The sequence below is a fragment of the Argiope bruennichi genome, chromosome 6 (assembly GCF_947563725.1).
Source record: "Argiope bruennichi chromosome 6, qqArgBrue1.1, whole genome shotgun sequence".
In the NCBI taxonomy this organism is placed as follows: Eukaryota; Metazoa; Arthropoda; class Arachnida; order Araneae; family Araneidae; genus Argiope; species Argiope bruennichi.
Genome location: NC_079156.1, coordinates 97,261,846 through 97,406,024, shown reverse-complemented (window position 1 = coordinate 97,406,024; position 144,179 = coordinate 97,261,846). Strand labels below are relative to the sequence as shown.

The window sequence follows — 144,179 nt, the reverse complement described above, 5'->3', positions numbered from 1 at the left end:
TGACTCGGCAAACGTTGTTCTGCCATATAAATTATTTCTACTGAATATTTTGGTTGTTAATTAAAAAATAACGAATGTATTGTAAGTATGTACGGATGGGATCTATGACAGAAAAAGGAATGGAGCACTGTAGACGATGATCGCCGATAAAGACAAAAAAACAAAACAAAAAAAACACCAACTATTCATTTTCTTAATACAATGTATTTCATTAACTTATCGAACATGCGTATTGTTTAATCTCTTAAAAGTTAAACGTCAAGGGAAAAAAGTAACACATTTTTTATCCTAAAGTATAAAAATGAAATAAAGAAAAATCAATATTCATTTCGAAGAGCAATTGAGTGCATGATATTTTTTGTCAGTCCGTCTTTAGCCAACACAAATAAGTTCGATGGTTTGCCCACGCGACAACATGATGTTCCCAAATCTAAGCTGCAAACAGACATCGTTTGGCCTTACGACTTATTGATTGTCATTACGAATGCCAATCTAATAGAAAATTGAACGCGTTTGAATTCAATTGGCATGTCTGTGGGAATCATTGGAATTCGGGGCAGCAAAACATTTTCGGTTCGGAATTTGCCATTCAAAATGCTGGCTTTGATAACGTTTTTCATCAGTTTTTTAATGACCAATCGCGTGCCATTGCACAGCCGTGGTGGGTTCAAATTCCGAAGTAAAATAACCGGAGATCCAACTTTCAGTTGGAGAAGGTGTGGTGACATGCCTGGCAAATCCAGTGAGTTCAAAAACTCTGTTGGATAATTTACAGCTTCGTTAGTATCGCAAACTGTATCGATCAATTTCTATGATACCAAGTCGCCTGGCAACGACTGCTGTATCTTGAAGTTTAATAAAGTGTGTGACATCTGAAATTTTGTTTTAAAGAACGATAGAATCACTTGAATATTCCAGATGGTTCATAAGTTTTTCTGATGTTTTGGGCACCCAAAAGTTTGCTTAGCAAGGAAAACAAATTACTTTCGAATTGTCGTCCCTGATCCGATGTGATGACTGAAAGTGAACCGAAGCGTGAGATCCAATGACCAATGAATGCATGCTCAACGGCTTGGGTAGAAATATCGGAGATAGGAACTGCTTCAGGCCATCGTGTGAAATGGTCTGTATAAGTGAATGAATATTCGCAGTTGTGTGAAAGCAGTAGATGTCCTATGAGATCAAGATGAATATGACTGAATCTTGCTGAAGGCAATAGGAAAGATTTAAGAGGACTATTGGAGTGTCTGATTACCTCACATCTTTGGAAAATTCGACATGAAACAGTGCAATTCGAAATATTTTTTTTTACATAGATGGCCTTAAGAATATCTCCGAAACCAGACGTTTAGTTGAATGGATACTTAGATGAGAGGGATTGAGAAAATATTGGAGAATTATCTTTCTGAAACTTGTTAGTACGGAAGGTCTGACTACGTCCTTTCTGACATTATAGTAGAGTTTCAATGAAATAGGATCAGTCAAGAGAAATTTCAAAACAAGTGACAGTTCATTCCTTGATAAAAGTGTTTGGAGTTCTTCACCAGAATCTTGTGCATTCGCCAAGGCAGAAAAGTATATTTTTGGTAAATACACGCCATTAATTCTGGACAATGTGTCGGCAACTAATTTTTTAAACCCGATATGTGCCTAATATCAGTGCTGAACTGAGATATGAAATCAAGATATCTTAGCTTTCTTGGAGAAGAAGAATCTGATTTTTTTGTAAAAGCAAATGTCAGAGGTCGATGGTCAGTACACATTATGAAATGTTGACTGTCCAATAAATATTGGAAATGTTTTAATGTTGTATATATCACCAAAAATTCCCTATCATGAGTATTATATTTACTCTCTGAAGGTGAATGTTTTCACGAATAAAAGGCAAGTGGGTTTTGACCATCGGATGTAACCGCATGACGGATGGCTCTAATAGCTAAGTCAGAAGCATCGACCATGATAGATATTTGCTGATTAGGTGCATGAAAAGTCAGAATATCTATGTTGGCAATATCAGCTTTGCGTTTCTCGAAGGCTTCCAAAGAGATGTCTGTCCAAGGAACAGGTCACTTATCTTTCTTTTTTGAATTTTCTAATATAATACATGTAAAATATATTGTGTCTGTGAGGCAATTGTAAAATAAGGAAGCTAAAAATTAAACATTGTCAAAACTGGCTAAGCACAACAATATTTTGAGGTTTGAGAAGTTGAAAAATAACCTCAACCTTCTCTGGTAGATGTTTGATACCTTCGGCTGTGATCAGACATCCCCAAAAATTTATCGATGAATGTTCAAGAGCATATTTCAAAGGGTTGAATTTTAAACCATGATGAGACAATCGCTCATATACTTGCTTTAAATGTTGTTTATGTTCCTCTAAGTTATCCGATGTAATTAATACATCGTCAAAATACGGCACACAAAAATACAAGTTAGACAAAACATGACTTATATAGCGTTGAAAAGTTTGATCGGCGTTTCGTAAGCCATAAAAACATATTCGAAAAGACCAACGGAGTTGTAATAGCTGTTTTTGGTATGTCAGCCGGATAAATCGAAATTTGATGATAAGGCCTCATAAAATCCAGGGTAGACAAAATGGTTTTATTGGATAAAATTTGAGTGCAATCTTGGATATGTGTTATTGGATACCTACCAGGAATGGTAATTGCATTCAGGCGGTAGTCACCACACGATATCTATTTGCCATTAAACTTTTTTAAGGTTTTACGGTTTAGAGAACTTGCCCAAGGGCTGCTAGAAAGGCGAGAGACATTAAAAATTCAAATTTCTGACGCGCTTTTTTAAACAACTAGAGAGATAAGCGGCGGTATATCGAAAATACTGGTTAGCCAGTTGTTTCAATAGCGTGATGTATTTTAGTGGACTTAATTGTTTTTCTTTGGTTGAGATGGATTAGTGAGTTCCAAGAATTTTGATAAAATTCCATAGAATTCTGAATCGCGAAGCAATATTGATATCCCCTGAAGTTAGTGATTTAATGTTTGCGTATTTGTCTTGCGGAGTTAATTTAGTTATGCCAACAATCAAACAGCCACTTTTAACATCCACCAAAAGATTATAGTATTTCAAAAAGTCTACGTCGATTATTGGTTGGTCAACATTCGCATTTATAAAAAAACCAAAGTAAAGTTATACGCAAATTTAAGTCTAGAGTCAGGTCCTTTCGACGAAAAGTTGGTATTTTTGTACCATTAGTGGCTATAAGGAGTAATTCATTTGTAGGATCGGCTTTCGGAGCATAATATTTCAATAAAACTGATACGTCTGCCTAATACTCCTCAAAAATTTCAATTTATGAATTTTATTGGCCGTTATGATTCGATTTACCTGATGATTCGTGACCTAGGTCAGTGGAAGGTAAATTACATTTTTTTTTTTTCATTTTTGCCAAAATTAGTATTATAAAAGCAGATACTATTTGAAGTTTTTTAATGTCTTCGAAACAGGTCTCAAGATTGGCTGCGTCCGTAGTTAAACTGGCTATTTCTACTTGGCGAACGTGTCTGGCGTATTGTTGAAATAAACTCCCCAACCAATGTAATTAGTTGAGAGACTTGCTATTCATTTGGCTAACTCGGGTATCGGAAGTTGTAGGTATACCCTGAAATATATTAATATTTGAATGGCTAGTCAAATCATTAATTTTTATCTGCGATGGATGCCAAACCACCAAATCTTTTCTCAAAGTAACTGAGATCGTTTAGGTGCCGTTTGGAAGTCTACCTAGAGAAAAAAGATTTTAATAGTGGTTCGCTAACAGTATTACCATCCGAGGCCTGTATGCGTATTAATAAATGAGAGGGCCTCTTGTCGGCAAGATATAATCCTTGTGAGAATGTACGGATTTTTGAAGCCTAGCTCTTGGAATGAAATTCAATCAACCGTTTCTGTAAGGTAGTATATGTATCCTTATTGAGCGATTTCAAGATTATAAAAGAATTCAAAATATCAGAATCAACTGCAGGAATAACATAATTAAATGTAATATCATCAACAGTAATTCCAGTCAAGATAAAGTGAGTCTAAAGCTGTAAAAACCACAATGCTGGATTAGCCTTCCAAAAATATGGTAATTTGATGCCAACACAAGAAATTGTGGTGCCACTAATGGCGGAATCTTGATTATTTTCAAGCATGATTATCTTCAAGCAAGCGAGGGAGCAGATGTCCAATCATAGCGCATAATAAAGGCGAAAGATAATAGATTTGCCAGTCTGGAGTTTGCCAGCTTTGGCGTGTTATCACAAGTTGGCGAAGAAGGGGGTTAAACTCCGGTTCACCCCAAGCATGTTTGAACTCGGCGACATTAAAGTCACTAATTCATACACTATGGCTAAATCTCTTAGATTTTTAGAATTTAAAAAATCAAAATGTCTCCAAAATTATCGCCAAATTTGGCTAAATTTCGAGAAAATTGCCAAGTAATAGTTCAACAGTTCCAAAAGGTTAGTATTGAGTCTATGGAGAAATTGCAGTTTTGGCCTGAGTTAAAAGTAAACATTGGCGCTATAGGGCGACTTTTGAAGGTCCCATAGGACTATTTTTAAAGGTAATAAAATCAGAAAAGACTAAAAAAAATGGTTAAAATTTTTTCCACTTTCTTTTTTAAAAAGCAATTTGCATATTGTTTCCATTTGATGCAGAGAGGTTTTAAGTGATGAAAAAATCTTGTTATTGTGTTTCCCAACTTTTTATTTGAACTGCTTCAATGGAGAGTGTTCTTATTACGGTCTATGAAGATTTTGATGGATATTTACTTGATAATAACTTTTGAAATATTGGGCGGATTTTCAAAATAATTTTACCACCGTAAGCAGAAAAAAAAATATTCTCTTATAGTTATAATTTTAAGAGATCGAGTAAAGTTTCTCAGGATTTTGAAAGCCTTGGATATGAGCAATATAAAGCGTTGTTTAACGTTAAACAGTCAGGTTCGCCATTTTGAAGAATTTTCTGATGACTTCATTTAATTATTTATCAAAACAGAAAAAAATTTCCATTCCTTCCTAAGGTTACCAATGCGGATGTTTTCCATAATATTTAATTCAATAACGGCGTGAAATAATAACCTTTTCATGTAAAGGAAAATATTAAGAAGAAATTTTTATAGTTAATGGAATACATATCAATATCTGAAGAAGGAAAAAAAACTGCAGTTATTCGTGCATTCATCCGCTTCCACGAGCTTGCAGCTGAAACTGCAACGTCATCTTGATGAAAGCAGGATCACCACAAGATGAATAAAATCAATGCAGCAGATGTTCTAAATAAAAAATTATATCCCATTAATAAAAAAATCTAAAGCATTTGCAAGAACATGAATTTTGAGTTAATTAAGGAATTTAATAAATAGAAGAATCCTCAATAACATTACTGAAGATAAAACTTTGATGAAATATAAATTTACGGTAAAAACTTACTGAACTTGCAACAGGAATACAAATTTTATTTTGCTCTTCTATTTCTGCTGTTGTTCCAACTTTTTTCGAAAAGCGGGTCTCGAGATATCTCTTTTTCATATTTTTTTTCTGTCAAATTGATGCATAATCAACCAGATGCAAATATTTAACACATTAAGGGTCTCTGTAAAAATCTGTAAGATATACGTCTGGGACAGCATGTTTTTGGATAAACTTGTGCGTTCTAAAATCATCATAACTTTGTTATTTATAAAGCAATAACAGACGGGATACGCAACAAGAGAAAATTCGTGTGCAGTCCGTAGCAGGTGGGACGTGAAACACCAGAAAACTCGCGAGCACTCCGTAACAGATTCCGTGAAACACGAGAAAATTCGCGAGTGGTACTTAATGACTTAAAATAAGATACTGCTCCAAATCGTGCCGAACACCATTGCACAAGGGAATATGCTTTACCAAATATCACACTCTAAAGCATTATTCAAGTATGTGAAATAAATAATAGTTAAAATGAAAAAAAAAACTCTTATATAGTGTAAACATGTATAAATTATACAGGGTGTTTCAAAACTCATTGGCAAAAATTTAAGGGGTGATAGAAAACATCTAAACAAGCAATTTTCACCATACAATGCATGAGCTGAGAGCAAGCAGTGAACCGCTAGATGGCGCTGTAATGGAAAGCATAAAGCGGGAGTTTTTCTACACATCGACATTTCTACAGTGGATTTCAGAAGGTATGGCGATGTACAGTAATCAGGAAAAGGGCGGACATGCATTTTATGTATGGTCCGGCGAGTGGGAATGCTTTTGAAGCCACAAGACAGTACAGGTAGCATTCCTTGAGAAGACACATTGGAAGGATTGGTTGGGGTGGGCCCACACCAACAAGCTCACCCGATTTCTCCTGTCTTTTCCCTGTGGGGCCATTTGAAAAATCTCGTCTCCGACGAGGACCTAGTTGCCAAGATTTCTGTTTCTGCTGGTGCCGTCCTAGAAATGCCGGATGTGTTTGAAAAAGTGCGCACCTCACTACGTCGGAGGTGTAACGCCTGCATTACAGCAGGTGGTTTCTGCAATTTTGCCATACAAGATCTCATTAAAATTATTCAGTACCTCCTCTATCCGTTTGTTGTTCCGTTCCTTCATGTGATAGTAACGGATACTTCCTAGCGGTTCACTGCTTGCTCTCCACCCATTCACTGTATGGTGAAAATTGCTTGTAAGATGTTTCCTATCACCCCTTAAATTTTTGCCAGTGAGTTTTGAAACACCCTGTATAGTAATATTTAAGAATACTCTCTGCAAATATAATACCAAATACAAATTAAAAATGTGCAGATATGCATCCTATTGCTTACCAAGCAATTTTCTAGAGCGTTAAAAAATGTGCGGGTCCTGGAAGTGCGTTGAGCGCGCAGAGCGCAATAGTGTATTAACGTTACGAAATGTGTTAACGATATCAATAGAGTTTCAAAATGAAAAGTTATCTATGAATTAAAACAATATGAAGCAATAAGAAGAACAAGAAACTTTAGTTAATTAAAGGTATTACCAAACGTGAAAAATTCAAATAATCTGCTATAGACAGGATTTGAAGAAAGATAAATGTGTGGGTGAAAGTAAAGAATTATTGGCAGGAAGAAAAATGTTATATGCTGTTGCTGTTATATGTTGAAAAATGTTATGTGTTTAATTTTATATGTTGCTGTTGTATTCTTAAAAACATTCCTAAATGAGAAGCTGTATCAATAACCGATTTCTTACAAAATAGTTCCTTCTGTAATACAAATGCTTCTGAAGCAATAAAAAGCATGGATTATGGATGACGATTAAAAATAAGTTAATTTTATTTCCTAGATAGGACAATTAAGAAATATGAATGAAAGAAGTGAGAAAAGGTTTTTTTAAAGGTGCATTTGCCGCAAGAATAAAAAAATATGTGTTTCTATAGTATACCTGTAAAAAGAGGTATGCGAAATTAAAGCAATAAATTTTCCAAAAAGAAAGAATGTATTGAAATTAAAAAAAAAAAAAAAACTAAAGAGATTTTAAAATTTTTAATAATATTAATATTTGTAATATTAATATTTTAATAATAAATAATATTGCAATAGAAAGGACTATGAAGAAACAGAATAATAGAAATACAGTACAGAATGCCAAGCTGGAATAAAAATGATTTGTTTCTATTGTATTCTTGATAGCTGAATTTTGTACTATAGATCTTTTACAGAAAAAATTCTGTCGTAATAAGAGAAATCTAAACTAATCAAAAGAATTTGAACTTTGAGTAAATTTTGAAAATGAAAGAAAGATAAATAATATTGCCGTAGATTGAACTATGATAAAAAAAAAATTGACATGTAAAAGTAATGCATTTGATGGAGAATTAAAAACTTTTTTTTCTAATCTAATTCTGAAGTCAGATGATAGCCTAAAATAGTACAAAATATTTTATTGTTAAATATTCTTCCATTACAAAAAAAAAAATCAAAATATCAAAATAATATAAATTTTAATTTAAATATATCTACATGTGAACAAAATAATTCAGAAATGGGCGGAGTTAGAGGAACGAAATTTCGCATGTAGATTTCACATCAAATTTCTAGATTTCTATCCATTTTTGAGCAAAATCTATCCACAGAAATTTTTTTGTTTGCAATCAGCGCAATTGAAAAATTCTATTAAGAGGAAAGCTATCTGACCAGCTATCTGGATAAAGTTGTGCGCCATAACTACAAAACTCATGATATAACAATAAAATTTGGTATACAATTATATAATGCACCATATTTCGAACCAAAACAGTCAAAAGAATGACAATATGTCGATATGTGCATTCAATTTAATTGAAATATTGTTGCTACTCAAATAATTCAAATATACAAGGTGATCAAAATTAAAACACCCTTACTCTGAGCTCTCTTTACACCGAATTACTCAGTGTAAAGGCTCCAAAATTGTTGAACACACTATTCAAAACATGGGGAAACGGATTACCCGAAAAAAAAGTTAGTTCCAGAAACACCGATAGATGGCGCTATACAACAATAAAATATGCTGAAAAACCTTAAAATACACATTTATAATACATTTTATGGTTCCCTTCTTCCAGATGTAAAATCTACATTCTGTGGACAGCTTGTTCAAATGTGGATCGTAATGGGTTGATTGAGATGCTTCTCACATGCAGAGTGATAATGTCTTTCAACCGGACTTCCTCAATAAGCAAGATTTTTTAAGTATTCCAAAAGACAAAAATCACAGAGACTATAACATGTAAAATGAGATGGTTAGATTGCCGGAAACGCACAACTAATAATTCTATCATTAGTAAAGTGTTGCCGAAGAAACTGTTGTACACAGAGTCCAATATGTGGAGGCGCTCCATCTTGCATAAAGGTAATTAAATGAAGAAATTGGCGCTATTGCATTTGGGGTGCAACAAAATTGTCGAGCATGTTTTGGTACCACCTGGTCCTTTGCATTATCACAGCTTTATCCCCTTTATGCCTCATACAATAGCAACAAATCAAGGGTTTGTGCAAATTTTCGTGCTTACAGTGCGAAATTGTAATTACAATGACAGTTTCGATGTCTTCATTTTTTTATCTTCTTTTTTTTCATATCAGCAATTGAAATTATAAAAGAAAAATTCCATACGAATGTATTTTTTTTATGATTATTCGTGTCTTTTTAGTATGTTTTCTGTTTCACAGCACCATCTATCGGTGTTTCTGGAACTATTTTTTTTTCACGTAATCTGTCTACCCTTGTCTTGAATAATATATTCAACAATTTTGAAGCCTTTACACTGAGTAATTCGGTGTAAAGAGAGCTCAGAATATGGGTGTTTTAATTCTGATCACCTTGTACAATGACTCATATAAATGAAATTTAGTCAGAAATTTAGTTTCAAAATTTGTATTTCTGTGAACATTATTGGTTGTAATTGGTTAAAAATGAGATGTCCAAGATGCAAATTCACTTTTCTTCACCATTCTTTGAAAAACAAAAGTACACTTGCAAGGTTTTGATAGTAAAAATCAGGGCATTCAGGGCCTTAGCAAAGGTCCTCAATGTTTAAGCAATAGAAGGAGGGGAAACACCTTTAATAGAAAGAAAGCGAGAGTTTAAGGTAGAGCAATCACATTGCTATATTTTATTTATGCCGGCGTGCTGGCATAGGGGTAGCGCGTCTTCCCCGTGATCTGGGCGTTCCGGGTTCGAGTCCCGGTTTGGGCATGGTTGTTGTTCTATCTGTGAGATGTGTGAATGTGCCCTCCTGTAAAAAGGGGTTGTGCAAGCGAATGAGTGATGCGTGAGTGGCAAAGTCGTACTCTTGGCCCTAGGTGGCGCTGCTATAAAAAATAAGAGACGTCCCCCTCAGGCTTAAATCGCTGTCTTCGTAACAGTGGGCTTGTCAGTGGCAAGTGCCATAAGAAACAAACAAACAAACAATATTTTATTTATACTTTCAAATTAATTTTTACAGCAGAAATGTTGTAATCCCTCAACATATTCATGATTAGTTTTATTTGCTGGCCAGAAGTTACCATCGGCGCCAAGTAAATAAATTTCTTTATCTTAAAAAATTGACCATACGACTTATGTGGAATGTTATATTTTTATAAAGTGTTATAAAAAATAACTGTTCCAATTTAGAAGGCCTTAGAATGCATTCAGTTGGTCCAAATGACATTTTACCATTAATCTTTGGATAATAAAATTGCGGAATCTGCACTTGTAATAGTTACTTCTTTAAACATTATACCTATTTTGCAGCAAAAAGCATTATAGCTAAATTATTCTATCAGAAACAGCAGAATTATGATTATGAGGTTAGAATATATTGTTTAGTATGAAGGTGACTTAATGAGTAATTTTATTCTACTTTTTAACAATATTTTACATTTATAAAGAATTTTAAATATTTTATGAGTATTATAATCCTAGCTATCGGTGGACATTTCTTGCACAAAATTGTATTTGATAAATATCAAGCTTGTTATTTTAATTATCTATAATTTAAGCTTTATGTCATGTGGAGAAAAGGAAGGCATCCTAAACAGGAGAGTTATTTCTTTCCGACAAAAAATATACTCTCAGCTGTTGCCAAATTATATTTTCAAAAATGCAGAACCACATCATCATGCATATCGTTATCTCCGGAAAACCTTCAATTCAAAACAACGGAGCAAGCTGATGAAACTCGCTCCAGTACAAGAATGAGAAAAAGATAAAAGCATCGCCACAAGCAGAAGTTGCAGATTTTTCAGATCATATAAATCAAATTGGACTTCTTTAAAGTGGTACATAATTCACTTCCATATTTACATTGTTCAATCCTTACAATAGAAATTCAATCCCTCTTACAGTGATTAATATTTTAACTTTATTCTTTTATCATAATAAAAAAGGGATTATTCAGAAAAAAATTCTAAATTTAAACTAATTCAGCCACTTTTTTCTCCATTTTCCACTTTTTCCTCAGTGATAAAAATGAACAGATAATGATTTTTTCTAATAATGGAAACGCCTATGACTGATTTGGTAATCCTGTTGTTGTTTTGAAATTATATTTAAAGAATAATTAAAAATTTCATCATTTTTGGGATTCCATTTCTATAATCGAAATGTGCATTTTTATTGAGAGTACGTTTAATAAAACTCTCTTCTTTTTATTTTAATAGTGTTACGAAATTTCCGGGGTTCGTTTGGATTTGGGAGTTATATGGTGTTGAGAACGCTCAATCAACAGGTGGCAGTAGAAAAAAAAATGATGTTTATTTACACGAAGACACACAGGACAGCACAAAGACGACAACTATATACAGCACAGAGAAGACAATTATCTTCAGCCGCGAGACGTGCAAACAGCAGCACACAACAAGACTCTACTGCAGACAGTAGCGCACAGCTTAGTTCAGCACTAGCTTGACTCCGTCGCTGCTCTGCTAATCCCTGGAAGACCAGTTCTTCACCATCAATTCCGACTACTCTACTGTCGATTCTGACTACTTTTCTCTGTCGCTTCCGACTACTCTACACCGTCGATCCCGACTACGACTACTCCTCACCGTCGATCTCGACTACTCTTCTCTGTCGCTTCCGACTACGACTACTGACTGCTCTTTCCGACTACTCTACTCTGGCAGCTGCCGCTGCCTCCTTTTATAGGTCTCAGGAGGCGGGGCTAGAAGCCTCTCAACCAATCAGGAACTTTCGAGGCGGATCTCGGTTCTAATGGACGGATCGGGAAAATTCTCGATGTTTCGGGTATAATCTATTTTGGCGCCAAAGTCGCCATATTCGTCGCCAAGTTGTCAAATGATCGCCAAGCTCATGGACTTCCGACGCGACCAACGGCCTCCGTCCAATACCGATGACTGTAAAACGGTCTTTCTGATGATGGAACCAACTATACTGGGAAGCCGCATCACAGATTCGTAACAATGGTCTATCACAATCTTGTAACTCTCGAAGTCTGTTCTCTCAAAATTTTTAGCATTACGATAATCTATTAAAAGAAAAGAAAAACGTTGAATTATTCAATAAAATACTAAAAAATATAGTAAAAAAATACATTAAGATACTCTAATGAAAAGAAAACAGCAATTCTACACGATCACATTTCTTTCTGAAATGGCTATTATTCAGGTTTTAAAACTAAGTTAAGTAAAATGATACGATGTTAAAATGTTGAAGCACTGAACAGAAATGTGAATTTTTTTCACTAATTATGGTTATTAAATTTGATCTTATGATAATTGAAAGTTTTTAGTAACACTGTAGTTGTTGCTTAACAAACAGCTTGGTTTGGGAACAAATATATTATGAAATTTCTCACGTGTAACTTTGGAACAATACAATAGCTGTTAGTCATACAATAAGCTTGATAGTCGTGCTCGAGATACGGGAATAAAAAATTTTAATTTGTATAAATATGTTATCCTTTTCTGTAACAAAATTTTGATAACACACAAATGAACTTTTCTGCCTTATTTAGTGAACTCCTGTAATCTTTTCCCAGTACTTTCTGAAGTTTTATTGTAAAATATTATAATATATTAGAGGCTAAAAATGGTAGAAAATCAAAAATTATGTAAAGCAAAGAAACTAAAAAAAGAGTTATGCTTTGTGTTCATGACATGTAAATAAATGCCACAAGATGTATGCATTTTCGTTTATCTTTCGTATCTCTAAAGAAAAGTAATAAAAATTCCTTTTGAAATGTGGAAAATTTTCATTAAATAATAAATTAAAACTTATTATTTACTCTCTGGAAATATTTTAACTTCGCCATGTAGAAATACCATTATATTTTGCTATCGAATACAGATAATTTACCAATTATAATATATACGCACCACTTTTTTTCATAAATAAGTGCTATATATAGCTCTTTTCTTTAGCGTACATACTGCTTAGTATTACGAAATTTCCCCACGTGTAACGTTTTAAGAATGCTTGTTGTTGCCATCTGCTAGCTTTCAAACTTATAAATTAAACTATGGTCTGGATTATATATGTAAACATATACATGCATTTATATGGGGGGAGGGAGGTAATTCGAGAAACTTGTTTGTCGTACATATGGGAATGAAAAGATCCTGATTATTATAAGTATATTTTTTTTTCTGTAACTAAAATTTTGAAAGCAAAGCAAATAACCTTTTCTGTGCTATTTAGTTAATTACTGCTATCGTTTTCTAGTACTTTTCCAAGTTTTACTATAAGAGATTAAAATATATTGGAGGCTAAAAAAGGGTAGAATATCAAAAATTACGTAAAGTAAAAAAATTGAAAAAGGAAATTGTATTACTTTCCTGACATGTAAATAAAAGCAAAATTATGTACACATTCTTGTTAATCCTTTGTGTTTCCAAAGGAAATTAATAATTTCCCTTTTAAAATTTGAGAATTTTTCTTTATATAATGAATGAAGATTTATTATTTTAAGCACTGGGAATATTTTAACTGCACCGCTTTTTCTATCAAATTCAGATAAACTTATAACGAATAGGTGCAACTTTCTTGTTTCACAAGTAAATACATGCTATATATAGCTCGCTCTTTAGCGAACATATCGTCCAGATGAGCATTTGTGGTCCGATAAGGATGTTTCAAACACGTAACTGATAAATATAAGAGTGGTTTGATTCCATATTTTGGGCGAATGCCTCCTCTATGTTTTTCTTGCGTACTAATTATCTTGGAATCAAATACATTTCATTCTTTTAAAGTTTTTAAAAAAGTTTTATAGTTATTATATAACGAAGTATAAATTCGTTTCGCTTTGATGACGTTTGATACATTTATGGAAATTCATTGAAATATATATTTTTATCGCTCTTTATTTTAAATTATCAATCGAAATTTTATCATTAAAATTTTGTATGATTTATTTTAAATTATTGTAGATTTTTACTTCATGTCTATTGTCATAATTTGAAGTAGAATCACAATCTTTCCTAAGTTTCAATATATCAAAAGTAATTAATTTTTTTTTCCTTTTGCTTAGTGGCGTTTTAGTAAGTACTGGGCTTCGAAACTGGGAGATTCTGATATGGAATCCGATTTCGCGGAAAATCCTTCGAGTTAAAGGCTTGCTGCACTTTAAATCTAATATTTTCTTTGGACAAAATTATCCCTGACAACATGGTGCAGAAGTCTGAATAAATGGTTGTCTGCGTAATCAGCTGATGTACAGAATTATAATACTCTTTCCAAAATATTAGTAGATTTTACACCCAAGCACGGCCTTCTCAGAACTAAATTTCAAAGGGAAAATAAACTAAATTCACCTTTTGTTTACTTTAAAAGATTTTTTCATCTTGAAAGAACACTTGTTTACGCTTTTTGTTTAACTTGAAAGATCTTTCATATCATGAAATATTATATATGGCGATTCCTTATTAAAAATTTCAGGAAATATTTGTGTCTTTATTTCTTATCAGGATACCACAATGTTTCGAAAAATTTAGATTATAAATTTCGGTATTCAGTCGGTTACGAACTGTGTAATTTGTTTGCCACTCTGCAATGTCTGAATTTTTGACATATTTATCAAATAATTTCATTTGAAAACAGTTTTTCATATAGTTTTGGATATTGCAAAATCTTAAAGAATTTTTTTGCTTACTTAAAGCATACTATTTATATATCGGACGTATTTCTAACATGATTTATAATTTCTTGAAATGTATCCTAATAAGTAAGAAATAGTTGAAATTAAAATGAAATTTTTTTTAAGTTTCCAAATTATTTAGTTCAAAAAGAAAAATATTAATATTCTGGATTTGGTTTGGTTTGATGTTTTATGGCACAAGAACCAATATGAAGGTTATACTGCGCCAAACAAGTTTATTTCTAATTAAAAGTTAAATAAAATCAGTTTCAATAAAGTGATAAAAACAACATTGGTAAAACGATGATAAATTACAAAAAGTCAAAACGAAGCCAAGATGGTAAGTTCAAATTAAGGAATAAAAACCTATAGATTTTAAAAAGACAAAAAGGTTCTCATGTGGATCTCTACCAAGCAACAAGGGCAAAGTCACCGCTGTTGTTTTGAAGTAAAATAAGCGCTGCGCATTAAAATAAGGGCATTCAACAAGGATATGATAAACTGTTATTCCACAGTCACAATGTGGGAATGTTGGCAATTGTTCATTTAATAACAGATGTCTATGTGTGAATCTAGTGTGACCGATTCTCAGACGAGTTAAAACTGTGTCATGTTTTCGATAATTCAAAGAAGGCCAGTTTTCTATGGTAGGCTTGCAAGTATGAAGTTTGTTTTGAGTTTCTGAATCCCACTGAGTTTGCCAGTTTTTGTAAAGACATATTTTTGCCTGTTTCTTCAAATCGCATGCAGGTATGGGTGTTTCCAAAAAACGAGTTGCGGATTTGGTACTCTTATCAGCCTGCTCATTCCCACATATTCCCACATGGGATGGTATCCAACAGAATAAGACTGTAAAGCCACGAGAGATAATTTTATAAAATAGGTCTAAAATCTTTAAAATATTTGGATGAGCATGATTTTGGAGCGATTTTAAAGACTGTAAAACACTTAAAGAATCAATGTAAATAATATAGCTTCCACTAGGTCTATTTAAAATTTCTAATAAAGCATGCAAAACTGCAGTAGTCTCAGCAGTAAAAATGGAGCAACATGAAGGAAGTTGAAAACATGACATTTTATCTGGGAAAGCCACAGCAAATGAGACATGGGTAGATGTCTTAGATCCGTCAGTGTAAACAGGAATGAAAGACTGATAATGAGACTGTTCAAGGAATAATTTTTGATAAACAATATCTGCTGTGTCCGATTTGTTAAAGCTTTCAAAAGGATAAAGAAAATAAAAGGTATGGGTTCTCCATGGGGGGGGATACTGTTAAATGGATGTGGGGATAATTCTAGATGGTTCATATTAAGTTCTGATAAAATAGTGTGCACCCTGGTTAAAAATATAGGTTCAAAGTTCTTTCTAGCTTCTTGTAAGCGAAGGAGAAAAGGTCGAAGTTTAAAATCATAATATGGATGACAAGGATGAGACTGAATTCTAAAATAATAATGTAAAGAAAGCATTTGTCTTCTAAGTTGTAAATCTGGTTCGTAACACTCAACATATAAACTTTTAACAGGAGAAGTCCGGAAAGCTCCAGAACATATTCTAAGAGCTGCATGGTGAACAGGGTCAATTTTTTTCAGTATGCTTTTTCTAGCTGAGCCATAGATTGCGCACCCATAATCTATTTTTAAAAGGATGGTAGCCCTATAAATTCTCAGCAATGAAGTTCTGTCAGCTCCCCAAGATATATTAGAAAGAACTTTCAAGATATTTAATGCCCTCTCACATTTTTTTCGTAAAAAAGTTAGGTGGGATTGAAACGTCAGCTTTTTGTCGAAAGTGATTCCTAAGAAATGAATTTCATTGAGAAAAGGAATTTTTTGACCATATAGAATAATTTCAGGGTCTGGATGAAGATTTCTCTTCCGACAAAAATGTACTCCCGATGTTTTTGCCATTGAGAAAGTGAAACCATTTAAATCTGGCCATTGTTTAATTTTGTTCACAGCCGTTTGCAGTTGTCTCTCTATAAAACACATATGATTTCCCATGCAAGAAATGTATAGATCGTCTACATAAAGGTATCCTTTGACGTATGGTGGAAGCTGGTTTAAAATGCTATTGATTTTTATAATGAAAAGTGTGACACTTAAAACACTCCCTTGTGTGACACCTTCTTCTTGGGTAAAAATATCAGAAAATTCATGTCCTAGTTTAACTTTAAATTGTCTCAATCGTAAAAAATTTTGAATAAAAATTGGTAAGTTTCCTCGTAAATTAAAGTCGTAGAGATCTTTCAGGATGCCATATCTCCATGTGCGATCGTAGGCTTTTTCGATATCGAAAAAGATGGCTGCCAAGTGTTTCCTCTGTAAAAAAGCAGAACGAATATCGTTTTCTAAACTTAAAATATTGTCTAAAGTTGATCTTCCTTTTCTAAAGCCACTTTGGAATTGACTAAGAATTTTGTTTGTTTCCAAAAAATATATAAGTCGTCGGTTAATCATTTTTTCTAAGAGTTTGCACAGACAGTTTGTTAAAGTTATTGGGCGATAGTTCAAAGGATTCGTGGGATCTTTATTGGGCTTTAAGATAGGAATAATTATTGCCTGTTGCCAAGAAGACGGAAAATATTGTTCCTTCCAAATACGATTAAAGAGATACAACAAGTTTTTCTGCGATTCGTAAGTTAGATGCTGGATCATTGGATAGCTGATGTTATCTGGGCCAGGAGAAGATTTATGAACATTTGATAAAGCAAACTGAAGTTCTTGAAAAGTAAAATTACTGTTGTAAGGTAAATCAGATTGGGACTCAAAATTCAATTTTTTGTTCTCAGAAAGTTTTTTGAAATTTAAAAAATATGGATTATAATTTTCACTGGAAGATGTACTTGCTAAAGTAGAAGCTATTGTATTGGCTATGTCTTTTAAATTTGATATATTCTGATTATTAACGTTTAATATTGACACAGTATTAGAAAAAGGAGTGCCTGTAGCTTTTTTAACTTTTTGCCAAAGTTCTCACAGCCAAAGTGAAATAGGAACTTTTAAGGCTGAAACAAATTTTTGCCACGACATTCTACGACTATATCGTTGAATACGTCGAGACTCTGCTTTGGCTCTTTTGTATGCAATTAAATTTTCGGTTGTGGGATATCTTCGAAAGTTGTTCCATGCTTTTCTCTGTTTCTTACGGGCTTGTTGACCGTCACTATTCCACCATGGTTTAATTTGCTTCTTCCGAGTGCATTTAGTCTGCGGGATGGACGCATTTGCAGCGTGGATTATAGTTTGGGTAATTAAGTCTAATGCTTGATCTATAGAATAATTTTTTACCATATTTTTATTTATTTTTGAAAGAACAGAGAATGTATTCCAGTCAGCTGCTGTGAATATATATCTAGATGGTTGATAATAATTATGATGGTTATGTCTATAGTCAGTTATAATCAGAGGAAAATGGTCACTGTTGTGGAGATACTTGTCTACAGTCAGATTTAGAAACGGTAAGATTGATGGAGAACAAATGGCAAGGTCGATTGCATGGAAGGATTTTGTAGGCTGGTGGAAATAGGTTAGTTCATCTGTATTTAGAAGGCATAGATTGTGATCCTGTAAAAGCTTTTCAATCTGTAAACCTCTTGCATTGGTGTCAGAATTTCCCCAAATGAGGCTATGGCCATTAAAATCGCCGATGATAAGAAACGGAGAAGGAAGTTGTTGAATTAAAGAATTTAAATCGGTTTGATGGATGTATTCATTACGAGGTAAATATAAACTACATATGGTTATCAGGGATTTTGCATGTATTCGAACAGCAATAGCCTGTAAATTTGTGTTTAAATTCAACGGAGTGGACGGGTGACCGCTTGCAACAAGCAGTGCAACTCCACCTGTAGCTCTATCATTTATATGATTTTTGCAAAATGCAGTGTAGTTTGAAACATGGATATTATCACCCGGTTTCAGATGGGTCTCCTGTAAAGCGACACAAACTGGTGCATAGGTATTGATGAGATCTTTTAAGTCTGAAATTTTATTTTTTAGTCCACGGCAATTCCAGGAAAGAAAGTCTGCCATAAAATGGGGGAAAAAGGAGAGAAACTGCTTTATAGTTTCTTAGAGGAAACCGATTCGTTCGAGTCACTAAAGGACATTTCTTCGTTAGACAAGTGAACACTGAAGAGAGGATCACTGTCCGAATCTTTGTCTTTAATTTTTTTCTGTTCTTTTAAAAAGTCTTCCTGTATTAAGGAATGTTTTGTTGAAGACTTCGTTTGGACTCTACGCTCTGTTAAAATTCTAGCACGTTTATCGGCTTTTGTTTCTTTAGTTTGTTTAATATGGTCAGAATTTTTGTTTGCTTTCTTAGTCTCAACTTTCTGCTTGGTGTTTGGTTTAGATTTCCCAGTTTCAATGGATGCAGAAGTATTTTTGAGTGGGGAATTCTTAACTGTCGGTTTTAATTTAGATAATGGGGGGCAAATTATTTTTGTAATGCTTTCGTCAGTTAGTGTACTTGAGGAAGTTACAGATTTCACTGCATTGCTATAAGAAAGTGGTCTTTGTTCAGGTGTTAACAGCTTTTTAGCTTCAAAGTATGGTATGTTTTTCTTTATTTTAAGTTCTTGGATTTTCTTTTCTAATTTCCATTGGGGACAATCTCGGGAGTCAGATTGGTGTGGTTGTTTACAATTTACAGTGCTGCAGTGCAATCATTAGCTTGATGGCCAGCAGTTGCACATCTAGAACAGGTCTGTGTGCCTCTACAAGCCGTCTTGGAATGACCGAAACGTTGGCAGTTATAGCACCTGTTGGGATTAGGTATGTAAGGGCGTACTTTGCAGTTTAAGTAGCCTGCTTTAATGCTGGATGGTAATTTTGTTGTATTAAAAGTTAAGATAATACTATTAGTGGCAACCAGAGCATTTCCTTTTTTCATAAAAATGCGTTTCACTGCAATTACACCTTGGCTGGCAAGGCCATCAAGAATTTCACTTTCAGGAGAATTCAAGAGTTCCTTTTCAGATATAACACCACGGCAGGAATTAAGTGTCCGGTGAAGTGTTACAGAAACGGATTGATTTAAAAATGATTTGGCTTGCAAAAAGGATTTGGTTTGAAGAGCAGAAGTTGTTTCAATCAATAAGTCACCCGACCGAAGTTTCTTGACTGATTTTGGACTACCGCCAATACCTTTCAAAGCTTTTTCAACGGCAAAAGAAGATAATTCAGAAAGTTTTCCATCAGAAATGGAGAGAATAATAAAACTAGCAGTTTCTGATAACGGTTCAGTGTCAGAAGTAAAAAAACCCATAAGAGTCAGTTAAAAGTTCGGGCCCCGACGGCACCGCCCTCCACGGAGCCCAACAAAGGAAGGCAGCCACCGGCTCCAGACATTCCCAGCCTCGGCGCTTACCATGGTGCTAGCCGGAACCTATACGCTGAGAGTCACCCCCGGGGACAGTGACCACCCTTAACGCCAAGCCCAAGAAGTGACCCCTTCGCTTAATCCCCTTGAGCAGCCCAGTCAAATGTCTGGGATACCAGCCGATTGATACATCAGGGACCGAAATGTACCACCCGTCTAAAGGGTCGCCACGCACGGCAAACACGTAGGGTTTTTGACTGGCCATGAGAAGCAAGAAGCAAACAGAGCGGCGACAGCTTCTCATGGGGAGCTCCCTCGCTTACCGTCGAGGGATGGAAAAATGAAGAAACGGAAGGGGAAGGGGGGATTTAACGAGAGAAGGGGGGAAAGAAGAGAAAAGGGACAGTGAAGAGTTGGAAGAAAGAGTAAAAGATCCCTGGGTACCTCGGGATTGGGACACCCGTACCCACCTAAAGAAGGTGGGCCCCGGAGGGCTTAATATTCTGGAATTTCAAAACAAAATAAAAATAATTTTAAACATAGAAATACAACAGTTATTTTATGAAGTTTAAAAAAATGAAATAATTTTAAAACAATTACCTTCCAAACACTGTTGAACAATGTTGTGCATACAGAACTGCTCAACAGTCATTTTCCATTTTTGTATTGATTATTAGTTAAATTTAAGATGAACAATACATTTAGAAGAATTTTTTATACCTTGTTAATTATTGTGTATTGTAATTAATAAACGGAGGCATTATTTTCTTCCCATTTGTTTATTTTATCTGGTATTTGAAGCATCAGAGCGAATAAAACTGCTGTAATTTGAGTGATTTTGTGTACTAGCACTAATTTGATAATCTAATGACATCATCAGTTTTATCTCCTGCAAGATAAAAATAATAATTTTGTCAGAGAGAAAAAAACAGTTCTTTTCAGAACTAAGAATTATTTTTGACCTTTAAAGAAAAATTCGTCGATCTTCCATTCAGCATTTTAACATTGGAAGCAGCGATTCAAAATGGCATGTAAACTATGGTATTTTTTGAAACGAAAACTCTTTCCTGTGCCACATTTAAATATTCTAGTTGCTGCTCATTTCACGGGCGTTTCTGCCAAAATCTACGCCGAACAATTGACTGTTATTGACGCTAAAATATTCAAAAAAAAATCCGCTTGGCCGAACTTCTCTATCCACCTTTTGAAAAAGCTGTTAATGAGTCTATTAATCACTTTTATCATGTAAAAATGTGGTGTACGAGAAAAATCCTCTATCAAAGCTGCCCAAAACGAAAATCAAAATTCATATCTCATTTTTTGAAAATCGCACAGGAATTGCACCCTCTTAAAAATTTCAATTCAATGATGGCAATTCTTTAGGCCCTGGAAAGTAACCCAATTTAACATTTGAAAAATTCATGGTATTCTCGTTTCTCAAAAGCCAAAGCAAAGGTATCGCCCTCTTTCTGAGCTGCTGTCTTTTGAGCAGAATCTGAAAAACCTTCGAGATCATATGCTCACAGTAAAAAGCCCATGCATACCATATCTATGTCTTTACACGTTTGACATTATTGATATTGATTCTGAATATCCGTTAATTGAAAACGACAACAATGAAAGATTACACAAAATTGAAGATGTAATAAAATCAGTTCTCATTTATAAAGATTCAGATTATAGCCACATTCTTGAAATGCTGAATATCCAAAATCTCCTGGAACCGTATCGTATTTCTCACAAAGATCTTTAGCTATGTAGAAGTATAATATTCGCCGGTAACACACTCTTGAAGCGTAAAAAAAAAAAAACTTCAAAGAAATGCCAGGTAATCATTATCCGACATAGTAGTTTTGATATTTTATCTGTGGAAAAAAACCTCATAAATAATTAGATGAAAACATCGCATAAAAGTTTTTTTTTAATTATTTAACAATGAGAGACATGAAGATTGCTTTTGCCACATTTATCGAATCTTTTTAGCTATACTAACACATAAAACTGAATTTATATTTGTTTATTGAATAGTACAATAGTGTCAAACATTTCTTTTCTTTATTTGACACTTCCTTAAACACTAGGGACGACTGACATGGCGATGCGTGTGAGAAAATTTTCAAAGATTCAGAACTGGAGGCATTACTTCATCAAGACTTCTGCCAAACGGAAGAAGAATTTTCAGAATCTTTGGAAGTAAATCAGCAAGATATTCCGAAATGCCCCGAAGCTAAAAGAAGGAATCAGAAGCCAGAAAATTTGGCTCCGTACGAGTCGAAGCCGGGTGATATTAATCGGCGTTTGTTTGCATCAGAACAAATGCTTCAAAGAAAGAATGAGAAAGATTTTCCACATGGCATAGTATCCAGTGACGAAAAATATGTCCAGGTCCACTATGATAAACCCAAATGTAGAAAGTAATGTGGAATACCCAAACATGCCTTCACGAATTATTTTTGCCTTCCGTTACAACGAAATGATGTGTCTAAGGGGACATTGAAGAAGAAATGGCGACAGCACCAAGAGAGACAAAATTGGAGACATTACTAGATAAAGACATCTGCCAAACGGAAGAAGAATTTTCAGAATCATTGGGAGTGAATCATACCCGAACATGCCTTCACGTTCACGATCATTCCGAATATTCACAGTGTCGTGTCACTCCATTTAGTGAGTCATTTCGGTGCAATATATTATGAGCTGTAGAAGCAGAGTGAAACGTTAAAGGGATCGGTTACAACGAAATGATGTGTCTAAGGGGACATTGAAGATGAAATGGCGAGAGCACCAAGAGAGACAAAATTGGAGACATTTCTAGATAAAGACATCTGCCAAACGGAAGAAGAATTTTCAGAATCATTGGGAGTGAATCATACCCGAACATCTCTTCACGTTCACGGTCATTCCGAATATTCACAGTGTCAAGGTGTCGCTCCATTTAGTGGGCCATTTCGGTGCGATATATTATGAGCTGTAGAAGCAGAGTGAAACATTAAAGGGATCGGTTGCAACGAAATGATGTGTCTAAGGGGACATTGAAGAAGAAATGGCGACAGCACCACGAGAGACATAATTGGGGACATTACTTGATAAAGACTTCTGCCAAACGGAAGAAGAATTTTTAGAATCATTCAGAATCATTAGGAGTGAATAAGCAAGTCATTTCGATATGATCTGAAGCCAAAGGAAGAAATAAGAAGCAAGAAAATGTAGCCCCGTAGGAGTTGAAGTCGAGAGATATTGAAAGGTATTTCTTCACCTCAGAATAACTACTTCAAAGAAAAAAATAAGAAGGAGTTTCTAGCAATGAGTGTCTGGTGGCAAAAAATGGTTTCACTGAAACACAGAAATAAACCCAAATACAGAATATAATGTTGAATATAGGGACATGCCTCCACATTGAAGGACATACCGAATATTCACGGTCCCAAAGTGATGCTCCATTTGGTGGGACCACTGCGGAGTGATCTGTTATGAGCTGTAGGAAACGAGTGACACATTGCAGGGGATGAGTATCAAACGAAATTAATGCATTTTAGTCGACATTGAAGAAGAAATAGCGGCAGTAGGAAGATTAGGAAGCAGTTTCTTAACCGCATTGGGACTGGTGACGAAAATAAGGTTGAAGCAAAAGGTTGTGAGAATTTATTTCCAACTTTGCGTTATAACTTGCAGCGGCAAGTGCTGATGAAAATAGACAAATACAAAGCTAAGTTTTGGCATCTGCCTACAATAATCTTTGACATCTGCTAACACAACGAAAAAAAATAAAGAATTTGTGTTTCCACCATAATACAAATAGAAGATGCTAGGTTTCGAGCATAATTCTTAAAATTTCAAGAAGTTTTGATTCGGTTTCCATTTCAAAAAAATTGCAACTGGGGAGATTGCAATTGCGACTGCAAATTCAAATACTCTCAAGTACTTAAGTTGACTTTACTGTTGTTGAAATAATCTGTAGTAAATGATTTCAATGCTTCAATATAGTGGGGTTTAATATAGACCAAGAACATGACGATACGAGAGAGAAAATTTACAAAGACTCCGAATTGCACTCATTACTTAATCAAAACTCGTGACAAAAGCAATAAGAATTTTCCGAATAATCAGCAAGTTATTTCAAAATGGCCCAAAGTCAAAGGAATAAATCAAAAGAAAGAACAATGAACTGGGTACTAGTTGTAGCCGAGAGATATTGAACGGCATTTCTTTAATTGATAACATATGCTTCAAAAAAAGAATAAGTTCCTACTTAGCATTTTGACAGCGATGAAAAATGTGTCTACGATAAACCCAATACTTCCCTCATCGGGAAGTATTGGGGGATGCTCGGATATGCTACCATGTTCACGGCCATACCGAATGTTCACATTGCCAAAGTAACGCTCCATTTGTTAGGACCATTTTAGTACGATATATTATGAGCTGCAGAAACTGAGAGAAACATTACAGAGGATCGGTATTGAACGAAATGGTATAGAAGTATGGAACAGACGTCATGTGGTAGGAAGCATGATCCCGGTGCAGTGACGGAAACAGAACCAAAAAAAATTAGTTTCTTTCAATAATCTATATTTGTTAGGAAAAAGAAAAAGAAGAATATTTCACATAAGAAAGTGTAGGTCAGATGTCATATAGTAGAACAACATGAGCACGCAGCAGTGATGCAAAGAGAGCAAAAAGGATGATAAGAAAAAAAATTATTTTGCATCATCATTATTTGGAAGGGTATAGAAGAAAACGATATCACGTTTGAAAGTACTTAACAGACGTCATGTAGCAGGAATCATGATTCCGGTGCAGTGAAGGAAACGGAACAATAACGATGATAAGAAAAAAAAACTTTTTGCATCATCGATATTTGGTAGGGGATAGGATAAAAAGACGATATCACGTTTGAAAGAACATAACAGACGTCATGTAGAAGGAATCATAATCCCGGTTCGATGAAGTAAAGAGAACAAAATGGATGGTAAGAGAAAAAACATTTATTTTCCATCATCAACATTTTCTAAGGAATAGAAAAAGTGCTGACGAGACATAATGTAGCAGGAATCATGACCTCGGAGCAGAAATGCAAACGGAACAAAAAAGATGTAAGAAACAAAATATTTTGCATCATCGATATTTGGTAGGGAATAGAAGAAGAAGATCATATCTTATTGAAAAGTATGTTACAGATCTCATGAAACAGGACAACAGGAGTCAGATTAAGTGATGGAAAGAGAAAAAAAAAGGATGGAAGAAAAAATTATTTGTTTTGCATAATCAATATTTCGTAGGGAATAGAATAAGTACGAAATCGATGTCACATGGCAAGAAACATGACCCAGTTGCAGAAATGGAAAGAGAACAAAAAGGATGATAAGGGGAAAAAACTTTTATTTTGCGTCAACAATATTTCGTAGGGTATACACGTACGGAACAGAAGTCATGTAACAGAAAACATGACACCGGGGCAGTGATGCAAACGGAACAAAGAGGACGGTGAAGAAAGAATAGCCCTTTTGAATCATCAATATTTGGTGGAAAATAATAAAAGATTATTTGACATTGGAAAGTACAGGACAGATGCCATATAGAAGTATAAATTGAGTCTGGTACAATGGCGGAAAGGAAACAAAACAAAAAGGATGATATGGAAAAGAAAACCTATTTATTTTTCATCATCAATATTGGTTAAGCAATAGAAGAAGAAAACCATTTCGCATGGGAGAGTACGAAACAGATGTCATGTAGCAGGAAACATGCTTCAGGTGCAGTGATGGAAAGAGAAAAAAAAAGGATGATAAAAAAACATTTGTTTTATATCATCCATATTTGGTGGGAATGGAAGAAGACAGTTTCATATAGAAAAGTACAGAACAGTTGTCATGTAGCCGGAAACATGCCCCCGGTGCAGTGATGGAAATATAAAAAAAAAGGATGATAAAAAACATTTACTTTCTATCATCGATACTTGGCGGGGAATAGAAGACCATTTCATATAGAAAAATATGGAACAGTCGTCATGTAGTCGGAAACATTCCCCCGGTGCATTGATGATATTAAAGACGATGTCGATAAAACATGTTTATCAATTACTGAAAGATTTGGATTATTATCTATGGAAGACTGAAATTGTTCCCAAAAGCTTTGCCACTGTCCTACATCGCCGTTAAACTTTTCTAGTTTAATTGTATGCAGTTTTACAGTATACGATTGAATAGCAGGCGTTGTAATGCAAGGGTTTAAATTCACCGCCAAATTATTGTTATTAACAGCCAAATCAGAAAAGTTATTTGTAGTTGGCACTTATTTTGAATTTTTTTTTTTTTTTGGCTTTAAAAATTGCGAATTCAGCATTATCGTTATAGCTTTCACATTGTAAAATATCTTTTTCGTATTCTTCATCAGAAAGAAAATTGTGTATTTCATTATCCATTATTTTCATTTCATTTAAGGTAGTAGTTAAGCAATTACAAGTATATTCCACATCTTCAATTGAAAAATCATCTTTTAAGTTACTTAGTTCAACAGAAAAACGAGTAATATTACAGCGAAGAGCTTTCCGTTTTCGCTTGAGTTGCACCATTTTGTTTGCAGTTTCATCTGGCGTCACCATTGAAGTAATCCGAAGTATAAACACAAAAAATTCAGTAAGAAAGTAAACTTGCCGATATTTCGTAAAAAGCAGGAAGTATAAATTCACGGTCCTGATTCAAATAGAGTTTTTGGTACCATATATTAAAGACGACTGCGTTAGTATGACATATATTTATTCTTCACAATAAGTAGACGTACAAAACATATAAGTAGTTTTATAGAATAACAGCAAAAACGGTGATGCCACTCAAGCTAAAAGTAATTATGCAGAATTGTTTACTTGCTTGCTTGCCGCAACGGATGGTAAGTGAAAAAAAAGAATGGTTAAAAAACATTTATTTTCCATCATCGATATTTTGTGGGGAATAGAAGAAGACTATTTCATATAGAAGAAGTACGGAACAGTCGTCATGTAGCAGGAAACATGACAGCAGTGCAGTGATGTAAATGGAACAAAAAGGACCCATTTGAATCATCAATATTTGGTGGGACATATTAAAAGAAGATTACTTGGCATTGGAAAGTACATGACAGATGTCATATAGAAGGATAACAAAGGAGTCCGTTACAATGACGGAAAGAAAACAAAACAAAAAGGGTGATACGGAAAAAAACCCTATTCATTTTGCATCATCAATATTTGTTAGGGAATAGAAGAAGAAGACCATTTCACCTAGGAAAGTACGGAACAGATGTCATGTAGCAGGAGAGCATGAGCCCGGTGCGGTGATGCAAACGGAACAAAAAGGATGATATATTTTATTTATTTATTTTGCAACAACAATATTTGATGGAGAATACTATGGAAGTATGTATCTTAAGTATGAGACAGAGACAGACTTCATGTAACAGGACACCATGGCCCCGGTTCAATGACGGAAGGAAGACTAAACAAAATGGATGGTAAAGAAAAAGAAATGTTTACTTTGAATCATCAGTATTTTTTGGGAAATAGGAAAGGAAGATTATTTGGCATTGGAAAGTACAGGACAGATGCCATATGGAAGGATAACAAAGGAGTCCGTTACAATGACGGAAAGAAAACAAAACAAAAAGGGTGATACGGAAAAAAACCCTATTCATTTTGCATCATCAATATTTGTTAGGGAATAGAAGAAGAAGACCATTTCACCTAGGAAAGTACGGAACAGATGTCATGTAGCAGGAGAGCATGAGCCCGGTGCGGTGATGCAAACGGAACAAAAAGGATGATATATTTTATTTATTTATTTTGCAACAACAATATTTGATGGAGAATACTATGGAAGTATGTATCTTAAGTATGAGACAGAGACAGACTTCATGTAACAGGACACCATGGCCCCGGTTCAATGACGGAAGGAAGACTAAACAAAATGGATGGTAAAGAAAAAGAAATGTTTACTTTGAATCATCAGTATTTTTTGGGAAATAGGAAAGGAAGATTATTTGGCATTGGAAAGTACAGGACAGATGCCATATGGAAGGATAACATGAGTCATGTACAGAAAGAAATTTAAAAAAAGGGTTATACGGAAAAAAACCTATTTATTTTGCGTCATCAATATTTGTTAGCCAATAGAAGAAGAAGACTATTTCACATAGGAAAGTACGAAATAGACGTCATGTATCAGGACAATATGGGCCCGGTGCAGTGATGCAAAAGGAACAAAAAGTTAAAAGATAATAGCACTTATTTAGCATCTTTTGTAAAGACTTGCAAGAGGTGGTCGAAATTCCGACCATTTGTTAGATCACACGACTTACAACGACCTTGCACGGATAATCGAATTTTCTGCATGATTCCCGGCATTTCCTGAATGTTTGCGCCATCACCCGATATCTATGCTATAAAGTCCATAGTACTGGTAACCGGGTTTCGTATTCCATGTTTTCCATTTCACCCTACAAAGAAAATCCGAATGGAGATAGATTTTGTCACCAGGGTTGAGCACAAATCAGTTTTCCACGTCCAGTCCATGGAACTACAAATTTTCCGATGAAATAACCACACGTATCATTTACAAATTGTGCTGGTGGTCATCATATTGAAACCACATTCATTGACGAATAATGGCAAGAACCTCGTTCATAATACCCGATGACACAGTCTGAAGAGATATGAGATGGTTTGCTTTGTTCAAACGGGATGGCAGTAAATACTGTCCCAGTAAACAACCACTGACGATATAAGCCCAGACATTGACGGGGAAACGCTGTTGCGGAGCTCTAATTCTCACATTAAGTGGGTTCCGATTAGCAATCGCATGTGAATGGTATATGTTGAAGATATCTTCAAGAGAGAAGAACGATTTACCGTTAAAAACCAATATATGCTGGGAAATGGGTTGAATGGTATGGACCATTGACAAAAAGTAACAGGCTTGATCTAGTCATCTGCTTCCAGTAATTGCACCTCTTTGCAAATGAAAACTATACAAATATTCATTGCTTATTATTCACCACATTATTGCGAAACTCTAAACTGCCTGTCAATACATCGAGTGCAAAAACTTGGTTATTCTTCGATGCACCATAGATCTAACATCCTCTACCGAAACTGTTCGCATCGATCGGTGCATTTCTGCATGTTTATGAGTGCCAGAAAGTGATCTTGTTTCGTATAGTTGTAGATGAACACGTAAAAACAATTGATACTGCGCTATTTGGGGTAAGTTCTTCATGCAATTACCTAACTCAAAAAATTGTTTTCCTGTGGCACTGTAAGTCAGATGGATATCTGCAAGTTCCTTTCACGCATACTGTTTCAAATAATTTCTGCAAAATTATATTGTCGAAGATGATCGACTGCACACGTCAAGCAGCTTTCGGGATGAATGAAAGTTGTGGGCACAGAGATCTCCCAGCTTCTTCATGCATTCATTGCTTTTCTATGCGAAATATCTTTCTTTTCTTATTCCCCACCAAATACTAATGATGGATTCAGAGTTAGCCTGTAGATACTAATGCTGAATTTAGTTGGACTTTAAAGAATAAACTGTTTCATGAAAGACATCATACTGTAAATCAATTTAAACTTTACAGAAGAATTTTCAATAAAAATATGTTTATCTACTCTGTTGTGCATTAATCTAACCGATTTTAATACTCTTTTAACATGAGAATATCTTACTTTAGTAGAAAGTTTATTTATGTTTTATTTAGGAAAATATAAAATTTTCCTTTGTCTTTAAAAATACATTTCTGATGAAATTTCGTGCACAGATTTTACACCATTTTCCTAAATTTCTTGCAAAGTTTGAACAAAATACGTTTAGAGGAAGATTATCTGTCTAACTGTTAAAGTTTGTTTTCGTTTAATTATATTAAGGTGCCGTTTAAAGCAACACTAGGGCTATTTTGGGACGGGTCTCGCAATTTTGAACCGTGGTCAGATGACGACGACGACACCCCCTCTCCATATCATACCATACCAGCTGGAGAACGTTTGATCATGACGGATTTAACGTACAACAGACCTCCTTACACGAAGGTTCTTCGGTGAAATCGGGTAACAAACCTCAAACCCTCCTGTTCCGAAGCCGAGACTTTACCACCAGGCTAACGCGCCCCGTAACTGTTAAAGTACAAATGAACACAATTACTACAAAAGGTAGAGCATAATTTGGCATTCAAGTTAAGTATTTAAAATTTTCATTAGTATCAAGTTTGCAACCAATTTTGTCTGAGAGCTAACTGTCTGTCCATTTGTATTTTTAACTAACATATAAGCACCAAAATTCCAAAAAATAATTTAAATATGCTATATTTGGTTGATTTGATTTTTAACTATAATTCTAGTAAGTCATCCAAGATACAAATTAGATTGTCGAGTACTTTTTTATTAACGGCCTGACTCAGATTAATGGCAAATAAACCCAGCAAAATGGATGATATTTGGTACACAGTGGAAACATCTTTAATACATTTTTCTGCCATATTGTGTCAAAAAATATGCATATGTTTGATTGTCAATTTTATTTTCCTATCAATTGCATGATCCCATACGTGCTGTCAAAACTTTTTAAAATATTGAATTATTGAAATTGATAATTTTTTATTTATTGTGAAAAGAAAACGGTATTTTTTCCTAGATTTCATTCTTTTTTTAAAAAATTTCGCTTAAAAATTAACAAATTGGAAAGAATATTTTTGAAAAACGAAGTTAAGAAATAATAAAGGAGAGGAAATTTGAAGCATAAACTTTTTTTCTGCAAGGACCATTTAGCAAAATTTCTGATTCACTATCTGATCCAGCATCAGAGTATCCTTCTGTTATCAGTAGCTCTTTGTCTCTCATTCTTAATTTTTTACAACTTCAAATTTAAAAGAAAAATATTTGCCACTTAAGATCCACTAAGTTCGTAAGAGCACAATTTACCTATTGGGAAAAAAAATGTCTGATCAAGAAACCAGATTAGACCTTTATCCACATATTGTTTTTACTCACACTACTGACCACTTTTAGAAATATTGTAAAATTTAAAAGTGAAAAATATTGATTCTACTCAGCATATTGTTAGGATGAAACGGTGGCACTTATTTTACCACAAAATTATTGAACAACTCAATGAACTTCTATTTGTAGGGATATCGCAATGCTGAAACCTGTATGATTAACTTTCTTTAAGAAGCTTTCTAATTATAATGTACATTTTTAAAAAATTAAGAAATTAAAACCCATCTCAATGTTATTCAAACGTGTCTTATATATATTAAATAGCACTACATAAAGGATTAAAAAAATCAAACAGTTTGTAGTGGCGCATGAAATAGAAGTCTGATATAAACCTTTATGGTGTTTAGTTATTTTTACAGAGAATTTACCGTGAAATAGGTTCGCATTTGTTTTCCATTTGGAGGAAAATTCTGAAAATATTCAACAGTCAGCCTAATTATGATGAAATCAGTCTACAAGCTATTCAATGACACTGGTTAACGATAAAAGAAGTAGGACAGCAAAAGAAAATCGATAAAATTCAATGGTTGAAATAAATCAAATAAATATCAAAAATTAAAATCAGTTACAATCCACGAGACAAATAAATTAGAAAGGTCTTAAATAAGCAGCTGGGGTTGCGTGACATTTTATACACCATCGACAGCTTAGCAGCAATGCATGGACACAGATGGCTTACTTTTCAAATAATTCCAGCAAATGACTAAATTCTACAATTAAATTTACTTAGATGCATAACATAGGCTATTATATGTTATATGAATAATTTATTTAAATGTTATATACATTTTTGAGACATCTGATTGTTAAAAAATCATTAATTATGCAAACAGACTCTTTCAATAGATTCAAATCCACGTCAAAGAAATTAGAAATCAGCACTTTTCAAACCATTCACAATATTTATTCAAGATGATTCTTTAATGAAAATTAAAAATCTATAATTAGTATATTTAATGTAAATTGTAATTTCTTTATCCTGGCATTTAATTAATAATTTCATATTATAACTTTTTTTCTCATGTATATTGATCACATTGAAGACATAGATAGATTCATAAACTTCCCTTCCTATATTTGCTACCCACTGAAAATTGATGCGCAGAGGAGTTTCATAAAACAGTGTTCCTCAACAATAGAATAAGTCAGTTAAATATACTATTTTTATAATATTAAATATGATATACTCTGTAACCAGAGAAGGTTAAGTGGATTTTTGTAAACAATTGGCCATTACAAGTACTCGGCTATCTCAGTGAAAATAATTACAGACACATATCTTATTTCCAAAAACATTTATTTGTCAGGAATAATATCAATTTAACAAATATAAATAAATTAATCATCTTATTTGAAATCTTTGCCGTTTGTCAAATATCAGTAGTCTCAGGAGGTGTACAGAATATTTAAATTTAATGCTATATGATCTAAAGCACTTTCGATTTTAGTTACTAATGTCTTCTTAGTGGATAAGAGCCTTGCCAAGTCCCAAACCATATCCAAGTCCAAGAGTAGATCCATATCCAAACCCAAGAGGAGCAGCAACACCAAGGGCGGCTCCATGTCCAAGAACACCACCATAAGTAACAGGGGCGGCAAGAGCTGGGGCTGCGTAGGAAGCAGCGTGTCCGACAACAGCTGGTGCAACAGGGGCTACATGATTGACAACGGGAGCGACGGGTCCGGAATAGGGGCTGGCAACAAGGGCAGCTGCTGGGGAGCTAGCAGCAGTTCCGGGTTCGTTAGTCTTGACGACGGCTCGGAATCCATGACCATCAGCGACGTAATCGACACGTCGGACTCGTCCATCGACGTCAGCAAGAGCATAAGATCCCTTCTTGTTTCCGTGGGCATCGCCTACTTCGGATCGGGAGTTGGTGGCACCCAGTCCGTCCTTGATGTCATAGCCGAAAGCATAGTTTCCGTATGCCTAGATTATATTATTAAAGAATTAAACTGATATAGCACCAATATAAAAGGAAAAGTACAATTTTATTTTATATTACTAAAATATTCTCCAGGCTTTATATGACGTTTATAAATCAATTCATAATGTACTTACGTCTTGAGTTTGAGATCTGGAACTGACTCCGGTGTTCACCAAAGCGCCATGTCCCAACAAAACACTGGCATTTACAGCTGCAAGAGCAGCGAAGAGGATGGCGACCTGAAGAAAATTAAATTAGTTTTACATAATTTTCTATTTCTACCAAAGTATGAAAATATTTATTTTGAAACTTAGAATTCCATTCCGGTTTATTTAAAAAAAATTCTGATTTTTTAGTTGTTCAGGTTATTTTGTTTTAAATATATTTCATTATGCATATCATTCTATCTTGTCATACGTCTTGACATCGAGATTAAAAAATTTATTTTAAAGTAAACTTAATTTGCCATTATTTTTTTTCTGCAATAGTATCATAAATTAAGGGTATCATAAGTGCTTATGACCGATAAATTTATGCATTTAAGTTGTCCTTTATTTTATTCCTTGTTAATTCTAAAAATGTTTTTATGAAAGGTAAAATATTTTTTTTACCTTTTTCGTTTTATTTCTTTGCTACAATTAACTTATAATAAATATAATTATGTATTAAATATGCAAAAATCTTATAAAATATTCTACAGCGTCTACATAATTTTAAGTACCTACATTTATGAATAAACATGCATTTATCTCATTCAAAAATATTGAAAGTAATAACAATAATTATGAAAATGGATCGATAGTTGTTTCGTACTAACTATAACTAATGATTACTAAACTTATTATTTAGCAAAACGTCTGATGCTATTTTGGAAAGTTTCATTTTTATAAAATATATCTTTTTTATTTTGAACTTTCTTGAACTGATAAATTCTTATCAATATGAACAAACAATTCATTCATTTATAAACAATAATTTAAAGATTATTTAGCATTTTAACAAAGAAATGAGAATTTAAAAATTTTATTTAAAGCAATTATTGTACTTAATCTCATCCTCATTACCTTCAAATCTTGTTATAAGTTACAAAGAGGTACATTAAGACAAGAATATCTAACAATCTACAAAGCTTTTATTGAGTAAGTAACGAAATGGTAGAAAATTTTAAGACAAACTATATTTTTATTTTCATTTAAAATTACTTTTATTGAATGAAATTTATTTTTAGAATAATATATAAATGTAATGATATTTTAAACTCTTAATTTAATCCAAATTAATTTCCAAAACTTTATCTTAATTTAGACCATCGTAACTTCATTCTAAAAATATTCTCTTATTTCGTGATCCAATTCCACTTTCGGTTTAATTAATTCCTCTGTAAAAATAATTCGCCATTAGTACTAAGTATCAAATGAAAGTGATACATCATTTGATACGTTGCCCTTGTGAAAGGTCATTCCATCGGCACGTGGCCGGAAATCCTATGTTATATAAGGCTAGTGATCATTTGTTCGGCCCTTTTTTGCCTTTCGTTTTTTACTTCTGCTTTTGTGCCGCGCTGCGTCTTCTTGTAAATAATTATGCTCTCCTGGATGGTGGTAAAGAGAGAATAAAACGAAGTTAAAAATACCATATATATATATATATATATATATATATATATATATATATATATATATATATATATATATATATATATATATATATATATATATATATATATATATATATATATATATACTTTAATTTTATTTATTATCTATGTGTTTTGCTTGGTTTTCGAATTTAATTATTTTTTATTTTAGTTTATAAATAAAATATCACTGAAAGAATATATTATTAACTAATGTTACTAAACTATTATTACTATATGATGATTAATTGAAATATGAATAATTTCGAAGGAGATAATTCCAAGATATATTCCAATTTCTTTACGAATATACGACCAGCTTATATGGCGAGGAAAAATTCAACTAGTTACAGATTCGTAAAAGCATATCAGAATAGAAAATGCAAGCATTATTATTTATTAATTGCAAAAGATTTTACCTGCATCAAGTACAAAAATATAAATACCATTGTTTTGCATGATAACAAAAATGCTTTTAATTCTTTTTAATTAAAATTCAGATGCCATTTATGCACGGAACATAAGATCGAAGATGGAATGAATGATTTTACTTACCTTAGCAATCATTATGAAAGAAGTATTTTGTTACTTGACACACTGAGTTATAAATTTAAGACGCTCTGGACTGATATTTATACTGCTGTTGAACAAGGTCGGTGACTTTCCAATTTGTGATATACAGGTCTTAAATGCCGTGAAAGTGAACCGGCTACTGCACCCAAGGGTATTTGTCGTGTTCGTGTAACCTCGGAAAATCCTTTAAGATACGCAGAAGTTTCCTGAATATCATTATATTACTTATTTATTTCACTTTTCTTACATTTCTGTATCAATTATGTATGTTAATTATGCAATCTAATACTAACAATAATTTTTCAAATTGATTTCTTCTAGATTTTTGCCTGCGTCCCACTCAGTTTTCTTTTTATGAAATTATTGTTAAATGAACGTGTTTGTAGGTAAAGCATAGTTTAAAATATTTAAAACTTTTTGCTTTCAGAAAATTTTTTTAATGTATTTTTCAAATTAATGAGAATTTTGTCTATCTCATCGTTCCCATATATTTTAGATTTGTGAGGTCATGTTTAACTTCATGTCACAAACAAAGGAAACATTTAAAACGTTTTTCACTCCCTTTTCACTAGATTGTTTCCAAAATTTTATACTAAGCTTCACTATTTCTATCAAAATCACATCTCAAATTTCATTTATCGAACTCCTTTAATTTTTATGTGTTTGTATACATGTCTAAATATGGATGGATTCAGAACAAAATTAGAAATAATTATACAATTTTCATGTAAAAATTATGTACTAAATATCATCATTTTGTTAGAGGGGTAGTGACAGGACAGCAAGAGTCGGAAGGGTCCCAGACCCTAGTTTTAGGGAGCACCATAGATAAATGGGTCGGGTTGCTTTCATATGAAATAAAAGGTGGCAAAATCAATAGCGTGATTACGATTAGGGGGCTTTAACTCATAGGGAATGTGCAGTGAACTTATGTTATTTCAATTTATTGCAAAATTGGAGGGTGGTGGAGAACAGAAAATAATAATTGCTGTAACTAGAAATCATGAGCTTTAATATAAATCAAAAAATTATCGAAATCGTGCCAATATTTTTGATCGGGGTGATTCTTTATTTCTGATATTTATTTTAATTATACAAATATCTTTGGATTTTTCCATCTTTCATCAGAGATCAAATTTGGTACACACAATAATTCGTTCTCTGTATTTCGGCTCTTTGTACGGATTTTCTTAAAATACTGAAACGCATCTTTATTTTTATCAATGATCTAAACAAAATTTTTGAATTGTCCTAATTTTATATGAAAAGGAAATAAATGCATTCTGTGAGAGTTGACTGATGAAAGATATCCACCATTTTCTTCCCCAGACAAAAATAATTCTCTTTTAAGCCATTTTTTTTCTTGCTAAAATGATTCTGTTTCTTCAATATTTCTTGATGGACTGATGGATAATATTCTGATTCTCGCAGAATTATTAGAATGAAAATGGTCATATATCGATAATGCTTAACCTAGTACCTCAGACAGTTAAATGAACAATCTATACGAGGGTTTCACCACTCACTTTGGTTACCCTTTTTAGTTCATAGCAGTTGTAAAAAATACTAAGTTCATCCGTCCTTGATCTTTCAGAATAACGTTTTTACATTCATAACAAAAGTCATACAGATAACCTTTATAGTTAATTGGCATATTTGCTTTCATTATAGCTACTTGAATTGCTTTCATTATAGCTGCTTGAATTGCTTTCATTATAGCTGTTTGAATTGCTTTCATTATAGCTGTTTGAATTGCTTTCATTATAGATGCTTCAATTGCTTTCATAATAGATGCTTCAATTGTTTTCATTATAGCTGCTTGAATTGCTTTAATTATAGCTGCTTGAATTGCTTTCATTATAGCTGTTTGAATTGCTTTCATTATAGCTGTTTGAATTGCTTTCATTATAGCTGTTTGAATTGCTTTCATTATAGATGCTTCAATTGCTTTCATAATAGATGCTTCAATTGTTTTCATTATAGATGCTTCAATTGTTTTCATTATAGATGCTTCAATTGCTTTCATAATAGATGCTTCAATTGTTTTCATTATAGCTGCTTGAATTGCTTTAATTATAGCTGCTTGAATTGCTTTCATTATAGCTGTTTGAATTGCTTTCATTATAGCTGTTTGAATTGCTTTCATTATAGCTGTTTGAATTGCTTTCATTATAGATGCTTCAATTGCTTTCATAATAGATGCTTCAATTGTTTTCATTATAGATGCTTCAATTGTTTTCATTATAGATGCTTCAATTGCTTTCATAATAGATGCTTCAATTGTTTTCATTATAGATGCTTCAATTGCTTTCATAATAGATGCTTCAATTGTTTTCATTATAGATGCTTCAATTGCTTTCATAATAGATGCTTCAATTGTTTTCATTATAGCTGCTTGAATTGCTTTAATTATAGTTATTGATAAAATTGGAAAAAAATCGGAGTATCTTATAATAAGTAATTGTGGCTATTTATGTTTCACAGCCAATCCTAAATGAATGGCTGATTTCAACCAAATATTTTGCAAGTTAAGACAAGGGGAAAATTGTATCAATTTTTCAAAAGGAAAAATTTAATTAAATATTCAATAAATTCGAAATTAATTGAAAATTCTTCTTTTGTATCCCATGTCTTCAGAGCAAATTGTCTTATAAGAAATAAATCTTTCATAAAATTCCAAACTTTACTTTTTTAGCAATATCAAATTCCTTTAAATGCAATATTTTCTTCAATTATTATTAATTATTTTAAAATTGAACGCAGACAGTTTTGAAATACGGTAACAATAAGATTTTATCTTTCTTAACACTATTTTTTTCATTTCTGTTTTCCATCTTTTGGAATTTTCTCTTTAGTTTAAAATAATTTTTTTAACAATTCCTAAAAGATCTGAAATAAAAGATTTGATATGCCCTTTATTTTCAGGCAAGTAATAGCAAATAATTAATAAAATTGTGTGTATTATATTAATTTATACGAAAAAAATTTCGCATAAAAATATTAAATATAAAAGTTATCCTGAGTAATGCCGGATATATCAACTATTTAATACAAATAATATTGTTAAGGATTTTGTACTTCCGTCGCGGGGAGTAGTCTTTTTTATTTGTTGGTCGATGTCGAAATGAAAGTCATTTAATAATGACGACGTTTATTAACACAAAGGAAACGAGTACACAGACGACAAATATATACAGTCGAGACGAAGGCAGGTAACACAGCAGCACACTACAACAAACAGTAGCCCACAAGTAGTAATAGACCACAGCACACTAAGCGACCAGACAGAATTCAACAGGAAAGGGAGTCCTCGGAGTTTTGTTTACTGTCTCTCCAAACTGCTGAAATTCTACTGAAAAAGAATTATGATTCAACATAAGAATTAGGAAAATTCAAAATGAATTCACATCTGAATTCAACTTCAAACAATTGTTGGAAAAGTAATCACATGATAAAAGAAAAAATTGTTTACAAAAAATAGATTAATTTGATTAACTTAGATTCTGTATGTGTGGCACTACTTGTAACTGAATTATTAGCAAAAAAAAAAAAATAGGATTTGACATTTCCATAATACTTATAGTTGTGAATTTTTAAGTAATCTTTAAACATTAAGAAAATTATTAATCGTAATTTCTATTTTTCGCAAACGCATAAATGTTTTTAATTAGAAACTTATCTTATTAAATCATTTTCATCGCTGAGTCTTATTTTTCAGTTCTTAGGCAATTAAACACAAGAATCAAATTCTATGGGAAATAATGGGTGACTGGTTTACGGAAAACTTTTTGATTTCTGAAAGACCAATTGAGTAGAGATCTAGACAAGAGAATATGGCAATACTATAACCCTTTCGTTATCCGAGAATACCTTTCCATCAAGTACCTTATCTAAGTTTAGTTATATTAACGTCCGACTTTAAAGCACCACTAGGGTTATTTTCGGACGAACCACGGGCATACGAGGAGGACACCGCCTGAATTGGTACCGGCTCTCCAAGCTTCCACACCACAGCAGTGGGATTTGGCCCTGACGGATTAAACGTGCACCAAACCCGCTTGTGACAGTTCTTTGGCGGAATCCTGTCTTGGACCTGAAACCTTCCGGTACCGAAGCCGATACCTTACCACCAGGCCGCTAAGGACCACTTCTTAGATGAAGCTGGTACTTATTTTATACTAAAGTAGTGATTACTGATCGATCATCGATTACCATCGATCACGATTACTAATTTGTTAAATTTTTATAATTTCTTGATAAATGCGCATGAGAATCAAGGTAATGATTCATGTTATTGAATCAGCCTTTACAGAAAATCTTCATGGTTAGGAAACTTTAGCAATCAGAGTTTGAATCTTCGTATAAAAACCAGAAAATAATGGCCCGAACACATAAATTCGCTTTATTTGCTTACCTGATGTACATTTAATTCACGTATATAAGCCAATCCGTCCCTTGTCAATGAGTTATGATATGGTTGTTCACTGATATACTTGCCATCCAAATATATTTCTAATTTGAGCAATCCCTTCACAATAACTCCAGAACTGTATTCAATAATGGGGCTTGCTCACTATAATAAATGAAACCTAAAATGCGCTTTAAGCTCTCAAATTATATAAGAATAAAGAAATGATTGCAATAATAATTCCATCTAAGGATTTAATTATTCTTCCGTGATTTCAGATTTGTTGAAGTGGGAATAGAATCGAATAAATTCTCATTCTGTTCTTCAGAACTTATTCTCGAAATTCTGCCGTTCGGTAGAAACGAAGAAGAGGGAGGGAAATGGGTGGATTGAGTCCTCATTTATCGGCTATAAAAATGCCATTTTCGGTTTTGCGTGCCATTTGATCTCTTAGTGATCAAGCTGATGCAGTCGAGTTGCAAACAATAAAGTGATATTCGTCAACCACAAAAATTTCGAAGTGCATTTTGTCTGTATAAAGAGTCCAGTTCTTGAATACCTTTTCCGAAATTGGAAAGCGCAATGCTGTGAAACGTATGTGGAAAAGATATGAAAAGAGCATGCAAAATTGGATAATAAACTTGGTAAGATAATACATTCATTTGTAATTGATATGTGGATTGTGTATTTTTAAACTTAAGTATATAAAAGAACTTATAACTTATAGCTAATAACTGTGATTAGTGGTTAACTGGTAATTTTAATTAGTAATTTTCATTTTTCGATGCGGAATTAACTAGTTAATGTTTGGGTACGTATTTTAAAATGATAGGAATTCGAATTTGTAACTTTTGCATTTTCGCATAGAAAAACTGCGATTGTCGAAAATTTGAACTCGAGCTTGGTTTAAATCGTTATTTCAGACCTTCTAGAGTTTGTAAAACACACTTTTTGCATCCGTCTACGACCAAGATATCTCAAATGCTTTCAGCTAGATGGATGGAATCTAGTACGTAATCGTTGCATAAAATTTGTAGCTTTCTATGAAATTTTGTTGAAATTTCATTCACAAAAAGCATGTAGGCAGCTCGAGTATAAAAAGTTGATAACTATAAAAAGAGCAACATTTATAAAATCCTGTGTACGAAGTTGGCATCTAAAATCAATTTTTTTACGCAATTCATAAATGTGCCAGTTTTATCCAAGCAGATTCCGTAGTTTTTCCAAGTAACTACTCGGTAATGTATAATTCTATGGGTTAATGTGTCTAAGCGGTTAGTGCATACGCGGTACTAAGTAACTCCAACACGAAAATGTGTACTCTAACAAGTGCACATTTCCGCGCATTGTCAGTATTTGTCTCAATACATGTTAAGTTCTGATAGGTCTAAATGATATTTCAAGTAACTTGACTTCTACACTTCATTCGTTGGCGGAACTGACAATAATGGATGACTTTTTAAAATAATTCTTTTTCACTAAAATGACAATAATGGATGACTTTTTAAAATAATTCTTTTTCACTAAAATTTTAAGATATTCATTATAACCTCCAATTATTTTAGTATTTTTGAAACTGAACGAATACAAACTGAAATATGTTGAGCATTCTGAAAGGTTTAATTTCATATAGCCGGCTCTATGTAAGAAAGGACGTTGTAGAAAGATTTCTTTAGATCATGGTTTTTGGCGTTGCAAGTATTGTAACTGCAGCAAATAAGACGCGAAGCTCGGTAACTTTTGGTAGTGTTGCATTGTTTTTTCCTCGAAAGGCTCTTTTTAAAATCGTGCTAAGCAGTCTTTGCATTTAGCATTCCTATAATGAAAAAATGTTTAAAACTGACTGCTGATTTTAGCAAAAATATTTTCAGCAATTCTGACTAGAAATTCAAACCACTTAATTTTTTTTATGTAACTGATGAGCAATGAGTTAAAAATAGCTAAACACTTTGAAAAATGAACGAAATGCTTTAGAATTTCGTATTTAAATTTTAAAATCGTATTGCAACTTAAACAGTTTAAAACGATGCTAACATAGTAGTTTCCTTATAATTTAAAAGCTGTATTTAAACGTAGCATTACTTACCTTAACCATAGAAATGTTAATATAAAAGTAAATCTTGAATATAGTGCATTTTCATCAATTGTTTTAGTTTGATAAATCATTTTTCTACTTAAAAAATGCATTTCAATATTTTCCAATATATTTTAATGCAATGACAAACATGCATCTAACTACAAAAGCTGCTTAACCATTGTTTTTGAAATAAAATAGCTGAATGGACTGCTACGGCAAATGTTTTGGAAAGATCCTTATATTTGCGACAATGTTATGATAGTTTAAATGTGTAATTATTCCTAGTTTATTTACTGTCCTGATTTTAATTAGAATTTTAAATATTTAAAATTCGGGTCGTTGAGTATTTTAGAATATTAATTTTTATACTCGTTTTTAAGTCATCTAGTAAACAATTTTAAAATGGCAAGTAATTGCATAATTTTTTTATCAATTCTGTAAAATGTTCTGTAATTTATACTGATAAAAATGCTTCAGTGTTTGTTTTCTAATCTTTCAGGTAAATTTTTTAAATATAATGTCTTTACAGGTTTTCCGTTGCCTCTCCTATAAGGAAATTTCCTGACGTACTTTGCGAAAATAAGTCATTCTAGATATTGTGTATAAAGTTCCATTACACTGAAGGGTATATTAGTTCTTGTGCAATCTACATCAAGAATTCTGTTTGAAATGAACAACGGGTAAGTGAAAAACATCTTATCGGTGCCTAATTTTATTCCAAATGTCGTTTTCATATATTTAAACTTTGTTTCAATTTTAATGCTTTTTCTACCGTTTCGGCCCAAATCTCAAGCTTAATTCTCATTTTATTGTACGCGGATGCCTAACTAATTAGAACTAATTTTTAAGCTTTTCAGCCGAAACAAATGAATTCGTGGGGATTATTGACTAAATATGACGGTAAAAATTAATATAATTGCCAACTTGAATTTGATATTTTGTTTAATTCCGAAATCCTCTTGAAATAACGTAAGCATCTTTTAAACAAAGTTTGGACAAACTTGTGCAGTTATGCTGTTTACTCCAGCGTATCAAACGTACATTTGTCGACAGTGAATGACATTTGCACAGTCGCTTTTGGGTTCCAGCCAAAGTAAATCTATCGCTATTTAAACATGTGTAAATTTATGCAGCCAAATTTTTTCTTCAATCATTTTTAGATAAAAATATAAATTAAGATTTTATGATAAAAATCATACTCGTAAAAGAAACATTAGCATGTGTAAATCGTGTGTTATTGCAGAAAATATTTAATCGGGGTAAATAATTGAAGCAGTTGGAATATCATTCTAATTTTCAATTAATTACAACACGTTCGAATTTATTAGTTACCCGATTTCATTTTTATGCGTCTAGTTAAATGAAGTGTTATAATACCTCAAATCAAATTTCTTGCACTAAAACAATCATATTTTAAATGAAAATTTAAGCATCAAATCAAATTCTTGAATGATATCTATCATGGATGAAGATCATAAATATGTTAAATTAGTCGTCACTACTCAGTCTATCAAAAGACGAGTTATACGGTGTTGTCACGTTAGTAAAGTTCAAAATAGATTACACTAGTTTGAGGATGCAAAAGAACAGAAATGGTTTAGAGAAATAGTATAATTTTTATAAAAGAATAAAATATTGGTTGTCAAATTATATCTATGGATATGTGTTCACCCAGGTAGCTTTTAATTTGCTCTACTTCCTCGCACTTCCGTTGATACCACGATTACGAGTCAATATACGGTTCAAAATGTCTTTCCAAAACATTTTGGATTTGAAGGCTTTAACTATACAATGTTAAATGTGCGAAGCTGCTTCCATTGTGGCATTTCATTTTATGTAAATTCCAATTATAATTTTTCCAATTCGTTTCCATATTGCTTAATGAATATAAATTCTGTTCAGGTTCCTGTGAAAAGTGTGGTCTTCGTATTTCACTACATAAAGAACTGCAAGAACGGTTGTTTAGAATGATGCATCTTCAAGAACGAAAGTTGAAATGCAGTTCTTTCTTACACTCAGCTAGTTGACTTCGGCTTACAAGGATTTGGAAACACTGTCCATGTTTTTAATCTAAGAAGACTTGGAAAATAAACTGTCAACTGATGTTCTTCCGTTTTAGGTGATATATTTCCATTTAAACTTGTCTTATTTGTAAGCATTTTAGGACTAAGTCACAAGCATTGTGTTGAAATTGAATTTGATACGAAACTGATAGCTTGCCGACATTTCCTAAAAAGTGTGAGTGTAAATATCAGTGTTTTACGTGGAGTTAAAAGAACTGTAATCTGCGAAGTATATAAGGAAATTAGAAGTTCAAATTGGTATTTCAGTTAAACAGATGAATTTAAAATTTACCAAAATTGGAGTTAACTGAAATCCGGATCTACGTGCTCATTGAAGGATTTAGTACAGACTCATAGGTGTTGAATTCTCACCAGATAATTTGAGTCGCAGTAAAAGGTGTAGTGAAATTGATTTGAGCAGGAAAAAATAAATCATTTATTGTAACTTCTAAAACTGAATGATTTCTTCTCACCACTTCAGGTCTTTCCTGCAATTAAATGAAAGGATTGCACTGTGGCTTAATGTGTTTCGTTAAATTTCATTTACTATCTAAGAAATTACAGTAAAATTTATCTTAAATAATATTTTAAAAGATCTGGTACTATAGTGAAAGTAAGACGGATTTACTATTTTGACCGATTCGGTGATCTTTCAGCTATAAATGAAAGGAGCTTAACATTCGTGTCATAAACCGAAAGTAATTAAAATTTATAACTGTTGCATTCAAAGAAAGCATTGATCAAATTGATCTTAAAATGTCTGTTTTGTAACTCGAAGAAATAGTTTAAATAGAAGGCATCTCTCGCTTCATGTTGATATTAATTTATTCGAATATTTCATAGAAGTTTCGATAAGACCAAGACATGGTCGTGCTGCGCACGGTGACGATTTGGCTTCAACATGAATATTTAGGCATTTCACTCGCACGTTTAGGTCTTAAGTTATGATAGCGACTTGTTTATAAATCATACTATTGGGAAAGTTGCCAAAATTTAAGATGTATGCCGTATAATTTAAATAAGCTAGGAATATTTTAACCATAAAATTTTACTTTTCATTCTAATTAGGTACATAAGTCATATCCTATTGTAAATAGTAAATTAACTTCTAGTTCTGTGTTAAAGTATCCAGTGACTTGATGTATAGGGATAGTATTAAACTTCAGATTTCTTTACTATTCTGGTGTTAAAAGTATAAACTTCAACTTATTTAGAGGTAGGAATTTCGTAGGTAGTATGTTAGAGTAAGGAATATACAAGACTGGAATACAAAGAATTCGTAAAACGTTTAGTAAGCAACTAGCAATCGACTGATCTTTCTACAGTAAGAAAAGGGAAGGGTTAGGAACCAGCCGGCTGGTAAGAGGGTGGGATTTGCCAAAATAGAAAACTGAAATACCATGTAGGCCACTACAAGCAGAATTTCGCTTTAATAACCTATAAATTAACAAACTAGTTACTAACCAACGGGAAATTTAGAAGTTTAATTTATATTTTTAAGTCCGGGAAAAGTGGAGAAATCTGAAGTTCTTGAAAAAGGAGGCAGTGTTTTTAACCGTTCTAGTCTTTTTCCGTACGCGATTATTCTAGGGAAATTAAGTACCGCGAAACGTTGGATTCCATATGTGGAAAATACAACGAAGATTGGATAATTTTCAAAGCAAAAGTAAAATGACACATTAGTTTTAAAACAATACGGAGAATAGTTATAAAAATTTCATTCTAGCTCTGAATATTCGTGTTTGGTTAAAATCGTTACTTTGTGCAGTATCGACCAATTTGCAAGATCAGATTAGATGAACGATTTGGTGAAGTCCTTAATTTCTTAAGAAAGCGAATAAATTATTTCATCTTATATTTTTCATATCAATATTGAGCAAGTATGTGTTTTTTACTGTCTTCAGTATATTAAAATCAAACGCTTTCCTTATTAAGCACTAAAATAAGCAATTCAATAAACAAAACTAAGACATTGCAAGCATTTCATTACAAGTAATAACATGAATACTACAATTTACCAGAAAGCTATATTTCTAGGAAGATAATACTATTCAAAAGGGGCTTCAATGCAAGTACTGTGCATAAAATATTACAGTATAGTATTAATCCAATATGCCTTACAAATTTTAAATTGATAAACTAGCAAAATCGTAAATCATTTAGCTATATACATCTTACAAACATGTATAATAAATGATTTGACATCTGAAATGCATGTTGGCTGGCTTCAGACAATTCTAAGGACTTTACATTTGCACTAAAAGTAAAACTTAAAAATTCCAAGACAATAGTAAGTTTGTGTATATTGTCATGTATATTGTATGCAGTGCTCTGACTTTAGTAAATTTCAATGAAAGTGAAATCTAGATTTGCATAATTTCCATTTAGAAATCTTAAAGAAAATTGTTAAATATATATAATATAATAATTTTAATATAATTGCTAATTATATGCATATCTGTATTTTATTGTACGTCCGGTTGAAATTAATTGCAATTCCCATCTTTTCACATCTCAATTTTTATCTAAATTTGTCTATTAAATATTTCAAATATTCTTGTATATGTTCTATTTATACTAAGTTATAAGATTAGAACTAGATCGGGATGTAAATATACAACATTTTTAAACGAATCGATTCTAGGTCTAAGATTAAGTATTGTTAATCTGATATGAAATATTACATTTTATGAAATATATTAAATATTGTTCTAATATTAAATATTATCTAGACTATGATTAAATATTCCAAATTAAGTATTGGAGTCGAGTCTAATTGCATTTCATGTATTTCATGCTATCTGTGATCAGTCAACCAAAAGCATGTCAAAGTTGCAGGCTATTTTTATTTTTCATTGGAATTACTGCAGCCAGTATGACAGTTAGTAAATGTATTATTAAAGCTTTAGAAACCTTTTCTATAAACCTTGATTTTGCACTTTATTGTGCAATCGTGAATGAAGAGTATTGAATGAGGATTTTATTTACAGAAATGAATTTCTTTAATTTTAATCTTCTTGGATTCTTCAAAATTTGCTTAGAAATCGTGTCCATGTAAACTTATTTGACATGCTTGCTTTAAATATTTAGTTATATACTTTTCTATTCTGCTGTGAAGTTAATTTTAATATGTTTGTCAATGTAATCTCAACAGATGCTGTATAAGTAATGTTTTGATATTAGTTTTATAGATGTATAATGAATAAGTCTTTTGCACTATATTCTTACATTTTAAGGCTGGGTGATTATTTGCTAGTTGATGCATTTTCGATAAATTAAATACCAAGTCGCTTATGCTTATGCTATTAATGCTTATATCTACACGTTTCCAATTGGTGCAAAATCATTGCGAGAGCAAGAAATTAGCACTAAATCTCTTTAAAAAAAAAACGCTTGAAGTGTTGAACTTGATCTATATTCGATTACTTAATGGAAGCACTGAGAAAAACCAACTTCATCTTGGTGTTACTATTTTTTTTTGTCAGTTAGCAGTTAATTTACTTATTTTAGTAAAACATATTAGCTATAAATTAATTGTATTCTAATAGAAGTGACTTGATAAATATTTGTCACATTTGGAAATGTAAAACAAAAACACCTGAAGAATCTTTAGTGACAAATTTGTTTTTTAAATTGTTAGGTACCTATATTCGAAATACTACTGCGTATTCTTCAGCATATGGATGTCCGAAGGTTAGGAAAATTAGATTTCATCTTCGACAAGTTATTCAATGTCACGGGGGTTTTTCCAGTTTCGATAATTTTGTAGAAATTTCCGAATTTACTTTTTGTTAACGATTTATTTTTTCATAGTGAACTATAATTGTTTATCAGTTTCAGATTTCTAGTGAATAACGAATGCATTTTTCGCACAGATTTCTTTGTCCAATGATAAAATGTCTTGAGTTTCTATACAATAGCCGATGACCCTGCCGTTCAATTCCTACAATAGTATATTGATATTTTTGGAAAGCATTTTTCGTAACGTATTTCATAATTTTGAAGACAAAATGCTGTCTATGCTGTCAGTCAGGTGTGGAGTTAGTCAGTCAGGTGTGGAGTTAGTCAGTCAGGTGTGGAGTTAGTCAGTCAGGTGTGGAGTTAGTCAGTCAGGTGTGGAGTTAGTCAGTCAGGTGTGGAGTTAGTCAGTCAGGTGTGGAGTTAGTCAGTCAGGTGTGGAGTTAGTCAGTCAGGTGTGGAGTTAGTCAGTCAGGTGTGGAGTTAGTCAGTCAGGTGTGGAGTTAGTCAGTCAGGTGTGGAGTTAGTCAGTCAGGTGTGGAGTTAGTCAGTCAGGTGTGGAGTTAGTCAGTCAGGTGTGGAGTTAGTCAGTCAGGTGTGGAGTTAGTCAGTCAGGTGTGGAGTTAGTCAGTCAGGTGTGGAGTTAGTCAGTCAGGTGTGGAGTTAGTCAGTCAGGTGTGGAGTTAGTCAGTCAGGTGTGGAGTTAGTCAGTCAGGTGTGGAGTTAGTCAGTCAGGTGTGGAGTTAGTCAGTCAGGTGTGGAGTTAGTCAGTCAGGTGTGGAGTTAGTCAGTCAGGTGTGGAGTTAGTCAGTCAGGTGTGGAGTTAGTCAGTCAGGTGTGGAGTTAGTCAGTCAGGTGTGGAGTTAGTCAGTCAGGTGTGGAGTTAGTCAGTCAGGTGTGGAGTTAGTCAGTCAGGTGTGGAGTTAGTCAGTCAGGTGTGGAGTTAGTCAGTCAGGTGTGGAGTTAGTCAGTCAGGTGTGGAGTTAGTCAGTCAGGTGTGGAGTTAGTCAGTCAGGTGTGGAGTTAGTCAGTCAGGTGTGGAGTTAGTCAGTCAGGTGTGGAGTTAGTCAGTCAGGTGTGGAGTTAGTCAGTCAGGTGTGGAGTTAGTCAGTCAGGTGTGGAGTTAGTCAGTCAGGTGTGGAGTTAGTCAGTCAGGTGTGGAGTTAGTCAGTCAGGTGTGGAGTTAGTCAGTCAGGTGTGGAGTTAGTCAGTCAGGTGGGGAGTTAGTCAGTCAGGTGGGGAGTTAGTCAGTCAGGTGGGGAGTTAGTCAGTCAGGTGGGGAGTTAGTCAGTCAGGTGGGGAGTTAGTCAGTCAGGTGGGGAGTTAGTCAGTCAGGTGGGGAGTTAGTCAGTCAGGTGGGGAGTTTTAAAGTATACTGTCGGACGCTTCCAAATAATATAGCCTATTTTTGTACTGTTCGAAAATTGGTTCATTGGTTGGTCTTATTTCTCTGAGAATTCAAACTGCATCACGGTTGCAATTCTTATTCGGGAGAATTTGTTCAAAAAAAAAACCTGGGCCTGGTTTTCCTTCACCGATGAAAATCAAATATACCCTTCCATGCAGGAACGACTAATTTTTAAAACGTTTCATACTATATAAACTTTTACTCGTTGTTTGTTAAATCAAACCACCCTTATTTTTTCTCGCTTGACCGAATTCTGCCTTGATGCCAAAACTTGGAATAAAACTTAATTGCTTCACCAACGTGAACGAGTCCGTCTCATGACAGTTGTCAGATGATATCTTCTCGCCGTTCATAGTTCTTTTCAAGGTAATCGCAGAAATGGCTCTTCCATCTTTGAAGTTTAGTTTCGTGATAGTTCTGCGGTAAAAAAATTTTTTTCAATATTTTCCCTTGTGCTTTCGAAATGGTTTCATAACAGTTTAAGACGGTATATTCATTAGGATTCATGCTTGTGGAGAGGTTAATTTTTACTTTAATTTCCGTTTTTTAGAATCAATTTTTGAATTTCGTCATCTATATTTGTGAACCTTTAAATTATTTGACCTTATAAATAGTAATTTCTTATAGTAGTATCATTGGAATCCGTGGCTTGCACGCCGATTAGGTTCATTTTAAAATTTGTGAAAGTTAAACAAAACATTACGCAATAAAGTAACATCATTGTAAATATTGATATATAAATTATTTTCATACATTAGTTCTAAAATACTGAAATCAAAGTTTCACATTAAACTTTTAAAACAACCTTAAGAAATCTTAAAAGTAGAAAATTGTGTAGCTAGCCAAGAAATGGGGTTCCAAAATAGCTTCAGCAATTTTGATGTTCTGTGTCCGAAGAGTTCTTGGAACAAAAACAATATATTTCTAGTTATGCTTAGTAATTTTAAAATCATTCGTTTGCTATACAAGAGTCGTACTCTTTGTTAAGACTAACGGGAATTTAAGAATAAATTTTCATGAAATAGCCTTGTAAATAATAGCTTGTAAATAATTCAGAATATTCAATTTTTTTTTTATGTGAGATGCGAAATAGAAATTTCAGAATGTTAATAATGAAACGTTTAAAATCCTGATACTAAGTTTTATTTAATTGTAAAGAACCTGGCAGAATTGTCACTTTGAAAATGAAGATAGCAGTCATGCTTTTTGCTATAAGCAGATGCAATAATCTTGGCAATTTAACTTTGTTTCATTTTCTTTCATTCGTTTACTACGTATTTACAGTGAACAAATACTACTTTTTCTGAAAGAGTAACGTTTTTATAATTTTTTATATTTCACGTGCAGAATGAATTTCGGTTATCTCTGCTGGAGCAAATTGATAATTCTCAATTCTTCCCAAGTCTATAGGTCCATAGCAAAATGCAACTGTGAAGATGAGCTCTTGTTTAAAATTTTCATAGTCATGTTTCAAATATTCGTAGTGTTTTATGTGAAATATGCGTTTTATGTTTTTTGCAGCTGTAATAAAACTTTGATTTTTGAGCCCATTAAAATTGCTTTTAGTAATACATTCTTTGTGAAATTTATTAATACTGATTTCTTTGCTAAAAGGTTAGCTATAAAGTATTGGGTAAAGGAATTTGTGAGGTAGAGCTATTTAAAAACTTTCAGGTAGTAGTTTTGAGCTCTTTGATGTCTTCACAGGAACAGAGGATTTCATAACTCGGAAGATTTTAGTTCATTTTTTGTTTTTCTCGTCATATACCTGAGTGATCAAATCTTTGAAATTATAGTTTAGAAAGTAAATTTAGATAATATCGCCTTTTTGAAGGATAAAACGTAGTCTCCTGAATATATAGTTCAATTGTTAAACAATTTAAACTTATTGCTTACTCATTTCATTTTCAGCTAAATTAAACTTGAGCATCCTCAGATTTAGTAACAAAATTATAATTTAATCCTTAAGATCAATTGAAAAGAAAATATTCTTAAAACTTTAGGTGGGTTTTTCCTTAACGTCCCCACTCTCCTGAAATAGTTTGGTTAATCGTTTTTAGGGCTAAATTAATCTTGGGTTTAGAGATGAGCTTGAAAAGGGAATTTTAAAGAATAAAGATAGATTATCTTTATTTGGATAAATCGGAATCGTCAAAGGAATCTTTAATTTACTATTTTTTGCAACAGTGACCATAAAAAAAATTAATAATTTGATTTGGCTGTTTCCGAATTTTAAATTTGAACGTCCCATTTAATATCATTAAGCTTAAGGCGTCTTAAGACCAAATTTTAATGTTCAGAACTAGTTTTATGTTAGTTAGCCCCGCAGTGTGAGTGCGTTTCCCTCCCCGCAGTGTGAGTGCGTTTCCCTCCCCGCAGTGTGAGTGCGTTTCCCTCCCCGCAGTGTGAGTGCGTTTCCCTCCCCGCAGTGTGAGTGCGTTTCCCTCCCCGCAGTGTGAGTGCGTTTCCCTCCCCGCAGTGTGAGTGCGTTTCCCTCCCCGCAGTGTGAGTGCGTTTCCCTCCCCGCAGTGTGAGTGCGTTTCCCTCCCCGCAGTGTGAGTGCGTTTCCCTCCCCGCAGTGTGAGTGCGTTTCCCTCCCCGCAGTGTGAGTGCGTTTCCCTCCCCGCAGTGTGAGTGCGTTTCCCTCCCCGCAGTGTGAGTGCGTTTCCCTCCCCGCAGTGTGAGTGCGTTTCCCTCCCCGCAGTGTGAGTGCGTTTCCCTCCCCGCAGTGTGAGTGCGTTTCCCTCCCCGCAGTGTGAGTGCGTTTCCCTCCCCGCAGTGTGAGTGCGTTTCCCTCCCCGCAGTGTGAGTGCGTTTCCCTCCCCGCAGTGTGAGTGCGTTTCCCTCCCCGCAGTGTGAGTGCGTTTCCCTCCCCGCAGTGTGAGTGCGTTTCCCTCCCCGCAGTGTGAGTGCGTTTCCCTCCCCGCAGTGTGAGTGCGTTTCCCTCCCCGCAGTGTGAGTGCGTTTCCCTCCCCGCAGTGTGAGTGCGTTTCCCTCCCCGCAGTGTGAGTGCGTTTCCCTCCCCGCAGTGTGAGTGCGTTTCCCTCCCCGCAGTGTGAGTGCGTTTCCCTCCCCGCAGTGTGAGTGCGTTTCCCTCCCCGCAGTGTGAGTGCGTTTCCCTCCCCGCAGTGTGAGTGCGTTTCCCTCCCCGCAGTGTGAGTGCGTTTCCCTCCCCGCAGTGTGAGTGCGTTTCCCTCCCCGCAGTGTGAGTGCGTTTCCCTCCCCGCAGTGTGAGTGCGTTTCCCTCCCCGCAGTGTGAGTGCGTTTCCCTCCCCGCAGTGTGAGTGCGTTTCCCTCCCCGCAGTGTGAGTGCGTTTCCCTCCCCGCAGTGTGAGTGCGTTTCCCTCCCCGCAGTGTGAGTGCGTTTCCCTCCCCGCAGTGTGAGTGCGTTTCCCTCCCCGCAGTGTGAGTGCGTTTCCCTCCCCGCAGTGTGAGTGCGTTTCCCTCCCCGCAGTGTGAGTGCGTTTCCCTCCCCGCAGTGTGAGTGCGTTTCCCTCCCCGCAGTGTGAGTGCGTTTCCCTCCCCGCAGTGTGAGTGCGTTTCCCTCCCCGCAGTGTGAGTGCGTTTCCCTCCCCGCAGTGTGAGTGCGTTTCCCTCCCCGCAGTGTGAGTGCGTTTCCCTCCCCGCAGTGTGAGTGCGTTTCCCTCCCCGCAGTGTGAGTGCGTTTCCCTCCCCGCAGTGTGAGTGCGTTTCCCTCCCCGCAGTGTGTACATAGAAGCCTACTGCTAAACTTTGCTAGCGAGTTCAGTAATAGGCTCCTCTAAGCATAGAAAGCAGTATTTTAAGTTCCTTAATTAATCGAAAAAGGATGCGACTTTACTCTTTAAGGATATTTGTTATTTGAGAGTAGAAATAGCTTAAAAGAAACTAAATTATGATTTAATGGATCTAGACGGAAACGGTCATTTAACGAGGAATACAGCAGAAATCTATGGAAAGTAAAATGGTGTACGCTGCTATTTGGTCTGTTACATTGCATTCAATTTTTTTTTTAAAAAAATTGAGCAATAAGATATTAGTTTTTTTTTTACAATGTTCTATTGATGCAATGAAATAGCAGATTAATGGTAACAAATTGGATATTATCGCGTCAGTTCTAATGAAGTCTTATCAAGTAACGAATGAGTTTGATAGGTTAAAAAAATCCTTTTCTACTTCCCCGTTCATTGCGATCTACTTTACAGCTGAAATTTGTTAATTATACTCAACGATAAATTCGGCATTTCCGAAAAAGGCGGAGGATAAGAAAACATTCAAAAATGATCAATATCTTGTCATTGCAAAATATATTCTCGAGACGTCCTGGTTTTTAACCTGTTAACCAGGTAATTATATTCAATTCGTTTTACACTGAAATATTTCGCCATACCCAGTAAACTGGTTAATATTGCTCGTTGTCCCTAAACTTGGGATGCTAAATTTTCATTACCTGAAAATATTAAATAGTAATTTTCTACTTTATAAACAAATTAAGTTATTTTAAAATTATAAACTTTAATATATCTTCATTAAATTTATTTTATTCTAAGAAGGCGGATATCTGAAATTTACTTTACGATTGTAATATCAAGGTCTTTGATCAATCAAGTTATGGCAAGAGAAACGAGAATTAAACTGAATTCTTCGGGTACTAATATCTTCTTCTGCTTTTATGAAACCATGAATCAAAGAGTTCAAAACGTTTAATAGGAAGTTCTTTAGAGGACTCTTTCAGCTTTTGATATTTTGCAAGTCTTGCTTCATTTTTCTGTGAAAGAAAAACCAAACTGTTTTTGACTAATGATCGCCCCAATTGACGTATAAAAGGTTGATGTTGGAAATTGGTTCCTTTGCAATAAATATTACTCTTGAATATGGATATCTTCTCAAATATATATTTATTATCCGATAATGATTTCCTTCTAATCTAGTTTTAAGAAATCTTGGCGTCTTATTGAGAATTTCATTCATATAAGTTCCAAAATATTAATTGGCTTTAATTAAAATTAGAGGGGATGTAATGTTGGCATACGTCTTTTTGCTCCAAGAGTTGGTCGTAATAAAAAAAAAAATTAGCATTTTTAGTGAAATATAAGCTTTGATAGAAATCTCGTTAGTCACGATTCACAGTACCAACGGATGAGTTACTCAATCTGGAGAATATTGTTTGATTATGTTAATAATCCTAGACCACTTTGCAAAGTTTTGCTAATTTGCCTTTTTCCGGCCTCATAGTTCCAAACTTTATGAAGCTATCGGAAAAAACGGCTAAGTGTGAACTATTTTTCTCCAAAATAGTTAAACTGAATAAAATTAATGCAAAATGTAATGTTTAATTTTCTATTCTTTTTCTGTACCAATATGCGTCTCCTCTAGAGGGCCTCTGGCTAGGTCGTGGTATCGCACTGGGTCTGCATAAAATAAATCTACCTCCAGTTTCTTATTTCCATTCGTATTCTGTTTTGCAGTCATGAGATTTTTTCTAGCATCCAAAAAAAATTCAGTTTCAATGTTTTCTGCAAATCCAATATTATCTAATTCTTATAGATGTATTTTTGTACAAAATTGATTGTTTTTATGTGGAAATGAGCCCAATTTGTTGCAGGCAGTTGCGTTGGGTACGGAAAAGTAAACGTATAAATTCTTTCTGGAGATGAAACATTAGATTGTTTCTCAGAGTAATTATTCCAAGTAATTCTTGAACATTCCCGTGCTTGTAACCAAAATTTCAAGGAACTGTTTAAAATGAATATGCAAACTACTAGTTCGAATTCAGTGCTATAGGCTTAAAGAAAAAATGCTTATTCAATATTCTGTGCTGTTTTGCATTCGGGCTACGGACGTTAGCCATGCATGCCTTTATAATTTTGACCTTTCCAAAGATAAAAACGATTAACTGATCTAACTTAAAACTATTTACAATGTGGTCTTGATAAAATTGTGAAGGATACGTGCTGAGGGTAAAGCTAGACTGATAACACAAGAAATAATAGTCCTGCGATTAATCCAAAAAGAAAGTGCAGAAAAAATCAATCGGAGAGCGAGATTTTGTAAACGCAAGATTAAATTTTTTTCTTCGCTACTTGAATAGTCACGAAGCGAGATTTCACCAACCTGAATAACTACTATGTAAATTTCAGAACAGAATAACACAAATTAAACGATTATGAAATTTAAATTTTGTACTTCTAGTAAATTTTGATCATTAAAATACTTTTTGATAAATTTTCGATATCGCAATAACTTTTCCCTTTTGAATGCAGAGATAAATGATGAATGGAAACATATCAATTAATACAACAAAAATATTTAAAACATTGATAACCATCTATAACGATGTTTTCAGATGGTTCCAAATCTTTGACTCAGCCACATGTTGTTTGTGTTTGATATATTGAAAAGGACCGAATCCACCCTTTATTCCGTGAAATAATTTCGCTCATTTTTCAATTGGAATTTTTAATAGGAAAAATCGGCATTTTTGCATCTATTAATAACTCTAGGACATCGTCCTTTATAGGATTTTCTCTGTTCGCTCAGATCTCATTTTTGTAATATCATTTTTGCAGCTTTAATTTAGATTTTAAATTTAAGCACTCGCTACATCAAAAATTTGCGAATTTGATTTCCGGAATGAATTTCGTTCGTTATAAAGCGATTAGTTGTATTGCTTTTAAATGAAAGTAATGGGAAAAATATTTGTTACACAGTAACAAATGAATCTTTGCAATTGTCTTAGTGGTCAACCAATTCGTTCTTCACATGACATTGTTATTGTGGAAGTTTAGAAAAATTCATTGTTCCTGTGAAAAAACGATTCTTTATGTGTCGAGTGTTAACAGTCTGCATATGGATAATTTGCTGTTGATTTATAAACTGTTTCTAATTAAAATTTGTCGTTTTATTTGAATTTTATCACGTTAATTTCCTGTTGCTTATCCTTAAAAATTCGACTGAATCCAACCGAAATGGAGTAAATTAATATAGTTTTAATATGGCATTACAAATGTGTTCAGACATCTGACATGTCTTGAGTCGTTCATACTGTAAAAGGCATCACAAGCATAAATATTGTTTGCTGTTTATTGAATGCGGAACAGTTCTAAAGAAAAAAAAATCGTTAATATAATAAATTAGGTCTTTTTTCCTATTTTTGAATCGTGACAATATCAAAGGGACAAATTAATAATTTTGAAATATCGCAATTTTTTCTGGAATTAAAATTTTATTGCGACTTTTCAGCTTTCTAACACCATACTACCTGCATATTTAGATTAAGTAAGGTATCAATAACTCTTGATTTCAATGATTTAAAAATTTTTGTTGCATTTTGTGGTTTATCTTATGGAAAGATTGAATTTTTTTCTGAGGATAGATAATCTCAGCTGTTCGAAAAAATGAGTACATTGTTTTATATAGTGGTGTTAATTAGATCCAATATAATTTAATACTTAAAGTTTTAATGTTTGGAAATTTTCTGGATATAAATTGCAGTTGGAAAATGAAAAATGGCTCAATCAAATATTAATTGGACATTCTTAAAGTAATGTGTAATATATCCAAACGAAATATTTCACTTCAAAAAAAGTAATCCTTAATCAAAATGTGGAAACGTGTTTGCCTCATGGACGAGTGAACCTTCTTAACGAGGGTACCGAGCACGAATGTAACAAGTTCTTTCACATGCTCTGATCTAGTGCCAAATTCAATTTTGTTCATCAACACTTCTGATGTACCATCTTTTCTCCTTATCTTATTCACTTGTTCAAAATGAGAGCACGTATTGATAATAGCGAATATTGCAGCAATTCTAACAGAATTCATTTCTTTAGGTTCGCTTGGAATATTACTTTCATAATTTAACTGTGATAAACATATTTCATTCATCAGTTGGTGTTCTGCTTGTTGGTTGTTTATCGTGGCTTTGAGGTTGTTGAATTGTAGTTAAACGATTGAACTGAAATTTTTCATTGCATCTTGTTCTGGAACTAATTATTGTACATTGGAGTGATGCAGAAATGTGATAGGTCCAATACCATCGTAGGCGTTGCCTCCGGTTTTTGAACATCCAAAGTTATGTAGTACATTCCATAATGGTCTTGCATTGCACTGAAATAGCACTTCAAGAAAAAGAAATCAAATATTGTTCAAACAGTGCTTTAGTCTAAATCAATTGTCTTGTAGATTTCTCCAATAATATAGAATATTTCTGATTGTTTCTTTCTGAAAAGTAGGTTCTTAGAAAAATAAATGCAATTTCGGGGTTGAATATTCTAGCTGTAAAGTCACTTCTAATGTGTTCATGTTCATGACAATTTTATAATTAGAAAATTAATGTCTCTTCTAAAGACGTATTTTAAAGGGCTTCATTACTTTTTCTGATTAGTTTTGCACCATGATAACATGAACAAAGTTCAAAACTAGTGTTTGTTTTAATTCAAAACTAAGAATTTTACATCACCCAGCCTAAAAAACATCACTTTGTTCCAGAATTACGAGTTTTATTGTTCTTTTTATTAAACTATATCCAAATTTCGGAAAACGTATACAAAAGTACTGTGAATCTGTGATAAAATTTCTTGTATACTTGTAAAAAATATTTAATTTTAATATGTACTTTATAATGTATATTTACATCTGTATCTATTGCTGATTACTTAAAATATTACTAGATGTTTAAATTTTTCAAAATTTGCTTGGAGATTTACTAAAAAAACAAGTGTTTGTTTTACAGCATTAAATGTATTTGTGTAATTGTTCTAATAAAATGCATATTGACAAAATTCTGACTTTCTGCTGAAATTCTTGATTTTTCTTTGATTTTGTAATGTACGTTGTGTGGTGTACTTCCATTTAAAATTTAATTTTAAAATTTTGTAGGTATTAACGCGCAATTTCTGGTAGGTTAACATAAAATTTTATAGATTAACCTTCTAAAAGCATCTAAATAAATTTCTTGAGATTAATAATTTATTTGAAGATCAATTATCTTTAATATCGATATTTTAAAATGAAGATAAGTCTCATTGTAAATGAAATTTCTTCAAGTTTTGATCATAGGAATTTATATATTATCTAACATTAATACTAAACTATTTCCAAGACAAACGACAACTTGTGATTAAAACGTTAGTAAAATTAAGTCTCGAGAAAACACACGCTAATAAAAAATGGTTACAATAAATTAAAATAAAATTTATTTAGAATACTGACTATATACAGAGGGAGAAGTTTATTTAAAGGCTCTTGCGTTTACCATTTTTAGGTTTTGCACACGATACTTAACTTAACCTTCTGAATTTACTTAGGATAATTTCAGGATGCAGAACGCAAAATTTTGAATAATAGTTGAATTTCGCAAATTTAAATATCCATCTTCTAAGTAATGGCAGACTTTATTTGTGAATATGATCCTGAAAAAAAGGGCAAATTCATAAAGTTCAGAGGGTTTTCCTAATTGTTCTGATAGCTTTCATGTAAGTAGAAGCATTCGTTTTAACTGAGCTGAATCAAAACATATTCTATATTAATCTTAGTCTGGTAAATCTAACTAGGTGTTAAAAAAAAAATTCGGATGTTGGGAAATCCTTACAAAATTACTTATGACTTTGTACATTAAATTTAATCGTCAATTAATTTCTTTAATCTCGCAACTTTATTAAATATAGATGTATGTCAAAGAATTCTTGGTCATTACTCAAACTGTCATTACCTTACTGCAAGTTGTTTGCGCATAATCTGGATTACTAATAACTGCAAATTTTATAAAATTATTTCCTAGTTAATAAGGTTTTGTTTCTCCATTTAAAAAAAATTGTTTAACAGTTCTGAGAAATTCTACTTTTTTTTTTTTCTTGTCAAACACTTTGTTGTAAAGATATGCTGTAATGCTTGTCTAATTTGGATTTTTGGGCCAATTGAATTTAAGTTGAATTAAACTGAGTTTCAGAATTCAATTTTTTTCAAAATCTTTTACAGAGAATCCATTTACATCGACAAAAAAATGTTAATCTTCGTTGCATTTAAACAAACTATCATTTTTCTTGTTTTTTCACCGTTCTTATGATGTTAAATAATAGATAATCAAATAGTCAATGAACCTGCTAGCTCAATACAAATGTCGCCTTCAATTTAAATACTTTTATTACTGAAGAAAATATGTGTGCCATTTTTTACTATTTCCTAGCTAACTAAAAATTTCATAAATGCATTTCCTTACTTTAGATTGCATCGTGTATGCGAGTTTATTTTAAATTTTAATTTCATTTCATTTAATGTTTTCGCGTATGTTTTTTATTGCTTGTTCCATCATTCATGAAATTTAATCAAAGCAATAATAGTTTCACAAAAAATTCTTTACATATTAAAGAAATATACATTAATTGGTGTAAAAATGTTCGGTTCATATTTTCTTTCTTAACTAATAGAAGAAATTTCGAATTTTGTTGCTAGCCCATTGATGTTGATTTAATTTTTAAATGTATCTTGCATTTAATGAATTCTGTCCCATTTGGTTAAAAGAGGAACTAGCATATTTGGGAGGTTTTTTCTAGATATTATAATTGACAGAAAGCGTTAGTTTTGTTTTAAATGTCTAATGCACAGAAGAAATTTAAAAAAAATTAAGCAAAAATTATTCTGAAAAATGAATTAAAAAGGCTTTAATTTTGAGGAACTTCAAACAACTATTAAGCAATTTTTTAAAAAAAACCCAACAAAATATTAGATTCTGTGAATGAAATATAAGTTTGAAAAATGATTTATTTTCATTATCACTTATGATAATACTGAAATTGATTCGTCTGGAAATTAGCTTAAGCATCTAAATATCCTGCCTTTTTGCCAAAAAAAATTTATAAATTTATATATAAACATTACTATACTATGCAGCATTGTTTAGATTGATTATATATTTAGATTACAATATTCAAAAAGCTGAGATATTAACTTAAGCACTGTTTAACGGAATGACTATCAATTAAAAGGTGAAGACAATAGTTTTTAAATCTAATGTTAATTTAAATTTATTGAAAACCCTTGAAATACATGAAAATGTAGAAAGTCATTAAAAAGGATCCCTTTAAAAATTCGAGCTTATCTCTTTTCGAACATTGGATCCACAATTTGGTTCCAATTTCTCCTCAGAAGCAAATTAAAAAGTGTGAGATGCAGAATAAACAATAAGAAAATATAGCTCTCTGAATCATTGCAAAATGATGAAAAAAGAATTTTTCAAAATTTAGATTTAAATGTTTAACAAAAACCTGGCCTAAAAATATTACATATTCCCTCATTAAATTATTTAATAAGTGATTTTTCAATGCTATGGATTCAGTTCTGCATAAAAAAACTATATACAAATACGAATTGAATTCATGTAAAACTGTACAAATACTGTATAAAATCAACCTGTTACAAGTTGTATGACTTCCAGTTGATAGTCAATAAGTAATAGATCATTCTTTTTGCAATATAAGTTTGTCTATTTCAATTTAGTAAGAACAACACAAAATAAAGATCAAAAATATTTATTCCTATAAAATAACCTTAAATTAATAAAGATAAATAAATTAATCGTCTTGAGTGAAAATGACAATACTATTCAGAGGTATTCCAAGTATTAAATATGCATTCAATGTGAAATAGTAATTGCTCAATTATGTTATAAAATTTCTATTAATGGATGAGTGCCTTGCCATATCCCAATCCATAACAAAGACCAAGAGCAGATCCATATCCAAGACCAAGAGGAGCAGCAACACCTAAGGCGGCTCCATATCCGAGAACATCGCCATAAGCAACAGGTGCTGCAGCAATTGGGGCGGAAACAGCCAGTGGAGCAGCATAGGTGGCAGAGTGTCCAACAACGGCTGCAGCAGGGGCTACATGGTTGACTACTGGGGCAACGGTCAGGTGTAAGGGCTCGCGACAAGAGCGGCTGCTGGGGCGCTGGCTGCAGTTCCGGGTTCGTTGGTCTTAACGAAGGCTCGGAATCCATGTCCGTCAGCAACGTAGTCGACTCATCTGGCCCTTTCACCGATATCAGCGAGGGTGTAGGATCCCTTCTTGTTTCCATGGGCATCTCCTACTTAAGATCGGGAGTTGGTGGCACCTAGTCCATCCTTGATGTCATAGCCGAAATCATAGTTTCCATATGCCTAAGTAGGTGAAATATTTATTACAACATGCGTTGCAGCAACATTTTACAGAAATAAATTTTTAGAACATATAAATGAACATGTCCTTTGATATTTTTAGCCAGTAATTGAGTGACATTGAATTCTTGATCTAATTAATGGACAATGTACTTACATTTTGAGTTTTAGATCTGGCGCTGACTCCAGTGTTGACCAGGATGCCATGTCCCTAGAGAGGACTAGTGTTAACTGCTGCGAGTGCAGCGAAAAGGATAACATATAAGAAGAGGATATCTCCATTAATCTTAAGTTATGTTCTAACTTCAGAACGTTTGATCGCGATATTCTTCAGTATAAGTTAGCTCAAATATTTTTCTTTTGTTATGTATTAGTTTTTTTACACAATTTACGAATCATAAATCCCAAAATAAGTATAAATCCTGAAACTCTTGCAGCAGAAATCTCTTAAACTTAAATATGCTTTTTTTAATAAAAATTAAATGTTTTAATCCACTTGTTTTAATATATTATAAGGTATCGTTGATTTTCGAAACTTTTTAGGACAGAATCGCTGTTGAGATTTATTTAGTACATAAATGTATACTTAAATAAATTCAATATTTAATCCAAATGAAAATCGTATCCTTTGGGATGTAAATGTTTTTCCATGAGCTAAAGGATTAAGAGGAAAATTTCACAGCAAAATTTCATAATAGTTACCATCAATGTTTAATGGCATTAATTTTCGATACAGTTTATTTTGTGTTTAGTATTGCATTTTTCTCTAACTCTAGTTTTTTTTTTTGTCTCATTTTAATAATTGAATTTTATATACATTTCTTCACTTATCTAACAGAAATTCAGCTTTTAAGTTATCGATTTTTATAAATAAGGATTTGCGATATTTCAAAAGCTAATCATGCATTCATCAATTTTTACCATATGTTTTCCATAATATGACCTCACTCGTACGTATGGCATTAAAATTGAATCAATCAGCAAAGTCGGCCAAATAATTTCTAACATTATTCTAATATTTTGCTTCATACACTTCATTTTACGTATTTATAACAATTGTGAAAAGTTTTAATGATTTTTTTAATAGAGATTGTGTTTAATTTTTTAACACATATTGGACAAATAATGTAGGGAGTTCTTTTCAAAAACACCTTTGTAAAATAATTTAATAGTAAAATAAGCGAGAGAAAATATAGATACATCCGTTTTTAATATATATGGTTACATTTATAAACAAATATTTTCTAATACTTCTGGAAAGAAATAAGTTGAGAATTTCCTGAAAGTACCTTTTATTTATATAATGTGTCATTAAAACCTTTGTCATTGCTTTGTAGCCTGTTGCCCCAGTACGTGAGGTAAACATCAAATTGGCTCGGCTTCACATTTGCCCTATTCGTGTCTCCCATAAAATCATTTTGATGGTGATGTCCCAGCCTCATTAAATACCACTTTGGTTAGACTGCCCTTCATGATTTATATGAATGTTCAATTTCTGATTCCTGACGATTACGTTTATTGGGTGCATCATCTTCAAATATTTGTCACTTCAAGAGAAAACATTCTTATTCAAATATTTATTTGTTTTATCACACTTGGAACTATTTTATCTTCACATTTCTTGATTTTTTTTCACTTTTTACATTATTTTAATTAATGTGTTTCACTTAATACTTCTGTTAATCACTTCTTCTTCTTAATACTTTTATTTTACAACTATATGATCGATAATGTATGGCCAGATATGACTCTTGTCACAAAACACTAATAAACTAACTAATCCTGAAAACATCTTGTTTATTTTTATTTAAGTTTACCTGCTTTTGTTTATTCAGTAAAATTATAAATGCAGGAAGAACATAGATGAAATGAATAAAGTATTTTAATAGAAGTTTGACACACAAAATTAATTATATAATGTCCCTTTGTTTAAAAATTTTCATAAAAAGCAACTTTATCTATCATGTAACTGAAGTATTAATGTGCTACTTTCGAACTTATTTGAACTATGAGTAAGAATTCCGATTTCAAATCATAAAATTTGATTAAGAACAGAATATATTCAATATGGAACATATATATTCAGTATGGTCATACGCTGACACTTGAATTTCAATATTCTCGGATATATATTCAATATGACCATATTCTTTATATAAAATCCATTCTGTATAAAAGCCATATTTAATTGCTGATCGAACATTAGGTCTACTTATCATTTTTTTAAGACCAACATTTTCCAGAACTAATATCTCCCATTAAAATGCACCAAATTGTGTATTAAAATGGCATTCAAAATGAGTTGTGTAAATTTACAATGAATCTACTACATCTATTAAAAAATTATATTTGATTATAATTATTCAGAATTTCCTTGTACAGTTTTTAGAAATTAAAAAATCTGCACAATTTCTTCTCAATTTATCTTTATTTAACTCTTAATTTCTCCATTAATTTGATCAGTGTTTCAGTAAGCTGCAAATATCAAAATTTAAAAATATCAGGATTAGAGATATCAATCAATTACCGTTTCCATTGGATATAACCAAAGGATAAAATATGACTACTACAAAATGAACAATATGATTACATACGATAACATCATTATTAGTCCATTTGCTACCAAATGAACAATATCATTACATATGATAACATCATTATCAGAACCATTAGCTACCCTTCTTACGATTAATGATGTGTCAAGTATTCTTATTAGAAAGAAAGAAATCATTAGGAAAATTGACTGCTCCGTGAAGAAGATAATAATTTTTCCAGAGTAACTGAGATATGTTCAATATTTCTGCCCTTGAAAACTTCAAATTGTAGAAGAATTATCAGATGAAATACATTTCAATGTCATGTTGAGAAAGTATGACCTAGCAAATTATTTCTGTTTCTGTTTTTCATATTAGTAAAATTCAAAGTATTCTAATCGTTATTCGATTCGACGTCAAAAATTGGAAATGACTCATAGTTTTATATAAGGAACAAAGCGTTACTTTTAATCAATCTATATTTTCACAATTATTGGTCGTTCTTGGCAGTAATGTGCCTTGCGGAGTAATCATGAGGATCATAGAAAACCCCTAGATCCCTGCCCAAACCTTCAAATCTTGCTATGTATCTCAATTGACAAAAGTTTTCTATATCTGAAACTCGGAAGGGCATCCATCAGACATAAACTCAACATCCAATTCGAAACGGAGGAAAAAATATTCATTAAAACAAATTATTTAGCATTCTTCCATAATATATTTATGAAATAAACACCATTTTTTCTTTTTATGCGCATTAGTATCGCTGATCAATGGTGTTTTAATTGCAACTAGGGTATAAATACCTTGTAGAGCTTCTTTCTGATTGATTTGGTAAACACAGGGTTTGTGCGCTAACCTTCATTTCAGCAATCCTATCACAACATTCCCCTTCTCATATTTCGTAAAAGTTGTCTGTCGCCAGCACTCAATACACATTTTCGTCCGTGCTGTAATGTAGCGAAAGAGGTTAACCCGGCTTTCAAGTATGCGAACAATCTCGGATACAATATTTCATGAAATTTTAAACACATTGTCAACATGGCATTCAGAAACATCCACCAGGTGACAACAACAATTGGGCCCTTTTCGAAGTCTGTCATCTCTGCAATGAAACAATTTCAATTTCACAGAACGATGTCTCGACAACGATTGATATTCACAACATACTTAGAATAATACAGGCCAACTAGGGATTGCAATATCGGATCAAAAGTTCAATACCGGTATTCGGTATTTTTTAGATCTTAATACCGGGATACCGGTTTTAATACCGGTATTACAAATTTTAGGAAAAGAAAGAAAACACGGGTGTTTCTTCGTTTTATTTACCAGTTTTATTAGAGTATGTAAATGTCGCAAAAATAATTTGTAACTTATAAATTATAACAGTATATAAAGAATCACAAAAAAGTAAAGGAACATCTTCTTTATTTCAATCACAAAAAAGTGTTGTTGTTTCTGATCCAAGGTGATATAGCTGCGCTATAGCACCTCCATGAAACCAAAGATCTCTAAAGAGTCCAAAAACAATAGCAGATCCCTTAAAATCTCAAATAGTAACATTTAAACATTTAAGAATATGATTGAGGGAGGCTTGATCTGCCTTGCACCAAGGACATTCAGCAAAGATTCTCCGTCCGTGTTCGAAGGTGAGGGATTTGGTGTGTCCACTTGAAAAACGACAGAGCCGTTTGCTGTTTTCTAGAGATATTCAGTCGGTGACACCAACCGGGACTCTTAACAAAGTACCGAGGGTGACTCCATCTTTTTGATAGAGGAGATTTCAGAATAAGTTAGCATTGCATCACCATGAAATATGTCATCTGAAGCAGTCTTAGCTAAATTATCTGCTATCTCATTACCATTTAAACCAACATGTGAGGGGACCCACTGAAAGTGTATAGATTGTTCAGCGAAGAGCCTGGCAATAATAATGTTTAGATAAACAAAAAAGTGTTAACATCACTGTTCAGTCTGTGGTTATATTACAAATTTTTGAAATGTGATCTTAAAAACATAATACATCAATTGTACTGTCATTAAGCCTGGAATGTAATTTTGTGCAAAAATTACCAGCTGTTACGATAGTTGGTGGTACTGTTAGCAATTTGCGATATACTTTTTCCAAATATTTACCTCTAAATCCCTCATCTTCAAATAAATCGATTACTCGTCGGATGGTTTTGGATATAGCTGATTTCTGTATTGTATTTTGGTTTGTTGATTTTTTTTTATCGCTAATTTTAATTGTTGTTCTAGAGACAATTCCTTTCACATTAGTGCCATCATTATCTCCGATAACTGTACCGAATTCTTCTGAATGTGGATAAAAAAAATTTAAGAAAATTTGCTATAAGCTTGATCCGATTTGATTGGTAAGTCTCTTTTCTTCTTTTTCATTTTTAAAATCATTATAATTATGTAAATACCGTAAGGCATTTTCTATTTCGATATGCCTTACTTCTGTATGATTTTTCGATGTAATATATAATTGTTCAGATAGTGATGTGTGCTGTTCTTTCAGTGACTGCATCGTGAAATGTATTGTTGCATTAGCTGTTAATAAATTAGAATCTCTCCGACATAATGCCTCAACAGCCAGTTTTACTTAAGCTTATTTATTACCAGTTTTTACCAGTTTACTTAAGTTTATATTAAGTTCTCGATATTACCTGGATATTACCTAGATAACCTGTTCTCGATATTAAGTCGAATTCACTATCTGAAAAATTAATTTGCTGGTTTAAGTCGATTACTGCTTTTTGGATTGGATTTCTCAGTTTCAAAAATCGTTCCATCATTAGAAGTAAACTATTCCAACGTGTTTTAGAATCTCCTCCTAAACATCTCCTTTCATCTTTCCTCTCACTCTTATTTTGTCAAAGTAAGCCCATATTAACGTATGCGCAAAAGGTGGAGGGTTTTATAATCCACTGTCATACAGTATTTTATCACTTCTCTTGATTGTACGATGCAACTTTGTATTCAGTCTAATCATTTTCGTCCGTTAGGGTGACATAAAAACAAAAACGTATACTATTTTGCTATGTTGGCGATCCCTGAACATTTTAAACAATTACAAGACAATTTAAAAAATTTCTAGTAAATACCGAAAAATCGGTATTTAAACTTGCGAATACCGGTATTACAAAGTCGTACAAATGGCTCAAAATACCGGTATTCGGTATACGATATTGCAATCCCTAAGGCCAGCAACCAGTCCATCCAACGACAGATTTGATTAAAAAAAATTAACATGTCAGTAGTTGGAAATCAATTGTCTTCAAGCTGCTTCCATAACATTATTCATCCATTAAGCACACGGATGAATTTTTCATTCACATGCTACCAATCGATTCATCAATAATTGTATAGAAATCTTCAATTTTTATATAAAATTTGAGGTTCGAAAAAAGTTAGTCAGAAGAGCTATCAAAAGATCAAGGCAAATGTTTCAAATATTACAGCACTTTCTCTTCGACCAAAAAAAGTGATTCTGCATAATTAACTGAAGGCTAAATTTTTATAAACTAATTTATTATCATTTCTAATCAACAAAAAGGCAAAAGTACTTCCGATAAAATGCTTATGGCGATAATTATACAAGAAATTCAATAGCATCCGTGATAGCCAAAAAGTAAACCAACAGGTCTTTCACAAAATTCCTTAATATTCAAAAAACGCAACACAAACTTTAGCCATCTGTGGTTTGAATTTAAAAGTTCATTTGTCTGTGACGTCAGATAGAAAACAAGAGTAAATTATCCATCAACAACAAAACCTTTTTCCTACGGCAATGCCATGGCATTCAAGTAACGGTAAACTCATCTGTCGAAGGGTGCGGTTGTTAATCGCATTTTTACAAACTTGTTTGAAGATGCGTGCGGGAAATTTATCGATACCGGTGTTTTGTCCTTGAATTCTCTAATATATAAAGTGGTAGTTTCCAAACATCTCAATTAAACTCAGTTACTTGAGCTAACAATCTTCAATTACAATGATTGCAAAGGTAAGTTGATTATCTTTTTTCGTAAATAGTTATTTATATATTTTTATTAATTCTTTGTCTGTCTATTCTCTTTATGTTATTAAATGAGACATTCAATTTTGCGAATGTGTTATTGTGTTTTTTCAATTAAAATTCACGTGCATATCTGGACTATTTGTTTTTCACTAGTATTTATTTTTTATCAAATAATAATTATGCTTGTTTAAGTTTTAGTTTTTTAGTATTTTTTTGTTTAAAAATATAATAAATTAATGATATGGAATTCAAGAAAATAAATTGTAAAGTGATTGAAGTGCTTTGAATTTTTTTCATTAATTATAGCTTATATATTTTTTAAAAGTCTAATGCAAAATGTGTCGTAAATTTTTTATATTTTATTAAAATTAATGTCTCAGAATTTGCAAGAAATGTAAAATTAGGATGATAATATTTAATAATTCCAATAATATTCGATTAGCATATTTTTGTTTAAAAATATAATTCTGATATCGGATTTCATGAGAATAAATTGTAAAGTGATTTGAATTTCTTTTATTAATTACAGCTTATTTTTTTTAAATCGAATGCAAAATATGCAATATTTTCTTAAAAGGAGAGTCGCAGCATTTGCCATAAATATAAAATTTGAATAAAAATACTTTGATAGTTCAATTAATATACAAATAGCGTACCTATGCACTTGGAATCAAAGATGTAGAAAATGTAAAATAGATGACAATCAGTAACATAATAATTAATTATTGTCATATTACTATACTAATGATTGATAATTTGAACAATATTTAGCTATCGTAAATAGACCGGTGTTCTTTAATTTAAAAGAAGATTCAAAAACTATTTTGCTCATGAAATTTAACAAATATAAAAATTAATTATTGGTACGAACTTGAGCATTTGATAATCCTTTTTGATCTATCTGAGTGATTTCCATTAATTGTACATAAATTTCTGTAAAATATTTGTTTCATAGAAATATATATCAGCGATTTTCAATTTTTCCTCTGGTATTTCCTTATTCACATTACTTCAATTACATTCGGAAATACCCGAAATCAACTTTACAGTGGCATCAAGTGTTGAAATAAACGTTCAAAATGCATATTTTAAATACTTCACACTTGACAAATGCTTTTAAAAGATGAATTATTTTCTTCCTTGTAATGAAAAATTATGAAAAAAATCTATGATTAATTATTTTAATTTTATTCTATTTTTTTCTTAAAGTAAAGTACTAAAAATCAAATTCCGTATTTTCAGATTATATATATATATATTAGTATTATATACAATATTATACTATATATAAAAAAACTTTTAAAAAATAAACTCTTTAATAAGCAAATTATAAACTGATATAGCATACTGATGGATTTTCTTTCCTCACAACCTCAAATCGTCAATTTATTAATTAGTAAATAAACAATGGAAAGTATAAATTTAGAAATCATCAATATGGAATACACATAAAGAAACATTTTTTACACTGAATCTTAATTACGTCACATTTTTACTATCGTTATATTCTAGATTTAGTCTAATTTTTTATTAACTTTTCGTGAAATAACAGAATAAAATATAAAATTTTTAGCATGGATTCATTTAGTAATATCATTTCAAATAAATATGAAATATAACAGTCGGCTGAAAGATTTATTTAAAACCATTAAAAAGTTTTATTCAGATTAAAAATGTTAGTCTCAAGGTTTCTTTGGTTTCGTATTGTATACTGGCAAACATTATCAATATGAGACTATTTTTTTCATGTAAATGTTGAATAAAAAATTGATATTTTCTTTCCAGATCACCATCCTCTTCGTCGCTTTTGCAGCAGTCAACGCCAGTGTTCTATTGGGACATGGTGCTCTGCTTAACACTGGAATCAGTTCCAGATCTCAAACTCAAGATGTAAGTGCACTACTTTTGAACATTTTAATTTAAATATAATGTTCAAAAAAATCTTAATTCATGGGAGTGTCGTGCAATTTATAATAAAACGTCATTTATAAATTTAGGCTTTTGGAAACTATGCTTTCGGCTATGACATCAAAGACGGACTCGGTGCCACCAACTCCCGATCAGAAGTAGGCGATGCCCACGGAAACAGAAAAGGATCCTACACCCTCGCTGACATCGACGGACGAGCCCGACGAGTCGACTACGTTGCTGACGGACACGGATTCCGAGCCGTTGTCAAGACCAACGAACCAGGAACCGCCGCCAGCTCCCCAGCAGCCGCCCTCGTCGCCAGTCCCTACGCCGGACCCGTCGCCCCAGTCGTCAACCACGTAGCCCCAGCCGCTACCGTTGTTGGACATGCTGCTTCCTATGCTGCTCCCTTGGCTGTTGCCGCCCCAGCTCTTGCAGGCACTGTTGCTTATGGTGGTGTTCTCGGACATGGAGCTGCCATCGCCGCCCCTGTAGCTTATGGTGGAGTGATCGGACACGGTGCTGCTCTTGGAGCTCCTCTTGGATTTGGATATGATCTTGGATACGGCAAAGCCCTCATCCATTAAAAAATGCTCGTTTGTAAATGCTTGTCTTTCACAAATTTTTCAATCATGCTGAAATAATGCCTGCCACATGCCATCTTTGTTGTTATCTTCATATGGAGGAACCGAAATGTATATTTTCCAAAAAATATTTACACAAGAATGAAAGAATCTTTCCTCCTATTTCATTCAAATTATATTGAAATGTTTAATTTATTCGAGTTTATTTAGATACCTCTTTATGTAATTTATTTTGAATAAATATATTTAAACGTTATTTGTCGTCTTTTGAAAATTGTTTGTTATTAAATGTCTACCAATTTAGATTTTTGAAGTGCAATTTCCGCAAGTATTTACTCCGATTAATGATTGTAACTATCTCTATTACTTTTTACATTTTTTTTCTTCTTATAATATATCACTAAGCTTTCTACATAAATATATGAATCTGCATAATGGTTCCATATAAATATACATAATTCTACATTATGTAGTAGATATTTACGTATAATTATATATATATATATATATATATATATACTACATAAAATTTTCTGTCTTGAAAAATCATTGGCAATGTAATTTATTTTAAGCGTAGCAATATTTTTGAGAAAAATTAATAAAGATCATTTGAATGTGGGCCAGTAATTTAACAAGATATTAGTGCAAATCATTCAAATATTCATAAAAGATGCCTCAAGTTTACACACAAATATCCATTTGCTTTAAAATAGCAATAATGCATTTAATAGAATCTTATAACGAAATGCAAAAAAATCTTCCAATTTTTTTCTCTAATATATGGAAGTTTTAATATTGTCAATTTACTTGAATATATTTTCGACTTTCCTTTTCCTTATTGCCTTTTATAAGTACTTTTTTATCATACATATCTTTATTTGAAATCATAATTAAGTATTAAAAATGGTATGCTAGAAAGGTTTGGAAGCAAATGGTTTTTTTTTCAAAAATTACTCAGTTTTTCTGAATTTATTATTTATTCTTAATTTTCCTCCCTTTATCAGAATGAAAACTAAAGCTTTCAAACATATGAAAGGATGCCTAAACTGGATTTTAAGGAAGGTTAAAATACAGAGTTCGAATTCATATAGCTTATTTTTAAAACTTTTTTAAATTTGGTTGTAAAGAAAATTAAATATAAAAAACAATTTCTAAAACAAGCACAGGCTTTCCTCAGTGTATTAAAAAAATTTGGAAATTAGAATTTTATCAAGAATCTGGAGATCAAACCAAAAACTAGAAAAAAAAATGTTATTGTAGATATTACAGTTAGGAAGCTAAACGGATAAGAAGGAAAATTAATAATGCATGCATTAAAAATTAACATTTATGTTTCGCATTATGAATTATAAATTAAATGCATTAAAAACTAGCACATTACGAATATGATTAAAATCATTATTTCAGTTCTATATTTCTATTAACAACCCTCTCTTTTACAGATTTGGAGTTTTGATTGAAACATTCGGATTTTTTACTTCTCTCTCTTTTTCAGCAAACAAATTTAATAAAATGTATGTCTATAATTTTCTAGGTATTAGTCTATAATATATTTCATTATCAGTCGGCAGTCTTTCACAATAAATATAGAAACATGATACAGCATAGAACAATATTATCATATAATTCTTAGTCTGTTGGAATAAATTACCCTGTTTTAAAGCGTCAAATGAATTTTTATTTTATAACTCATCAAAATATATAAAGAATATAATATTTTGCCTTTACATATTTTTCCTTATAAAATCTTGAATCAGATAAGAAACGGAATAATGGAAGTAAAATTTTTCTTATATTGTTATGCTGAAATGTAGCTAAAATTACTATAAAATATTCAATTAGAGCTCTGCAAGGTGTTAGAATTCAATTAGTTAAAATAAACTGAATGTTTAAATAAAGTTAACTATTTAAAATGTATTTAAAGGTTTAAAAAAATTTTCAATTCATAATTTATTTTAAAAATAATTTCTTAAAATACTTTAATATTTAAAATTTTGTTTTATATGAAGTAAATTAATTTTTACGTTCCTTTTTCTTGAATTCACAGTATTTTATATGGTGTAACAAATCTGCATGGGGTTTAAAAAAATTATTTTATACTTTTTATTGCATTTTTATTAACTCACTTTCTTGTCTGTCTGTCCAGTCCAAATTTTGCAATCGCTTTTAAACAACTTTTACGATGAGATAGAATTTTGATAGTTTAAACATAGCGTAGAATTGGATGACAATGCAATTATAACTCGCTTTGTTGTTACTTTGGTACAAATTTTGTCATCTAGTGTCCCTCATCGGGAAAATTATTTTATACATTTTATTGCATTTTAAAAGCATGATATATTAAAAAACTATTTTAAATCGTTTTGATTCATTCTAGGCATACAACATAAACAAGTACAAAACATAACCGTTTACATTTCCAGAAAATTACTCATAAAGATTTTAGTTTGAGAATCACTTGCTGGCGCAATTTCAATTTACTAGACACAACTGCGGCTGCATATACTGTTCTTAGTCTATATAATTCTATTGTCTCTATAATTCAAAAAAATGTCCCAATTATATAAAAATTAGAAAACAACATCATAATCATGCCGCAATTACTCATAACATTAGTTGAGTCGAAAACATAAAACGATTTAAAATTAAACTAATCAATAGAAATTCGAAATTATTTTCTTCTTTTCGTTAAAATTTATGTATCAATCAACAAAATTCAATCTAAATTTATTTAATGGAAATATTACATCCAGCCTTTTTTTTAAATTTTTAGGAAAACTATCAAAACAATTTTTGTTGTTTGTTTGTTTTCTTATGGCACTTGCCACTGACAAGCCCGCTGTTACGAAGACAGCGATTTAAGCCTGAGGGGAACGTCTCTTATTTTTTATAGCAGCGCCAACTAGGGCCAAGAGTACGACTTTGCTACTCACGCATCACTCATTCGCTTGCACAACCCCTTTTTACAGGAGGGCACATTCACACATCTCACAGATAGAACACCAGAAGAACAACCATGCCCAAACCGGGACTCGAACCCGGGACGCCCAGATCACGGGGAAGACGCGCTACCCCTATGCCAGGACGCCGGCAAAACCATTTTTAAATTGTCGATTGACTATTTTTGATAAAATCATACAATTTTTAATAAAATTGATAATTATAAGTATTGAAATTACCATAAGTGACATTTCTAGGTCATAAGCAGAATAAATTAATATAGTAAATATCTCACCAGAAAGTCATAAAATTTGAGTGAATCTAAAAGTCGTCTAAAAATCATAGGCTCTAAAGTGAATCTAAAAGTCGACTAAAAATCATAGGCTCTAAAGTGAATCTAAAAGTCGACTAAAAATCATAGGCTCTAAAGTGAATCTAAAAGTCGACTAAAAATCATAGGCTCTAAAGTGAATCTAAAAGTCGTCTAAAAATCATAGGCTCTAAAGTGAATCTAAAAGTCGACTAAAAATCATAGGCTCTAAAGTGAATCTAAAAGTCGACTAAAAATCATAGGCTCTAAAGTGAATCTAAAAGTCGACTAAAAATCATAGGCTCTAAAGTGAATCTAAAAGTCGACTAAAAATCATAGGCTCTAAAGTGAATCTAAAAGTCGACTAAAAATCATAGGCTCTAAAGTGAATGTCGTCTTAAAGCTCATATGTCTACTAATAGAAACATTTATTAAGCAATGGCATAGAAAATTATTATTCATCTACAAAATATATCTATAAAAATGCCAAACTTCGAATAAATTACAACTAGAATCTCCCAAAGAGTAGTCGCTTATAAAGCTTCACCGTTCTTAATCGGCGATTTAGTGGAAATTAGATTCAATTGGTTAAATAATTCATGTGTGCATATGAAATGCTACTTTTGTGTCTTTTCAAGTTATTGGAAAGAAAAAAAATATCAAGAAACAAGAAATGGATTCAAACGTTTTTATTAAAATTCATTTCATCTTAGTTCATTTTCGGTTTTTATAATGTGGTTATGTGATATTTTGTAGAAGACATAATTTGTACTAAAAGTGCATGCGCAATTTTCGAGATGGTGTGGCAGAGGAATACGTGCTGCCAAACACAATAATAGGAAAGTTAAAATTTCATTTTTATCTCTAAGTAATTGAATCCGATGAGACCTATATTTATAAAAGGAAGTGTTTGTATGTGAGTATATGCAATGTTCAAAACATTATTCTTAAAAATTAGAAGTGAAGTGAGGTGTAATCTTTTAGGTATTTTATACGATTTGAATTCTACCTAGTCGCCTTCAGCGATCAGCTGTTACCTCAATATCTGTTATATATTTAAATTGACTGGTAAAACCAAAGAAGTCCCTCCTATCCTTAACCGCTGTACCTATTTCCCTAATTCTATTCAAATTGAAGTTAATGAGAGCTAGATACGTCAATAATAACTATATGCCATCTTTTTCCTTAACCTCAATAACTGAAAACTTTTCGCCATTTTTTATTGCCAGTCGGCATCATCACTGTGCAAACATAACTAACTAATCAGAATATTCTATCATTGTTTATTATTTAAAATAATATTTTCTTTTGTTTTGTAAGATGTATTTCAATAGCATTAGTGAATATAATATTAATATGATACCTCAATTTTATTGTCAAAATAATATACCAATTTTATTTATTGACCAAATTGAATTTTATATTATCTTATTGACATATATACACAGAGATATATAAAAATACAAATATTTTAATTAGTTTAAGCTAATAGAGGGGTTTTTTTCTAATAAGCAAGTATACAATCTGGAAGAAGACACAGAATGTTGTTCGTTTGGTAGATTTGGTCGGCATTTTTGAAATCTTCAATTTTGATGATAAAATCAACATCATCTTTGTTATACTTTTCAAGTTTGTAATTTAACGTATTCACAAGCAAATAACCAAAATGTCAACCAGTTGATACATTTTGTTCAATATTTGATAAAGATTTGCAATGTAAGCCAAAGATCATATAGTACCAAATTTGTGAAGGCTGTCATATTCACTAGCAAATAAAAAGAAAAATTAATTTTATGAATCACAAAGAAGTTTATAAAATGTAGATTCTTCAATGTCTCGAAGTCATTTTTTTTTAACAATTTTAATGATTTATCTTTTTGGAATTCAAATAACGAAAAAATGAAAGAATCTTCCTGGTGGGACTTTGGGGTTATAAAAAAAACAATGCTTGAAGCCAAATTTCAATTTGGTGATCTTCATAATTATTGTTTTAACCCTTTCGGTCCCCCCCAGGACATATATGTCCCGATGATATTTTTAAATCATACAAAGGGGGTAGTTTGTTGAAGTGCATGTCCCAATGGTTTTCTACGATTAATTCATATATTAGTGATATTTTTCCCGTATCCACTGTATTTTATATGGTCACTTCAGCCCCAATGGAACACGTGTCCCATTTAAAAATATCACTGAGACACATATGCCCCACCTCCGAAATTGCCTCTAAATTTAATTTTTTTTTATTTTTATTTTAAAAGAATATATGTATTTATACTTTATTTGGCCCATTAAAGCCTTAATTTATTTTAATTTTGGTAAAGAAAAAAATTGGTATTGAAAGGGTTAAAAGCGATTTCGCCTTATTGGATCTAAGATCTTCATTATTTTTTAAAATTATAAACAGCCGAACACAAAATAGCAATAATTTTTTTAAACCAAATTAGTATCCACAAAAATTCATTACTTCATAAAGTTCTGACGTTAACTATATTTAATTTAAATATGCAATAGCTGCACCTAAATGAGATCATTTCTGAATTTAAAAATTCAGGAATATTAACGGATTAATATAACTCTATTGGGTATAATCATAATTTTACCAATTACAGTTTTATATATTTTATAACTTTAAGGAAAAAGGGAAAAATATCTATTTTAGGGCTATCTATAATTTATTTAAAAAAAACAATTTAAAATTCTTAACTGTTGCTTGATGACAATTATTTTCCAAAAGTATATTTATATATCATTCACACTTAATTTTTTTAAAATTGCAGAATGATATTGCACGCTAGTTTGAAATTAATCAATTCTAGACTAATTTCGACGTGAGTTTGTGTGTTTTATTCAAGACATTCATCCCAGTAGGAAAAATCGTTATTTATCGTTTTTCTCTTGTTTTAAAAAATTTTAAAATGCTCAGTTACCCTACAATGTCACTTTGATAAATTTTAGACAAACCAGTTCAGAATTTCAATGCTGCCTTTAACACTCACATACAGTTCTTTTTTCAACAATTTTGAGTTCATAATTTTATCACATTGAACAACGCTTTATAACTATAGAAAAGAAAAACAGATGTCCGTTTAAACCAATCCAGACCATTCTAATCTAAACAAGGGAATGTGAACTTCATTTGATATTTTTTCGTAAGTGCGACAAGAAATTCTGTAAACTTCAATAATGAAAGCTAGTTTAAAACAAAATATCGGTTAATTATCTGCCTCAAATCTGATAACATTAAACTAAGTAATGATCATATTAAGGGAATATTTTTGTGGGCTTTTGAATACGACGAATCGGGATCGAGGGGATTTTAATAATATAAAGCGAATGATAAGATTAGCGATAGATAAGATAAAAGGCTTTCATTGCATTGCATAATCTGATTCAAAACAATTTTAATTCAATTTTAATACATATCAAATTCCATTTCAAGGAAATAACACACCCAAACTATACAATTTTGACCTTTCAAAAGAAATAAAACAGCTTTTAATAAAGAATAAATAACCAACGCATTCCATCAAAGGTCAAATTACCGATTTGATAAGAACGTGGCTAGTATTACGCATTTTCTTCTTTGAACAAAAAGGCATCTTTCTTTTTTGTGTGTGTGTGTGTGTGTATTAAATATTTATTTATTTATAAACAAAATCAATATTTACAAACCGTCTTTTATTGATAGTTAGAGCTAATTAGAGGAAATAATAACCATCGATGAATGAGAGGGAAACAGTAACTCACCTTATCCCAGAGTGGAGTTGTCAGTTCAATTTCAACTAGACTCGCGGATTTAAATGCTTCGAGCCATGGTTACCGGTACTAATGCCCTTGCCATTTCTAGTATATAAAGTGGACGCATTCGTTTGGATATCACAACTTAACTCGTATACAAGAGTTCAACTTCAATCAAAATGTTCATTAAGGTAAATATTTTACAATCGTTTAGATCGTTGCTTTAACTACCATTTTAAGTCCTATTTACCTTCATATTTTATTACTTATGATATAATAAACTTTCTTAGCTTTTAGAACACTTATTTTCAGAAGATTATATGAAACCTTGTTATCATGTCTCTCTCATCGTAAGAAGTATTTTTCATGCATTTTTTTTAACAATTATGTAAATATTTTTTTAAACTGCCTTTGAGTAGAATTAAGATGCAGATTTATTTCAATTCTAGTGCAAACATAGCCAGAATATTCAAATATATTTCTCATCTACAAGTATCTTAACATAAATTTAAACACAGGATAATCTTGATATTCAATTCTTTTTATCAGAAATTTTTTGAAAACTATTAAAAATGCTTAACTTAAACATGTTAGGATATTTGAATTTAAACAAATATTACTATCAATAAAAATTTAAGGATTTCTACTATCGTTACTATCAATAAGATTTTAAGGATTTAAAGGGTTTAAGAAATTTGATCCTGTTAAAATATAAGAATTTCTTCTATAAATCGATTTTAATTTAGAAAATTCAAAGCCAGAACGAAAAGAAAATGTTCTAATTTTTGACTTATTTTCCTTAATTAAATACGTCCGTCACATATGTATATTTAATAATCGAAACTGAATAATTTTAAAGGTTTTTAATTAATATGAAGAGTTTACTTATAGGCAAAGTATTCAATCAATAAAGGAAATAAAGTGTATCTTACTCTTGAATCGCTAACTATATAGGGTATATATTGCTCTTGGTAAAATTAAAGGACGTTTTTGTCATTATAGATAATTTCACTTTATTTATTAAGATTATTATTTGCTTCTTTCTAAATTATATAACGTATAATAAACTATTTTAATATTATAAATATACCCTTAGAGTCCCTTTCAAAATTGCAAAATTCAAAATTAAAATTGTTCAATAAATTTTATATCATTGAAATCATTATCGCACATTTATTTGCTAATTCGAATTTTATGTTGAATTATTTTTTACTACGTCATCTACAAATTACCTCTGTTCAACCAAGCTAAAATATCTTTAAAAAGTAGGTTCATAAAGCAATAGAGGTTTAAGGCCAATTTCTTTCCCCTTCTTATTGAATTTTTGGAATAATTATCTAAAAATGAGTCTCGCTTATGCATCGATGTAAAGTGCAATTCTTTGAAAATTTCTTTTTTCTTCAGGTCGCCATCCTCTTCGCTGCTCTTGCAGCAGTCAAAGCCAGCGTTCTCCTCGGACATGCGGCTCTGGTAAACACCGGAGTCAGTGCTAGATCTCAAACCCAAGATGTAAGTAAATTTCTAATATTTATTATTATTGAATAAAATTTCCTACAAAATTCTGCGGTATATGATTGATATGCAATTCGTACTAAAACTGAACTTATCAATTCAGGCATACGGCAACTACGCTTTCAGCTATGACATCAAGGACGGACTCGGTGCCACCAACTCCCGATCTGAAGTAGGCGATGCCCACGGAAACAAGAAGGGATCCTACACCCTCGCTGACATTGACGGAAGGGCCCGACGAGTCGACTACGTCGCTGATGGACACGGATTCCGAGCCGTTGTTAAGACCAACGAACCTGGAACCGCCGCCAGTGCTCCAGCTGCCGCCCTCATCGCCAGCCCCTACGCCGGACCTGTCGCCCCAGTTGTCAACCACGTAGCCCCTGCTGCTGTCTTTGTTGGAGATGCTGCCTCCTACGCTGCTCCATTAGCTGTTGCCGCCCTAGCTGTCGCTGCTCCTGTTGCTTATGGTGGCGTTCTCGGACATGGAGCTGCCGTCGCCGCCCCTGTAGCTTATGGTGGAGTGATTGGACACGGTGCCTCTCTTGGTCTTGGCGCTCCTCTTGGATTCGGATATGGTCTGGGATATGGTAAAGCTCTCATCCATTAAGCTTGTTACTTGAATGAAAAGGTAAATATATTTATCGATATTAAGTTATAACATGTTTCGTTTGGCATTAATGAATATTTGACTACTCTTCTTTAATATCTAATGAAATATTATTTTGTAAAAATCCTGAGTTTTATTTTTGTTCTTTATATCATCTATATTCATGTTTTGATATTTATTGGCTTTCAGTAAGATTATCTAAACTATTTTTAAATTTCGTAACAAGCATTATTTCTGTAAAACTTAATTTAATCATTTCATTTGTGCTAATTTGTTATAAAAATTAATAGGCATCAGATATATATATCTGTATGTTACTGTTTTGACAAAATACTCCTTAAAAGAGTAGGAAATTGTTTTATATTTTACTTTGCACGTACTATTTTTTTTAAAATCAGAATTTAATCACCATATTAGTTAAAAGTGTATTATGAAGAACATAATAGAAAAAATATTAACTTGTTTTGCAAAGAATATAATTTCTTTCTTTCTTTTCATCTAGAAAATACAGATATCTTCCAAATACTATGATTTCTCTTCATTGCCCAAGATTTGAAGCCAAAAATCGTAATTTTCTTTTTGTATTGAAACGAGGATATTTACTGTAATAGCACATTATAAACTTATTTATTTGACATAGAAATATAAATAAATACACTTGAAAAAATATATTTCTTTTGAGTTTTTCCATTTACACTAAACACTTTTTACTTTAACTGTCTTGTTTCACATTTTGAAGATTAAAATTTTATTATAGATTTTTTTCTCACTTCTTATGTATTTAAATTCAAAAATTTTAATTTGTATAATTATTTATTTTTATTGGTAATATAATATTTTATAATTTTAGAGCTCTTAATTATCAATTAGCATTTCAGTTTAGCTAAATATATTTTTCATGCTTGACACTTACTGGAAAGTAATCTCAGATATTCGAGTTTTAGATTCTTAATTTTTTTTATAATAATGAATTGTAAAATTTATTACAGGTTTAAAAATAGAAAAAAAAATTAAAATAAGTCATTAAGCACAGTTTTATTATTGTTCAAAACAAGAAGGGAATAACATATTTTTTTTCTGAAATAAATAATCAAATTCATACAAAAAATAAACTCTTAGATATTTATATATTATATGTGCAATGTCATTATTTTTATCCTTAGTAATATTATCATTATCCAATCCTTAGATTGCTTGTATCATCATTGCAAGATTTTGTTTTGATATCCAAATCTTTGATAAAATATTTTAACTTTGAAAATGAGAATATTTTTTTTTAAAAAAGAAATCAATTTCCAAATGCATTCTTGTAGAATAATAGCCCTATTAATTTCCAAAAATCTTTACAATTCTGAGGAAATATCTACTAATAATAAAGACGAATGTGCTCATGTGTATCAATATGTATGATGGCACTCTACGACCAAAAACGTTTGATCAACAGCTACCAAATTTGGCATATATATACTTTAAACAATGGGAATGCGTACCTTAGAGTTATGCTTTGAATTTTTAATTAATTCAAAATTAAGCTGAACTTTGAGGTTTTCCTTCGACAACTTCCGAAACTAATATTGCAAAAAATTAATTTTGCACTCTTTCAAAATTTAACAAATTGTCTTTTTAACGGCATCAATTAAACAATCATACAAATTTTTACTGAATTTTAAATTTTTAAAAAATATAATTTTGACTTTTTTCCAAATATAGAATATATTTATCCCCTGAAATTCAAATCTTTTTCATTGTTTCATTAAATATTTAATTGAATTATTTTCGTCCATTGTTGGAAGTAAAAGAAAAAGGTTTCTTTTTAATATATGTGCAGCTTAATAGACAAAAAAAAAAAGAATTAAATCACAATATCATGAAATTTAAGAGATAGATGAGCCGGATGTTTATGTCTTAATAGTGCCATGGTGTTACGAGTTTGTAATTTTACAAAGTTTCAGACACATAATAAACATCAATAAAACAATAAAAATAACACGGAATCTGTGCAGTTTACAAAACTAAAAAGTGAAGTCACTTTATCTTCAAATTTAGAAGATAGATGAGCCGGATATTTATGTTTTCGATAGTTCTATGATGTTACCAGATTGTCGCTTTTAGAAAGTTTCAGGCACACAATAAACATAAATAAAAAAAAAAAAATAAGAATAGCACGGCATCTGTGCAGTTTACAAGACAAAAAAGTGAAGTCACATTATCTTGAGATTTAGAAGATAGATGAATCAGATATTTATGTTTTCGATAGTCTATGATGTTACGAGATTGTCACTTTTAGAAAGTTTTAGGCACACAATGAACATAAATAAGACAATAAGGATAACACGGCATCTGTGCAGTTTACAAGACAAAAAAGTGGTCACATTATCTTGAGATTTAGAAGATAGATGAGTCAGATATTTATGTTTTTGATAGTCTATGATGTTACGAGATTGTCGCTTTTAGAAAGTTTTAGGCACACAATGAACATAAATTAGACAATAAGGATAACACGGCATCTGTGCAGTTTACAAGACAAAAAAGTGAAGTCACATTATCTTGAGATTTAGAAGATAGAGGAATCAGATATTTATGTTTTCGATAGTCTATGATGTTACGAGATTGTCGCTTTTAGAAAGTTTTAGGCGCACAATGAACATAAATAAGACAATAAGGATAACACGGCATCTGTGCAGTTTACAAGACAAAAAAGTGAAGTCACATTATCTTGAGATTTAGAAGATAGATGAATCAGATATTTATGTTTTCGATAGTCTATGATGTTACGAGATTGTCGCTTTTAGAAAGTTTTAGGCACACAATGAACATAAATAAGACAATAAGGATAACACGGCATCTGTGCAGTTTATAAGACAAAAAAGTGAAACATTATCTTGAGATTTAGAAGATAGATGAGTCAGATATTTATGTTTTTGATAGTCTATGATGTTACGAGATTGTCGCTTTTAGAAAGTTTTAGGCACACAATGAACATAAATAAGACAATAAGGATAACACGGCATCTGTGCAGTTTACAAGACAAAAAAGTGAAGTCACATTATCTTGAGATTTAGAAGATAAATGAGTCAGATATTTATGTTTTCGATAGTCTATGATGTTATTAGATTGTCGCTTTTAGAAAGTTTCAGTCACACAATAAATAAGACAATAAGGATTACACGACATCTGTTTAGTTAACAAGACAAAAAAAGTGAAGTCACAATATCACGAAATTTATAAAGATAAGCCGGAAGTTTATGCTTTCAACAGCACTATGTTGTTACGAGATTGTCGCTTTTAAAAAAGTTCTAGGCACACAATAAACATGAAAAAGACAATAAGGACCACGCTGCTTTGAAATCGGACGATTTGAAAAAATCACGGACATCATGTTATATATAAATGAATTGAACCGTTTATTTTGAAAGTGGGGCAAGTCCATTTTTGAAAAAAATGGAAATAATGATAGTTATAGATAAAACTTGTTATGATCGTTATATGCGTAAACAATTTAAAGTGAAAAAAAAAATCAGATTCTAGTATTTTGGAGATGGAAGTTTTAGCTCTTAGCAGTATTGAAAATCTGTTTATTTTGAAACTGATGCAAGTCCATCTTAAATTGGAAATTATTTTTTATCGAATATATTACGGCAAAACTTAGCTCCGGTTGCTGCATGATGAAGCAAATGTAGCAGTTTCCTTGTCCATTTCCTTGTATATTCCCCAGGATTACTATAAAGTAATACGAAATTGTCGGAAACATAATAAATGTTTAATACGTGAAATGAAACGCGGATATTTATTTTTAACCCAACCTCTGGAGGAAGCGGTCTTAAAAAGAAATAAAAATAACTATGGAGAAACTGTGAATTGTTTAACTATATGCTTGATCAGATTTACAAGGGATGCACCATACAAAATGTTCTCCAAAACTTCGATAGAACGAGATGCTGAATTTAAAATTATCGATTTGCCACCACAACGAGGAAGATCAAGTAATTTCAGAAAACTAAAATTATCTTTTATGTATAAAAAAAAGGAGAACTATTACATCTGATAAATGCAAGGATATGATGGATTTATTACTATATATACCTCGTGTTCATCATGAACATTTTAAAAGGTTAAATCCTGAATAAAATGCAATTTAATTATACCTACGTATAAACTGAAAATGTATTTGTTAAGCTTTTCATGTTAAATCACTATACTAATGGGAAAAGTAACAACTGTGGTGAACGAACCAAAATAAATAATTTTTAATTTTTAAAATAGCTCAGACCCTTGAGCAAAGTAAATTATATCTGATTTCATTTCGGAAAATAAAATTATTCTGTACCTAGAATAGAAAATATGGAGGCGGTACAACACAACCCAAGGATTTCTATGCTTTCTATTTAACTTATAATACTATAGTTGAATATTAAGTATTAATAAAGTTGAGAACAGGATCAACTTATCCAGTGAATAACTAGACTCTTGATCATTGACTCCCAAAATTTCATTACATTGATATATTTTAATTTTGAAAATTAAATTGTCTATGATTTTAAATATGTTCAAAATAAAAACACGTTTTTAACTTGAAACTATCGACATCATAATGATACAAAAGCATGTACATCATTTCATAACATTTTCCTTCAAAACAATGACTGAGAAAATCTTAATCAGGTTACTCACACAATGAATAATGAAGTAAATACTTAAAATCTGATATCTAATATCGAAACAATACATTAAGTTTAGTTATTTAATCATAAAATAGAGCCTTACATTCAAGAACACTATCGTTGTTTTACAATTTTCAAAATGTAGTGTGATTATCTTAAATGCAATATTATTACTTATATTAGAAGTGTTACGATTGATTTCAAAATTAACGGGTTGTGAGTTTTTTAAAATGCAACGTTGTTTATTAATTTTTTTTTGTCGTGTGACTATTTTAAGCCAAATTTTGTGCAGTAGCTTCTGAGGGTAAAGACCCGAGAGCACCCCGAGGGCGGATGTCCGACTTCTATCTCAAATGAAGATAGTACACACACACTCGCTTGCACAAGCCCTTTTCACAAGGAGGAGGGGGGGAGTCATTCACGCACCTCACAGACAGAACACAAAGAACAGAACAACCATGTCCGAACCAAGAATCGAACCCAGAACGCCTATATCACGGGGAACACGCGCTACCCCTAGGCCAGCACGCCGGTTGTCTGTTTCATAAATGTTAAATATGTTTTTATTTATTTAAACCTTACTGGATTAAACTACCTACACAACATGCTGATAAATCTTAGATTCTTTTGAAAAATATAGATTTTCAAAATAATTATGCAATAATCAGAGCTTAAGTGACTTTTCTTTTCACTCCTCAAACATTTTATTAGTAGCATTCTTATTAGTATCTCAAAAAATAACAAACAAATTAAACAATAATCCTGCCTTGTCTGCCCATTAACTTTCGGAGGTAAGATAATTTAAGTTTATGAATAAAAACTGAACACTTTGTTTCACCTAGCTGAAGTTTTAGTTAGTTTTAGTTAGTTGAAAGTTTTAGTTTAGTTAGTTAGTCTCTAAACATTAGATGTTTTAGAGAATTAAATATTTTAGAAAATACAACAATATGTTGACGATAATCATAGAAGTTTATTAAAAAAAACATACTTAAAAATGTTAGAATTGAAAACTTTGATCTTTTAAAATATCCATTAAATGAAATCCTAAGCAGAATTAAGATTAAGGTCGATACGAAACCAATAAAAAAATAATATTGAAAATCGGTCAAAGGTGCAGAACTCTCCTCTTACGCATATGATGCTTATAGGGTGGCATATTAATTATAAATTTGAGAAATGAATGATGATAAAATCATTGAAGGTGAAAAGAGTTGAAATAAGATACAAGGCTAAAAAAAACTTAGACAAAGAAATAGATATTCATACTTTCTATAAATTGTGTCTATACACTGATGGGTATTTGTTAAAGATAGTTAAAATTAACAATGATGTCAATCACAAAATGGAAATTATCATGCAGTGGAATACATGCAAATACAAAAATGCATGTACAAATCTATAACTGCACATGCAAAAACAATCTAGAAATTCAAAATTTTATTTTTTTTAATTAATAAATTTAATTTTTTTATTAAAAAGTGAATTCTATGTGAGCTACTGCAATATCACGCATGGGACAGGTGTTTTTGAAAAAAAGAAAGTCATTTCTTTCAAAAAATTAATTTACAAAATTTAAAAGGCATTAGAATTCACATTTTTTCTATTTCAAAAATTAAAAAAAAGTTATATGTTGCCTATTTAAATTCAGATTATTGTTCTAGATGAAACAGTTGCCTGAAGGAATCCGCAATGAAGCATCTCCAAGCAAATTTTCTTTCCTTGATATTTTTAATTTAGATATGTCAAATGTGAATAACAGTTCGACTGTTATCAAAATACGCTCCATTTTAATATCTAAATTTTTTATAATTTGATTTGTGCACCCTATAAGAAATGGAAAATATAATGTTATCTCGAAGCGTCAATGACAACGCAATATTTTTTTTAATATTAATTAGTTTTTAAAGTTAAAATTTTAAGCATTGTAAAAAATAAATTTTTAAATGAAATTATATTTAAAATATTTCTCATCTAATAATAATAAGGTTGGAAACAGATAACCTTCTAATCTTAAAGAAGGGAAACACCCAAACTGACCTTGCAAAAGGGTCAGTGATGAATAAATTAAATTTTCCATGATGAATGAATTACCAATGCATTCCATTAAATATCGAATTGTATTTGATAAGAATGCCGTAATCATTGCATATTTTCAATGTTGATCAGCAAAATGTTTTTTTTCGTTAAGCATATTAAAATAAAAACTAAAAAAAGAACAGTTTTTACTAATGATCATTTTTCACCAGTATGGACTAATTTCTGACGGTCATACCTACCAACAAAAGAATGAAAAACTGTAAATTTCCTTATTCCAAGGGGAAGTCGTCAATGGTACTTTAAATGCTTCTAGCTACGGTTACCGGTAATATGTCCTTGCCATTTCCAGTATATAAAATGGGCACATTCGTTTTTATAACATAACTTAACTCGTCCACAAGAGTTCAATTTCAACCAAAATGTTTGCTAAGGTGAGTGAATTTCTTACATTTTCTCATATTCGACATCAATATATTCTTAAATTTGATATATTCTCGCTTGATTCCATAAGTTAAGAAAACCATTTGTGAACACCGATGAAAATTATCTGTTTAAATAAACACCAGTAATGTTTCATAATTTGATTTTGATTTTGCTTATTAATCTTTGGTATTAAATACCTATATAAAACTTTTTCATATTACTATTGGTATATTAAGATATTAAAACACCAAATTTTCATTTTCTTTTTTTTTATATTAAGAAGTAATTCTTGAACATCTATGGAAATTTTCCTTAAGAATATAAATACTTTTCATTTTTTTATTCAAAAATTTTTCTAGTTTCTTTTCAACATTAAATTTATATATAATGCTTTTTCATACCATACATATTTAACCGATATTTTAAGAAGCAGTTATGAAGTTGATTTGTAAAATTAATATAAAAAAAGAAGTTATGTCTCACAGAAGATTTAATACCTTCAAGATCTTACAAATAAAAAAGCATATTATAAGGAATTCACGAATCAAAATAAATAATAACACAAAAACGGAAATATTTCAACATTGAAAAGAAATCATTTCCTTTTTATAGACCTATTAAAATCAAGAAGTTAAAAAAGAGACAATGGATACATTTTAAGAAATTTATTTCGATGAAAATCAAATATAACTCCTTTTCTAAAACAAGAAGACTACATTTAAAACTTTAAAAATACTTTTAAAAGATTTTAATATCGGAGTTAAAACTAAGTTAAAAACTAAAAAAAATACTTTTAAAAGATTTTAATATCGGAGTTAAAACTAACTAAGTTAAAAACTAAAAAAAAACTAAGTTAACTAAACTGATTTATTTTTCTTCAGGTCGCCATCCTTTTCGCTGCTCTTGCAGCAGTCAACGCCAGCGTCCTTCTCGGACATAGTGCACTGGTCAACACAGGAGTTAGTGCCAGATCACAAACCCAAGATGTAAGTAAATTCTAATATACAGTATAGTAAAAGACAATTTTCTGTAAAAATATACCATATATAATTGATATGCAATTCGTACTAAAACTGAACTTATTAATATAGGCATATGGCAATTACGCTTTCGGGTATGACATCAAGGACGGACTCGGTGCCACCAACTCCCGATCAGAAGTAGGCGATGCCCACGGAAACAAGAAGGGATCCTACACCCTCGCTGACATTGACGGAAGGGCCCGACGAGTCGACTACGTCGCTGATGGACATGGATTCCGAGCCGTTGTTAAGACCAACGAACCTGGAACCGCCGCCAGCGCCCCAGCAGCTGCTCTCGTCGCCAGTCCTTACGCTGGACCCGTCGCCCCAGTCGTTAACCACGTAGCCCCTGCAGCTGCCGTTATTGGTCATGCTGCCTCTTACGCTGCTCCCTTGGCTGTTGCCGCCCCAGCTCTAGCTGCCCCTGTTGCTTATGGTGGTGTTCTCGGACATGGAGCTGCCATCGCCGCTCCTGTAGCTTATGGTGGAGTTATCGGACACGGTGCCGCCCTTGGAACTCCTCTTGGACTCGGATATGGTCTTGGATACGGCAAAGCTCTGATCCATTAAACTTTCTTCTTCAAGAAAAGGTAAATATTGTAATTTTTATTATACATTTAATATACTATTCTAAAGTTCTTTTGATTATATATAATATACGTTTTGTTTTTAATAATATGTATAGCATATTTTTACAAGAATAATACATTCTTTTATATTTTCTCTTAAATTATCTATTTAATTAATTCTTAAAGCTATATTATGCGATTTTCATTCATAACATATTTATATTAGATTTTTTATTGCACATTTTATATACTTTTTATGATTATTTTAATAATACATTTAGAATAATTGTCTAAGTCTCTCTTTGTGATGAACATAATATACTTTTCTAGAGGGTTTTCGAAAATATACATGTTTCGCCTTTGCCTTTTATATTCATTTAACTGATTAAACACGCTTGTTTTCCTATAAAATTCATTAATTTATGTTGCAGCTTGCATATACATTCCACTTTTTTAATTTAATTTCAGGCGGTATTTTATATTTCGTTTTGGATGGCAATTTAATTTAATCATTATAAAAGAATCAAAAATTAGAGATTAGTTGTTTAAGGCTGATAAATTTCTCAAAAACTGGTAGCAAAACTTTATTCCAATTTTGTTATTACTAATCTTAGTTTTCAGTAAATGCAATGATTTATACAAAGAACTTAATATCTTTATTTGTTTATTTTTAGGATCAGCAGAAAAAAGCTACCAAAATACATCATCTATATTGTGCATCATTTTTGGCCAATGACGTAACAATTACGATCTTTATTTAATAAAAATATTCACCAATATGTCAATTCTAGATTAATTTATTTCAAGCCTGGAGTGTAAATAAATATATTGAAATGCATGTGTTTGTCTTGTAATAATTTATTTTTTTTTTAATTTTTTGATCACACTTTTCAAAAATCAATTTTAATAAATAACATTTATTAGGACAAAAAAAGAAAAAAAAAAAAAAGAACATGACATATTTTGTTTCAGCATAAAAGTCATTAAACTGATTTTGTTTCAGTTAAAACAACTGTTTTTGCATTAAATGTCATTAATAAAATAGCATCGTTAAGAGTCATTTTATTTAGAAATTTTTTTATTAAAAACCAAATAGCATTTAATTAAAAAAATGAGAACTAGGGTAAGTCATATCATTGACTCTCCGACAGCCCGATGGCACACGGATAATAAATATTGAATGACCGGACCGCCGTAACAGCAACACTGACGGGAACTGTGGTTGAGTCCTAAGAGCCATCACCGGCCACCGCACCACCCTACCCGAAGGAAGTAAGTCCCGTCATCGATAGGAGGATTCAGACCCCCATCTATTTATGTACCCTCCAGGCTGGCTAGATCCAATCCTCATGCCGGAAGCATCTCATCCTCATTTTGAGGACCCCTAGAATGCTCCCTAGGCTCCCTATTGAGAACTAGGGTAATAAATTATTTTGCAGTTTACATCAGGGCCTAAATAAAAGAATCCTCATAATTCGATTTTTATTTAACATTCAATCAAACTATCAACAATATAAGTATTTTTAATTGCAAGAAATATTCAACTATTATTTAATGGAAAATCTTTTGTTTGAAATTATGCCAAAATTTTAAAAAATCTCTGATTGCGTGCATCATTAAAGTTTGATAATGAACTCTTCCTTACTGAAAGGGACCTTGCTATCTGATCTAATATAAATGGAATTAAATTCTGAAAAAAAGATTTTTATTATGTAAAAGCATGCATTTGATATGCATTAAGAAGCTGAGAGTTCCCTGTATCGATTTGGACTTTAAACAAATATCACCCATTATAGTTTGATATAAATGATAAAGTTTTTCCAAATCTGAAATCCACATATCTTTTAATTAGTTCAATTTATCCACAATTCCAAGATGTTGCTTAATTCATATTTTTTAGTACAAAAATGTAATATATATATATATATATATATATATATTGCAGTTAAATTACATTTTTCAAATGCAACTTATGTTTTATTATTCTATGGTAAACCTAAAATTAAAATAAATTTTAATTTAAAATTAATTTACAAATGATTGTAATTCAAGTATCTTCACTTGCTATTCTCATATTTGCGAAAATTTATACCATAATCTATCTTTTCAATTTTCAATTATCCTTTTTTACCACTTTTTTCGTGTTTATACTGAACTCTTGTATTACTTCTCAGCAATTATGATAACTCTATTAATAAAAGGCAAGAAATATGAGCACATTTTGCTGGGAAAAAAATAGAAAATGTACTTCACTCGTACTATACAAGAGATCTGTCAGATAAATTATAATCACTTCATTCCCGAACTAACTACAAGCTTCTTATCCAAAACATCGTGGAATGGTAATTGATAATTTTTCGGGCTTCATTTATCAGTCTTGACTTTATATGGTTTCCTAATAACATCACCTAGATTCTGTACAATGTGTTTCATATTACACAATTTATAGAAGGGAAGTCTATCTTCTATAAATTGTGTAATATGTCTATACTACTTCCATCCGTCTCTTCGTCTGTCCGTCTTCCTGTCTTATTGCTTATCATTATGGTTTTAATCAAAAATTTTCGAGGCATGCAATTACAAATAGTATGCTCATCAATAAACATAATCAAGCTAAAGCAAAACAGTATTAAAAAAATCGCATTTACTTTTCTTAGAACAGTTGGTGCAATAAGTTGTTTCGCTGAGTATAGATGTTTTTCAATGGCTGTCATATTATTTCTTAAAAAGAATGAGTGAGAGTGCATATATATATATATATATATATATATATATATATATATATATATATATATATGCACTCTGATGCTTTTAAAAAATAGAACATTTTATATCTTTTGCTTAAAATGGGAAAATTCTCAATATTGGGAGGTGTTTGGAAAGTTTGCCTTGTTTTGAACATAAAATGTGATTGAGCTTCAGAGCTTCTACTATCAGCTCTGTTGGAAACTGATTGGGTGCCGCGTCAGTGATCTCAGAACTTCACGACAAACTTCGCAACCATTTGGCTAATTGGCGGCAAATTTGGCAACTTCGGTGACAAAATAGATATTATTTAAAACTTCGAGAATTTTAGCAGTTCAGCCTATAGAAATCGAGATACGCCTGGTTTGGTTCAGAACCTTCTCGGTCCCTCTCCCGGGAATTACAAAAAGCCGACAATCTCAAGCTGAAATCAATCGGAGTTGTGTATAGAGTCGCCGAGAGGATAGCGAAGTAACGGCGGAATAGTCAGAGAAGAAGAGCTTTGTTCGGAGCTGAAGCGATTACTAAACTCAGCTGTGTGCTGAGTCCAGGCGTTTATTTTAGAAGCAGCAACGAGTCGTATGTAGAGTAGCCAGTCGTAGAGTAATGAGTCGACAGTTGAATACAGCTAAATCGAGGAGACAATGGGAATTGCAGACGTTTGGAGAGGACACAAGGTGAAGCTACGCAAATTCCCTCCTTCTGCTGAATTCTGTCTGACCGCTTTGTGTGCTGTGGTTGTTATTGCTACCGATTAATCCTTGTGGAATACTGTGTGTTACCTGTCTTCGTCTCGGCTATATATATTTGTTATCTTTGTGTTAGTATCTCAGTGTTCAATAAAAGTTGTCGTCCGTTATTGAGGCCTGCTCAGTGTTTTCTCACCATACACCCACTTCAAGCCGACCCGATGACTGTTCGGACTTAGTGATATTAAATTTCCTTAACATTATTGATGTATGTAACAATATGACGTATCTCAATAGCTTAATTGTTTTATTTTGTTCAAACTCTCATTTTCTTACAACCAACCAAAACTTTTTGTATATTTAGATGTAAAACTGTAGAAAGCTGTAACTCTGACAACCATGGTGTGTTATTCCTTTGAGTAGATAAAAAAAATCTTATTTGGAGGGAACTTAGAATACTTCATATAAGTTGATTTTTTCAACTAAGGAAAATGTAATTTGTGTGGGCCATCTCAATGTAACTTTTTCTCATATGGCCAAACTTAAGACAATTCCAGTTCTAAAAATCATTGTAATTTGAAAATTTAAATCTACTTTGAGATCCTCAATAATTTTTTGACGTTCCTTTTCGTCTGAAAGATTACTCCTAAAGAATATCAATGAAACAGCTTCTGAATTTTAAGCTTCTCAGTCTAAGATTTGCTACAGATATTTTGTAATAATTTAATTCTAAGAGGTTTTATGCCAGCTACCTGGCCAAGGGGTAGCACGTCTTCCTCGTGATCTGTGCGTCCCGGGCTCAGTATAGAAGTAAGGCTTTTACTATCAGAAAGACGCAAATGAGTTATTGGATTTTGTAAATTAACTCACTAAGTGTATCAATTTATTTCATTTATTATGAGTTTGATCTTAACAATTATTATTGCTAACAAATTTAATTTTTTCAATACTTTTTTCAAATTAGGTTGTTTAAAGCTCTTTCTTAATAGTCACTTCTAATAACAAAACCTTACCGGCGTCCTGGTCTAGGAGTAGCGCGTCTTTCTCTTGATCTGGACGTCCCGGGTTCGAGTCCCCATTCGACTATGGTTGTTCTTTTCCCTGCTTTCTATCTGTGTGATGCGCGAAAGAGCCCCTATGTGAAAAGGGGTTGTGCAAGCCGATGTGTGTGTCATCTTCATATGAGGTAGATGTCAGTCTTTTGCCGTCAGGTCCTCAGGGGTCTTTGGCCTCAGATGCTATTGCATATTCGGCTTAAATCGCTGACAGTTCTTCAGGGGGCCTGTAAGGTGCCCTAAGTAACAACAAAGAGACATTTTATCTTTATATTATTTTTAGAATACAATTCTTTTCTTATGAGATGACTTTTCCAGTTTTCAATGAAACCGAATCTGTAAAATTTGCACTGTTACTCCCTGGTATCCACGAAACTTATATAACTTTTACTGATATTTAAATAATAATAAACTAGCATAATTATCAAGTTGTTTCATCCTCGCAACTATAATTCGCATTCGTCGATGGGGTTGAATTTGGTATATTCAAAATTTATTACAATAATTAGGTATTAACACCAAGTAATGCAGGTAAATCTTTTGATATATACGATGTAGCTTCAATGGAATATTAAATCTATGACTTGGTTATATCAACAACTATAAAATCTATGATGCGACTATGATTAAATATCAGGGAGGGATTTAATATTATAGTTTTTTCTCCCTTTAATAAGTCTATTTTTGCTGATGATTAATTTGTCTTCTTTTGTACTTGACAGATGATTCCTGGAAATGATTCTTACAATTCTCATACATATTACAGCCATTGTAGAAACTCAGTATCTTAGATGTGACATGATTCACACAGATTTTGAACCGCGGGCGTAATGGACACCGCGTGTTCATCGTTTTCTGGGCGTTCCGGATTCGAGTCCTGGTTTGGGCATGGTTGTTCTTTACCCTGTGTTTTTTCTATGAGTTGTGTGAAAGGGCCTGTCTTAAAAGGGTTTGTGCAAACGAGCATGTTTGTCATCTTCATATGAGCTAAAGCCAGACATCTGCACCCGGGTGCTCAGGAGTCTTAACCCTCAAAAGCTACTGCACCCCTCTTTCCCCGATTCCTTGGGCTTGGTTTCAATTGGTTTTCAGTCCAAGGGGGATAAGAAACAACAACAAGAACAGATTTTGACCCTAAATCCTGTCAGTCTAAATATGCAAAATTATGTCCTTACCTTTATCTAAGGCTCAGTAAAGAATAGTGGAACAAGGAAAGAAATAGCAAATGTTAAATCAAAAATTAAAACTGATAGTGGTGGAAAACTAAATTTACAGACACTAAAATCAAACAATGTTCCCAATTTTTTTTAAAAATAGCCTAAAAAGGGATTCAAAAGTAATTCTTCTTGAACAAAAGAAGGATTTAAAAAATATTCATGAATTCTGAAAGTAATGACAGTTTTATTTTTTGCAAATTGTAAAGTTCAGTTGGGACTTTCCTCATTTTTTAAATAATAGCATAATAGATTCAAATTGCTTGCCAAAATGACTTTGAAATTTACATTTTTTTAATTTTAAATTATTGTTTATATTCTTACTAAAAAGAAACTATTTAATCAATTTTTTAAAACTATGTAGTCACATTTTGAAATTTAAATCTTTCATTTTTTTGCAAATTCAAATTTAGATCATGACAATAGATAAATTAGATCTCAAAAAACAAGGAACCAAAATCTCCGAGGAAAGTTTCTGTGCTTGATATCTTATCATTCATAAATGATAAATATTGCAAGCACAAGCTGAAAAGAAGCTGAATGTCAAGATGAACAAGTTTTAAAATTTAATTTCAGGACCATATAAAAAAATAGTATTATCTATAGTATTATAAAAAAGCTATTAAAATACAAATATTAATATAGCATATTAATATTAGCACTCTAATGAAATATAGTTTTAAATAAAGTTTTTTTCAAAAATCTTTACTCAACCCATATAACAGACAACATTCCAGTGACAAAGAAGTAAAACACCCAAAGTGTCCTTGTAAATGTTATCAAGCAATTTTCGATAAAGAATAAAATTACCGACGCATTCCTTTAAAGGTCGATTAGCATTGGATAAGAACACAGTAGTCATTACGTATTTTCGACTCGAATCAGTGAAATATTTTTCTTGGTTCTTTCATTAGACACATTATACAAAAAACAAAAAACATATTTCTAGAAGACCATTTCTCACGAGTGTGAACTTTTTTCGAAGGTGATATATATCGCGTAAGAATGGAAAACGTAAATTTCTCTATTCCAGGGTGGAGTTGTCAAGCTTGCTGATTTTAAATGCTTCCAGCTATGGTTACCGGTAATATGTCCTTGTCATTTCGAATATATATACTGGACACATTCGTTTGGATATCATAACTTAACTCGTCCACAGGAGTTCAATTTTAACCAAAATGTTTGCTAAGGTGAGTTTGTTTTTGCTTTTCATATCTGATATTAATATATAAAATTTTTCACTTTATTTAATGTATATTAAGAAGTAATTCGTGAACATCGATAAAAAAATTTTCCTAAGAATAAACTCTATATATAATTTAAGAAATTTTAATTTCTCTCCAAAATAAAATTTCTAAGAAATAGTTTTTTATGCCAAAAATGATTACTCTACATCTTAAGAATCAGACATATTGTAGATTAGAAAAATTAACAACGAAAAATGCAGCAAATGAGCGATTTATGTGCATTTTTCTATACTTTTATATTAAAAGTATACTACTTCGTCTCACAGAATACATGGAAAAGAAAAAAATTTATTCTTGTATTCAAATAAATATTACGATAATTACGGAAATGTTTCTACATGGAATATAATTTTTTTTTTTGGTTTTCATATAGATTTTATAACGTTAAACAATAAAAACAATATACTTAAAAACAATATATTTAATGAAAAATATTCACAAATTAATGCAGTGTTGCTTCAATAATAAAAAAAAATTAGCATTTTCTTTTAATTAAAATGGAAAAGTGTGTGTAAATTTAAACAGTCATTAAAGACAAGATAGAATGATATGCATAATGAAATATATTTAAAGCAAAATAACCTGAACAACTAAAATATCAGAATTTTTTTAAAAAATTAACCGGAATGGAATTCTAAGTTTCAAAATAAATATTTTCATACTTTGGTAGAAATAGAAAATTATGTAAAACTAATTTCTTTTTTCTTCAGGTCGCCATCCTCTTCGCTGCTCTTGCAGCAGTCAACGCCAGCGTTCTTCTGGGACATGGTGCTCTGGTCAACACCGGAGTCAGTGCTAGATCTCAAACCCAAGATGTAAGTAAATTGCTAAGGTAGAATGATTTTAAAAAAACTTTTCAGAAAAATTCTGTGGTAAATGATTCATGTCTTTCTCGTTCTAAAACTGAACTTATTGATACAGGCATATGGCAACTACGCTTTCGGTTATGACATCAAGGACGGACTCGGCGCCACCAACTCCCGATCCGAAGTAGGAGATGCCCACGGAAACAAGAAGGGGTCCTACACCCTCGCTGACATTGACGGAAGGGCCCGACGAGTCGACTACGTTGCTGACGGACACGGATTCCGAGCCGTCGTCAAGACCAATGAACCCGGAACCGCTGCCAGTGCTCCAGCAGCCGCCCTCGTCGCCAGTCCCTACGCCGGACCCGTCGCCCCAGTCGTCAACCACGTAGCCCCAGCCGCTACCGTTGTTGGACATGCTGCTTCCTATGCTGCTCCCTTGGCTGTTGCCGCCCCAGCTCTTGCAGGCACTGTTGCTTATGGTGGTGTTCTCGGACATGGAGCTGCCATCGCCGCCCCTGTAGCTTATGGTGGAGTGATCGGACACGGTGCCTCCCTCGGTTTTGGAGCTCCTCTTGGACTAGGATATGGTCTTGGATATGGCAAAGCTCTGATCCATTAAATTTTCTTCTTCAATAATGAATAGGTAATTATTGACGTTTAACATATTTTTCTTAGGTTTTTATTGATTGTACATTTAATATTCTCTTCGAAACAATTTTTCAAGGTATTTTTGATATACGTTTCCTTACCTTTTTGATGGTGCATTTAATATTATATTTTAATTGTTGTTTAAAGCATTTGTTTTCGTAGTTTTTGCTTTTTAGTAATTTTTTTGCATTTTTTATTTTTTATTTATTTATTTTTGCATAGTAGTCACAAATTTTTGCCTAAAATTCCTTATCTTAATTTTTTTTCTTATCAGCAACATTATATATTCCATGTTTCAGTTTAATTCAATGCCAAAATTCAAAATTTATATTTACTTCTAATAGCTTTATTAAATTGTTCTACACTTGTCAGAAATGCTAATTCATTGCATAAGATGTTAAATTTTTCAAATGTTAATGGCAAGAACCTATTCTAAACTATAATCATAATAAATTAGTTTGTTCGAATATAAACACTTTGTGTGTACTTCGGTTGATTCAATTGTATGTCCAATTGTTTGTTCACTTCAATATTTTGATCGATAACCAAACTTCAAATTTCCGTGTAGTGAGTTATTTAATTTGTTTCCTTCTTTTATTCTAGGATCAGCAAAACAATGCCTAAGAAAGTGAATCTACTGAATTCTGCTTTTTTTTTTGTCAAAAGAAATAACGATTGTGACCTCCATTTTGTAATGGTAATGAGAATGCGTGTTGATTTTACACTCTTACTGATTAATTTATTTTGAATTGTAAATAAATATGCTCAACTGCATCTGTTTGTTTTGTGATTTTATTTTTAATTTCATGCCCTCGTTTTCTTAAAGGCAAAATATTTTGAATCTATTTAAGTTTCAATTTATTTATATCAGTTTAAAAGAGCTAAAATCGTTTCGGTTTCTCTTTCCATTTAACTGGTTAGATCTTATTTCTTCATTACTTTTGGAATATTGTTTAGTTTTATTAGAAACTCAGTTTTTTAAAGTTTTTCTCATTACTCCTACTCCGGATAAAAAATCATAACCTTTACTTTTAGGAATATATATTTATAAAAATATATTCCTAAATTTACAAATATATAAAATTTTTAAGCATATTTATTTGATAAAAGTATCAACTTTAGCACTCTTTGAACTGACAAATCATAATTTTCTTTAGCTTTCTTTTTTAAATTTTAGTTCTACGTATTTCAATAAGACATAAAATACTAAGAAACAACAAATTTCCCATTATAGTATTAAAAAATTTAACGGACCTACTTCTCAAAAAAACCGCCGTTTTTGTTTTAAATTTTAATACTAAAGGTAACACGGTTTTTTATTAGAAATATATTTTAATCGAAGAATATTTAAAAGTATGTATTAAAATATTTAGAAAATCTAGGTAATGAAATACTCTTTTGATGACGAAAGGAAAAAAACAGAATAACTTTTAAAATTTTATTTTCAATTCTAAAGTATAAAAGATTGTTCTTTCAAGATTTCCTCTGTGTTGACTTTTTAATTGGAAAAATATTTACTTAACATTAAATGGGGAGACTTATGCCTGAACTTTTATCAAAATTTTCTTGAGTCTAGTTACATGAGTCAACATATAAGAGTAAAAGTGGGCTTTTCGATTTTAAAAGATAAGTGTACTTTCTGTCTTACTTGATATACAGAGAATTAAATTCGAAAAAAAAATTTTTTTCATAAGATTTTAAAAATATATTAAGAAGTTGAAATATCCTTGTATGCATTTGTTTGTTAAATAAATGTCATTAAAATTATTAGTAATTTCGTTTATAAGATAGAATCGTTCTGAACTTTCTTATGAAATAATGTTTTATTTAATTTAAATTACCAACAATCACAAGAGTGTGTTTACTTCAGATTTTTAGCACTAAAACTGATTAATTTTATTTTTCAATAATAGGGTACATTTTTCAAATATGAACTAAATTAATATTTTTTCAAATGGTAAATTTCCATTTGAGAATAATATTTTTCATCAATATGAGACAAATCATGTCATGCGAAAAAATGCAAAGGTAAAAAAAGCAAATGTTGGAATTTTATTTTATATTTTCTGCATTTACATTAACAAGTTCAAATATATAATTATAATAATTATAACTCATTTAACAAATGTTGGGCTTGTTTAACGACGATTTTCAAATGAATACGTTAATAATAATTGAATACCTCAATCTAAAAATAATTTTCAGTAGATTGTAGTTTTTGGCAATTACGCCTGCCTTTCTTCAGTTCACACACATTTTGTTATAATTTAACATTTTAAATTTCTTATTTATGATTTTCTTAAATTTAACTTTCAAATTCTCTTACATTTTCAAGTAATTAACTTTATAGTACAAACTCAAAGCATAATTTATATAAGGATGCCTTCAACAACACCTGCTTGATTTACTGCTTGAGTTAGATTAACAATACATTTTGAAATGAAATGATTTTTGAGTCGTTGCAGATGTTTTATATTCCTTTTAGTTGTTGTTGTTAAAAACCCAGGGAAGAGGACGAAAAATGATCCCAAAGTTAAAAATTAGTTAGTTATACCAAAGTTAAAAAAACATTTGCATGATTTTCAGTTTCATTATGCTTTATATATTGAAATACTGTTTCCATGAATTCTATATTTATATAAAAACTCCTTAGAAAAAAATTTCTTTATTTAGAAACTAATGCATATTTTTTGTTCAAATTTAATATTTAATTTAATTGATAATCAATTTATTAAATTAATTCTAGAAGTTTTTCATAATATATGTTTTGAACAAAATTTTATAAAAATTAACACCACTTGAATTTTGTTTTCCATTTATTGTTTGGAAAGTGATATTCATTTTTACCTTTGCATAATATTCTGTTTAATGCTGCTTTACATAGGTAATATTTTTTCAAAATTTAAATTTTATAAATTTTTTCTTGAAAAAAACTTAATAATATAAAATACAACGGGTGTTTTTTGTTCAAATTTTGTACTTAATTTAATAAATAAGTAATCTATTACATTAATTCTAAAAGAGTTTTACTTTATATCGGTTTCTAGACAAAAAAAATTCATTTTCAAAGTATTTTTGTTTGGGGGAGGACTCTTATGTAGATATCACATAAGTGCTATAATTTCATAACGATATATTAAACCTAAATATTAATATAAGACATGACATAAAATATTCAAATTGGGAAAAAATATTAACTTCAAGGTTTTCTTTTCTTAATCTTGAAATGATGGGAAAAAAACATTAGGTACATGATATCTAAAAAAAGAGATGGATAGGAGACAAATGAACTGAAGAAAATTTGCTTAAATTTAAAAAAAAAACAAAAAAACATGCAAACATAAATTTATTTGCTTAAAGAAATGTAAATACTGAAAGAATCCATAAAAACTGGATGAACTGTTTTTCAACTTTGATTATGTCAAATACAACACTGAATTCGCATTTTACCTTGAAGATTCAATTAAGAATGTATTAAGAAAAGAATCGAACAGAAATTGATGAAGAAGAAAATGTTTCTGACTACTGAAGTTAGAAATATTTCATCCAAGTTCATTTTCTCAATTGAAAAAAATGGTATTAATTTGTGTATGTCATCTCTATGTAACTCTTTATCCTCTGGGCAATCTCAAGATATTTTCATTCTAATTCTAAAACTCATTGTAATTTTGGAAATTTAAATATGCTTTGAGAGTCACCACTATTTTTTTTTAATTTCCTTGTGTTCTGAAAGTTTATTCCTGATAAAAATATCAACGAAACAACTTCTGAGCTTTAAGTTTGTCTCAGTCTAATATTTGATACAGAATATTTTGTAATAGATTAATTTTAAGTCGTTTAATCTTTGTATTATTTTCAGACTATAATTCTTTTCTTACGAGATAACTTTTCCACTTTCCAAATTCAACCAAGTCCTACAAAATCTTCACTGTTACTCTTTGGTAATCATGAAGTTTAAATAACTGTTCCTATTATCTAAATAATAATAAAATAGTGGGGTTATCATCATCTTCCATCTTCACAACAGTCATTCGCATCCGTTTGATGGTGATGCATTTGGCTCACTCAAAATTTATTACAACAATTTGGCATTAACATCAAGTAATTCTGTTAAAGCATTTGCCATGTACATAATGTAGCTACAACGGATTACTAAATCTGCGGAGTAGATATGACTAAATTTCACAGAAGGATTCAATGTTATAATTTTTTCTCCATTAATAAGAATATTTTGCTGATGATTAATTTCTGCATTCTTTTGTAATTGACAAGCAGATGATTCTTCCCAATCTCATACATGATACTACCTTTGCACAATCTTAGACAAGATTGGATTCACTCAAATTCTGACCCAAAGTCTTGTCAGTCTAAATATGCTATTGACTTCCTCAGTTATGTCCTTGGAAATGTGTGACCTTTATCTAAGGCCCAGTGAGAATAGGAACAAGTAATGAAATACCAAATGTTAAATAAAAATTAACATTGGGAAACTAATAATATCGTCATTGAAATCAAATTAGCCAAGAGTACGTCTTAGCTCCTCATGTATCACATTCTCTTGCCCAGCTCCTTTTTACATGGGGGCACATTCACACATCTCACAGATGGAACAGATGAAGAACAACCATGCCCGAACCGGGACTCGAACACAGGACGCTCAGATCACGGGGAAAACGCGCTACCCTATGCCAGGACGTCGGCATCTTTAACATATGACCGGCATTTGCTGTAAACTGAGGCTTCAATGAAACTGAGACTTGTTTTATAATGGAACTGCTAAAATCTTAAGCATGGGAAAAATTTTGAAAAAAGTAATTAAAAAAAATCTATCTCTACAAAATGTTAAAGGCACCAATATATACATTTACTAATTTTTAAATTGAAAACTTTTATTTATTGCCGATTCAATCTCAGATAAAGATAGAAGTTAAATTAAATAACTCAAGAAACAAGAAATCAAAATATTTACGTAAAGATTCTTTGCTTGATATCTTAAAACTTATAACTCATATATATCAAACCGATTTACATCTTGACTGTAAACAGAAAATGAATGTAATGTTAATCAAATATTAAAATCTGACTTGAAGCCCATAAATTTTTTTTATTATCTATAACATTATAATAAAGTTAGTGCATTGCTAATATGAGTATACCATATTTATATTAGCACTGTAAAATTTGTTTAATTAATAAGTTTAAAGTTCTTACGAATTAATTACTACTATTTAATTAAGAGACTATTTAATTAGTTTTTTTTGTGATTAAAATATCAATTTTTATTTTGAAATATACTATTCTTGATAAGCCTTTGTTTAATACTTATAGTCAAAGTATTTTTTCTGAATAAAAAATATGTCCCCTAATTATGTTGTTATTGTTCCTTATGGCACTTGCTATAGACAAGCCAGCGATTTTAAGCCGAGACGCACACGCGTCACAACCCTTTTTACGGGGTGGACTTCATTCATTTATTTCTTTCACTCAACCACAGATCGTAATTTAGACCTGAATCCGAAAGCTATCACCTCTAATCGAATATCCCTAGTGGTATTGTCTCGACTTGGAGGACTTGGTGGCCACGAGAGGTTTATGCATGCACCAGCCACCACACATACGGGGAGTCTTTGGCCAGTGGAGTTCGGACTCACAATCCAGGGGATGCGAATGCAGCGCCCTACCAACCAGTCTATCCTAGCCCCCTATAATTACGGTTTTGATATATGACTTTTATTTACAGGCATTCGCGATGCCTGACTTTGATAGATTATACTATATATATTATATATAGTATATAGAAATATATAGTATATAGAAATATATAGTATATAGAAATAGAGACTTTGCCACGTTATTTTCTAATATACGTTATTATAATATAAAACATGTGACAATTTACCGAAAAAAATAGTCATTGTTTTAAAAAAATATCCCAACAAAATGCTAAAGACATAAATATATATATATATATTCTAATTTTAAAATCAAAAGCATTTATTTGTTCCTAATTCAAACTCAGATGACAATAGATAAACTAGATAAATCAAGAAACAAGAAATCTTCCTGTAAAGTTTCTTTGCTTGATATCTTATAATTCGTGTTTGTCAAATATTGTTTACAATTCGACTGTAAATGTCATGATAATTAAATTTTAAAATTTGTGGACAGTATAAAACAATGCTATAATCTATGGCGTTATAATAAAGCTATTAAAATAATAATTTCAATTTACCATATTAATAGTAGCACTGCAATAAAGCGTAGTTTTCAACAGAATTTTACTTAAAAATCTTTACTCATTTCCGTAACAGACAACCTTCTAGTCACAAAAAAGTAAAAAACTCAAACTAACCTTGTAAATGATGCAAGGCAATTTTCAATGAAGAATAAATAAACTCCGAATTCCTTTGAAGGTCGATAAGCATTCGATAAGAACACAACAATCATTACGTCTTTTCCACGTGGTTAAGCGTAGTATTTTTCATGGTTTCTTTTTTTATTATTATTATTAGACATGTTAAAATAAAAATTAAAAAATGGCAACGTTTGGAGAAAATTATTTCTTACTAGTATGAACTAATTTCCGAAGGTAATACTTATCTGCGAAAGAATGGGAAAACGTAAATTTCCGTATTCCAGGGTGGAGTTGTCAAACGGTATTCATCTGGTTTTTCTGATTTTCTATGTTTCGAGTTACGGTTACCTGTAATATGCCCTTGTCATTTAAAATATATAAAAAGGGGATACCTTCGTTTGGATATCAGAACTTAACTAGTTCACAAGAGTTCAATTTTAACAAAAATGTTTGCTAAGGTAAGAATTTTTCTTCTTTTCATATCTGATATTAATATATAATATTTTTCATTAGCATGTAATTCATGAACATCGATTAAAATTCCTCATAAGAATAAACTCATATTTTATGTCCTTTTAAATTATCTCCAACATTAAATTTCTAAGAAATACTTTTTCATACCACAAAGGCTAACTCTACATTATAATAATCAGTCATATAGTTGATTTGTAAAATTAGCAACGGAAAGTCCAATAAATGTAGCTGTTTATGTGTATTTGTGTGTATGCCTTTATATTAAAAGCCCAATTTCGTCTTAATATTCACTAAATTATAATTATTCACTAAATTATTAATTATTCACTAAATCCCATAATTCACTAAATTATTATTAAAAATTCACTAAATTTTTGTATTCAAATAAATATTACGAGAATTGCGGAAATACCTTCTACATGAAATATAATTTAATTTTTCGGTATTTATATAGATTGTGTTAATTTAAGCAATAAAAGATAAGATAGAATGATATACTTAATGAAATATATTTAAAACAAAGTATCCTCTACAACTAAAAAATCACTACATTTTCTTAAAAACCGGAATGGAAATATAAGTTTAAAATAAGTATTTTCAGACTTTGGTAAAAATCGAAAATTGTGTAAAACGAATTTATTTTTCTTCAGGTTGCCATCCTCTTCGCTGCTCTTGCAGCAGTCAACGCCAGCGTTCTTTTGGGACATGGTGCTCTGGTCACCACCGGAGTCAGTGCCAGATCTCAAACCCAAGATGTAAGTAAATTGCTAATTTACATGGTCCTTAAAAACAATTTTCTAAAGAATTCTGAGTTAAATGATCGATGTATTCCTCCTTCTAAAACTGGACTTATTGATATAGGCATATGGCAACTATGCTTTCGGATATGACATCAAGGACGGACTCGGCGCCACCAACTCCCGCTCCGAAGTAGGAGATGCCTACGGAAACAAGAAGGGATCCTACAGCCTCGCTGACATTGACGGAAGGGCCCGACGAGTCGACTACGTCGCTGACGGACACGGATTCCGAGCCGTTGTCAAAACTAACGAACCCGGCACCACCGCCAGTGCCCCAGCAGCCGCCCTCGTCGCCAGTCCCTACACCGGACCCGTCGCCCCAGTCGTCAACCATGTAGCCCCAGCCGCTACTGTTGTTGGACATGCTGCTTCCTACGCTGCTCCTTTGGCTGTTGCCGCCCCAGCTCTCGCTGCCCCGGTTGCTTATGGTGGTGTTCTCGGACATGGAGCTGCCCTCGCCGCCCCTGTAGCTTATGGTGGAGTGATCGGACACGGTGCCGCCCTCGGTCTTGCAGCACCTCTTGGACTCGGATATAGTCTTGGATATGGCAAAGCTCTGATCCATTAAATTTTCTTCTTCAACAATAAATAGGTAAATATTGACATTTAACATTTTTTTATGAGGATTTTATTAATCGTACATTTAACATTCTCTTCGAAACAATTTTCCATGGTATATTTGAAATACGTTTTCTTGTCTTTTTGATGGTGCATTTAATATGATATTTTAAATTTGGTTTAAGATATTATTTTCCTAGTTTTTGCATTTTAGCTTCATTAATCAGCTCACTTTTCTGCCAGTAAAATTCCGTACATCTTATATTTTTTTTTATCTGCAACATTATATATTTTGTGTTTTAACGTAATTCAATGCCAAAATTCAAACTTTATATTTTCTTCTAGTAGTTTAATTAAATCGTTCTAAACTCCTAAGGAATAAAAATTCATTGCTAAAGACGTACATTTTTCAAGAGTTAACGTAAAAAATCTATTCCAATCTACTACCGGATAAAACCAGTTTATTAAAATGTGTACCTTGTTTGTATTTTGGTTACTTCAATTGTTTTCATATTTTAATTTAAAACAAAGCTTCATTTTCTCGTATGCTGAGTTAAATAAATAATTTAATTTCTTTCTCTCTTTTATTTCCAGGACCACCAAAAAATGTCATCTAAAGTACATGGGCTGCATTGTGCTTTGTTTTTTGCCAAATGACATAGCGATTGTGACTTCCATTTTGAAATCAAAATGAGAATGCGTGTTGATTTGACACTTTTTACAGATTAATTTATTTGTGACTTGTAAATAAATATATTTAACTGCATCTGTTTGTTTTGTGATCATTTATTTTTAACTTCCTAAAGGCAAAGCATTTGAATCTATTTAAATTTTAATTTATCTATATCAGCATAAAACAGCTCAAATAGTCCCGTTTTTCTTTTCTCTCATTAACTGATAGCTCTTATAATTTCATTATATCTGAAGCAATGTTTAGTGTACTTAGAAGCTCAATTGTTTCTGAAGAATTTCTTGACTTTGAACGAAAAATCATTTTTTCCCTTTTAGTAATATATATGTGTTTATACTGTAACTGATAAAAGTAGGCATACATTTATACATAACAGAATGCATTTTATGAATTCTTTGAAATGACAAATCATAATTGTCTTCAATTTTTCTTAAATTTTAGTACAACATATTCAAATAAGGTATAAAAATAAAAAGAAACAGCAAATTTCCGGTTATTGTATAAAATAATTAAACGGACTTGCTTCTTAAAACCACCATTTTTGTTCTAAATTTTAGTACTAAAGATAGCAATGTGTCTTATTAGACATATATTTTAATCGAAGAGCATTGAGGCGTATTTCTTAAAATATTTCGAGAATCCATATAACAAAATATTCTTCGATAGACGGCAAGGGCTAAGCATAATAACCTTCAAAATTTTATTTTAATTTCTAAAGTATGAAAGGTCGTTCTTTCAAGATTTCAACTAAGTAGACTTTTTAATTGACAAAATATTTAAATAACATTAAATGGGAAGTCTTCTCTTTGAGGTCCAGTCAAAATTTTCTAATTAACAGTTATATAGATCATCATATAAAAGTAAAATGTGGACTCTTCGATTTTAAAAGATAAGGGCCCTTTCTATCTTATTTCATATAAATGGGATTAAATAGGGAAAAAAAGATGTTTATGATAATCAGTGTTTTTAATATACTTTAAGAAGTTGAAACATCTTTGTATGCCTTAGTGCGTTAATTAAGTCATTAATTAGCAGTTTCGTATATAAGATAACATTTTTCTAACTTTGTCAAGTGAAACACTAGTTTTTTATTTAATTCAAGTTGTCAACAACTACAAGATTGTGTTCACTTCCCATTTTTCTGCACTAAAAAAATTAAATAATTGTATTTTTCAATGATACGCTATTTTTTAAATATGAAACAAAATATTTTTCAAATAATGTTAATTTTTATTTTTGCGACAATATTTTTCATCAGTATATGATTAAAATTCATTAAATATGAAAAGAAAAAGATATTGCCATCTTATATTATAATATTTTTTCCTTATTTTCAATAACAAATTTAAATCTATAATTGCAATATTTATAAGTCATGGGATAAAAGATGGGTTTGTTTAACAAGCAATCTCTCAACTGAACACTATCAGAAAAATTGGATAACTTAATCTATATATATATATATATATATATATATATCATATTTTTTATTTCTTTTAATTCAATATTTTTGAATAGTTTTCTTTATAAAACCATTGAATTTCATTTTCCGTTCATTCTTTAGGAGTCATATTCATTTTCATATTTGCATGATATGCAGTTTCATGCTGCTTTCCATCTTTAAATGCTATTTTCTCAAATTCTTAATTTCGATAAAAAATTTAGAAAAAAACTTCATAATTAAAAATCTAATGCATATTTTTTTGTTCAAATTTAGTACGTAATTTCATTATTAATTAATTATTAAATTCATATTAGAAGTTTTTTGCTTTGTATCTGCTTTTAGAAAAAAAATTTAAGTACTTTTGGTTTTCAATATTTATTTTGGTATCATTTGTAATTATTCAATTCTATTTACTTCGAAGTTCAAAAATATGTGTATTTTATAATTTTTTTAATCCATCTTGAATGCAATCACGCACATTAAAAATGTAACATAGACACTTTGCTTCAGCTCTGTTGAGGCCGCGGTGGCCTGGTGGTAAGGTCTCGGCTTGTGAGCCATTGGGTTTCATGTTCGTGACCCAATTACACCGAAGAACCCTCCGGTAAGGGGGTCTGTTGCACGTTAAATCCGTCATGCCAAACCTCCTCCCGCTGGTGTGGTGTGGAGAGACGGGTGCCAGCTCAGGTTTCGTCCTCTTCATCTGACCGCGGTTCAAAATTACGAGGTCCTTCCCATAATAGCCCTAGTCTTGCTTTACAACGGGACGTTAATATAAATAAAAACTAAAAAACTTAAACTCAGTTTAAATATAGTATGCCTCCCATATCAGTACTTAAGTGGAGCAAAAGTGGAGGACAAAAAAAAAAAAAAAAAAAGGCAAGAATTCTGTAATTTCTAATTTTTATATCGAATTCAAAATACTTTATTTCTTTTTTTAACTCGCTTTATAAATAATCCTTTTTAGACACTACTAGAGGGTTTAAAAATTTATCACATGAAAAGAAAATTCAAGAAAGAAAATATTGTGTTCATTTTAAGATATATTTTATACTATTTAACCCAATTTCAGTAAAGTTCGAAATATAAATTTCTTTGCCTTTTTTGAAAATTTAGTCTTTGCATTTTAATTCTAAGGCAAAATTAACTCTTGTTTTAAACATTTCTTTGTGTTTGATTGTGCAATTTTATTCGCTGGGATTCTGAATTTTACTTTTGTGCTAATTAGGTTTTAAAACTTTTATATCCATGTTTTTATTCAATTGCTGAAACTTTAAAATTAAATTACATTTCAATTTCAAGTTTTATATAATACCATATGTTTGGCGCAGAATAGCCAAATTTGGCTTTTGCGCCAAAAAACCTCAACTACCAACCAACCCCATTTCAAGAAATATACAAACATGCATATTAATTAGCAAGAATTATATATTAGATCGACAATAAATAAAGTATTAAAAATTTTTTAAAGATATAATTCTTTTGAGAGAAATTTAAACTTGTTATTCTGTACATGATAAACTATTAAATGAATGGGGAAAGTAAGAAATATGACGAAAGAACTAAAATTAATAGGTTTTAGCTTCTGAAATAATCCAAAGCTTTATCAGAGTTAAATTATGACTAATTATATAACTAAGAATTGTTCGTTAATTAGACTGAATAACGCAGAAGTCGAACAATCCAGAACCTATTGTACTTGCTCTCGCCATGTAATGTATCTAAAATAAAATTGTTAAATGTTGTGTTTTGCACTTTCTTCAAAAAACATTGTTGCGGTTGACATAATTCAGGACAGAATCAGCTATATTATCCAATGGGATTATCAAACTGGAGATCAGAGGAGCCTAAAAATGTATTATACTGATTTATATTAATTTCTGAAATAAAGAATACCTTTAGTTAGTATTTTAAATATGTTAAAAGTATAAACATTTTTTGGCCTGTAATCAATTTTTAATAATACATAAGCATGTATACAATTTCAAAAAATGCTGTTCTGATGGCAATCGGTAAGAAGATCCTAAATTATGCTTGCAGTATAAGTTACTCATCAATGAGTGACTGCACTCTGATATCTGGCATCAAAATATTGCATCAGATTCCATTTTTTATTCATCACAAAAGAATACTAAACGCTGAATTACAATTTACAAAGTATACTAAATTAATTTTAAATACAATAATGCTGTTTATTTTTAGAGTGATGATAGTGATTTTAGAATTATTATAATGTGAGTGTCTTTTTTAAACACAAAATTTTATACTTCATAAATGCTAAATTAAATTATTGATAATTTTGAAAAAGCTTCCAATTGCAATATCATACAATGATAAGACGACACGTGACATTTCTTTTTATTCCCCAACTATTTCTCTCGCGAGATATTTCATTGGCACCTTAGATATAAGGAGAATAAATTAGCTTATACTTAAATATGCTTGGTTCCCAGGTGGGTGCAATATGGGTAAAGGATAGAGCTACCTCCACTCCGATGACGGATCTTGCCTCATAAGTAAAAATTGGAAGCATGAGCTGCACCATATTGGAGGTTATTCTGCATTCATCCAATGTCATGGGGACTCTATCATTTTCGTAGATCCCACTAGCTATAGCAAGATGGGAATGGCTTGCTTATGTGGGTATCACATAAGTGCAAACCACAAATTTTTGTAATATCATTACATGCTACCGAGATTATCTACCGCAGTTAATTTCAAAGTGTCAACAAAGAAATTCAAAAACAAATAAAAGAAGTGTCTTAACGTAAAAAATTATTATTATTTTGTTAAAAAGTGAATTATCAAATTTGAAAAACAATATCGCCCATTTACTCATCACAATTTAATGTTTACCCTCCTTGCAGCAAATAAAAATTGTCCTAAAGTATATTATCATGACTTAGTGAGTGATCTGCCTTTTTTTTTTCCTTCTTCTTTTTCCTCCTAACTGTAAGTCCACGAATAATACTAGTTCACTTTATCGTTATGTATAAATATCTCTTCTTTTCATCCTTTCTCTCATGCGAATTTTGACTAAATAAATACATCCAGACGCTTCCGAAAAAACACGGAGGGTTTTCGAATCCGAGAATAAACAATATATGCCTTTAAAATCGTAATAACAAAGAAAATGAGTTAATAAGTAGTAGTACCATATAAAAGTAGTATGTAGTATGAACCGTAGGAAAGTATTTCGTGATTTTACTAATGAGTTGCTCTCTAGTACTTATAAAAAATGTCACATTATATAACTTATACTTAAAATGTGAAAACTCCTGAAATGTTCCCTTTTAATAAGAATATTTTTATTGGTGATTAATTTCCGTCTTCTTTTTGTAATTGATAAACAGCTGATTATTCTCTTTCCCATACAACTATTGCTGAATCTTAGAATCTTTGGCATGACATGATTCATACAGTTTCCGACTCAGAGTCTTGTTGGTCTCAATATGCTATCGACTTTCTAAGTTATGTCCCTGGAAATATGTGACCTTTCTCTAAGGTTCAGTGAATAATTCTAACAAATAAAGAAATATACCAAATGTTGAATCGAGAATTAACGCAGGCATTCATGGAAAACTAACTTTACAGGGATTAAAATCAAATAATCTCCCCAAAACTAAAAACTCCTAGAAAGGGATTCAAAAGGAACTTCTGCTTAAACAAAAGAAGGATGAAAAAAAAGAACATAAATTTGAAAATAATAATTTTTTTCACAAATTATGAAGTAGGGATTAAACTTTCCTCTTTCAATATATAATACCATCAAATTGTTTTTCAAAATGAATTACAAATCCACACTTTTTTTAAAAAAATTTATTTGTAATTTTCATGTTTTTATAAAAGAGAGACTATTTAATTTTTTAAATTATATACTCACTTTTTATCCTGATATATAATATTCATGAAAAGAGTTTGTTTAATACTTATAGTCAAAGCATTTTTCCTAGTCAAAAAATAAGTCCTCTAATTCTATCTTTAATATATGACTTTAATTTACTGGAATTGGTGATTCTGATATATGGCAGGAAACTAAGACTTCACTACATTATTTTCCAATATAAGCTTCTATAATCTCAAGTATGGAACGTATTATGGAAAACATGGTCCTTTTTTAAACTCATTCCAACAAAACATTAAAGGCATCAACATATACATTTTCTAAATTTAAAATTTAAAATTTTTATTTTTTACTTCTTCAAATTCCGATAACATCTGTAGACAAATTAGATAACTCAAAAAACAAGAAATCAAAATCACCACCTAAAGTTTATTTGCTTGATATCTTATATGTTAAATATAAAAAAATATATATCCAGTATGAAGCTGAAGGTCATGATAACTAAGTTTCAAAATTTGATTTGAAGATCATATAAAATAATACTATTTATTATCTATAGCATTGTGATAAAGTTATTACAAAACTAATATTAATATACCATATTAATATTAAAACTATAATAAAACATAGTCTCAAACAAAATTTTATTTAAAAATCATTCCTCGTCTCTATAATAGACAACCTTGCAATCACAAAGTAATAAAACACCCAAATTGTCCTTGTAAATGATACAATTTTCGATGAAGAATAAATAACCACCGCATTCTTTTGAAGGTCGATTAGCATTTGATCAGAGTACAGTAATTATTACGTCTTTTCCACTCGGATTAGCGAAATATTTTCCTTAACTTTTTTTTATTATACACATTAAGGTAAAAATAAACAAAACTATGTTTATAGAAGACCATTTCTAGCGGGTATGAACTAATTACCGTAGCAAATATCTACAAAAGAATGAGAAACGTAAATTTCCGTATTCCAGGGTGGGGTTGTCAAAGGTATTCATCTGGACTTGGCGATTTTAAAAGCTTCGAGCTATGTTTACCGGTAATATGACCTTGCCATTTCCAGTATATAAAATGAATACATTCGTTTTGATATCATAACTTAACTCGTCCACAAGAGTTGAATTTTAACCAAAATGTTTGCTAAGGTGAGTTTGTTTTTGCTTTACGTATCTGATATTAATATATAAAATTTTTCACATTATTTAATGTATATTAAGAAGTAATTCATGAACATCGACAAAACTTTTACTAAAGAATAAATTCTACACATATTTTATGTTCTTTTAAATTCTCTCTAACATTAAATTTCTAAGAAATGCTTTTTCATGTCAAAAATGATTACTCTACATCTTAAGAATCCATTTACTCTACATTTTAACTCTACTACATCATTACTCTACATCTTAAGAATCAATTTACTCTACATTTTAACTCTACTACATCATTACCCTACATTAATCCATACTCTACATTTTAACAACGTAAAATCCAACAAATTAGCGATTTATGTGCATTTTTCTATACTTTTATATTAAAAGTACAACTTCGACTCACAGAATACATATAAAGGAAAAACTGAATAATCTAAAGTCCTGTATACAAATAAATATTATGATAATTACGGAAAGGCTTCTACATGGAATATAATTTAATGTTTTGGTCTTTATATAGATTGTACAAATTTAAGTAATTAACAATAAGACAAAATGATATACTTAATGAAATATTTTGAAGCAAAGTAACCTCCACTACTAAAGAATCCGTACATTCTTTTAAAAAACCAGAATGGAAATTTCAAAATAAATATTTTCATACTTTCGTAGAAATCGAAAATTGTGTAAAACGAATTTATTTTTCTTCAGGTTGCCATTCTCCTCGCTGTTCTTGCAGCAGTCAACGCCAGCGTTCTTCTCGGACATGGTGCTCTGGTCAACACCGGAGTTAGTGCCAGATCTCAAACCGAAGATGTAAGTAAATTGCTAATGTACATTGTCTTTAAAAACAATTTTTTGAAGAGTTGTGGTTGTGAAGAGTAAATGGTTGATGTATTCCTCGTTTTAAAACTGAACTTATTGATATAGGCATATGGCAACTATGCTTTCGGCTATGACATCAAGGATGGACTCGGTGCCACCAACTCCCGATCTGAAATAGGAGATGCCCACGGAAACAAGAAGGGATCCTACACCCTCGCTGATATCGATGGAAGGGCCAGACGAGTCGACTATGTTGCTGACGGACACGGATTCTGAGCCGTCGTCAAGACCAATGAGCCCGGAACCGCCGCCAGCGCCCCAGCAGCCGCCCTCGTTGCCAGTCCCTACGCCGGACCCGTCGCCCCAGTCGTCAACCACGTAGCCCCAGCCGCTACCGTTGTTGGGCATGCTGCTTCCTATGCTGCTCCCTTGGCTGTTGCCGCCCCAGTTCTTGCCGCCCCTGTTGCTTATGGTGGTGTTCTCGGACATGGACCTGCCATCGCCGCCCCTGTAGCTTATGGTGGAGTGATCGGACACGGTGCCGCCCTCGGTCATGGAGCTCCTTTTGGACTCGGATATGGTCTTGGATACGGCAAAGCTCTCCTCCATTAATTTCTCTTGAAAGAAAAAGGTAAATCTGATTAACATTTAACATATTTTTTGTACTTGGAGTATTTTTTTTTTATTGTACTTCAAATATACTCTTCGAAGACTTTTTTTGTTTGTTTGTTTTATGATAGAATGGAAAAACATGTCTGCTTTGAAGATGCATTTAATATGCTTTTTTCATTCTTGTTTTTTTTTGAGATCATAAGACATGCATTTATAGTTTTAGTTTTTTATTTTCATTAACTAAGCTAACATACATTTTTGCTAATAAAATTTATAAATTTGTATGATAACTTTTCTTTTAGCAGTATTATATACTATGTTTTTTTCGTTTAATTCAATTTCAAATTTTATATTTCTTTCTTGTAGTCAAATTAAATAGTTACTTAGTTTCTAAAGAATACAAATTCATTGCTTAAAATGTACTTAACATCAAACATCGATTCCAAACTATTACTACAGCTACATGTTTTATTCAATTGTACTCATTCTTTTTAATTTCGTTTGCTTCAATTGTTCATATTTTTATCTCAAAAACAATATTTCCATCTAATGATTTCAATAAATAATTAAATTTCTTTCTTTCTTTTATTTCCAGGATCCCACAAAAAATATCATCGAAAGTACATTTCCTGCATTGTACTTTGTTTTATGCCAAACGACATAATGAGTGTGATCTTCATTTTGCAATGAATATGAGAATGTGTGTTGATTTGACACTTTTTACTGATTAATTTATTTGTGACTTGTAAATAAATATGTTCAACTGCATCTGTTTGATTTGTGACAATTTATTTTCAATTTCATGCTCTCATTTTCCTGAAGGCAAAACGTTTTGAATTTATTTATATCAGTATAAAAGAATTCAAATGATTTTTTTTCCTTTTTATTTAAAGTAGTGTTTAGTGTAGTAAGAAGCTGTTTTTTTTTAAAGTTTTATTGATCTTGCTTTGGGAAAAAATCATAATTTTTACTTTTAGTTTTAAATATTTATAATATAACTGATAAAAGCACCAATTTCAGGCACACTTTGAATTGACGAATCAGAAATTTTTTAGCTTTTTTTAAAATTTTATTACTATACATTCAACTAAGATATAAAAATGCTAAGAAACAACAAATTTTCCTTATTATTTTTTAAATTAAACTAATCTTCTTAATTAAAACCACTATTTTTGCTCTAAAGTTCGGTAATAAAGTAACGTGATGTCTTGTTAGAAATCTATTTTAATCGAAGAGTAATTTTGTATAAAATAAAATGCTTCTAAATTTTCAAGTGAAATACTTGTGTTTTTTTTTTAAATTTATTTATGTATTTATTTCATTCAAGTTGTCAACCATTGCAAGATTATGTTAACTTCAAATTTTTCAGCACTAAAAAAGATTAATTTATTTTATTTTTCAATGATGCACTATATTTTACAAATATGAAACAAAAGTATTGTTGTTATTTTATTCAAAAAATGGCTAATTTTCGTTTTTTCAATAATATTTTTCTTCAGTATATTATAAAATTCATGAAATATAAAGTGATGCAAAAGAAAAAAAAATGAATGAAACGACGCTAAAGAAAAAAATTTTTAGCATCTTATTTTATTATATTTATTCTGCATTTTCTTTAACAGATTGAACTATATAATTACAATAATTATAACTTTCGAACAAAAGATAGATTTGTTTAATGAACAGATTCACAAATCAACACAATAAGAAAATTTTTATAACTTAATCTAAAAGTAATTTACAAAAGATTGTATCATAATTTATCCTTTCAAAATCCCTTATTTATGACTTCCTTAAATTTTACTTTCAAATTCTCAGACTATTTTGAAATAATTAACTTTTATAGTGAAACTCAAAATATAATTTTTAGAACAATGTTCTAAACTATCCCTTTGATTTAAAGAGTGAGTTTAGATTAATTCAAAATTTTGAATTGAAATGATTTTTGTTGCGTTGTAAATGATGTTTCATATTCTTTTTTTTATTGTTGTTGTTCTTTTTGAAAGAAGAAGGAAGAGGAATTTAATGAATGATATTCCAAAGTGAGAACTTTTAAGGATAACAAAATTCTGCTGCGTATTCAAAAAATAATCTTCCCTACAAATCATTTTGAATTCACACAAATATGTTGATGTTTTTTTATAAATGTTTTACCATTTCTTTAGAAGGGTGTAAACAGGTTTTAATACTAAAAAAAATTCAGTAAGATTTTTGATGCATTTTCACCACATAGATATAAATCTTCAAAAAAAAATCTGATGTTAAGTAAAATATGAAAGTTTGGTAGGCATATTAAAAAATATATGTAAGCGGTTCGGCATAATTTCGTTTTATTCCTTTCTCATTGCGCGCATTCGTAACGACATCTGCTGGGAAGTCATTTTATGTTCATATTCTTAATTCTTTAGCTCAATATTCTTAATTTATAGACAGTTTTCTTTATAAAACCGTTTAAATTTTGTTTCCAATTCATTCTTTGTGAAGTTATGCTCGTTTTTATATTTGCGTAGTAAACAATTAAATGTTACTTAAATGCTATTTCCTCAAATTCTAAATTTTTATAAAATAATTTCATAATTTCAAACATAATGTATATTTTGTATTCAAATCTCATACTTAATTTAATTAGTAATTAATTTATTAAACTAATTCTAGATGTTTTTCATAATATCAATTTTTAGACAAAATTTTATAAAAATTAAGACCATCTGAATTTTGTTTTCAGTTCATACTTCGGGAAGTTATACTCATTTTGCTTTCACGTATACGTAGTATAGCGGAAGTATAGTGATCGTCAAAAAACTCGAGAATTTGATGTTTTGGACGTGCCTGAATACGGAAAACACGTTTTTCGAAAATATCCATCTGTCTGTCTATCTGTGACAAAGAAAACTCAAAAACGGTTTGAGGTAGACGTTTGAAATTTGATATACGATCTTTACACCAAATCTTCAGCTTTCTCACAAATTACGACTACAATCTGTTCAGAGGAAGTCTGTCTGTGAAGGCTGTTCGAATATAAGTTAACAAATAAGTTAACTTTACAAAATGAAGAGAGCTAGATAAACAAAATTTGGTGCACCTTATTAATATCTGTAGAATAGACACCTATCAAATTGTGAGCCAAATCCAATAACGGGTTGACTTTCTATCGGTCTGTGTTTTCAGAAACCTATAAACATGATAATTCAAACACACAGTAATTTAAACGTATCAAATTCGGAATGGCTTTTTTTGTGAGTACAAGGGTAGTTTTGTGTCTAATCTTTGTTTCTATCGGTTCAGAAATGCGTGTCTTACACAGAAATTCCAATTTTCGATACTATTAACGCATGCCAAGAATTAATCGCCAAATCACTCCCCAAAGATGACACGATAGATTCAGTAAAAATGCTACATTCACGACAAAAGTTAAAGTTTCGTGGCTTTTTGTGCACTGTAGTGTGAAAGCAGAACTTGAAGTTTAAACAAAAATACTGTATTTTTATACGATTGATTTTATAATTTTAATAAACACTATATTTCATAAGTATAAACTACAAAGAAAGCTACATATTTTCTTACTTTGGAAATTAATTGGGCAAAGCTACAATGTCTTGTATGGAACGACAAGCATTATTAACAAAATGGATTTTCGGTGTTATCTAAGGTTTTTAATGAATTTATTTTATGATCTTCGTTGATTGATATTTGCTGGGGAGATCAATTAATCCTTGGCATGCGGTTAATATACATATATTCAAAAATGAAATATGTATTGAAAATGTCTTTCCTCCGATCACTTGAAACCAAAACTCGGCATAGAACTACAACTATAATCACAAAAAATAATCCAAATTTTATTTATTTAAATCATTGCACTTTCGAATTATTAAGTTTGCATGCATGGAAAAACACAAACCGACGAGTGGTCAATGTTCTCTGAGATTTGATCAAACATTGATAAGAATCTATATTTTAGATGTTAAATTTTGTGCCAAATTTTGTCTGACTAGTTCTTTAGATTTTATAATTATGAAGTTCCCTTGCATTTTGACAACAGAAATAAACCTTTCATTTGAATGGATTTCGTTCAAAATTTAATTGAAATCTTAAAGTTTGGAGTTACCACATACATATACCACATTTCATTCAATTACTAAAAACGTTTTCGAATTATCTTGTTCACAAACAGACATGATTCCAAAATGTGTTTTTTGACCTCAAAGAGGACTGAAACAATCAAATAGAGGAGAATCATCAAAATATCGAGTTCAATCTTTTTTTTTTTTTTTTTTTTTGAAAGTCACAATATTTTCAATTTATTTACTTTGCATGCAAGAAAGTAACAAAGCCAAAATTACAAAGTTATAATTAAAAATTCAAAAATATATTCCAAAACGTCAATTCTGATATACAAAATATGTTTGCACCAAATTTCTTAAATATGACTCCTGAAATCTACGTTCAAAGCACCAACACGCATTCACAAAAGCACGTTTCCTTTCATTATTAATGGATATATATATATATATATATATATATATATATATATATATATATATATATATATATATATATATATATATATATATATATATATATATATATATATATATATATATATATATATATATATATATATAAAGAGAGAGAGATCCACAATTTCGGCACAGAATTTCAACTCTCTGTCTTCTTGTGCACTTCCGTTATTGCAGTTATGCAGTTTCATCTACATAAATTGACAGAACAACAGACAATCAACTCGTTGACAAATTTTTTTCAAACTCTTTTTACATATCTAAAATTTTAATGACAAAAATATGTGAAAAATTTTACATAATTGGAAGACTTTTTAACTTACCTTATTCTAACATAGTCAGAATGACAGACTTCCATTTGATTACTCAGCACCAAATTTCATTTGTTTAGATAATTCTCTTTTTGAGATATAGTATTTATAAGAAGTTAACATATTCCCAAAAATCGTTTGTTTATATCGTTTTCTGAATCTATAGCCAGAATATTTTTATTAAACAAATTAAAAATTAATATATCACCCAAAATAAAAAAAAAGATAATTTTTGATTATTTTTAGAGCATTTTTTATTTCAATTAAATTTTAAAACTTTTGATTAATAACGCAATATTTAATCTGGACATTAAGTCCGTCATATAACGCAACATTTAATCCAGAACGTTCCATGGCATACTTAAATGAAAATACAAGAGAAATTCGATAATGAACATTCCCATTATAATTTTTCATTTAACGTATACAACAAAAGAAAGAAAATTTAACGTTTTAAATTTTTGCTTCATCTGAATATTTACTTGCTTTATTTCCTTCCCAAAACACTACCCACAACTTTCTACTAACAAGTAAATGAACCACCCAAATCATGCGAGTTCGACCTTGCCAAGGCTGCAAGAATCTTGTTAATCTAGAATAAAATAATAAAGGAACACTACATTCCATTAAAGGCCGAGTTTTATTTCGCCGGAACAATGAATCTATTACATCTTTTGCGAGTTGATTAGGGACATTTCTTCTTTTTTCTCACTTTAATAAATCAAGCTAGAAATATAAGAAAGCTGTTTGCATAAGACTTTCTCTACGTATGTGGACTAATTTCCGAAGGTGATACGAATCCATGAAGGAGACAAACGGTATGTTTCCTCTAAGGGTGGGGTATCCGAAAATATTCCGTCAAACTTGTTTTGATTTTGCATACATCCAACTCCAATACCGGGTCCAACGTCCTTGTAGATTTCAGTATATAAAGTGGAGGTATCCATGGGGTTATCATAGTTAACTCAGACATTCGAGTTTGCATTCATCATGTTCGCTAAGGTAATTATTTTATATATTTCTTATAAAATTCTAAACCTGCGTTGTATTTTCTTCTTAAATAGCTCTTAGATTACTATTGAATGTGAGTGTTATAGTTTCAAGTAAAAATGTGAATTTGAAATTTTGAAAAACATTCGATTCATGCGAATGGTTCATGCCATGCTCCTTAGGCTTATTCTTTAAACTGCAGAATTTTAAAATAACTATTTATATGCATGTCTGCAATTATGCCTTAATGGGACGCAAAGCTAACGGACATTTATATGCAGCGCTAAAATAGTATAATGTAATTCAACGTTGTTATAGAAAAGAATAAATACGACAAATCGCCAAAAGTTTCAATTTCCACAAATCGATGAGTGCACAGCTGGAATGTTAAGTCCTACACATGAAAAATTATAAATATAGCTTGCTGATAAAGAATTTTTAAAATTAATGTATTATAAGGTTAAAAACCGCTCTAAACAGTTTTTACAATAAATATTTAAATATTTCGCTCTGAACTTAGTAATGTAATTTAAATTTAAATTATTTCCTATACCTTAAGAAAGGAATTTACATTTAGATTCGGATATTTAAAACTAATAATAATAGCAGTTAAATTACGCTCTTCAAACAGGTAGAAGTCCCTTCGACTTTAAAACAAACAGTTCCCTTTTTTTAGTAGGAAAAATAAAGAGATAGAAACAATTTGACATTACAATTTGTCAAAATTTCCTTATTATGATATATATACCTTATATTTTCAGGCTGCTGCCTTAAAAAAATATGCTAAATAAATTGCGTTAAATATTCAATTCACTTCTAAATTAAAGTTGAAAATCAAATTTGTTAGCAGTAATAAAATTTCCTTTTATGCCACTAGAATCTAATAATCGTATATAAATAAATTTCAGCTTGAGAAATAATCTAAATGAAAAAATAACATTTGTGCATAAAAGTGTGTTTGTTTTTTACTTAAAGTAGTACCTATTCATGACGAACATTTTTAAAATATTCATTCTGTCTATTTAATCATCTTAAGAAAAGTGTCTTCTAAATCGATATATTTTTATCATGTTCAAATAACTCTTTAAAAAAACTCTTTTCTGATATCTTTTTATGAAATTGTTCTAAAAATGCAAGATACTTTTAATTGTTTTAGCAATACTCTTTATTATATGCGATACTTCTTTTTCAAAGATTAATTATAGATATTTTCTAGTTAATGTATAATGCAAAATTTCTTAATCATCTTACCGACTGACAATTCAAAAACTAAGGCAAAGACAAAAACTAATAATTCATAGCTTAAGAATGCTGGTATTTTCAAACTGTTTTGTTATTGTAAAAGATATAGTTACATCACACAAATCTACTACACGTAAACACTATAATATAAATTTAGAGTAATTATTCTCAAGCAAAATGAAAATTATTTTCTAAAATAATGTTTAACTCAAAAAATATTTATGTCCTCCAGCTGTCATGAGCAGAAGGGCCATTGATTTGTGGTGGTTCAATAAATGCATCTCTCATTTACTATGAATAAGACTGTCTTGTAGTGTATATTTTCATTATATTACTCACATAATATTAGAAACAGGATTTATTCATGAAAACGTAATTCATTATTAAGCAACAATTGTTCATTAAAGTCTTACATAGTCTTAAGTTTATAAAGATATTATCATTGCAAAAACGGTTCAATTTGCTGACTTTTAATGGCATTAAAGTCTCATTGTTCAACATATTATTTCAGGCCATCATCCTCCTCGCTGTTCTTGCAGCCGTCAACGCCAGTGTCCTCCTCGGACATGGTGCTCTGGTCAATACCGGCGTCAGTGCCAGCAGCCGCTCTCAAGATGTAAGTAAATGTACTTCTGAATTTTTATGGAATAAAAACTATTTAAATCATTTCATATCTCGGTTTTCTAAATTATTACATACTAGCCGCCTTTGGCGACCAGCCAGTTCGCCAATCGTAATGCTCGTTTAAATTTTAATAATTAAATAGGTTGAACCGGAGTTTAACCCAATTATTCGCCAAGTTGCGATAATGCGCCAAAGCTGGCAATCTTTATTATGTACTATAATTGAACATCTGCTCCTTTGCTTTTGAACATTTCGCAAGGTCGTTGTTGGCGATTTTTAAAAATTGCTCCAAGCAGGAGCTTAAACTCCGGTCGTACCATTAAATATTTTACGCAATTCCAACTTTAATAGATTCTTCGGCAAAATATTTTAAAACTTCAAATTTTGATAGTCATATAATTCACTCATAATATTATAAGGGCCTTCAGTCATAGCCTGATATGTATCTCTCTAATTTTCTGTTACCCCTCGTAGAAATTATGCTTTAAATTAAAGTGTAAATGATTAATCTGCAATTAATATAATAATATTTTTTACTGAAACAAAGCATTTTTTTAATACTATGATTACTGATAATAGAGTCACTGAGCGTTTAAACTTTATGGGCACTAAAGAATATTTTTCTTAATTTATGTAATATCTCAAGAATTTGTCAACAAAAATTTCTCAGATTCATCATGAACAGATCAATTCATTAACAATGTTTAATTTTAAATGCATCAAACACTAAGAAAATAAAATGAATCGTTTAAAATAATCGGTCGAAAACAGGTTTAAAACAACTATTTAAAAAACGATGTACTTGAAACTATAAGCATACACAAAAAAGTATATAACTAACATAAATACAATTTATTTACAAAAGCATGCAATTAACCTAAAAATAATTTAAATCATTGAAAACAGGTTTAAAAAAAACTACTTAAAAAACGATGTACTTAAAACTATAAGCATATACAAAAAATATATAACTAACATAAATACAATTTACTTCAAAAAGCATGCAACTAACCTAAAAATAATTTAAATTATCCGTTGGTTGTCATGTCAACAGTCAGAAAACAATGCGCATGCGTGAATTTTCTTCGCCAGTTAAGTTAACGCAAATGCGTGAATTTTTCTACGCCAGTTGGGGTAACGCTATGCAGATTATACATTTTAAATTTCCTTTATTCTGTGTTATTTTAATTCAAAAGTACTTCAGAATGAATCTGAAACATGGATTAATGAACAATGTTTGATTTTAAATGCATAAAACATTAAGAAAATAAACAGAATCGTTTGAAATATTCCGCCGAAAAATGTTAACCCTAGCCTCAATTCTGTTGGGAGAAAAAAATAACTGAAGCGTTACTGATTTGGCGGTTTTGAAAATGGAAGATTTTTTTGGCGGAAAAGTTGGCGGAGGGGAAAATGGAAGATTTTTTTGACGGGAAAGTTAGTTTTTAACTAATAATTAAAATTATAATTAAAATTTCAAAAAAACGGACCCCAGGTGCACATTCTCGACCTCTAAGGTATACATGTACCAAATTTGATGGCTGTATGTCAAATGACCTGGCCTGTAGAGCGCCAACACACACACACACACACACACACACACACATTGAGCTTTATTATAAGTATAGATGACAACCTGAAAGACTAGTATAAGATTGCATTTCTCTAATCAGTGAGAATTCATTCATTTAGGAATTCGGTAACTATGCTTTCGGTTATGACATCAAGGACGGACTCGGTGCCACCAACTCCAGATCCGAAGTAGGCGATGCTCATGGAAACAAGAAGGGATCTTACACCCTTGCTGACATCGACGGAAGAGCCCGACGAGTCGACTACGTTGCTGACGGACACGGATTCCGAGCCGTTGTTAAGACCAACGAACCTGGAACCGCCGCCAGTGCCCCTGCAGCTGCCCTCATCGCCAGTCCTTACGCTGGACCCGTCGCCCCAGTCGTTAACCACGTAGCCCCTGCAGCTGCCGTTGTTGGGCATGCTGCTTCCTACCCTGCTCCCTTGGCTGTTGCCGCCCCAGCTGTCGCTGCCCCAGTTGCCTATGGTGGTGTTCTCGGACATGGAGCTGCCATCGCAGCACCTGTAGCCTATGGTGGAGTGATCGGACACAGAGCCGCTATCGCCGCCCCAGTAGCCTATGGTGGAGTGATCGGACATGGTGCCGCTATCGCCGCCCCAGTAGCCTATGGTGGAGTGATCGGACATGGTGCCGCTCTCGCCGCCCCAGTAGCCTATGGAGGAGTTCTTGGACACGGATCTGCTCTTGGTGTTGGATATGGTCTTGGATATGGCAAGGCCCTCTACCATTAAACGAAAGAAACCTAAAATGGTAAATCTTATTATGATGTTTAGAAGCTTTCTTTTTTTTTAATTCAAACCTCAGGTTATAATTTGAAATATTATAAAAATAAATAGAATTAATTTTGACGTTTCTTACGAAAAATTTCGTTTTATTTTCATGTTCCTTTTTGTATTCAAAAATCAGATGTAACAATAATGGAAGTTTAAATAGGAAACAAATCAGTTTTAACAATCAATTTAATTAGTAAAAGATGTTTGATTTTCTAGTTTTCTTCCGATTTCTTTTGATATAACATAACTGGATCTTAAAATTTTTTTGGATTATTTGTAGTTTCTCATTCATTTGTAACACTTAGGATTCTAAATAGAATTTATATTTAAATTTTATTTATTTACTGGTTGCCTTTATCAATCAGAATTTACCAGGTATACTGATTATGCTTTCTTATAATTCTCTTATGCATCCCTCAAGAAAAAAATTTTGTGACAGACATTAAAACTGTGTAAATTTAATAGCATTATACCTGTTCATTCACTGTATATATAAACCATATCAAGACAGTCAAATTTTAAGCATTAAAGTACTATTAAAACGTTATTATTCCGTTCTTCTCTTTCTAAATTACACAGATCTGTAACTCCACTTCTTTATTCGACATGTAATGTGCTCAAATTTAAACAAATTCTTCTTCCTTAGCTTGGAATAATGAAGAAAAGATAGCATTTAAATATTTGTTGAAACAATGAAAACGATAATAAGGATTATTTTTTTAAATTAGACAAAAAAAAATCATTTTTTTTAAACAACTGTCAAAATTTAGAGAGTTTTGCCCAGTTATTAATTTAGTATTGATGAATTTATAAATTTTTAAATGATGTAAATATCATGTTCGTGTTGCAATATTTTCAGAAGTTATTGTGGATAAAATGATAAACTTTCACTTAATATTTAAATAATTAAAATTTCAAAAACGGCTTCAAATAGCGCCTTTTTATTCGTAAAAATGTGTTGTGCGGATTTTAATAGATCACTTTCTAAAGGCCGATCTGCATAGAACTAATACACACACATCTCTCCTTATTATTAACAAAGATTTACATGATAGAACGAAATTTCGAAAAATTCTAATGATATAATTGACGGATTTTTTTCAAGAAATCTGATGTGTAGAGTATAATCACGCACACGTTCCTTCTTATTGTTAGCAGATTGAAATAATTAAAGGAAATTTTAGAACGAATTATATAATTGCCTATGAAACATTGCTTCTAATTACTAATTTTGTCTAAAGAGATGTATTTTCTCTTATTTATTCTGTCTCTTAACTCTTTTTTTCTGACATTTGCAATTTATTATATTCTTAGTATTTTGAGAATATTTAAAATAATTCTTTTATATTATTATTCTAGGTTTTACCTACTTGTGCCTTTCTTGCTCAACATGTGTCTCCAATTGTTTCTCAGGAGCAACCTTCTTTTTTTATGTCTAAAAAGAAGATTTTGCTGAGAATTAGGGATATCTACCTTCTTGGGGAATATTTGATGTGAATGAATTTCACGACTTTATTTATTTCACTCAAATTGATTGTAAATAAATACTTTCAATCATGTACTTTTGTCTCCTAATGATTTTTTTCACTGTTTTACATTACTTATGTCATTTGCTAAGTATTTATACTTTCCCTTATCTAACTAAAAATAAGAATTTAATTTTCTAAACAATACAAATATATTTTCAATGAAATTCACAATCAAATTGAATAAATTATTACTAAATTTACTCAATAAATGTTCTTAATACTGAAAGTAAAAGGTTTTACGAATGCATTCATGTAAAGCAGTTCATAGATATTTGAATTAAACGTATGTATTGAAAATGGGGCAATGCATCATTTATTAATCTTTTTAAATAAGATAAATGAAAAATGATAATCATTAAAATTGTGGAAATCAGAACAAAATTCATGATGTATAGCATAAAAATTGAAGTTTTTACTATCCACTTTCAGCCGTAGATTAAAATTTCGCTTTACATTTATAAACTTGAATTCGCCTAAACATTAAAAATTCGTTAAATGTTGATTGATAGACTGTACTTTTCACAAACAGATAAATCTTATTAAAAATGAGTACGTAAGTGCATATGATGGGGATTTATTAGAAATGTAACAAATCCCTATCATAATTATAAATTTTATACATAATATAAATTGCTGAAAATTAGGTATTATAATTAACAAAATATTTTATTATATAATTCCTTTTTATTTGCACAATATTAAATTTCTAATATAACTCAACTTGGTTTACTATATAATTAAAAACATCCACACACTTTTACACCTTATTTATCCTACATGTCAAATACTATTATAATAAGAGTCCTAAATTTGCTATATTGTTAGCTATTACTCTATGAGTTAAGCTATCTGCTGGATTCACCGGCTGCGATAACCTCGTTGGTAGGGCGTTGGATTCGCGTCCTTTGGGTTATGAGTTCGATCCCTGCCGGTCGAAGACTCTCCGTGTGTGTGGTGGCTGGCACACGTATCGATCTGTCGTGGTCACAAAGTCCTCCACGCCGAGAGTAATACCACTAGAGGTACTGGATCATGGGCGCTCGTTCTTTAATTCTGGTCTAAATTACGATCTGTGGATGAGTGAATGAAATGCATGAATGAAGTCCGCCAGTAAAAAGGGTTGTGACGGGTGTGTAGCTAAGGCGTGTTATTAGCGCTAGGTGGAGCTACTTAAAAAACAAGAGACGCACCTTTGGCTTAAAAAAATCGCTGACTTTTGAAGTCAGTGGGCTTGTCTATGACAAGTGCCATTAGAAACAACAACAACTATATTTGTTTTCATACGAGTTGTTGCGATCTAGCTTGAATAAAATGTCCCAATTCATTCCACAAGATATCACGGTATTGAGATCCAGACTCTAAGCAGATTAGGCCTTAGTATTTTTTTGACCATATCTCCACAAACATGTATTGTGTCAATACGGCATTCTTTGAATATGACCCTTTGGTATCTTTGGAGAAAATGATTAAGATATTAACTTATATAGATAATTCCACACCATTGCGTGACACTAGACATTCCACTCACTTGCGGAATGTCCATTCTTGTTTCATCATGACAATGTTTCCATTTCCGAAACACGAACTGTTTAGAGTTGGTTTGCTGATACAGATGTTGAGAATTTGAACTGGCCTGATCAGAATCTGGATCTCAATCAATTACAAATCTAATGATTATATTTGACTACAATTCAAAAATTATTATAGTGTAAATCACGAACTTCATTTTAATATCTATTGGTTATTTAGTATATCTCTTACGTTTATAAAATCAATATAATTGTTAAAAAATAGTTTAGTGAAGATTAATTTGTGGAAAATCTCTCATCATTTAGCATTTCTTGGAGAGCAATTAAAATTCAGATCTTCCAAATGTCAGTATCTGTCTAGATCTTACAGGTATTCGACTGGAGGAAAAAATGTTATATTTTGCTCATAAGTAGTAAAAATTATTTTATAAATATATTCTATCATATTTTGCCAAATATTAATATAATTCATTATCGATTTTGATACATATTTTATTTTTCAGATACTCTGTAAGTTTTATAAAATTTAATTGGAATTTCAGTTTTATAAACAAAATATTTATCTCGGAATCTCAAAAATATCGTATTTTAAAAAAAATTATGTTTTTCTAAATACAAGTAAGTTTTTTACGAAAATGTATGTAAGTATTGCTGTCAAAAAATAAAATTATTTTTGAAAGTTTCAAATCATTAGCTACTTTCAATTATATGTTGTTAGACAAGTCATACATTTTAGTCCTAAGGGCCATCACCGGAAAAATTACAACCCTCCCCGAAGGAAGTACGTCCCTTCATCGATGGGAGGAGCCAGATTCCCCTATCTATAGGTGTATCCTTCAGGGTGGCAAGATCTAACCACCATGCCAGAAGCATCTCATCGTCATTTCGAGGTGCACTCCAGGGGGTTTATGTGGTTTGACAAAATAATTTTCTCTTACTTTAATTTCTAGTTGTTCCCCTAATTATCTTCTTGGCCGAATTTTCATATTAAAATGTGAGCTCAAATATATTTTTATGCGGTTGAAGTTCAAAGATAATTTGTCCAGATTTTGGAAAAATTCAGTAAAATACGTAAAATCGAAAGTGCTTAGATATTTTTGAACGCATAGTATATTTTTAAATTCAAAATTTTTATTAACATTAATTCACACTATATTAAAAATTATACACCTGATCTAGTGATTGCATTATACACTTGCGAAACAATCTCTACTCCTCGTCCACCTAATACTGAATTTTAATATAACACATTCAAAGATTAAAATTTATAAAATTATATCAACTAACACAATAATAATTATTGAAATCAAATGCTTAGAACGAATTTCTGAGATTAATATCTGAAGTAATTCAACATCGAAGTATTTTAAACAACACCGACAATGCTTCATATCTTTCTGAAATATCTTAAGAGAAATTCTATTTACATATTCAGTAAGACTTATAATACTTTACAGTGTGAAAGCAGAACTTCAAGTTCAAATAGAGATATTATTTTTATTTAATAAATTTTATTACAATAAGTTTACCTTAATTTAGTTATATTAACATCCCGTTTTAATGCAACATTAAGACTATTTTGGGACAGACTTCGTAACTTTGGCATTGGTCAAATGCGAGGACGTCACTTGAGCTGGCAGCCCCTCTCAAAAATTCTATACCATACCAGTGGGAGGACGTTTGGCCCTGACGTATTTAACGTACACCAGACCAGTGTATACGGAGGTTCGGTGGAATCAGGTCTCGAATAAAAAACCCTCCGATTATCAGACCGACACGACACCTTACCGCCAAGCCACAGCGGCCCTATTTATTAGATTAAAAAGCTGTAATTTCACAAATGTAAACAATAAAAAAATTGAATCATTGCTTACTCTTGAATATCATTCTTTTTCGTAATTATCATGGCAGTGAGCGAAGCTGCGAATATCTTTCATGTCATTAGCAAACAATAGTTTAAAAAAAAAATAGATTTTTTTCTCGAATCTGTTATATGATCTATGGCGACTTCCTTTTCGGAGCAATTAATCTTTGGTATGCCGTTAATAAAAGAAGTACCGGAAAAACAAATATACATTTTAGACGTCTCTCTTCCTATTGATTGAAAGAAAAAAATCAATGTACTACTACAACTGTTGTCACAGGAAAATATATCAAATTTTATCTATTGAAGTCCATGCATTTTTACATACATATACATACAAGAGAAAACCGGAAGACGGTCAGACCTTTGAGAAATTAGGTCAAAATTTAATACGAATCTATATTGTAGATACTAAATTTGAGTATTTTAATTGTGTTCAGTTCTTTACGTTTTGTAATCATCAAGCTCAATAGTATTCTGACACCAGAGTAAATATATTTCATTTGAATGGATTCCTTTCAAAATTCAATAGAAATCTTAAAATTTGGTTAAAAGTCCATATACCAAATTCCATCCATCTAGATGAAAACGATTTCGATTTACTGTTCACAACTCGACATAATTCCAAGGTGTATTTTTTGCACCCATGGTGGTCTGAAATGAAGAGAGTTGCCAAAATCTCGACATTAAATTGGTTTTGTTTATTAAAATATTTTCTCTTTGCTTATTTCGCTTGCAAGAAATTAACTAAGCCAAAATTTCGAAATTTTTATCAAAACTTTAAAAATATATATCCATAAAGCATATCCAAAATTTCTTAAATATACCAAATTTCTTAAACATTGCTCCGAAAATCTGCCTTTAAATCGCCAACACACATTCACAGATGAACGTTCTCTTTTATTATTAATGGAGATTTGCATTCTCCAATCTTTTATTATTTATGTCTATGATAGATAAAATATACAGTTATAATTGCTTCAATTATGTACTTGTACATTTTATTCCTTTAAGTGAAAATGTTACAGTTTTACATACATACATTGTACATGAAATGTCAAAATTATATAAACAAAAAGATTATATTTATTCAAATACTGAGCTATGACTTTTCATATTCTAAAAAAAATTTAAAATGCGTTTCAGACTTCTTAATATGTTTAGTTTCGTTCAAAAATTTGTTACAGATATTGTTTTACTGTGAATGTAATGTAATAAACTCATCACAATATGAATTTATATCATTATTATTATTATTATAACGTATAATAATAATAATAAATATATAAAATGTTATTATATATTTTTAATGTAATATGTGCAGTTTATTTAACCATTATAAACAATATAAATTTCATTTTACAGCATTCTTTAAGATATAATGTTTGCATACACGTTTAAAAACAAACGATTTACTCTTTGGCACATTTGGTTTAAAATTTAAAGCAGATCCACCATTTCTGGACAGAAGTTCAACTCTTTGACAGACCTACAGGTCTATACAAATTGACAAACCAACAGGCAATCAACGCTTTCACAAACTTTTTCAATTCCTACTATTATTTCACACTCATCCTATATATATTTATATATCCTGTTCAAATTTTCAATCGTTAATAACACACTTTTATTCATCCACTCAAGTTCAAATACATTTTTTAGACGTATAGTGGATGACACTTAATGTTAACACGTTTTTTTTAAATATTATTTAAATTAATTAAATGTGTCCAGTAATTTCTTTTTTGTCGCCAAAAGTCACCAAATCCGTCACCATGTCGCCAAGCTCTGAGACTACTGACGCGACACCCGATCATAAATAATATAAGTTATGTATAAACAATATAAGAAAACAAGTAGGAATTCAATTAAAATTTTTGCCATTTAATATTGTAATTCTGTCATATGTATATACATATTTATATTAATTGTAATTATTTAATAAAATAGTAACTAAAATTAAAAAATAAAAATTTGACCAAGTTTTCTTTTTTTAGATGATTCTCCTTTTGAGATATTGTATTTACAAAAAGTTACCACATTTCTAAAAACCGCTTTTTTGATAGAAAAGAAAGTAAAAACCGAAAATTCATTAAATTCTTAAAAGTCGAATTTTTCGGTTAATTTATGGTTCCATACATTGTACACGACAAAATAAAATAAATATTTAAAAAAAAATTAAATCAAATTAGTTTCAGGGAGTAGATATTTTAATAGCATATGCCCTAAAATATTTATTTCGAATTACACTTCTGAGTTTATATCCAGAAAATTCTTACCATGCAAATTAAAAATTAATGGAACACTATAAATAAAAGGAATAATTTTAATTCCATTTAGAATACGGTTGTTTTATTTCCTTTGAATTTCGAAACTTCCGATTTATAATCACATAACAGCATTTAATCCGAACATCCCATGAAATAGGAGAAAATACGACAAAGAACAAACATTCTAGTTATTTTTTTTCTTCTAATGTATATAACAAAATAAAGAAATTTGAATATTTTAAATTTTGGCTTCATCTGAATATTTATTCGCCTTATTTCCTTTAAGAAACACTACCCACAACTTTCTATTAACAAGTAAATGGGCCGCACAAATCAAACGAGTTCGACCTTGTGAAGGATGAGAGTTACTGTAAACCAAGAAAAAAAATAATTTAAAAAAAATCAGAGCATTCCATTAAAGGCCGAGTTCTATTTACTTTTGAGAGTTCATTACGGGAATCACTTCTTTTTTTTCTCTTTAATAAATCATACTAGAAATAAAAGAATGCTGTTTGCTTAGGACTTTCCCTACGTATGTGGACTAATTTCCGAAGGTGATACGAATCAATGAAGAATATAAACGGTATGTTTCCTCTAAGGGTGGGGTATTCGCAACCGTTTCGTCAAACATGTTTTGATTTTGCAGACAGCCAACTCCAATACCGGGTCCAACGTCCTTGTAGATTTCAGTATATAAAGTGGAGGTATCCATGGGGTTATCATAGTTAACTCAGACATTCGAGTTTGCATTCATCATGTTCGCTAAGGTAAATATTTTATATATTTCATAAATTTTATAAAGCTCTAAACCTATGTTCTATTTTACACTAAAAAAACTCTTAGATTACTATTGAATGTGAGTGTTACCTTACAGTTAAGTAAAAAGTTATAGTAAAAATGTGAGTTTAAAATTTTGAAAAACATTCGATTCATGCGAATGGTTTATGCCATGCTCCTTAAGCTTATTTTTTAAACTGCAGAATTTTAAAATAACTCTTTATATGCTCCTTTGCAGACGTCAATAATACACAAAGATAACGGACATTTATATGCAACTCTAAAATAGTATAATGTAATGTAATTCACGTTGTCATAGCAATAGGTAAATACAACAAATTGCAGAAAGCAAGGTAAAAGAAAATAAAATAATTTAAATCTTGCAAATCGAAGGGTACATAGCTGGAGTGTTAAATCCTTAAAAATTACAAATGTACCTTGCAGATGAACAAAAGTTCTTAATTAATATATTTTAAGGCTAAAAATCCTTCTAAACACTTTTCAGGGTAACTCTTTAAATATGTCACGTTGATCTTAGTAATACAATTAAAACAACACAAAATTTAAATTATTTTTGTCTCAAATACTTCTTGTACCTTAAAAAAACGTAGAATTAGTTTCGGATATTTAAAACTAATGATAATTGCAATTAATTAAGTACTTCCATCAGACAAAAATTCTTTAGATTAACAAAAATACAACAAAACAATTCTTTTTTAATTTAAATCTCGCAAATCGAAGGGTACATAGCTGGAGTGTTAAATCCTTCACGTGAAAAATTACAAATGTACCTTGCTGATGAACAAAAGTTCTTAATTAATATATTTTAAGGCTAAAAATCCTTCTAAACACTTTTCAGGGTAACTCTTTAAATATGTCACGTTGATCTTAGTAATATAATTAAAACAACACAAAATTTAAATTATTTTTGTCTCAAATACTTCTTGTACCTTAAAAAAAACGTAGAATTAGTTTCAGATATTTAAAACTAACGATAATTGCAATTAATTAAGTACTTCCATCAGACAAAAATTCTTTAGATTAACAAAAATACAACTAAACAATTCTTTTTTAATTTAAATCTCGCAAATCGAAGGGTACATAGCTGGAGTGTTAAATCCTTCACGTGAAAAATTACAAATGTACCTTGCTGATGAACAAAAGTTCTTAATTAATATATTTTAAGGCTAAAAATCCTTCTAAACACTTTTCAGGGTAACTCTTTAAATATGTCACGTTGATCTTAGTAATATAATTAAAACAACACAAAATTTAAATTATTTTTGTCTCAAATACTTCTTGTACCTTAAAAAAACGTAGAATTAGTTTCGGATATTTAAAACTAACGATAATTGCAATTAATTAAGTACTTCCATCAGACAAAAATTCTTTAAATTAACAAAAATACAACAAAACAATTCTTTTTCTAACAGGGATAAAGATAAAAACAATTCATCAAATATTTATATATCCCTTATATTTTCAGAAAGTTTTTTTAAAAAACTGCTAAATAAACTGTCTTAAAATCTCTATTCATGGTATGATCAAAGTTGAAAATCACCTTTATAATTGGTAAATTAAATTTTGTTTAATGCCATTAGAATCTAATAATCGCATATAAATTAACTTCAGCTTAAAAAATAATCTTACTGAAAAAAATTACATTTGTATATAAAAGCTTTTTTTAAGCAATACGTAATCATGACGAACAAGCATTGAATCCAATTTATTTTTGACAATATTTATTTTGTCTTTTTAACTATATTAAGAAATGAAATCAGTGTTTTAAATCAATATTTTTTTACCATATTCAATCAGATTTTAAAACACTGTTCTCCGAAATGTTTTCTATAAAATTTTTCTAAAAAAGCATGCTACTCTTTTAAAAACCTTTTCTCCCTCTACAAACCCTTTTTAAAATGTGCTTTTGAAAAAAAAATGTTATAAAATTATTATGAAAGTGCGTTTGACTCTAATTTTTAGTGATATTCTTTAATGTATACGATTCTTCTTTCTCAGGAAAATAAAATAAAAGACATTTTATAATTATGTATAATGCAAATTATCTTAATTATCTTATAGACTGCTTAGATAGACAAAATCTAGAAATTATACTTTTAAGATACTGATATTTTCAAAATGATTTGTTATTGTGAAAGATATATTTACATCAATAAAATCTTTTACACGTTAACACTATAAAATACATTTAGAAGAATTGTTAACAATAAAAAATTAAAATTATTAAATTATCTAAAATTATGTTTAACTCAAAAAACATTTATGTTGCTCAATAATGCATGATAAAAATGCATAAATTCTCAATAAATGCATGAATAAGAAAATCCTGAAGTATATATTTTCCATTTTTTACTCATATAATCTTAGAAACTGGATTTATTCATGAAAACTTAATTGCTTATTAAACAATAATTGTTCATTTAATCTTCATAAACTCTTACATAGGCTAAAGTTTATAGAAATATTCACATTGCAAAAACGGTCCAATTTACTGACTTTTAATGGCATTGAAGTCTCATTGTTAAACGTATTATTTCAGGCCACCATCCTCCTCGCTGTTCTTGCAGCCGTCAACGCCAGTGTCCTCCTCGGACATGGTGCTCTGGTCAACACCGGCGTCAGTGCCAGCAGCCGCTCTCAAGATGTAAGTAAATATAGTTCTGAATTTTTATGCAATAAAAACTATTTAAATCATTTGTATCTCGGTTTTCTAAACTATTACATATGACAACCTGAAGACTAGTATAAGTTTGCATTTCTCTAATCAGTGAGAATTCATTCATTTAGGCATTCGGCAACTACGCTTTCGGTTATGACATCAAGGACGGACTCGGTGCCACCAACTCCCGATCTGAAGTAGGCGATGCCCATGGAAACAAGAAGGGATCCTACACCATTGCCGACATCGATGGCCGAGCCCGACGAGTTGACTACGTTGCTGACGGACACGGATTCCGAGCCGTTGTTAAGACCAACGAACCCGGAACCGCCGCCAGTGCCCCAGCAGCAGCCCTTGTCGCCAGTCCTTACGCTGGACCCGTCGCCCCAGTCGTTAACCACGTAGCCCCTGCAGCTGCCGTTGTTGGACATGCTGCTTCCTACGCTGCTCCCTTGGCTGTTGCCGCCCCAGCTGTTGCTGCCCCAGTTGCCTATGGTAATGTTCTCGGACACGGAGCTGCCATCGCAGCACCTGTAGCCTATGGTGGAGTGATCGGACACAGAGCCGCTATCGCCGCCCCAGTAGCCTATGGTGGAGTGATCGGACACGGTGCCGCTCTCGCCGCCCCAGTAGCCTATGGAGGAGTTCTTGGACACGGAGCTGCGCTTGGTGTTGGATATGGTCATGGATATGGCAAGGCCCTCTACCATTAAACAAATGAAATGAAAAATGGTAAGTCATAATATGTTATTTAGAATCCTTATAATTTCTAATTCAAACTTCAAGGTATAGTTTCAAATATTATAAAAAAATCGTAATAGTCTAGACCTTTTGTACGAAAAAAAAAAATTGTTTTTTGTTCCATTTTGTATTAAAAAAACCGGTATTATAAGAATTTAAGTTAAATTGGAAACAGAAACCATTTCTAAGAGCAAAATTAGCAAAAAGAATTTTGATTTAGGAAATGTTTTTCGATTTCTTTTGAAATAACATAAATAGATCCTAATATTTCCTTTCGATTTTTTTTTTGTAGTTTCGCATTTATTTGTAATACTTAAGGCTCTAAAGAGAATTTCTCAGATAAAATTTATTTTTATGCGAGCTGTCTTTAGCGACCAGAATTCGTCTGATATATTGAATATGCTTCTTTACAACTTTTTATGCATAAATTAGTTATCAGGATTCCTTTAAGAAAATAATTTTGTGACTTTACTAAGAGTGTCAAATGCTATGACCATAGTACTCTTAAAAACATAGTTGTTCCCTTTATTTATTTTTAAAATCTCATGGTACTGTAATTCCAGTTTCATATAAACTGCACAAATTTAAAACAAAATCTTCTTTATTTGCTTTCAAAAATCGAAGATAATTATGCAATTAAAACGATTTTAATTTTAGAACGATAATGTTAATTATTTTAATAATTAAACAAAAATATTTTTAAAAAATTATCAAAATTTAGAAGTTGTCGCTCAATTATTAATTTAGTATTAATGAAATGATAAATTTTTAAATGATAAAAAAAATCATTTTTGTGTTGAAATATTTTCAGCAATTATTGCGAATAAAACAATTAATTTTAATTAATTAAAATTTAGAAAAAAAAATTCTTCCGAGGTGCACATTTGCATTCTCCAAAATATATTGTTCAAATTTTAATTGGTCTCTTTTCGAATGGTTGATGTTTAGAGAACCATCACGCACACACATTCCTACTTATTGATTAGATTGAAATAATTAAATGAAATTTTGCTAAACCTCGAATGATATAATTGTCTCTAAAACGTTGCTTTGAATTACCAATTTTGTCTCAAAAATGTATTTTGTTTGATTTATTCTATTACCAACTAATTTTTCTGATATTTGCATTTTACTACTCTTAGCATTTTGAAAATATTTAAATTAATTTTTTTATTATTATTATTCTAGGTTTTACCAACTTGTGCCTTTCTTGCTCAACATGTGTTTCCAATTGTTTCTCATGGGCAATCTTCTTTTTTTCATGTATTAAAAGAAGATTTTGCTGAGAATTAGGGATATCTATCTTCTTGGGGAATATTTGATGTGAATGAATTTCATGACTTTATTTATTTCACTCAAATTGATTGTAAATAAATACCTTCAATCATGTACTTTTGTCTCCTAATGATTTCTTTCACTTTTTAACTGTACTTACGTCATTTGCTAAGTGCACATATATTAGTATTTATGATTTCCCTTACCTAACTGAAAATAAGAATTAAATTTTCTAAACAATACAAATAGCCTTTTAATGAAATTCAATATCAAATCAGTTCAAATTTCTACTGAATTTACTCATGAAAAGGTAAAAGCTTTTACAAATACCTAGATATAAAGCAGCTTGCAATTACTTGAATTAAATGCATATATTAAAAATGAAGCAATACAGCATTTATAAATCTCTTTAAATAAGAATAATGAAAATTGATTGTCTTTAAAAATGTGGAAATCGGAACAAATTTCTAGATTTGTATTGTAACAATTCAAGTTTTTATTTTCAAGTATCCAATGTCAACTGGTAGAATAAAATTTCGCTTTGCTTTTACAAACCTTAACTTGCCTAAATATTAAAAACACGTAAAACGCTGACTGATAGGATTTGTTGTAGTGATATCTTATAAAACAAATCAGATTTAGAAATAAATACCATTTCATTTTCTTGTCGCCTGTGAAGAAGTCTAAAAAATATTTTTGTTTTATATGTAAACTAGTAAATCTACTAAAACCTGTCTTGCCATCATATTACAAATTTCATTCCATTTGGCTTTATTATTTACTCATAAAATAGAATTTTTTCTTTCATTGAATTTCGTCAGGTACCCATGATGCATTGCATAAAACTGCTTCGTGTTTAGACTTATGTGAAAGCAGAAAAATTTATTCAGATTCAGAGTTTTGCAACACAAGACTTTGTATAGTTTTTAATTTTGTATAGTGAAATTTCGTAAAATAAATAGTTGGATGACAATGTTTGTAAGCATTTTAGGCATTTTTCTCACATTTATTTAACTTGTGGTAGGTTTTTTGCCCTCTGCTCCTATATGGAAAGATTTTGAAATATGAGTGTTACTGATAATAAATTGTAACATTTTCAGAGTTGTATTATTGTTTTATTATAAGATTTTTAAAATTTAATTACTAATTGATTAATTGTTTATTATAATTAAATTTTGATACCAAACATGTTACACTATTTGATAACTGAGTCGAGAAATATTGATTTATATATTTCATAATATGCATCAAAAAAATTTATGAATTAAAAGCTAAGAATTAAAAAATAATGGAAATAAAAAAAATTGCTTTTTAGCACACTAATAAAAGTATGTATGATTTCAAAATCTACTCTTATTAAGCCTTTTATTAATAATTTTTAAAATGTTAAATTAGTTTAGAAGTTTCAATTATTGCGTTAATTTCTTTACTTCAAAAATTTATTACTCTATCGATATATCGAGCATTCCGAGGTCCAATTGAAACATTTTCCGGTATTTTTTATTCGTCATTTATAATACTATATTGCAAAACAAAATTTTAAAAATCGTGTACATAATTTAAAAATTACGTATGAAGTTGAACCCCGGGCATAAGCCTAACGGAGGGGGGCCAAGAAAGTGCATTTAAAACTTTATTTCTTTGTTACCAAGTAAATAAGTTTTCTTTTTTTTAAATACAAATTTTGTGAGTGATAAAATATTAAGTTTATATCAAAAACTTAATTCATTATAATTGGTCAAGTTCTATTATGTCTAGGTATTGCAATACCGGACCAAAATTTCAATACCGGTATTCGGTATTTTTTAAATCTTAATACAGGGATACCGGTTTTAATACCGGTATTAGAAATTTTATAAAAGAAAGAAAACACAGGTGTTTCTTTGTTTTATTTGTCAGTTTTATTAGAGTGTGTAAATATCACAAAAAACAAGTTCTAACTTATAAATTATAACAGTATATAATCACAAAGAAGTAAAGAAACATCTTATTTATTTAAATCACAAAAAAAGTGTAAATATCACTATTCAGTCTATGGTACTATTACAAATTTTTGAAATGTGATCTTAAAAAACATAATGCATCACTTGTACTGTCACTAAGCCTGAAAAGTAATTTTGTGTAAAAATTACCAGCTGTCGAAAATGCTGTTTCGGCATCTACGCTAGTTAGTGGTACTGTTAGCAATGCGAGATATACTTTTTCCAAGTATTTACCTCTAAATCCCTCATCATCAAATAAATCGATTTCTCGTCTGATGGTTTTGGATACAGCTGATTTCTGTATTGTATTTTGGTTCGTTGAAATTTTTTTTATTTATCGCTAATTCTAATTTTTGTTCAAGAGTCAATTCCTTTTCACTATCGACAGTAGTGACATCATAATCTTCGATAATTGAACCGAATTCTTCTGAATGTGGATAGGTTTGTGGGTAAAAAATTTTAAGAAAATTTACTCTAAACTTCATCTGATTTGAATTGGTTATTTTTTTTTTTTTCTTCTTTTTCATTTTCATTTTTAAAATTTACATAAGACATTTTCTATTTCGGTATGCTTTTCTTCTGTGCGATTTTTCAATGTAATATATAATTCTTCAGATAGTGATGTGTGCTGTTCTTTCACTGACTTCAACATGAAATTTACTGTTGCATTAGCTGTTAATAAATTAGAATCTCTCCGACATAATGCCCGAATAGTCAGTTTTATTGGAAGTAGAGCTGATACTGATCTGGATATTAAGTCGAATTCACTATCTGAAATATTAATTTACAGGTTTAAGTCGATTATTGCTTTTTGGATTGGATTTGGCTGTTTCAAAAGTCGTTCCATCATTAGGAGTAAATTGTTCCAACGTGTTTTAGAATCTAATATTAACATATATTCTGTTTTATTTTCAGTTAGTATATATTTTAGTAATATATCCTTTTTATAGGGGAACGTTTAAATATCTTAACAATTTTTCGAACCTTATAAATTATAGGAAGCAATTCTTGATAGGTTATTATTTCATCCACATTAGCAATATCTTCTTCAACAATTACATTGTCATTATCTTCATTGTCAATATCACTCTCACTCTTACTCTTTTCAAAGTTGAAATCCGAAATTTCTATATCCACAGTATTTGGATTCTTCTGTTCTTAATTTTTTGGTATAATGCATCTATTACTCCTAATTGAATTCCATGTGCATAGCACAATTGATGATTTGCACCAATCAACTTTCCAACTTTTTTCATAATTATTGCTCCATCAGTCGTTATGGATACAATATTTTCTTTCAGGGATAATCCATGCTTAGCTAATTTAGATTTAAGCAATTAATTATGCTATTAATTAGCTAACTAATACGTTTTTAATAAAAACAAAAACGTATACTATTTTTCTATGTTCGCGATCCCTGAACATATAGTGGAGACCATTTTAAAAATGTCTAGTAAATACCGAAAAACCAGTATTTAAACTTGTGAATACCGGTATTACAAAATTGTAAAAATGGCTCAAAATACCGGTATTCGGTATCCCGGTATACCGGTATTGCAATCCCTAATTATGTCTCATTACATTCAATTAACAATTAAAATATTTATAAATACCGAGCACCTATTTCAATAAAATTGTGTAGAAACGTGGATGCCAGGCAGTTTAGAAATATGATATTTTAAAATGTATATTTTCCTAGAAATTAATAAAATAAAAATCTAATTAATTTATATAAATCATTAACATATTAAAATATGCGGAAAAGTGAAATTAAATTTATCGTCTGATTAAAAAAGAAGTTTCATAATGAGAGATTTGTTGGTCTGATTGAAGAAGGATACATTAAGATCGTTTATTTTTTTAAGAAAAAGTGACTAGAACCACAACTGAAAACGAGCTTTTAGCCTGTGATAGAAAATTGGTTAATCAATTACAACTGTAAAGATGACGTCAGTCTGAATAAATGTACTGCCACACAAATCAAGTTCAGGCATGGACATCTTCTGAGATATGAATTATTTCCTGCTTGCTGGCATTGTAACAGTATTATGTATGTTAGACACGTGTTTGTTGAATGGACACGTTTCAGAATCCAGAATTCCTGATTTTATTTCTCCTAGATTCACAGTGATTTGTTGCACTCATGCTTAACAATTATGTCTTAGAACCTTTAAATTATTGGATTTTGTTCTCAAATTAAAAAAAAAATTCTGTAACCTTATCGTATTAAATACTACTCTGTCATGAGAGTTAGAATTTTATTTTTTTAATTTTAAGTTTAAATACTTTTTTAATGATCTCATTTTATAAAATCTCGCTAAAATTTTAGTAACTTATTTTTGACTCTGTATGTTCAAATAACGATCGTCAATCCTAACTAAGTTAAGCCATTAGAACTTCTTTTAAATATTTTTAAAGTCCTGTATACAGAATAAATAATTTATTTAAAATATTAATATTTATATAATTAATTAATTATTTATAATTTATTTAAAAATTAATTTAAGAGAACGTTTAAATATAAATCAAAATGATGAGTAATTTCACATATTGATGAAATGAAACAATTATTTAATCCATAAATGTGTACATTGGGTGTAAATTTTAATAGTTTATTTTTTTTATACCTATCTGTAGATTTTTGTCCTATATTTCTGTAGTTTGACATACGGTAGTCAAGGCAATGTGCTATCAAAATTTCCGTTAATTAAAAATTACTCTTGTTTTTGTGTTTTTCAGCTGTATCTTAGAAAAATATTATTGAACAAAAATGAGCAAAGCTAAATAATTTAGTTTTTCTCTTTTAAACAAATCTGTAGATTTTTGCCCGATATTTCTACAATTTGACACACGGTAGTCAAGGCAATATACCATTAAAATTTCCGTTAATTAAAAGTTATTCTTGCTTTTGTGTTTTTCAGCTGTATTTTCGGAAAATATTGATTTTTATACTAAACTTTATAATCACTTTAATGATATTAATTTTCTCTCCTTATAATTTTTTTTCTTTGATTTTAACATTTTTTTTAATTCTATGCACAATTCATGATATTATTTTAATAAATTTGAAGAAATTTAAATAAATTTAAATATTGTGTCAAATCATTGTATGCTGGGAAAAAATAATAATGCATTCTTATAGAGAGATTAAATCAATTGCCGCTTCATCTTTAACTCATGTTCATATGAAGGAAAGTATGAAAAAATGCTAAGCGCTCTGCCTGTACTTCCTCAAACCTGTGTGTGTTGGGGGGGGGGGTCTCGTGTTATACCCACTCTCTCATTTTTTCTGAAACTTTTATTTTGAAAAATAAATTTATTTTATTATTCAAAAGGACATATAAAATTTTGAGAGATTATCTTATATATTTGTGACTGTCATATTTTTTTTTAATTAAATGGTCCGTCACTAATTGTAGCTTTATTAAAAGAAAATTAAATTTTTATTATATTGAAAAATTCTCTGAAAACAGTTTATTGAATAATCGCTACAAAAATATATTATCATGAAGCAATTAAATTTTTATAATATCTAAACTCTTTATATTTCCTTATAATGTTATAGAAATTCTAAATTTTAATCAAGATTTTTTTAACTTAAAATATTTTTTGAAAGCAGGATTTTAATAGTGCACTAAAAACCTAATATTTTATTTTAATTATTATCTGTTATTTTTTATCCTGAGACCTATAATTTTTCAAATTCATTCACAGGTAGAGCCACTGGTATAGAATCATAATTTTATTTGATTAAAGTAATTGATAGCTAAGCTTTGAAAATTTTAAATATTGTATTATCATTCAAAAGACGTAATTGTACAAATTTCAAAGCTTCAACATATCAAAAAAAAGAGTTAAAATCGATTAAAAATTCTATCTTACAAATATGAAGCAAGTCAAGTTTAAAAATTATTTTAACATATGAAATACATGAGAATTCATATAAAATAAGCATCCATTTTTTATATCTTACTAATATTTATTAAACAAAACTATGTAATTCTTAAAATTGTTATATATCAATGTCTGTTATGTTAATAAAAAAATAAAGTTATCAGTTTTACTGATATCGATAAAAAATTTAGAATGATTAATTGACCGTTGACTGAAATCAATATTTCATAAATAATCAAAGCATTAAACTGACACGTGTGCATTCTTTATTTCTTGGCACAAAGGATGAGACGAAATTATGTTGTCATTTAAATGGAATAACAGATTGAGACCTCCAAGTAAATAATTTATTACACTTCAGGATTTCTTACATTTTTGTGGTTTAATTGATAACATAAATTTGATTCTCTCTGCATTTCAGGAGGCTTAAAATTTCTGTATTTCCTGATATTTAAAGAGAATCAAAATTATATTAGCCCTTAAATGTAATACCATGTTCAGATCATCAAATAAATGATTTATCATATTTAATGATTTATTTCCTTTTTTACTGTGCCATTGGTCTCATAAGTTTAACTCTACCTTATATTTCCTAAATCTAAAAAATCGCGTTTATATATTTAACTTCTTGCCCCACAGATAGAATCAAAATTATATTAATACTTAAATGGATTAACCCTTAAATGGGGACGTGGGGTCTGTGAGACCGCTAGTGATGGATTTTCGGTCACCCCTATTCTATTTTTAGCTCATTTAAATGTATTAACCCTGTAGCTTCCTGTTTTGTGACCTTCAATACACTTGCACTTTTTCAACCAATTTCAACGGATGGTTTTTTAAATAATTCAGTTATTTCTTTGAGCGCTGTCTTTAAGACCGCACCTCCCTTTAGTGTCCTAGTGATAAACAAGGCTTAGCAGATAGAGCTAAAACTTGGGCCCCGAAATATCATCCAATTTATGATCCTATTATGAAGCAGTGCTCCAGACACTTTTAAATGAAGTGCAGAAAGTGGTTTTAGTGATAAGGATAATTCTACAGAAGAGTTTTTCGATGAAAGCTCGCATTCAACTGATTTTGATATGTATGTTCAGATATAATTAATTTTTCTAGAGATAATGTATTTTGAAAAATTTATAAAATATATTAATATACCAAGAGATATGAATACAGAATTTATAGGTTGATTTTTATACTAGTTCTTAACCTGTATGTTTAAAATATCCTAGAAAATCGTGCTATGAAAGTCACACAAGCCGATAAAAAAATGACCAATTTTACACATTGTCATTTTTTTTTATTTTTCATATAATTGTTGAATTTTACATTATATTGTCTTCTATACACCTTCATATACTGTAAAAATAAATATGATTTAAAAAATAATATGTTTTTTCAAGAATATTATTTATTGTAACATGTAATTTGAGAAGAAAATATATGTTCCAACACATTTACTTTTTTCAATGATAATATATTTTGAAAAAATTCTAAAATATATCTATATATCACGAAAAATATCTGCAAAATAGGTTAGCAGTTTTTCATACTAATATATTCATTAGAAAATTTAATTTGAGTGTAAATGAAATGTGGTTTCGTAGACCGTACCTCCCTAGTTAAGTCCTAAATTTTCACCTCCCCAGTTAAGTGTTAATACATTGAAACCATCAAGTAAATGATTTTTCACAGTTTCTGTTTATTACAATTGTACTGTTTGAACATAATTTATACTTTCCTTAAATTTCATAAATCTTTAAAATTTCTTTGAACTTTCTTTATATTTTTCTTGACATATAGAGTGATTGAAAATTGTGTAATGACTTAAAATGAAATATTAAATTGAGAGGTCGTGAAAGTGATTGTAACAGTTTTATGACTTGTTACATTTTTTAATGTTTGAGAAATTACATAAATTTAATTCATTCTATATTTCATAGAGGTTAAAAAATTTTATATACTTTGAAAAAAAGTAATATATATGTACAATAGTTACATAAGTGGCATAACAGATTCATGTAACTGTTGCTTTCGCAATATATCTATAATTTATTGACGCAGTCATCATATGACAGTAAATAATAATTCGCACAAAAGCGATGATTTAAGTCCACACCCTGACGAAATAAAAGGGAAAAAAATACTTTTTCACACAAAAAATAATGATGCAAATCTCTGCTCCACTTTATGACAATAATCCCAATTTATTTCCCCACTCAAAATTCTTCAAACTCGGTTGAAAAAAGAAAAACTGGATTTTTAAGTAGACAGTGGGAATATGCTACCGATAATCGACAAAACACAAAAAAATAAGACGGAAATAACATGACAGCTACGATAAACAATTAATCAAACGCTCACAATTCCTACACAGACTGCGTTGATCTAGGCAAAGGTCGTTCGGTGTGTAGCAGCTGTCTTACAAACCAACGGCGGAAGTTTATTTATTATTTCAGTTTTCTAGATCAATCCACTTATCACTTTTTTGAATGGCATTTCTCGAACTCTTAAATCTCTGAAGAACAAGAAAAATGCATGTAAATACGTAACGTTATGGCACTGCAATTGTTTACGCATTGAGTTTACATCTTTGAAGGTGATATGCCACATTAATTAGTGAACAGAATGTTTTCGTTTTCTGTGAAAG

General features: G+C 31.0%; 9 protein-coding genes and 1 long non-coding RNA gene across 10 annotated transcripts; 7 read left to right on the top strand and 3 right to left on the bottom strand.

Moving 5' to 3' along the window:
* Positions 1-19,230: 19,230 nt before the first annotated feature.
* On the bottom strand, positions 19,231-19,851 carry LOC129971847 (uncharacterized). The gene has a single exon (XM_056085821.1). It carries the CDS (start codon positions 19,849-19,851, stop codon positions 19,231-19,233), a length of 621 nt encoding a protein of 206 aa, XP_055941796.1.
* A 12,536-nt stretch (positions 19,852-32,387) lies between these two features.
* Positions 32,388-35,056, bottom strand: LOC129971846 (adult-specific rigid cuticular protein 15.7-like). The gene is made up of 3 exons (XM_056085820.1): positions 35,045-35,056; positions 32,988-33,092; positions 32,388-32,855 (listed from the first exon to the last, which is right to left on the bottom strand). Exons 1-3 carry the CDS (start codon positions 35,054-35,056, stop codon positions 32,388-32,390), a joined length of 585 nt encoding a protein of 194 aa, XP_055941795.1.
* Positions 35,057-39,934: 4,878 nt separating this feature from the next.
* LOC129972422 (uncharacterized) lies at positions 39,935-45,677 on the top strand. Its single transcript, XR_008784857.1, has 3 exons — positions 39,935-40,114; positions 42,077-42,227; positions 43,450-45,677. It is a non-coding gene; the product is annotated as an uncharacterized LOC129972422 (long non-coding RNA).
* A 14,734-nt stretch (positions 45,678-60,411) lies between these two features.
* Positions 60,412-61,097, bottom strand: LOC129971844 (cuticle protein 64-like). Its single transcript, XM_056085819.1, has 2 exons — positions 61,048-61,097; positions 60,412-60,688 (listed from the first exon to the last, which is right to left on the bottom strand). Exons 1-2 carry the CDS (start codon positions 61,095-61,097, stop codon positions 60,412-60,414), a joined length of 327 nt encoding a protein of 108 aa, XP_055941794.1.
* Positions 61,098-67,369: 6,272 nt separating this feature from the next.
* LOC129973039 (adult-specific rigid cuticular protein 15.7-like) lies at positions 67,370-70,042 on the top strand. The gene is made up of 3 exons (XM_056087396.1): positions 67,370-67,436; positions 69,237-69,341; positions 69,449-70,042. Exons 1-3 carry the CDS (start codon positions 67,425-67,427, stop codon positions 69,947-69,949), a joined length of 618 nt encoding a protein of 205 aa, XP_055943371.1. The 5' UTR covers positions 67,370-67,424; the 3' UTR covers positions 69,950-70,042.
* A 7,071-nt stretch (positions 70,043-77,113) lies between these two features.
* On the top strand, positions 77,114-79,056 carry LOC129971843 (adult-specific rigid cuticular protein 15.7-like). Its single transcript, XM_056085818.1, has 3 exons — positions 77,114-77,125; positions 78,339-78,443; positions 78,550-79,056. Exons 1-3 carry the CDS (start codon positions 77,114-77,116, stop codon positions 79,054-79,056), a joined length of 624 nt encoding a protein of 207 aa, XP_055941793.1.
* Positions 79,057-86,116: 7,060 nt separating this feature from the next.
* Positions 86,117-124,493, top strand: LOC129971842 (fibroin heavy chain-like). The gene is made up of 16 exons (XM_056085817.1): positions 86,117-86,185; positions 87,059-87,163; positions 87,269-87,754; positions 95,429-95,533; positions 95,640-96,126; positions 102,951-102,988; positions 103,655-103,759; positions 103,866-104,352; positions 109,365-109,402; positions 112,212-112,316; positions 112,431-112,559; positions 112,614-112,922; positions 118,729-118,770; positions 120,512-120,616; positions 122,317-122,968; positions 124,351-124,493. Exons 1-15 carry the CDS (start codon positions 86,174-86,176, stop codon positions 122,947-122,949), a joined length of 3,186 nt encoding a protein of 1,061 aa, XP_055941792.1. The 5' UTR covers positions 86,117-86,173; the 3' UTR covers positions 122,950-122,968; positions 124,351-124,493.
* LOC129971629 (adult-specific rigid cuticular protein 15.7-like) lies at positions 94,549-96,949 on the top strand. Its single transcript, XM_056085577.1, has 4 exons — positions 94,549-94,661; positions 95,429-95,533; positions 95,640-96,170; positions 96,779-96,949. Exons 1-3 carry the CDS (start codon positions 94,650-94,652, stop codon positions 96,144-96,146), a joined length of 624 nt encoding a protein of 207 aa, XP_055941552.1. The 5' UTR covers positions 94,549-94,649; the 3' UTR covers positions 96,147-96,170; positions 96,779-96,949.
* LOC129971630 (adult-specific rigid cuticular protein 15.7-like) lies at positions 111,477-112,741 on the top strand. Its single transcript, XM_056085578.1, has 3 exons — positions 111,477-111,494; positions 112,212-112,316; positions 112,431-112,741. Exons 1-3 carry the CDS (start codon positions 111,483-111,485, stop codon positions 112,599-112,601), a joined length of 288 nt encoding a protein of 95 aa, XP_055941553.1. The 5' UTR covers positions 111,477-111,482; the 3' UTR covers positions 112,602-112,741.
* A 6,400-nt stretch (positions 124,494-130,893) lies between the features above and the next one.
* On the top strand, positions 130,894-135,772 carry LOC129972608 (adult-specific rigid cuticular protein 15.7-like). The gene is made up of 4 exons (XM_056086805.1): positions 130,894-130,950; positions 133,521-133,625; positions 133,769-134,372; positions 135,570-135,772. The coding sequence occupies exons 1-3, from the start codon at positions 130,939-130,941 to the stop codon at positions 134,351-134,353; spliced, it is 702 nt and encodes a 233-aa protein (XP_055942780.1). The 5' UTR covers positions 130,894-130,938; the 3' UTR covers positions 134,354-134,372; positions 135,570-135,772.
* The last annotated feature ends 8,407 nt before the right edge of the window (positions 135,773-144,179 follow it).

Excerpts from the sequence above, each read along its gene's own strand:
- LOC129971847 (XM_056085821.1), bottom strand. The coding sequence starts at position 19,851 with ATGGGTTTTTTTACTTCTGACACTGAACCGTTATCAGAAACTGCTAGT.
- LOC129971846 (XM_056085820.1), bottom strand. Across the intron at positions 32,856-32,987 it reads CCAGATCTCAAACTCAAGAC|GCATACGGAAACTATGCTTT; the intron begins GTAAGTACATTA and ends AATATAATCTAG.
- LOC129971844 (XM_056085819.1), bottom strand. The coding sequence starts at position 61,097 with ATGGCATCCTGGTCAACACTGGAGTCAGCGCCAGATCTAAAACTCAAA. Across the intron at positions 60,689-61,047 it reads CCAGATCTAAAACTCAAAAT|CCAGCGCCCCAGCAGCCGCT; the intron begins GTAAGTACATTG and ends CCGGAACTGCAG.
- LOC129973039 (XM_056087396.1), top strand. Across the intron at positions 69,342-69,448 it reads CCAGATCTCAAACTCAAGAT|GCTTTTGGAAACTATGCTTT; the intron begins GTAAGTGCACTA and ends TTATAAATTTAG.
- LOC129971843 (XM_056085818.1), top strand. Across the intron at positions 78,444-78,549 it reads CTAGATCTCAAACCCAAGAT|GCATACGGCAACTACGCTTT; the intron begins GTAAGTAAATTT and ends TTATCAATTCAG.
- LOC129971842 (XM_056085817.1), top strand. Across the intron at positions 102,989-103,654 it reads TAACAAAAATGTTTGCTAAG|GTTGCCATCCTCTTCGCTGC; the intron begins GTAAGAATTTTT and ends ATTTTTCTTCAG. Across the intron at positions 104,353-109,364 it reads CGGATATAGTCTTGGATATG|CAAATAAAAATTGTCCTAAA; the intron begins GCAAAGCTCTGA and ends CCCTCCTTGCAG.
- LOC129971629 (XM_056085577.1), top strand. Across the intron at positions 95,534-95,639 it reads CTAGATCTCAAACCCAAGAT|GCATATGGCAACTACGCTTT; the intron begins GTAAGTAAATTG and ends TTATTGATACAG.
- LOC129971630 (XM_056085578.1), top strand. Across the intron at positions 112,317-112,430 it reads CCAGATCTCAAACCGAAGAT|GCATATGGCAACTATGCTTT; the intron begins GTAAGTAAATTG and ends TTATTGATATAG.
- LOC129972608 (XM_056086805.1), top strand. Across the intron at positions 133,626-133,768 it reads CCAGCAGCCGCTCTCAAGAT|GCATTCGGCAACTACGCTTT; the intron begins GTAAGTAAATAT and ends TCATTCATTTAG.